The sequence below is a fragment of the Gavia stellata genome, chromosome 5, assembly GCF_030936135.1.
Source record: "Gavia stellata isolate bGavSte3 chromosome 5, bGavSte3.hap2, whole genome shotgun sequence".
Lineage (NCBI taxonomy): Eukaryota > Metazoa > Chordata > Aves > Gaviiformes > Gaviidae > Gavia > Gavia stellata.
Window position 1 is genome coordinate 36,820,849 of NC_082598.1, and position 144,179 is coordinate 36,965,027.

At 43.1% G+C, this 144,179-nt stretch overlaps 1 protein-coding gene across 1 annotated transcript; it reads right to left on the reverse strand.

Moving 5' to 3' along the window:
* Window positions 1-20,017: 20,017 nt before the first annotated feature.
* On the reverse strand, window positions 20,018-89,604 carry STOX2 (storkhead box 2). Its single transcript, XM_059817913.1, has 4 exons — window positions 89,439-89,604; window positions 34,789-34,941; window positions 25,322-27,587; window positions 20,018-20,801 (listed from the first exon to the last, which is right to left on the reverse strand). The coding sequence occupies exons 1-4, from the start codon at window positions 89,602-89,604 to the stop codon at window positions 20,606-20,608; spliced, it is 2,781 nt and encodes a 926-aa protein (XP_059673896.1). The 3' UTR covers window positions 20,018-20,605.
* Window positions 89,605-144,179: the final 54,575 nt, after the last annotated feature.

A 144,179-nucleotide genomic window follows, 5' to 3' on the forward strand; every position in this document is an offset into this window, starting at 1 on the left:
AATATTTCCACCTTGGGCTATCAAGTCCAAACAAAGTTGTAATGGTAAAGTTAAATAGCAAGAGAGGATGGAGCCGTTGTCAGAGGTAGTGTCTCTGAAGGTTAAGTCAAATGGATGATGTAATCCTGAAAACATCAACAAGGCAGATATACATTAAATCCTTGAAAAAACTCAGTTTGCCCTACTCATTCACTCCAGCGCAGCCATTGATCCACCTTGGGGCGATGTTCAACACAGGGCTGGCAGCAAAGCCAGCACCACGGTCTGTTAGCTCAGAAGTTTCATTTCACTTAATTGTTAAATCGTCTAGTTGTCACAGTCCTTGGCGTTACACACTAGGATATATGTATGTATGTATGTATGCCGTGGTGGGTCAGTAGAGAGGTGTTCTTTTTATATCATTAAATTTCCACTGTGAAATAAGCTCGTGTAGAACAGGGCTGTTAGGGTGTGATCCTGCAAAGTGTCCTTTCCTCTTCAGGAGGCTGTGGCCTTCAGCAATGCCTTCGGGAGTGCTCAGTGCTTTTTCTGATATACCTCTGAACCAGGAGCTTTCCATGACAAACTGCCTTTGGAAGGATTTAGGTCCATCCCCATGCAAAATAAACCTCTAGGACTTACTATTCCTGTGGATCCAGAGTCAAGCACGATCCGGGTGTGTGTGGTACCGTGAGTTTAAGGGTGAATGATTACGCTGTGGGGAAAAAAAACCCCACCAAATTAAACTTGACAAAAGACTTCTGTAATAGCTGTAAAGATTTATGTAATGTGTTTTTAAAGCTCAAGTGAACCGTCAAATCAATTGGGAAAAAAAGGGAGAAAATCAGTCTTTGTTATTAGACTGTTGAGTATAAAAAGGCAATTTAGTGCTTTCGAAGCATTTGCAAGTAGCTGTAAAACAAGCACCTATTGTTCAGAGTTCCCTGTTGCTCTTTAATGGACCAGGCTCAATGAATTCACTGGAGCACATTTTTAAAGCAAAAAAAATATCAGTATACAAGATAACTAAATGACTAAATTATCAAGTTTTGTTTGAAAATCAACAGGATAGATACAGTCAATCCCTGCTAATCCGTCCACAGCCTCCCATTTTAACTCTTAAAATGAACAGAACCCAAGGTCCTCTTACAGAAGAAAAGATCTTAAAAGTATAAGGCTATATTCAGATTCTCAATTATACAAGCAGAAATCGAAAATAACAAATCAGGTCCATTGAGTTGTTCCAGGGATGGGCTATGACACGCAAAACCAGCGTTGATCCCTGGGAGTACTTTGTATGACTCTTTTTTGTCAGTGTCCACATGCAAATACTGCAGAGTAAATCTTCTAATTGCATAAGGATTTGTTTGGCCTCATGCAAGCATTGTGTGTATGGCAATACACCTCAAAATATACTTGATCTGTGAAAGGGAAATTTGATGGTAGACCTACATGAAGCTCATTAGCATCAGGAGAACTACAGTGATTGTTTTTTGAGAAGTGCATACATCTTTCTTCCTCAGAAATGTACTTCTGAATCAGTTCACATTCTCATTCAAAAATCAAGTATCTTGATTCTCGCCTATTTTTCTGTATACTATGCAACGGATGTGGGTGTATTTTAAAACCTATTTCGAGTGATGTTTTTATACAATGACTGATTGTGAATGCGTGAATAATTCTAAGAATGGTGTTAGAAAAAAAAAATGCATCTTTTTGTAAATATTGTAAGAATTTGGGGCAGGGGGGGGAAACACCACAAAACACCCCTGTAACACCTTGCCTTTCTTGTTTGATTGCTGCATCAAAGTGTGATAAACAGTGTTTGAAGCTTGTGCTGATTAATCATCAGAAAGATGAATGATAACATTGTTTAGAAATGGCAAAGTTGTCAGCATGTAAATTAGGGACATTAAATAGATCACACAAGATACTGTAGCTTGTATATGCAGTCCTCTTTTCCAGCTGTATTTCAATATTTAACCTTTTGAACATCCATCCAGGGACATGTAATTCACACTAGCAAATGGACATGACAAACCATTTTGCTCTCCTGAGAGGTGAGCCTTGGATGCTCTCTGCACACCCACTTTTCCAAGCCCACCTTGTTACTATCACATCAGCTGCTTGCACAGAAGTCAGGTGCATCATCACTGGTACCAGGGCTCAGTTGGTTCGGGCTTTCCGTAGCCCTCATGGTACACCCCTCTTCCCAGCACAGGGTGGTGCAGATGGCAATGAGGCCTCAAAAACCAACTCCAAGGGCCTCAAGGACAAGGGGCTCTGCTCCTGCTTTAAGCCCCACAAACCAACAAAGTTCATGGAACAGATTGATTTAATAGAAATCAGTCTTCAAACCTAATAAGTGGAATTTACCTTGTTTTCCTTACATTAACTGACCACAGCGGCAGGTAGGGGATGATGGAGGAGAAGCCAAGTCTGGGAAAGCAGCACAGGTATGCCAATGAGTCTAATTCACAGCAGGACTAACGTTGAACTGGCAGCACTGCCAAGGTCTGCCCAGAGATGCTCCCCCCGTGCCCCATGAACGTGGGTCCCATGAAAATAGGGTGCTGCATGGGGACAGCGTGGGAGTCAGTCTCAGTCAGCCTGCCGTAGCGGTGCCAAAAATGGCCATTTCCCATCTAAATAAGCTGAGCCTTTTTTAATCAATGAGCTTGGCGGCCATGTAAATGGCACGACTGGCCAGGGCTCGACAGATGAGCCCTCCAGCATCTGTTGGGATGCAGCCCAGTCACCTACACAGACTGCAGCCTCACAGAGACACTTTCCCATCAGCCCAGATGCTGGCCAGAGCCCTCCGCAAGTACCAGGACTTCACAACTAAGGGGTGAATGAAGAGATTTTGTGGTGCTGGCCACCTTCCTTGTCTCCTAACTGCTCAGCAGAAGTCAAAACATCCGTCAGACGTTAAACTCCACACCTCAGGGGGAGATGCAGACCAAATGAGCTCTGGGCACTGTGAAGTGAAAGGCATTGGAAAAGCTCCATGTAACATTTCCCCCTCCTCCTTTTCCCTGTAAGGCTGCAGCAAGAAGGCAGGCAGCTGCAAATTGAATGGGACTTTTTAAAGAAAACATGGCCTAATGAAGGGAAAAGTTTGAAACCCTCCGTTTTAGCATAATGAGTCTTTAATAGCTGTTTTGAAAGACAACTTTCACCTACATGGAAAAACATTTTTTGAGTAGGTACTGAAACACGTTTATGTTAAAGGAAGGTTATTGTGGAGTGCTCAAAAATAAGAACACTTCAGAAGTACAGTTGACTGGGAACCGCAATTCTCAAGCTTTGTACAGATGTTTATAGCTGTATAGATTATTCTGATAAAATCTGAATTAGATGGGAAGTTGCTACGGACTTGCAAACTGGTATAACATTATTCCAAATCTGGCAACTCTGTATCAATGACAGGGTTTCCACTCTACCAGTCCAATTTCTTCAGAAAATCACTGCCAGCAGATCTGCCCTGGTCTCTCCCTAACCCTGCCCGGCATCCGACCCCCCCGGCCCCGGTATGAGGCGAGAGCCTCGCAGCCACACCGCCGGGCCACCTTCTTCCACGGCTTCTGCCGGTTTCCTGGCTGGCTGGGAAGTGTCACCCTCCCGGCCTGCAGATAAGCTCCTGCTTCGGGGTGGCAGACACCAGTCAGCAGTGCTGAAGTAGCAGCATTTCCCCCGGGGGGGGACTGGGGTGGAAGAATCAGTAAATTTTAGACAGGAGGGTTGTAGCGAGCAAAGCAAGAATTGAGACTTTTCTTTCATTCCGCACTTCTCATTGCAGTTGTTTCTCTTTCTCCCCTTTAATTCTCTTTCTGTTACCCTTTACTCTATAGCTGATTCCCCCTCCCACTACACCGAGGCCCCCCACAAACCTGCTGCCTCCACGTATTTTCCTGAGTGCGCCTCTTGCTCTGCCTCCTGCCTGCTTCTGCCCTAATTTCAATAGGAGGATGAGTGGCCTCAGAGAGCCCTGGGTGTTTACACCGCCCTTAATGATCCTTGACAGGAATCAGATGGTTGTGCTTCCAAGTACAGAGGACTTGGGCTGCATCTAGAGCTGCTTTTGTTTGTATTAAAGCCTGATCCCACTAGTGGGAAACAAAATGCGTACGCAAAAGACGGGAGCAGGGATGGGCGACTCGGCTCCTTGCTCCAGTACTGGTTCTCACTCACAGTTTCGCTCTCTGTTAAACACAGCACCTTCTGGTTAGGCAGTCCCAGCAGTGCTGCTCAGGAGGACTCTGAGCCTTCAACAGCTCAGGGGGACTCTGATAAAAGCAATAAAAGACATCAAGGAAACAGTGAGGAGAGTGGGCTGAGGCGGGGAAGATGTCGTGCTCACCTCCCACAGCCAGCACAGATCAGGGCTTAGCTGAGCTCTGGGGAGCTCATTTCATCCCTCCCTTGGCTGCAGCAAACAAAGGCATTTTAATATCAGGATTGTAGCAGTCTTGGGGAGCAAGGGGCACCGGTGTATATGCACAGGAGCTGCCCCTGTGTCCCACACCGAGGGGTCGCAGGCAGCCAGCCCCCAAACGTCACTATGCTCTGCTGGGACCGTGTAAGCATCTCCTGCATGACCAATTTTCTGTGATTGCAGGAGTGGGCACAGACGGCTCTTGAGCAGCCTTCTGTTGTTCTTGAGAAATTAATAATACGTTAAAACATTACTCAGCACTTTATATATATCGCTTGGTGAATATTAATTAAGCCTCAAAATCGCCTGGAGACAACAGCATTGCTTCCTTGCCGGATAGAAAAAAGGAGTCCGAGGTGGCACCAGCCATTGCAAAGGCTGTGGAGCACAGGCAGGGTTTGCGGGGGATCAGCCACAATCCCCGCCAAACGCCTGGCCAACCTGCCGCTCGCACTGGGCTGCCTCCACGCGAGGGCTCCTGTCCACTGCATCACGTGTAAATGTATATAACCAAGACACGTGTCCGAAACAGGCAGTTTTAGCCTTCAGTGGTCTGATGTGCTGCTCATCCTTCGGTGCTAAAACAACCAGTGCCTTGGCAATCACTGTTTCATGCTCCCCTGTTCAGTTTAGTTGTGCCCCTGAAGGCCATGGCTGTACAAAGTGACTCAGGAGGGGCCTGCTTCTGATTTCTGAGGGGAGCCTCCCAGCCTCTTCATGACCCCTGGGCAGAAGGAGGCTCTGGCAAAGTCAAAATTAATTTTTTAAAAGTGCTTATTTGCCTGCTTATGTATCCATCCATCCATCCATCCATCCGTCTACCTGTAAATCTCTCTCTCCATTGCTACTTCTTCCACGTCTTCCCCATATTGGTAGGGCTTTTGGGGGCAAGACTTTGTTTCTGTGTTTGCCAGCATAGGTAGCACAGTGGTTTTCAGCTTGCAGCTCACTGATTGTCCCCGAGGATCCCAGGGGTGGGAGGGGGGTAACCCTGGCCGGCCACGTCCCGTGCCCCACACAGGTCTTGGCTGAGAAGATGCTGTAAGAGAGAGGGAAAGCACCCCTTGTCCAGCCATGGAGGGTGGCTCCGAGCATGGATTTAACAAGAAAATCACTTTGGCCTTAAAAATAAGATTTTAAAGCAGCCTTCCATAGCAGCTGTGAAGGAGGACAAAAAAAAAGGTTAATGTCTTTTAAGGTGGAGTTCAAGCACTTTATGAGCTGGATCATATCACCTGCTTGCCTACACCGCTGCAGGGACTGGACGGGATGACCTGGAAGGTCCCCTCCTGCCCTAATCTCAAATATTTCCTTATAAGAACAGTTTTGACAAAAACAAATACCTTTTTTTTTTATTTTCTCTAAACAGAATAAAATGGAAGAGCCCTGAGCTTTCTCTTTGCGTTTCATACAGTCTCTCCCTGCAAGAACAAATGGGATGAACAAACACAAGTCCCACTGGCAAGAAGATATTTAATAGCTATGATGTGCGGAGCTTTCCAGCAAAAGAAAGACTGTTTTATGCAGAAATAGCTGAATGCAGCCTGTGAAGGCCCAGCAATTAATCACGCATTTGAAGAAATACAACACAGTCGTAGAGGCTGAATTTTAAATGCTCGCTGCTCGGGTTTGGACAGTGACAAATTAAGGCCCATACAAAAGCAGGTGTGGCTCTTGAAGAAGCCCTCTGAGGGCAATTAAAAATGGGAAACCAGCTGGTGAGTGTGCAGATGTGACAGCCAGAGCAGCTTAAGATATGAATACAAAGGAGAAGGATGGAGGAATTAATGGTGTAGGAGCTGAGGCAAATGAAATAGGACCTGCTCTCTGAAGGGAGTTGCTCCGTGGTGGGTGAATTGCCTCATGTGGGATGGGCAAAGCTGTGACAGCCACATGTCTCTGCTGCCCTGGAGAGCTGCCCTGCGCCTGCCACAGACAGGTTCTAAACAAAGCCGCCACCGAAGGACCCCACAAACCACAGGAGCTGCTGCCCCACGCGTCCCACAGCTTCGCCCAGTGCCCGAAGGAGAGCTGCTTTCAGGGATGTCTGAAGCCGATGAGATGTGCACCTCTGAAAAGCCTGCAGCACCCCATGATGGGAAAGGCAAGGGGCTGAGATCAAGGGTGGGTTTTCCCAAATCAGCTCCAACGAGAGCCAGGTCTGCTCCAGTCCAACAGGCAATCTCTGGCCAGGTTTCACATACAGTGCTTCATCGTTCCCAATCAGTTTGTGGTCTCCAGCATTCACTGTTCTGAGTCAGTCAAGAAAATGGTTATTTTTCCTATTGAAAACACATAGAATAATTCAGATACAAGTCAAATTACGAAGGATTTGTAATTTGCCGTTAGGGTTACTATTCAGGAGGTGTTAGCAGATTTATAAATAGTGCCACGAAAACAAATTATGAATCACTACAAGCCAGAGCTCATCATCCCATTTGGAAAAGGATGCCACCACAATTGTCATCACAATTTCTCCGTGCTGTTCTTCCCACATTTACCCCTACCCTGCCTCTCTCCACACATCCAGCGGGTGTGAGGTATCAACGGGACAGCATTTTGCAGAAATTACCTTCTACCAAAGTGCAGGCTGGGGGACTGGTCCCATTGGCATCATCAAAGTCTGTTATTCTGAAGTAATTTGTTGATACAAATCTCTCTCCCGCTGTGAATTATATGGACTTTTTCTCAGAAAAAGCTGTCGACACAGATCGCTGTAGATAACTTGTTTGGTTTTTCTCTCCCCTTCTCCATAGGAAAGGTTCGCTTCTGCTAATGTTAAGCTTTGGCATACAATAATCCTTCCGGGAAGCTGAGCACGACAGCGTTTCATTCGAAGCTGCTGATAGCATGGGAGAATGGACAAGGTCTTTGCCAGTTTCAGCCTCTAAATAAAAAGCAAAAAAATCTCCAGTGATGAGCTGCTCAGCCCCTCGCTTGTCTCTGTGAAGCTGAATATTTAAGCCACTTCTTTCTTGAAGAACAATCTTATTTTCATTGGCCCTATTTCCAGCACAGTGTTGATGAAGCATGGGAAATTTTTATGTGAAAGGAGTTCTTTTTCTGCGTTCACCCCCCCTACTAGCCTTGCTGTTTGTCACCAGCATGGGTAGTGACAGCCCTAACAGTGCCTTCCTGGCCAGCATGCCAAATAACAAAGCAGGGGGGCAGCTTCAGCGCAGGAAATAGCCTTTCAGATCAGCGTGTCTTTACAGAATCACAGAATCACTAAGGTTGGAAAAGGCCTATAAGATCATCAAGTCCAACCATCAACTAACACCACCATGCCCATTAAACCATGTCCCACAATGCCTCGTCCACACGTTCCTTGAACACCTCCAGGGATGGGGACTCCACCACTTCCCTGGGCAGCCTCTTCCAATGCTTCACCACTCTCTTTCAGTAAAGAACTTTTTCCTAATATCCAGCCTGAACCTCCCCTGGCGCAACTGGAGGCCATTTCCTCTTGTCCTGTCGCTCGTCACTTGGGAGAAGAGACCAACACCCACCTCTCTGCAACCCCCTTTCAGGTAGTTGTAGAGAGCCATGAGGTCTCCCCTCAGCCTCCTCTTCTCCAGACTGAACAACCCCAGTTCCCTCAGCTGCTCCTCATCAGACTTGTGCTCCAGACCCCTCACCAGCTTCGTCGCCCTTCTCTGGACACGCTCCAGCACCTCAATGTCCTTGTAGTGAGGGGCCCAAAACTGAACACAGGATTCGAGGTGCAGCCTACGCTTGGGCATAGGTAGCCATTGCAGCACGGACACCCTGTTTGGCCTAACAACTTTCATATACAAAACTGCATCCTAAGACTGAGTAATTTCTCTTCTAACAAGCTCAGAATCCAGGGCCCTGGCCAACAAGGAGGGCCCCAGCCGGCCGGTAACAAACCTGGCCTCAAAAAGCAGTCCTTGCCAAAAATCCTGCAAGCGTGGGAAGGAGGAGGCAACCAGAGAGAGCCATGAACACAGCCCGAGGCTCTACTGAGCACATGGACAGCAACTGCAGGGAAGAGACAGTTTCAGGCAGCACTTTTCTGTTTGAAGGAACAGAAATGGGCTAATTTGCAGCTGGCAGTAGGTAACCAAGGAGGAGATATAAGATGAATCTTACATAATGATCTGAAACTGTTCTGCATCCCTACTCCAGTTCGCCAGGACAACCACAGTCTTTCCCACCTGGCTTAAAAGCAGAGACGTCTCTGAGTGCTGTTTAAAAGGTTTCATATACAGTGTGGTAAATAGAGCCAGAGCCAAAACTTCCCTGTCTCCGAGAAGGGGCACGAGGAAAAGCAATTGCTTGCTGCTTATCCATCTCCCTCCCGTAATCTGTTTTATCTGGAGACTGCTGCGACGTGCAAACATCTGGGATGCATCACGGACCTTCTCCTGCTGGAGAGAGGAGATGGATTTTTTGGACACAAACTAAGCTCGGAGGCGCTCTGCAGCCTTTGCAAGGGAACAAACAGCAAGTTATTGCACGTACAACAGGAACAGAGGGAAAGAAGGGAGAAGGTTTTATTCCAAGACAAATGTGGGAGCCCTGAGGGTGAGCAAAACCTTCACGAGCAGAAACCTCCCATGCACATGGGGAGGGGGAAGGCTGATGGGTTGAGACAAGCAATTATGACCTGCGTCTTAGGGGGCTGCCTGAGCAGAGGGGAATACCGAGTGCCGAGCGCACTGCTGGTTTTGCAAGTGCCTAGTTCCTACCTCGAGGGTGAAGAATAGCAAGTTGTTCTTCAGGCCAGGAGTTAACCTGAAAGGAAGGCCATTGCACTTGGGCAGCAGGGAGGAGGTGCTCCCGTGGCAGTGCTGCCAGGCAGCAGGCCCTACTGGGATCCTTCTCCATCCCTTCCCACAGGGCTTTTTCCAGGATCCCAATCCACCTGCACACAGGGCACCTCCAGGGGAGCCAGCCCCGGCTGCCAGCAGCTGCTCTGGGTCCTGGCTGGGCATCACTCAGAGACACCACATCCTTATGGCACAACCACAGACACATGTCAGAATATTCCGGTACCAATTGCTCTTTATTTTAGGTCTGTATAAGGCATGAAAGCAGGCACATGTAGCTCCCCACCTCAGCGGGCTTTTGGGAGCCCAGGATCCTTCTGCTTCCATGTAACATGAAGATTTTTTTCTTCTGTCTTCAGTTGACATCTTTCTTCTCCAACTCCTGGTCCCATCAGCGACTCCCCTGCTGCTGAAGTACACCCTCACATTCCCCTGCCCTCTTCGAGTTTTCCTCTTTGTCTTTGTGAAATCTCATGAATTTTTAAGTGCTGATGCTCCAATACCCTTGTTCTCCTTCTGGAGAAATGCATTCACCCTCATTCTCTTCCCCTCAAATTGCAAAGGTCCCACTCTGGAAGGAATCTGGGCAGAATCTGATGGCCTGCTGGCTTGTCTGTTCATGGAGACCCACACCAGGGTTGCACCACTGTCTGCATAATCCATGGCACAAGGCAGCAGTCATGAGACACAGAATTCACACACATGTCAGTATAGTCCAGAGATTATTTTCTTATTTACCAAAAAATAAATGCCAGCACTCTTCTTTTTAGCCCGACATGTGGGACTAACTCAGTTGCCTTGCTCCTGAGACTGAAGCTGGTGGTCTCGACTGGCTGAACTTGATGATTAGTTAGCCCTGGTACCAATCCAGTGTCAAAAAGGCAGCCTCGTCCTCACCAACATCCCAAGTGGTTCATTTTTAGAAAGACAAATAGTTCTGAAATCTGCAACGGTGTAAATATTTTAAGGAAATCGTCTTTTATTAGTTTCTGGTTCAAGGAAAATCCACTTGTCTCCAGGCGAACATTTTAAATGCAGCTTAAGAGCTTTTCAAAACTGATTGTCATCCTGTAAAGCTTTAGTTTTCTGGGTTGTTTTTTTTTTTTACTTCTATCATCAAAAATAAGGCGGTTTCTCATTTTGTTTTTTTCTGTACAAGCTGTGATGTGGTGAAACTGTTATCTGCTGTATAACAGCGAAGCATGAGAAATACTGTCTCTCCATACTGGGTTATAGGTAATAATAAAATTGTAACAGGCAAAGGATCTACCTTTAAGGAGGAACAATAAACCCACTGGCTGCCTTAGGTCTGACGACTCTTGAGTTTCTTCATCATGAATGAATAATAAATCTCCAGGGTCCACCGGCAACTACTTACCAATAAAACACCACGATTGGAAGATAAAAAGACTCTCTTCAGAAGGAAGTGGGAGGGAGAAGACGGGACACTAGTACTGCCCATGCTGCCAGGGAGAGCTCCCGGGGGGCTGCCAGCCTGCTGGGCGCAGGAGCCAAGGGACAGCAGAGCAACAACAGAGCTGAGGAGCTTTTTGGGTTTCCTCTCCTACCGTGTGGGCTGGCCATGTCCTTCCCCTCCGTGGGACAAGGCAGACGGCCTGGGCTCTTATCGGGGTCCCTTTGTGGGCTTTGCACCTCTGTTCCTCAGGCTGGGCACTGGGGTGGCCTCCTGCGCCTGCACCACGACGGACAAAGTGACCCTGGCCCCTCTCCTCCTCGTGGTGCCTCCCCTGACTGATGCTTCTGCCACAGACCTCGGCTGACGGCGAGACCTCTGCCTCAACCCAAAGTTTCCTCGGAAGTTTCAGGCAAGGTGCTCAGCACTCCTTTAGAAGAGAAAAAAATATGCTGCAGTGTCTAGGTTAAAAAAAAAAGTGGTTACTGTTTTACTGAGAAGCTCTGCCAGGGATCAGGGTTACAGCTGGCCCCGTTGCAAGCATCTGAAAATCATCACCAGTCTGTGTCCAGCAGAAGCACGTTAAACTGCGGCAGCTGGACGCTAAATAGGACTTCTATGGCAGGTTCACTTTGGGCCCACGCCACAGGCAAGCGCTAAACCGGACAGAGGACAGCCTCTCTCCCCACGGCCTGCCCGTGCTGGGGGCGAGCGGCAGCAAGGGGCTGGGGCCCCACAGCTCAACAGGGAGGGAGCTGAGACTGGGGGTTTGGTTCAAGGTGACTGGGGTGGGCTGGGCAACCAGCTGCAAGGAGCAGGAGTGTGGAGGGAGGAGGGAGGCCTCGCCGCAGAGGCAGGGGCAGCATTCACCCGGGGTAGCCAGAAGGGCAAGCGCTCTTCCCTGCCGTCCCTGTCCCTGTCCCTGCCCACGACATTGAGGCACACCCAGCTCAAGGTTTGCACTTCTGAGTCCTCAAGTTTGCAACCTTGATGGCTGCTCCTGGCAGTCACTGCTCAGTGGTAGATATATAGTGGTGCGCACGTGGTGGAGACCACAGCTACGCAGTGATGGCAGGTTCCAGGTACGTGGGACACGGGATATGGTTTGCATTCAAATCCCTTCAGTGCGCAAGCTGCCCTGCAAAATTAACTGCCTAGGTCCTTATTTCCCAAAAACCCGGCTAACAGGACCCAGAAGGATGTTCAGGGACAGGGCTGAGCTGGGTCTGGGAGGTACCGCCTGTGCACCTTTTGGTGGGTACAGTGGCACAGCAGGCAGGCAGAAGCGGAGACATGCCCAAAGCGAAGCTTAGTCTAGGGAGACCAACGGCCCCAGCTTCCACCTACAGGCTGCTCTGAATTGTCCCCTCCAGAAGGTTTGCTCTCTGTCTTAACCACAGAGGTACCCAAGGACCTTCGTAGGCTGAAGTTAGACTTTGTGAATACCCCTGATAAGTAGCAGCATACAAATGAAGTGTAATTCATTTCAAAGACGTCACTCGCCAGGGCTTGTTATCTCTAGAGCTTCCAGACCAGAGCTGCCTCACAAGCTACCCACCAGAGTGCAGGGGGAGCACATTCATGGTTACTTGCACTCATGGGTGCGGGCAGACCCAGCGAAGCAGTGGTCCCCATGCTACTTTTGCAGCTTCCTGCCAGACTGACCCTTTGGCACTTACTAGACAACCAGTCCAATCTTACCAGCGACAAGCAGAGGGACAAGAGGAGAGAGATATGCAAAGAACTCAAAACAAAAGGCATCAGGTTCCCCTAAGAAAGACAGAAACAGGGTACATAACTGTTTTAGTGTACGCACAGACATGCACATGCTGGTACATTTATTTACTGTGTTTGCTTACTTTGAAATAGCTGGCATCATAGGGTTAGGTTTTCTGTGCTTATTAGGATGAGAGATAAGAAAAAAGGATTTTAAAAAAACATACTTGGGATTTCCCATTCCCACTCCCCATTCATCACTACTGTGACAGTTGGGCAAAAAATACTTCGTTAAACCTGAGGACCTAAAGGTGTAGAAGGAAGTTGCTTACAAATGCAAGCTCAGCCATCCCAACACAAAACCACTGGTGGCTATCAAAGTCCCGGCATCTTTGACTCTGCTACAAAACCCTTCTCCCTTCATGTACTAGCTGCGGTGAACAGGAGCGTTGGAGCAATGGGCTCCCTCCTTGCAGTTTAGGAAAGGCTAGTAAGACAGGGCCATTTCCCTTGTAGCCATTCTGAGAAGCACAACTGGGTATTTTTATAATTGCTTTTCTAAGCATTTACCTGGGGCCTTGCTTGGTGCCCTGAGGAAGACAAATGTGACCTGTTCTGGCATTGTTTGAGGTTTTAGGTCTCTTCTTTGAGCCCTCAAAGCACAAACAAGCTGGGGAGAAAAGTACATAGTCAAAAAGAGGAGCAGCAGTCAAAAGGAGGAAGAGGAGAGGAGGGGAGGGGACGGGAGGAGAGCAGAGGGGAGAGGGAGAAGAGAGAGGCGAGGAGAGGCGAGGCGAGGCGAGGCGAGGCGAGGAGAGGAGAGGCGAGGAGAGGAGAGGAGAGGAGAGGAGAGGAGAGGAGAGGAGAGGAGAGGAGAGGAGGGGAGGGGAGAGGGAGAGGGAGAAGAGATGAGACTAAAAGTGGGGGCATATTTACACTCCTGAACTTTTTTAAAATCACAAACCTGCCACAGCATGGCTTGAATGGAAGTGCTGACAGGAGCGCCTATCCTGAAGCAGCTGATCACCTTTTCTTCTCTGAGGTCTTTCTGATGAGTAGGGAGAACAAAAAAGAGAAAATAATGGAAAAGTGGGGAAAAGACACTATAGAGTTAGGATTACATTTTGAGAGGGGAGGGTGAGAAAAGGGACAGAGGACATGTGTGGAAAAAAAAAACAACCTGAAAGAGAATAAATGTCAAAAAGGAGCAGAAGAGAAGGGGATGGTAAAAAGATAAAATGGAAGAAGGACATTATAGAGAATAAGTTGGGGGGAAAAAACAGACCCTAAAAAAACAACTGAGAGGCTGATGGAAAAAGGAAAAGTCTGGAGAGAAGGATAACTTTCAAAAATGTTATCATCTTATAGATGTAAGATATCTGTAGACACAGAAGGATGGAAATGTTGTTTGACTCAGTGCTCTCAGCAGAACGGCACAATCCAATAGCAAGAGAACAGTTCTTCAGCCAAGCAGCAGCCCCAGACATTTTAAGTATGTTATAGGCCATGTTTCACCAAAAAGATGTCACTTGCTTAAGATCTTCAGTGTAGCTGTCAGCAAAGTAAGTATAAAGAGAATTCAAGCCAAGTTTCTAAGCAAATTTTAAAGTACAAGGTGTGATGGGTTTGGACAAGATTCTTTCTAGATAACGACCAGCCTCATCTACCACCTAAAATATGAGCCACCATCAGAACAGAAACATAAACAAAGCTCTCTGTGAGGGGGAAACAGTGCTTGCAAACTTCTCCAGCAATACTGGAAAGGCCTTGAAAGTCTGATTCTGACCACCATCCAAAATTGGCTCACCTGTGCATGGCACTAGGTCAGTGCTAGCATAAAGCCCTAGCCAAACTTTGGCTTTTTTCCCCCCAACAATTCAAAACTCACAATTTCAAGGAGGTGGATTACAAAGGGAGGAGATGGGTGAAGGGGAACCAGCAAAGACTAGAAACAGCGTGGTAGTAGGATGTGCCACTAGCAGGTAACAAGCCAAGGTACTTATGACAGCACCTAGTTCCAATTAAGTCTTGTAAGTACTCACAGCCAACCTTGGCAAAGAGCAGCTCTCAAGGCAAAACTCTGGCAAAGCTCCTGGAGCCTAAACCTCCTCAAAACCTTCCTCCCGGTGGTGGCAGAGGGCAGGAAAATGGCACCTGCATGTTACATTGTCCACTTGGGTCTTTCCAATCAGCTGCTGTCACAGTGTGGAAAAAAGGCTCAATAATTTTTTGAAGATTGAAAAAACCTCCTTACTGGAGCCCTTTCTCTTGGGTGTGTGCACGAGGTCCTCCTTTGGCTCATGAGGATGGAGAGGAGAGGAAAAGAGGGGCCTGACACCTGTTGCTCTTGGCATCAGGATGCCCTACGGGACTTCTCATTTCCTTGAGCAGCTCAGCTGGGCACTCACACATTCGGTGGGGATCACACTCCCTCTACACCCATCGCCTCTACGTCCACTCGAAACCGGGATGTTTCAAAATCACTAGATTTTCTCCCTTGCGCTCTCTTACTAGAATGGCTCACAGACCTTTTATGAAGCGTACATGAGCTCAGCAAGCTATAATGACCCTTGGTTTTCTGAGATTTCTGGTTTGTTGTGCAAGGTTTCCTATGTGAGGGAGGGAAACAGCAGGTTAAATGGAAATGTAAGTATTTTCTCTAAAAACCACTGATGGGTGCAAAGAATCCACTTAAAACATATAACCAAATGTTATTTAATATCTTAAAAAGTAACACAATCCAAAATGGATATTTCACACAACACTACATAAACAACATGAACACAATATTACCATATGGAGGGACTTTCAAATATAGACTTACAAAAATCCCTGTCCTTTTTTTTTTTTCCTTTAAATTATTATACTAAGCATGACAAGTAATCATCATTTACAATATGGTACACTGACACAATAAAAACCATGTTACAAATGTGCTGTTATAAATCAGTAACGTTAGGGAAGACATTTCATGAACTGTAATTATTTCATATGAAATACTATACAATATAAACAGAACATCCATCTTGGATGACCTTTACAGCAACCAGAGACCAAGTAATTTTTAATTTTTTTTTTTCAGTGCAAACACATTTATACAAGGCAGTCTTGGCTGCAAAACTCCCTTCTAACATACAGTAAGTCCCACTTGCATTTATTAACTCATTTAAACCTAATGCAACAGCCACATTCAGTCACTCACAGAAAATTACCTGCAGAATTATGATCCCTTTAAACTTAAGTCTCCTCCACATCTAAAAGTAACATCTGTGCCAATTACTCCAAGGGCCCTTTCATACTTCTGGGTGGGTATCCTTTGGGTGGCTCTAACTGCTATATAACACGAGGGCAGTGTACCGCACTGAAAATCATCCTTCCAAGGTGCGAAACGCGCGGCAGCTGTCACAGCATCCCAGCTGGGCGGCTGTGTGTTTCACTAGGGATTCAACCCAGGCTGCCCTTCCAGAGCCAGGTGCGTGCATGTGGCCTTCTGCTCCTTCTCTGCATTTAGTGTCTTGGGGTGGGGGGGGAAGAACACAGAAACCCTCAGCTCAAAACTGAGCTTCAATGGAGTTAACGACCCATTCCCATCTCCTCTCCGTCAGATCTGTGGGAGATCAGTTAGGCCAGATTTACACCCGTGTAACTGAAACCAACATTTAGAGCGCCACTATGAAAGAAGCGTGATAGTCCCATTTTCTTCTAGCACCAGCTTGGCTTTCAGTGGGTCCACTGCATGCTTCTCATGCAGCAATGATGCACTTTACTTAGGCTGGGGGGAACATTTTAGATATATAACTTTTTTTTTTTTTTAAAGAATTTCGTAAAAAATAGAACATTTCTCTCTAATACTGTACAGTTTTCTTCAGAAGAGCAAAGAGAATTGTAAACTGTAGGTGTGACACCAGATTAGGAGTGCTACTTGCTTTCTCAGCACAACGATTCGAACAATCGTGTCAGGAAAAGCTCTGCGAAATGTATTTGAAAAACAAATTTTTAATTAAAGTAACTGTTTCTAAAACCACCACTGGCAGTACTCATATGACTGAAAACTGTTTGGTTTTGGTACTGCTAATCCAAGAGTCTCTGCAGGACTGCAAAGTAGTTTCTCTCTTACTTAAACAAACTGAATGCATCAAAATAATAACTTTGGAGTATAAACATGAAACACTTTGGTGAACTATTCAACTTATTCCAATGACGTTAAGAAAGAAACTGGTTAATAAATTAGCCTGCAGACTCTTAGCCTTTGTTTTTTCCAATGTACCTGGACATAAAAGAGGGTCAGTGAACTCTGCCTACCTCACAGCCTGGGAGGCTTAGCTGGTACCGAGTGCTTCAAGGCCCTCAGGTGAAAAGGCATGATTTAAGTGCAAAGCGTTATCTGTGTTTATGATGGCCTCTGAATACTGGTTTGCTTGTTCTCTTTTCTAAAAGCAACTACTGCTGGCATGCACTTAGGCCATGGTTTTCATTAAAATATTTGTTTTCCAATACATTTTACTTTTTAAAGTTGAGTGAACATTGTTTTGCATATTACGGACATTTTACAGTGGTGCAAAGAGTCAAACGGCTAATGATTTCTTACAATTTTTAACTGAAATACTTAAACCGCAAAATTAGCTCAGCTGATGATTCTATATTAATTTGCATCAGGATAATGGTACTAGGTTTGCTGAAAGAGGTGTTTGTAAATTGGGATTTGTATATAAATGTGATCTGCTTAAGTTCAACTGCCACTTTCTTCCTTTGGTTTTTGGAAAAATCTTTCTTTCTTCCCTCTTGAAAGGTGGCTTGTTGCAGCTGGCTACTTTTCAAAAGCCAGCTTCATTTTTCTTGGAAACTTGCCTGCGTTCTTTGAACAATAGGCACATACCTCGAGTAGGGACCCTAATACTGCTCCCAGCAAAGTCAATTAAAGGCTGTTGGTAATTTCTATAGGAGCAAGCATTTCAGATGCACACAATCTAGAGAACAGAGTGCGCATTGTTAAAGGTAGAGCTGTTTTAACACCCTTGCCAGTTCAGACAAACTATGACCTGATATGTTGACAAAGACGGAGGCAGAATAGGGCTCAAAGTATTTGAAGGCTGCCAAGAAAATACCCAAAGTGTCTTCTGTTAAACCCCAAACTGTCAATCATATTTCACAGACTGTAGATGTTCCTAATTTGCTAAATTACAAATACATTTTCAAGTTCTACCAGGCAGAAATTTTAGCAGTAACTGGGGAGAGGATGGAAGGTTTCAGCCTCCTTTCACTCTTATCCCAATTATGCAGCCTTGTCAAAGTCTTTAAGTGACTCATCTGAAAGCCAGATTTTTAATATTGTAGAAGGAAATTATGGCAATGGAAACATGATGACTTCATACGCAAGCACTGACACACAAGAGAACGCCATGACCTAATGCTTCAAAGTTTTTAACCTTGCTTTGTACAATACACTTTTCATGTTGCTGCATTTCATCAAATTCATGGAGGTAGTTATATGTGTAAAAAAAATTACCATAAAAGTAACATGTTGTATTATAATAATACATATTAAGTGTGCAAAATGCCGACAGATTTGTGTTGACCCTTTACAGTTGAACACAACACAGATTCAACCTAATCTAACTCTGTAAACCTTTAAATTGATACATTAGAAGAAGAATGATAGATAAGCAACCATGTAATACAAGGCTATGATTTCATCAAAGGATTAGGGTGACATAAAGCACTCAAGCTCCACTCTCGTGGTTTAGTTACCAGAACCTCAAGATGCAATTTCCTTATAGTCTATTGTTGATTTTAAAAGGAGAAAAAAAAAAAAAGTCAAGATTAGAATGTTTCTATTTGAAACTTCTGTTTACATTCCATATTCCAAGAGTCACATTAATATTGGTACAATGCCATGTCAACATTAATATGACATTTATGTTGTCTGCTGGTCTCTGGGAACTTTAGGAGATAACGCACTATACAGTTTACAGGTGTGTACTATCGTATTTTGTTGGAATTATGTCTTCTGTACAACCAGCTGCCTGCATAAATTCCAATTAGTTTATGCAAACAAATATTTCCCCCAAAGGTGAAATTTCTTTTTGCTGTTCACATTTTAATACTGCTGTTAGTACTTCAGATCATCACTGTTAATTTTTTTATCATTTTGACATTTTTATTTACTGAATTCATACAGACTACTGATGTCAGAGCTCGTCTCAGAAGCAAAATCACAGTCAGCCACTGCATAGTATATGACAATTCCCCACAAAAAACTCTGACTCTACAGTTCGCATGGAATAAGTACGGCTGGAGTTACGTATTGAGTAATAAGATGCATCATGCAAAGCATTATATGGTAATTAGAGCACATCTTGGGAGGTACGATAAGGCAGAAGGCTAAAGGCCAAGTGACTTTGATAACCAACCAAAAGCACAATAATTTCCTTTATGTGCACTGAAAGGTCTTATTGCTCCTATGAAATGGAAATTATACACTGAAACAAAGGAAAACAGACCTGTGCATTGACTGGGTGTTCTTGACAGAACTGGAAACTGATTGTGTCCAGAGTTAGAAAGCCATTTTATAAGTGAATGAACTATATTCAACTGTGTAACATAAGGCTGAGTCTTCAGTAGAGACTTCTGATGACATTAGAGAACATGAGTGAAGCTCAAACGACTTTGTGTACAGAGTAATACATGTCACCAGAACCTGATGAAAATACTGGTTTTTAATATATACAGTTGGGCTTCGTACCTGTGTACTACAAGAGCTAGACAATGTAAACGTCCCTTTTCTATGCAACAGTTTGGGCTGTTGAACACTTCAATATCTTTGCTATTCTTCCATCAATTCGTCTGTTCTGATAAAAAAGTGTTAAATTTGAAGTCAGTTTGTTGCACTAACGGGTTGCATGAGTAACAGAGCAGAATGTGACCCTATACCTAAAAATTACTCTTGGAATTTAACTATCTTTAGAAGTTACTCTGCAGTAATTAGCACAGTACTAATTACATTGGAGTAACAGTTTAGGGAAGAGCAATTAGGATGTACCATACCTACAGAATTCAAATTTCTACTGCCAACCATGTGGACATATTTAATTTCTAGAAACTAGACATGTCCATAAAATGCTAAATTGCAAATAACATCCACTGAAGAAAAAGGCCAGAAGTTTATAATTCTCTAAATTTTGTTCTCTGGTAATCACTACAATGTATGCTATTTTTAATAGCCTAATTTAGGCACTCTATTTAATAAGCTACATAAAATAGATTTACATCCTTCCACTAGAAAGAAATCAATTCTTCAGGCCATACTTGTCATTTATATCATAAAGAATATTTTTGTTCCAAGAAATTAGTTATTCCGATTCCTATATTAATGGCAAATTGCAATACCAGAAGTGACACAAGAATTAAGATCAGCTATTTTAAATAATTGATTTATACTGAAGACATTTGTTGTATTTTGTGTCACTCCACACTGTGGCTCCATGACAGTTATAACTTTCCCCTCCTTCCCCATTCCCCCCGCTACGCAAAGGCCCACCTCCTCATTTGTGACTACGGAAGGTCAAGTATCAAGTCTCTGTAAGTAAACATCTCTCACACTTTTGAAACACAAAAGAAGCTGTCTCCCTTCCCACCCTCCACACTTTAAAAAAACCCCAACCAAACAAAACCCAAACCTCTTTTTACTTGCTTAAACAGGTATTTGCAAAATTGTGTCACAAAAACGCACAGTGAAAATTACTGATTAGCATTAATAATTCACAGATAGAGCTGAGGTCATCACTTGTCATGTTTGGCATTGTTTTTCTTCATGGTGATCCTGGCTGGTTACTTTCAGCAGTGGCTCAGTTTTTGAAGTAAAAAAGATCAACTCTGCAGCAGAGTTTAGCCTCTGACCGGGGGCATCACACATCTGTGGCATTTTTTTTAAATGAAGTTGGCAACTGCATGGACATTGAAAATGCAGATTACACTTACAGTGTCTAGACTTTCATATATGTGCTCAGTTACAATTAAGTGAAGCAAGAAGTGTACATATTATCCCTACTGCTATTCTGCTGCTACAGAGCTGCAAATGTGAAAAGCAATACCTTGAAATAAAGATTTCTTTGTTGCCCCTAGTCTACATAGCAGCACAGTTTAAGTAAACACTAAAACTGTGATTGAGATGCTTTTTTTATTTTTCCCCAAAGATGTAAACATCAGTCCCAGTGTCGTAAACTTTGCTGGATAGGGTGAGACAGAAGATCTGAGGCAGGATGACTATCAGACACTAGTGACAGAAGCTTGCAAGCAGTTAGCAGGTTTCTGCAGTTTCTCAGCTTCACTTGTCGGTGGGTCTGCAGTGGCTCGGAAGTTGAACGTTGGGCCTGCGCCACCATGTGCAGGGCTCAGAGCAGGGTTCTGACGTCTGTTGCTTTCAACAATACTCGAAGTGTTGGATGCCAGGCTCTCACGAGTACTAGAATGGAAAAGAAATATATATACACACTCATATATGACATGCCCATATATCTATTGACCAGACAGGAAAGGAGAACAGAGTGTTTTATAATAGGCATCCTGTGTTTGTACGTAATGTCACATCAATGAACCACCTCATTTTGACGGTACACATATGTTCCTCCAAAACAGGTTCCAGAGGTACTCAGCAGCCATCATACTGTAACACAGGTACAGCACTAAGCAGAGCTGAAGCTGTCACACAAACTGTAAGCTGAAGCAGTATCAAGCATCTGGATTTTTCACCCAAGGAAACAGCTTCCATCTTGCACGTGGAACATATTAATTCAGCTCTGTCACCTGGCAGAGCTAGGAGAGTAATCATGTAACACAGCTTCCTCTGTTGTCTCCTGTTCTACCTATGTCTTTGTACACAAAGTATTAACCAAAAGTGCTACTTTACATTAAACCCACAATGGGTAAACACAACACTTCAATTTTGCCTTGCAGCTGAGACAACTGCAACTTACAAGACACTGAGAAATCTTAACTGCCTGGTCTGCAATCATGCCCTAAACAACAACTAGTGCTGCTATTTCATTCATAAAATGGACAACGTTCCTTTAGTTCTAAGACATTGTTTATCCATGGGAGTGACAGGACATTTAGCACTCTTAAAGACTAAGCCTTCTAATGACACATCTAATAATGAACACAGAGGAGCCTGTACTTTAGTCTGCAGCTTTTAAAAAAAACTCAGCCAAGATATGCTAATGCTAGTTTTACCACTGCTACTCTTTTTGTTCCCTTTCCACTCTTAATCATGTTTGATCTTCAAATAATGTGTTTCTGTGCACAGAGAGGTTTGGTTTTCAAATAACCGTATGGTCCCTGGTTACGTATCCTTCATCTATATCCCTACTTCTTTGCAAAATGACATCACCACTTGCTATGGAGATGTTTACAGAGTACATTTAGAGGACTGAATGGGTTTCTTAAACAAGCACTAGAAACAGAGATACTAATGAGAGAGCAGTCAGTTTAAAGTCAGCCTAAATTTACCTGCTACTGAAAGGGGCAGCTCTTGCCTGCCTTGTGTAGACCTGACCCTGCCACATGTTCCTGCTGCTTCCCTGCTGCTGAGCCTTGCAGCCAGCCAGATCAGGGACCACTCTCAGTTAAATACTAGCCCTAAGAAAAAAAAAAAAAAAAAAAAAGGCAAAAAAAATAAAAGATTAGTGCTAGCAACAGAGGAAGAGTAGGAATGCACAGCTTTGGATGTGGCAGGGGAGAAATGTGTCAGTGCATGGCATAGGGGAAGGAAGAAACACCTTGTTTAGTTGTAGGGCAGATTTAAATCATCTTAAACTGATTGAATCTGGAAAATCAATGATGCTTTTAGGAAAACTCCCACAGATCTTTTAAATTGATCAAAATGGTACTGATCACCTTCTTCCGATTATCGCCTCATTGTCAGTAGTTCCAAACAGCTACGATGGGTGACGCACATAGTAAGAGATCTCTGTGAGCTGCAATGACATATGGTGCACTTCTGTTGCTCATGTTTTGATTCCTCTCTCTCGCTGCTTTTTAATGTAAACAGATGCAACCTTTGTTTTTCAGGTATCATTCAGTATTGTATCATTCTTTATGAGACCACCAATTCCAGATCTTCAAACATTTTCAATTCTGGTATTACAAACTGACCATTACAACATGTATACACAAAGACTGCAGTGAGAATTTTGCATGAAGAGTAATGCCAAAATTAGCTCTTTCTTCAGGAGACAGAAGAGCAGCAGTATTACATAAGCTCTAAAAATAAAGGAATAAAATTAATATTGACAGCTAACATTTACTATATACAACTTGCATAAAAGCAATGAACAAAATACTGTAAGGCTCTTTTCCCAATGGTGATGAGTTCACGAATTTCGCACACAAAATACTTTTGAAGTCAAATGACCATTGCAAATCTCTTTAACTACATCCCGGGTTTTTTTTAATGCCCCTTTTTCCAATTTGTCACACTTTAAAAATATACTTGTCCTTTTGCTTCCCCAAGCAACAATGCACACTTCAGTTTAAATTAAAAGATACTGCCACACCTCAGGAAGTCAAGAGTTACAACATCAGTGGAGGCTAGAAGAGTATATCTGAGGAATACTACTACATGCACATCCTGTTCTTATACTCCTCCCTAGGCGTCTGCTAATGGACACTGTCAGATCTAGGTGAATCTTACCAGATGGACGCTGCACAGATATTTTGTATTTCCTGGAAAAGCGCTGTGAAGTACATTTTTTGTTATAAGGTAGGAAAGTAGTAACAGCATGGTAATTACAGCCAAAGGGCTGAATTCACCCTCAGCTCAATTTATTTTTATAGGCTTATACCGAGGAGTAACCAAAACTGAGCAAAATCATCCAATTTAATCATCTTGATGCAAAGCTTATAAAAAAGCCTTTGAAATGTCCAGACTATATGCTGGTCTTACAAAACTCTATAGAATGTTGCTGTTTTTCTTTTTTTTTTGGTAAAGCTTACTTTATGCAGTCATGCCAAAAAAAGACATTTGTTAATAAGCAAACAGTAAAATAAAAAAAAAAAGGGATGTGTGGAACACAATCATTATTAAAAGCTACTTATCTGGTTCCCTTTTGATCTAAACAAAGTGGTATAGCAGCACTAAATCCAGTATGCTCGCCATGTTCTGTTCTCTTACTAGCTAAGTTTAAGATTAACATCAACAGAAACTTTAGTTTTTGTGTAAATAATTATGGAAGGAAATGTCTGCCTTTGCATTAATCAGAAACACAAGCTTGATATTCAGCTAGCATACAGCTAGCAAAATAGTAGTCTAAGAACTGATTTTTATCCAATTGACATCCTATCCTGGAGGTGAAACGCACTCTGCAGAGTGAGACAGGCTGGACAAGAAGCAAACACCACCATATACTCCCCCACAAAAACTGACTGCAAGCATAGCACTTCAACTAAAAGAAGAGATTACATTTAAAAAAGAACAGTGCAAATAGCCTCATACAACAGTTGTATGTGAGAATGATGCCAAACAACTGCAGAACAATCAATAACAGGAACAAATTCAAAACCTTCTTAAGTTTCAAACTGGACTCAGTGTAAGTGGCACAATTTCCTCAATTTATTTTTCAAATTTTTTACTCAGAAAAAAAATATACATATGTTCAGAGCCTGCTCCAGTTTGACGATCACTGCATGCTGCAGCAGGCCCAATAATTCCTGCCTTGTCATTAACATCAAGTGGGAGTAGCCACCAAATCCAAAGGAATTTATTCCAGAGTGATATGACTTTAACTGAAAATGAAATCTAGTCCTGTGTAGAAGCAGGAAATCCTTCACATGCCTTTCTGAGAGCCTTTGCTATAGATTTAAAAAAAATACATAATTCTGAGGAATAAGAACACCTTTGGGGGGAGACATGACAACAACAAAAAACCCAAAAACCCCCACTTTCTTCCACCTAGTACAAATCCAGTCTTGGAGGTTTTATTTTTAAACACAGGCAATAAATAATTCAATCTTAAGTAAGACACTATAAGAGAACTACCATTGTAAATTATTTCTGTGTTCTTAGAGTCATTGTTCTGAACTCTGATGGGTTGCTATCCAGGGCAAACAAAACCAAGCAAGCTGCATTCCAGCAGGGACCCTAGGACTCTCAGAGGCCAGACAGAGAACGAAGAAGGCTCAAGTGAAGGATTCTTAACCCGGAAATGAGCTTGTGAAATCTTCAGGGCAGGGAACACACCAGCAACTCTCTCCTCCCTATGCCTGTAAAAGTCCTAGCACACTGAGATTTCCATGATGTCTGAGATCCCTGGAATGGAAATGACTAACCAGCATCACCCCACACAAATGTCTGGACTCTTTTCCCAAGTATCTTAGGCAAGGCACCTCTCTCTCCGCTGATGCAGCACTGGGTCACCTCTGAAGTTCAAACAGCCTGAGCACTTTCAGCTGTGTGTGGGGAGCAGCTGTTCCAGTCTCACCAGTTTGGAATGGTGATAGATGATACCCTTGCAAAATTTTTGAAGAAAACAAACAAAAAAGCCCAAACCCAAAACAATCATCATGTTTGGGTTTTTTTTTTTTTGCCTGAACCAAAGATTATGCCACCTAGTCATGTCTAGTCTTCCAATTAGTCCTGTTGATGGTATCTTAGAGGGAAAAGGAAGGGGGGGGAGTATGCAGGAGCTCATCCCTCCTATTCTAAATGCAAACACAAATTTAATACAGAAAAAAAAGGATACAGGGAGGTTTTCAGCAAACAGAAAATGAACTAATACAGAGTCAATGCCGCAAATGGTCATTGGTTGCTTACGATATGGTGCAAAACCCACACATCTGAACAGCAGATTCCAGAGCTGTAGAAAACAGTCTGAAAATGTGTGAAATTGTTTAATACGGCCCTACGTTCTGTCACCAATATCACACACATATATAACTAAAACCAGAACTTTCTAGTCTGTAAAGCTGCAATGAATGCGACAGTCCTACCGTGGAGAGTTGAACCCGCTGTCCACAGTAATGCTGCTGCTGTCCATGCTGTCCAGGCGGGCTGAGTGGGTGGCTCTCTGGTTGTTGCTATTTTCTGTTTCCTTCGGGGTGAGAAGAGTAAGATTCTTCTCAAACTTTCGCTGCAGATCCCTCTCCTTTTCTCTCTCTAGCAGCCACTGCATCGTGCCAACATCATCCCTGTTCTTTTCTTCCTCAGCATTTTTGTTGGTTCCTTCCTCTGAGTCATCATCATCAGATACGTTGTAGTAGTCGAAAGAGGCCTCCTGGTTCCCAGTTGTCTCTTGCTGCCTCTGTGAAACAGGCATGACTTGTGTGACTGAGGTTACTATCGCTTGTTCAAGTTTCTCACATCTGACTGGCAATGTGTCAGAGGGGGTCTTTTGATGGGGCTTTAGCAGGGGCGTGCTAGACTTATGATAACTATTCACAGAAAGAGTGTTGTGCAGAGGTTTAAAGAGTGTATCCTTGCTAAATATTTCTTTCCTTTTATCAAGGCTGCTTGATTCAGCGCTATGGTGTTGAACCAGCCGTCCATTTGCGATCATCTCTGGAGTTTGGCCAGCAACTGCTGAACCACTGCTTGGGCCCTTTGGGGACTCCTCTTTGTGCACCCCAGGCTCCCTAGCAATATGTTGAGACTGTCTTTCTGCAGGAGTCATTTTTTTGAGCCCATCTGTCCCTGTCAGCGTGTCATGATCCTCTTTATTCTTTCCCAGTGGTGACGGAGCGGTAAGCACAGTCTCACTGGATGTGTTGCACTGAAAATAGTCATCGACTGCAGATTTTGTTGTGCAGGAGTTGAGCTCGCTATATGACGGCAAATTCTCTGTAGGCTTGCTTTGTTCCAATAGGCTACAAGAACTAGGAGTTTCTACACTGCCACTAGCTATTTCGGGGATGCAAGCCTCTTTGTAGCTTGCAGATGAAATCAGAGCTCTTTGATGACTGAGCGACTGAGATGGCCTTAAAGTACCATCGTCAATGTAAGTTTGGCTAGTTGTTTGGTCATCCGGGCTACAACCTTCACCTATATCTTCCGGTGTGCCTAAAGTAGCTGAGCCCAGAGGTCCCTTGGAGTTATCCATGGATCTAGACCTTTCTTTAGCCTTACTGGACCGCTCATTCCTCGATCTTCTATCCTGCGTATGGCTGTGGCTCCGATGGACCTTGGAGTGGGAGCTTCCCCTGGAAGGTTCAGGGAAAGGCATTTCAGTTCTCCTTTTGGCCAGCTCACCAGACACATCCCACTCTGGTGTCATGGGAAAGTGAGATTCAATCATGTTAGGATTGCTGTGCATTATAAAATTATCTCCCTTGTGTTCTATTATAAAACAGCCTTCCCGTGGGGATCGAGTCAAGGGATCATAGAACTCATACTCCCTTTCAGCAGGTATATCCAAATGAGAGCCATCTGATGGGTCTCCTTTGGACACCCGAGTCTTGCTGTGTGACCTCGATTTCCCATGAGACTTTCTGTGATTCCTGCTCTTTTTACTTCGTCCACTGTGGTGAGCTGAAGATCCTGCTTTGCTTCGTTGAGCTTTTTCTTCTTCAAGTTTCTTCATTAGTGCAGTGTGCCTCATGACATTTTCCACAGTCAAGTCTGGGTTAATGCGCCTGATAATCTCCATTTCTACCTCTCTAGGTATAGTGGTAGGGGTGTCCTCGTCCCTTAGCGGCCACTCCTCTGGAGGAAACTGGGCAGAGAAATTTGCCAACTGTTTTGTCTTGTCCTTCTTAAAACTTAATCGGAATAATTTGAGTCCAAATTTCTTAGACTGCTTTTCTACATCCTTAGGCTTTGTGAGTGTCTCTGCTTTATAAGAAAAATTGACAGTACTTTTACTTTTCTCAGTAGGTGGGACCTGACATAATGAAGGAGGACAGTATGAGTCTTTACAGTCTTTTGCTGATTTCCTCTGTAGGGTAGATGCATGCATGCTGTGCATGTCTTCTCTGCAACAATGGCAGGAGTCGCAGTGGTTTTTGGGTAGTGTTCGGTCCCTGACGCATCCCGAGGTGGAGGGAGTTATAGTTCCTTGTTGCGGAGAGGTACATTGAGACCTGTCAGGTATCCTCTCATCCAAATGGTACCATTTACTGTTAGTTCTTATGAGAGATGGTGTGATAAAGTAAGTCTGCGGGGTTACAATGAAATAGCCATCCGGAGTTGGGTATATTTTCCTCTCCCGTACAAGCATATTCAAGGTATGTCGAAGGATTTCTGGACTGGGTGTTGGAACTCCTAGAAATGACAGTAAACACATATCAGGAGTGCATAAAACCATGCAGGACTCTCTGGCTCCCCCCTCCCCAACAAAAAGCTGTTTTTTCCAATGTGCAAGCTGGAATATGCTTAACAAACAACTCCAGTAAAGCACTTTGTCAGGCATTCTCTTGTCTGTTTGTTTTTCCACTTATCTCCTACACTTCAGACATATCAATTATTAGTTAAATAGAAATGAGGCCATTAATGAAGTATTAAAAAAGAAAACCAAAGGAGAGAACTTCTAGTCACTTCCATTGCGCAGGCGACCTTAAGCTACAAGATGGAATCACTGGAAATCAAAGGGTGTCAAGGGGGAACATTTCACTTTTATTATTCTTCCAACTAAATATTTATATTCCAATTCACCAGAACTATTCATTATAATGCCTAGTCACGTATAAAACAGTGGTTATTTGTTACTTTGGATGCCTATGTTGTTTTTCCACAGAATAATACTACACAGAAAAAAAAGCATTCCCCCAAAACTGCCCCTTTATCACAAACCTGATTGAACTGACTTGCTGTCCCATTTAAACACGTTTCAACTACATCAGCTGCTCCAAAAAAGACATGTCTTGAATGATACAGTTCATCTCACCCAAACAGACTTTCCCACTATGCTGGAAGTTACAGATGTAGCTCCTAAAAATTTGCTTCTCAGAGTTCCCTGCCTTTCATGTGAGATGTGACGGACACTACTTAAGAGCATACATCACATACTGAGAGAGGGACAAGTATGACAACCCTGCATCAATGCCACATTAACTATATGGTAGACCTGGCATTGTGAGCCCTTCCTTCCCACTACCAGTACTCCTGCTGGGTTCAGTGGTGCAGGACCAAGACTTCAGAACTTTATTAGATAAAATACCAAGTTAGCATGCTATGCATAGGACTAAGTTCCATCTAGAGCTAAGGAAACAAGAGATTTAGTTCACAAGCTAGTTTAAAAAAAAAAAAATTATGCTGAGTAAGAAATAAAAATCCTTCAAAATTTTCAGTGGAAAAAGCTATCTTCAATCAATACATTTTGTTGAACTAAAACGCATTTTAATTTTAACTTAATGCCGGGTGCTGACCTGGTTTACATTTTTAGAACTAGAGAATTTTTTTTTCAAAGGTTTGGATGGTCTATTTTAAACTAAAAAAGTTAATATTATTTACTCTGGGTCTTACGTTTCTTTTCAACAAAACTAATTTAGAAAAAAAAAATAGAATCAGAGAGTAACTTAGGTTGGAAGGGACCTCATAAAGGCATCCAGTCAACACTCCTACTCATAGCCAGGCCAACTTAGATCAGGTTGGTCAGGGCCTTGTCAAGTCAAACTCCGACTATCTTCAAGAACAGAAATTCAATGGAATCATGCATGCAAAAACATTTCAACAAAGTATATGCTTTTTAGAAAAACACTTCACGGAAAAATCTCAACCAGGTGTACCTGCCACAAACACAGTATCTCTTCTCCCACACATCAAAGATTAGAGCCTGCAAGCTCACTGATCTCCTTGTGTTAGCAAACATGAGGATGACAGCAAGGGCTCTGGCACGATGACCAACACCCTGTCAAATGATTAGCGACAAAAAATACAGAAGTTGTACTAATTCCTTAACTCACCCTCTTCCTTGCTACTGGGTTGCAGGCAACATAGTAAGTATTCTTATGTCTGGCTTTGAATGTTGTTTGAATTTAGAGACATGACCATACTGCTCACATCCAGTAATATCTGTAACTAAAAATCTTACAATGGAAACAGTGAAGCATTAGGAATAACATGGACACAGGCATGAAAGCAGTTACAACAGAGAAGGTGCTAGGAAGAAGTACATGGGGGCAGTAAATATATCTCATACACAGTCCACAGAGCTGAAAGATTGGGGCTGATCCAGACACAGGAAGTAAAAGAGGTAAAGAAAGGACATAATTTGAGAGAATAAGTGAGACTGAAAATTGGAAAGAATATGCAAATGAAACGGAGAATCAGGAACATGCATTTTCTCCCCTTTTCATGTGGGTGTCCACAATTTATGTGATAATCCTAGCGAGAGTAACAAAGACCCCCAGAATTGCTAGAAAAGCAAACATGCCAGAAACAGCAACAGATGGGAAAAGCTGAAATCCAGAGAGCTGGGGGAAAATAAGACTACCCCTCCCTAGCCCAGAGTCCTGAATCTCTCTGGACTGAAGTAAACAATATGCTGACCTTCCTCTGGATTGTGAGGCAGTGGTAATTGGAGAGTAGGCTGCCCTTCACATGAGCTTTCAAGTAAAGCACAGGAACACAAAGAGCGATTTCAATTCCCATAACAACCAGTGGTCATCACCTAACCTCTTCTTTCCAGCAGTGGAGCTGCTATGTCTGCTTGGGTAAGACCACCCCTTTTACATTATGCCTTGCATCACCACAAGAAGTGGATGACCCCGAACTCAAGCTCATGTGCTTCTCCATCCTGTGCGGAAAATGCACTGCAAGGTCCAATCCCAGTCCAAGTGAGATGCACTTGCTGTGCAGCAGCCAATCTCTCTTCCTGCCTCTACATAAACAACCTGACCGATCCATCCCATTTTCCAGGAACTTACACATAAATACCTCAACACATACCTACCTTTGTCTGTGAGAACTTGGTTCTTCATCCTTATTTTACTTAAAAGACTTTCTTTAATATACTGTTTCAAAAACATCAGAACAAAAATAAAAGAGAGGAAAACACTTGCCTGGGAGTTTACAGAAAAGTTAGAGAAAGAGACTGAAATGGATCTTCTGATGTTTTACACCAACTTAGGCAAAAAAGCACTGTAAATACATGGTAAAAATAATAACATGTATTTTTCACCCAGTAATCCATAATGACCACAATGTGTTGGGTAAATGAATTTCTAAACACTGGATGCACAGTAGTTACATTAATTGACTAAGTTCTGTGAATAGAGAATGTGCAGATAAACACCAAGAAAAAAAGAGTTAGCGTGCCCGGGCAGTCAACGATGCTGTAAAGTTAATCATGTCAGCCACCTTCTTTCTGAAGTTGGAGACTATCATTTTTATCACTCCCAGCATACAGTACATCCCTGTGGTTCACTAAGTCAGCAGTGACGATGGCAGATGCAGATCTTTAGAGCTCAGCATTACCAGCTAATGGTACCTATGGGTTTTGTTCAGATCTCTTTCCGGTACTTACAAAGGCAGAAACAGACCCAAATTTGAATTAGGCTTTTCTGCATGGTGGACAGGAGCAATGACACTACTCTGGCTCCCATGGTTGCTATTTTAAATACAGATTTCCTGGCTTTCTCAAGACTTTTCTCTTTACAGCAAACTGCCCACATCATGTCTACACATAACCTACCCCGCTGCATTCAGAAGTCTCCTTATGGTCTCCCTTTCTCCATTAAATAGGAACAAGAGGAAAAACTCCAGTAGTTTAGAGACTCTAGCACATAAAATACCGCATGACAGCAGTGGTGTTATTTAAGATTATGTAGTGGTTTAATAATTCAAAAGCAGAAACTGTCTGGACACTGAATCATCAGACATGTACATTTTTTGCATCTCGAGAGAGTCTACTATGCCATCCACTGAGCTTCCAGACAGAAGATTATGTCTTGTTTGCTACTCACAAAGAACACTGACCTAGAGTGAACTCAGTTAATGTAAGACACTTAAAATAAGTGCTACATATACATCTCACATATTTAAAGAGGGAACAGTTACGAAGGTGAACATCAGAGAAATTTGCCAGCTTTCAGAAAACTGTTTGCTGCAAAAGCAACCTAGTCCGATACACATATATTTCCTACACTGAAATTTTGAATACCTTAAAATTATTTTTACAAGTATGTGGAAAAAATTGGAAAAAAAAAGAAAAAAATCCTTACTAAAGGCAGCATAGACTAAGGCTTGGTGTTTTCTTCAGCCAGGTTCATACAGATAAGAGGGTCTTTCTGCCAAACACAGGAACAGAGGTTACATTCTTAGCTCCTTGTACTGGATTTCAAAGATTTAATGTACGGGATTTAAACCATGGTCAATAAATTATAAACTAGGGCTGTACAAACATCTCCTTGTTTAATTCTAAGTTAGAATAATGGGAGCACATGCAGCAGGAGCCCTCTTGCTTTTTTAAAAACCTGACAAATAACGAAAGCCACAAAGAAGATGTGCATTATCATTACAAACTTTTTCAATAAAATAAATTCATGAAAAATACATCTGAAGTAGTATTTAAATGGTGTTAAATCTGCTAAAATGATTTTCTCTCGAGCTGATGCTAAGGCTTAACAAGGGATAAAAGAAATACTCTGATTGGCTCATGAAATACTAGTTAAGGATGTGGAATGGTTGCTATGTGATGTTATAAATAATTAGCATACCTTATTTCAGATAGAGCCATGGCCCAGATTTATGCCTGCACAATGGCTCAGCAAACTAGAGGGCTAGACTGCAAGTGTAAGATCCTGCACTGAGGAAAGAGGTTTATTATTCTTAGGCAGTTTGAGAATAGCGTCTGGGGTTTTAGGAAATTTATATACGCCACGAAACGCAGTGAAGCATCTGTTCATTAAAACACAAACAACACAGGCAGACAAGTGCTGCTACAGGGTGAGATATGGAGAGGTTATGTGACAATGACAGATACATCTACACTAGTAATGCTCTCCTCTCTCTCAGAGCATCAGCACCTAATCAGGAAAATCTATCAGAATACAGGAGGACATCAGGTATTTTAAAATAGCCACAGTGAATACAAAGGCTCAAAAAGCCACAGCTGATTTATGAGAGAGTTTGGGCAGACAAGTGAAAAATATCACTCAGCACAAGAAGAGGTTCTGTTTATTGGAAAGGACAAAAATTTTGGATAATCCTCATACACTGAAAGAACATGTATGTTTGCTATGTGAAACATGTCATGGCTGGGAGAGAAAGGCATTTCTCTAGAGAGAGGGGAAAAAAATGGGACAACAAAACGTGGATTATTTTTTTCCAAGTAATTTTCTTTACATTTTAGGTAGTGAGGTAGGAAAAACAAGGCTTTCCTTTTTTTAATCTCAGACTTGATAAATGCACATGTTCATGGCTACTGGAAAAAAAGAGGCAGCAAGAGACTGTGTGCTAACTTGCCTCAGGCTTCTTCTGAGCAGAGTCTACAAAATAATCCAGCCTGTTGAATTATTTTTGATGTATTGTTCTGTCTAGCAAGAATAGCTCAACACACCGAGTCAACTGATAATCATGCTCCCAGGAAACCCAAGGGATGCCACCAATAAATTATCATTTCTACCATGCAATAATGTTTATATAAAAATATTGATAGAATCATTAGAAAAATACTTGCAATCTATGGAACTCTTCCAGTACATAGCTATATAGAAAACATGACTTGGAAAAAATCATCAAAATGAATTAAACTGGAATTATAATTGTGAACTTTGCCTCCTTTGCATTCTATCCCTTACAACTTTTACCACTATTTTCAAAATCAGCCAAGCATACTGTAAAAAAACCCTGATAAACCACAAATTGGGACAGAAAGACAGTATTTACAAAATATACTTGCAGTAATTTTTTCAAAAGTGCAATTTTTAAAGGTCAGACAGAATTGTTTACTCCAAGCACAGCTCTCAATCCAAAATTGTATTTTAAAATCTCAGAACTTAGTACCAGTTATAGCAAAAGCCATGTAACCGTCAAGGCTTTAAGTAACTCTTGCTCTGAAACGTAAGCAAAAAAATTCAAGACATCAAAACATGGCTATGGTTAGGCTGCCTAGATGAGGCAGATGCATCAGCAGTTTTCCTACTTAAGCATTTTTAATTAGCTGTTTTTTACAGCTGTAAAAGAGGTACAATAGAGAACTTTCTCAACTAGTTTAGAGAATTGTAAATGCAGGCACAGAATAGTTAAACATCTTCCCAGGACCATACAAAGCACAAGTGAAAAAGTTGTGCCCTCTTGAGCAGTAAACCTCTGCCCAGTGCTTTTACACCACACTTTTAGATGTCTCTACAGATGCATTTTGCATGATTAACCACCTCCAGATACAGACTGCCAGTAGGGATGCAGCACATTCAAGAGTACATTCTTAATACAGGTTTCCTCTTTTTGATGTTACAGTGTCTTTAATCCAAGACATTTTCATTTTACCATTTAATAAATATTATCAAATGCTGACAGGAATATCTTCTGAACAGTACACCAGTGTTTATGAGCACAGCAAGTGCATCTATGGCTCTCCAAACCTTTTAGTCATGGAGAGAGTTGTCAAGTTAAAAAAAAAAAAAAAAAGATTTAAAGATTTTTCAAGCAAGGGTAGTACAGAAGCAAGGGCCAGAACTGTGCCCAAGAAGGCTCTGAAAACCCTTGGAAACCAGGCTGACAACCTCCTTTCTGTTTAAATATAACCTCTCCCTGAAGCAGGCACATCATCATAGTTGGACTCTATTACTTGCATCAGGCCACACCAGTTTTGAGAGCCTACCCTAGGTGGAAGACGACATGCAGTATGTGGGAAATCTGCTCTTTAAGAGAGAAAGCTTTACACAGAGACATCCATGAGGTTATCTTCATAAAGATTGGACAATGACACTTTAACTGAATGAATGATGTTAACAGAGCTTTTACAAGTTAGCTTACAACTGGCTTGAAAGCCACAAGGTGGAATAAGTCTGCTCTGGCTATAACACACGCTTTGTTCTCAGTAACTACTAAAGAAGCCCTGAACTCTTTTGACTATGATGATATAGAAGGTTATTTTGCGAGAAAAATCACGAACAAGCTTATTCTGATACCAGTCTGAAAAAAGAAACAAGCCAATACAGTTTGCTGTTTAGTACCTCAAGTAATTTTTAGTATTTACATAGAGTCAGGAATTAACCTTGCAAAATGCATCTCGCATTAATGGCCCTGCCAAAGATAACTAAATTCTCTGTATGTTTAAGAATAAAGAAAAGCTTGTAAGATTAGAACCCTAAAGCCTCCTTTTACTTTTGGATAGTATCTCAGGATTAATCAATATTCCCATCCAGAAGAGTGAAGAAAAACAGATTACCAAACGCTGAAACTCCCTCTTTTAAGGAAGCCAAAAAGATAAGCAACCTTTTGGGTAGGGATTGGAGATTCTTTACCTGTCCTTTTACAGACATGCGCCCATCTGACCAATGATTTATTAATGTCCAGTTACCTGGGAAGCAGGTTGTTAGGTGCTCCATTAGTGCTTCTTGTGTGACTTGTTTTCGGGCAGAGTTCATTGCTGAGATGGCCAGGCAAAGGATTTCCCCAAGTGGAATAAACTGTGACTGACTGATGGGAGACATGCTGATGGGTGATACATCACCTGTAAAAAGACAACAGATGTGCAATGAAGCGTTTTGTTTAAAACTCTGCTCATAGAACAAGGATGTAGAGATACAACTGGAGAAGATGCACATAGTTCTGTAGTCTTTGTACTGAGCTGGGGATAAAACTCTTACAATGGAGAACCATCCAACAGGTTATTTCAAAATTTAGCCATGGTGAACTTTGGAAAATGGGGGATATACACTATGCAGACATAGTTTCTCAAAGGGTGCAACAGATTCAGAAAAATGTCAACAAATTAGCACTTACGGTTACAAAACCTCGTGTTTGAATATCCTACTAGGTAACTGCATAACCAAAGTAGTTTCTCTGGACATAAAAGGGGAGATTTCACTCCCCTTTCAAAGGCTAGCAGTATGGATCACCAACCACTTCCACTTGACAGAATATTTTTTCTTAATAGTAACAAAGATCAAAAAAAATGTTGCTAAGTTAATGAATAATATTTTCACTCAGCTGATAAAGCGCAGAACACTCTTTAGAGGCACAAAAGCATCAAACACATTAAGATTGATACCCTGAATAAATCTCTCCTGGATCTACATGTCAAATGTGTTTGTATGGACAAAATGTTTTTTAGAAGGGAAGTTTTGATGGTTCCAGGATGGCTTGAAAATTAACTTTGTTATAACTTTTCTCATGTTGTCTTTAAAATCAATTCATTAACCCACACTTAAAAATAATTGAAAGATCTTCAAAATAAAAGTTATAGGAGAAATTACAATTTGATAATACTAGTATGACTACACAAATACACATATACATGTGTATTTTAACATACTTTACATACTTTACATAAATACAGAAATGCTTTTGGATTCTGCTCTGTACCTCCTCTTGAAGTGGTAACAGTTCCCCAACGATTTCAAATAGAGGGAAGCAGCAGGCTAAAAGATTTCCTTTGCCAGTGGAAAAGGAATAATAAAGAGTAACAGACAGAACAACGGGTGCTTGACTACGAATCCTTTTCTGGCCACAGGTCAGTCAAGAGACAGGGATTAAGTTTTACCTAAATGGCTTTGAAATCTCAGGAAAATCACCCTATTTCTGCTGTCATGGAGGAATACCTTGTGATCAAATCAGGAATCAAATTACTGGAAATTAATTCAAATTCAAACTTTCCTCCACAATTTAGAGGATCTAATATTTGCCCTATTAATTCTATATTCCTATTATGTCTACTAATCAGGAACAGCAGTTTCTAAAACTGATTATCAACATGCATTTAATCTTGCATTACACTCAGCATTTGGAAAAAAAAAGAATTGGTGGGAGTAGCAAATTGCTTCAGTGAGACTTATGAGCAGTATTTTTCAATACACCAGCTGTACAATCTGTTGTACAACAGTGATACACATTACCCAAGACACAACAATGATCTAAAATACACATTTGTACTATGCTGTCTCCTGATTGTTTCTGCTTAATCAGGCCTGACCAGATCAATGCCACAACCCCAACACAGCAGCATTCCTCCAGCTTCAACACAGTGCACCCCAAGATCCTCCTCGTTCTTATCTGACCACAGAATGACCACCTGAAAACATAAACTTTTCTGGACATTTTTTATTCTTATACACCTGAAAAGTTCCTGCCATGTGCTTGACAGACAACGGCAATCAAGACTGTAGGCAGCTTACAGGGAAACGTGACAGATACACTTTCACATGACTTGGGAGCAAACACCATTTGTCCCCTCATCATCTGAGAATGGATAAAGAACATCACAGTTATTATATTACTAATTACTAATGATTATACCTGCTGTCAGCTTAAACTTGTTCATAGTCAAACCGTTGTAATCAGCCAGACACGTAAGTTTACCAACTTTGATCAACAGTCACCATGCACTTTGTGTAGCATTCTGATGTAAGCATCAGAATTCTGGTAAGAATTATGCAGATTTAGCTAAGCAATTGAAGAAATTACTGTCTTTCACACAGAGATTATCTGTGTCATGGGTATCCTTGTGAGCACTATGAAGTTCAATTCAGCATATATTGCCCTCAGTTGAGGATTAACCTTATCAGGTTCACTGGGCGCTGAAATGTGCTCCCTGGGTAGGTTTAAGGGCATCTAGGTGAAAGGCAGTAATTTCCTGAATTGCTTTATCTGGATCATCAAAGACCTGGCAATTTCTTAAACCAAAGCACCGCGGCAAGAATACCCCTGTGCCTACTCCCAGCCAAGCACTCACACTGCCGCCTGCGCAGGCACCAGGATGGGAGAGCGGGAGGAAGACCTCTTTCTTTCCCTTGCACCTGGAACGATTCACTCACAGCTAATCAGAATGACATTTAGGATGTAAGGAATGGGCCTTAATACCATAATCAGCTTCATGAAGTGGAAAAGGGACTTGAGGAGGGTTATACATGAAGCCTAGCAAGTGCTGCTAATTTATGTAGGTTTGCCCTGCAGCCTCCCAGCTGCCCTCACCAAGGGATGCTCGGACAAGAACTCAAACCAGTTACTCTGCTCACCCCTGGGAGCAGCCCATCCCTCGCCCCTGACTGCCAAAAGCCTGCAGAGATCCACCTTCGGGATCACCCCCAGTTGGGACTTGGTAACTTAAAACTTACTAAGTACAAGTTAAGAAATAATAAAGTTTACCTGGATTTTAGTAACCTTGCACTTTGCACAATCTTTCCTTTCAAAGCAGGCCTCCAGCATAGAATTGCTTTTCTAGGTTAGCGTGCAGAAAACATTCAGTCTGCACATTTGACCCCTGCTAGTTAGGCTCTTGTCAACAGGAACAAGCCAAGAGTTTCCACTAAAATACTAACTATACTTCACATAACTCATCAATATACAACATTCAGTATCAGTTCCTTAATGTTAACACAATCTCTAGCAAAGCATGCTATAGTTAGTATGCCACGGCAACATACAACCTGCTTGCAAATATTTGGGAGCTTAACAACCATTTAATTAACTATAAAGACGACTATAATAGTCCATAAAATCACAATTTAAATGGCCTTAAATGCAATAGAAATGGCCAACAAATATTGGTTTATGTGACAGCCTTTCTTTCTGTTTTGTAAGGGACTATCGCCAGTTAAGCTTTATTATTTTCCACTGAGTGCTTTTCAACCTTCTTTATTATGACAAGGGAACTCTTGTTTCACTTCTGTTGTGCCAGAATTACCTCCATAGCTTGTTGTCCGTAACTGTCTGCTGGAGATAATTACTGGCTCTTGGTTTAAAATGCTAGCACACATCTGTAAAACTTTCAGCAGACCTACTGATAGAAAGCCAAAACCCCCTCACTCAGGCAGGCTCTAATTTGCCAAGTTTTATCTTAACTATCCTGTGGCTCTGAGAAATTACAAGCACTCTGTGGTTATAGTTAAGCAAACAAACTTCTTTGATGCACAACAACAGAAAATATCTTGCGCCTACTATTTAATATATTAACATCAATTATGTGCATGAATACTGTTTAGCCTGTTCAACAGAAGGTTTACTACAATTTCTTTAGGAAAGATCTGCTTAAAAAAAAATCAAATATGCTTTTCCTAATTTTTTTTTAAGACCACACCACTTACATAAAATATCTAGCGTATGGCTCCTGTTAGCTCTGACTGATGCTTGTCTCAAGCAGCTTTCTTTTGAAATCAAATTACTATCCTTGACTTTCATATGTTTATGTTCCCAATTACATGAAAACCGGAGCTCAGAAAGCAGTTTTCACCAGCTGACTGCATGTTTTGTTTGAATACAAGAGAGATAGATATAGTTTTAGCTCTGTTTCTGCAGTGTCTTTCCAAACTTTTCTTTAAAGAAGAATTAAAAAAAAAAAGTTTTCTAGACTTCTTAAGCGGCATTTAATTTTCAAAAATGTGTAAACATGTAACAGACAATGAATGGGATCTGTCCTCATTTATGCCTTGGGGATTTGTAGCGCTACCATGAGGGGAAAAAAGTATTGTTACTTAGAACAAAAGATTATGTAGCACATAAAATAAACATTTAACTCTTACATAGCACATTTCTTCAGTGGATTTCAAAACATTCTGAAAAACTGGGTAACCATAACTATCCTTAACATACAGGTGAGAAAGTAATGGTCTGTAACAGAGCTGGGAATGAAAATTCACACATCCTGAACCTGTACTAGCTGGAATCTTTCCTGTGCCAGTTTATCCAATGTCTCTGTTCTCTGACAGTCTGGGTACCACCATCTTGGGAGAAAATGAGGTAGACTACATTCTGCACCATGTATCAGCAGTTAAACTGTCAACTACATACTCACCACAGAATTTTTATTAGTGATGCTGCTCCTGGAAAGAAGTGACCTGGAAGTCAAACTCCCTGCCTCATGAAGTTTGCATGAAGATTGTTTGAAAAATCACCTCTTGACTTATAAATGGAACCAATTCAGTATAGCCATTGTGAAGGAAAATTAAAGAAATTACAGTGCAAAGCCACACTATATTAGAATTTACACACATTATTTCCCTCAAATGGGGAAGAGACCCTCTGATTACACTCTGCATCCTGTAAAAACACAGGATGCCAAAGCCCTTCTCCATCCAGCCTTCCAACACCATTTTAACCTTTTGTTTCCTATGGATCAAGACAAACTTTAAACATGATTTTTAGCCTGATTTCCACAGGAAATGAGGCTTGCACAATCACAGTCTGTGTGCACGCATGTGCCAGAGAGGTCGAGCCTCACTAGACAACAGAAATTCTAAAACAAGTGTTTGCTATGCACGCTCCACCTGCACAGAGCTTCAGGCGTAGCCACCTCCTGCTAGACAGGAGAGAATCCAGTCAAAAAACACTTCTCAAAGGAAATCTGACTTCACTACTTTTTCTGCTTACAGAACTACGCTATTAATCAGAAAACATCAAACTAGAGTACAGTAACTTCATGGCACCTCATGATTATAGTGGTGGTTGCAACAGAAATCCCCTACAAAAAATTTATTGCCAACAACCTGTTCTGGTCAACACTAACCTATGATTTCACTCTGGGAAGAACTACAGAAAGGTCCTTTTCAAACAAAAGGTAGCTAACAAAACCAAAACTACTGATAATGGGCAAAAAGAGGGCTCTTCAGCCTAGAATATTATCACTTTTTTCAAGAACACCGTAAGTGAAAAGCCTCTTCTAGAAAATGCATATTTTCCGATTTACTTAAAGAAGGGACAGATGCTGAAGAAGTTACATGTCTGGCTTGGGTTGCACACTACCCCTTTTTCCCCCCAAACCCCAACATGACTGAATCACTCTAATTATACAATACTTACACAGATGTAGCAAACAAAACCTTTCTTGTGTGAACTCACAACAAGGATATATAATTGTGATTTTAAGCCAAACGTTTCCATCTGATTAAACAACAGAAGAGAACAGGAAGAATATGCAGATTTCTGTGGTATTACCCAGATGACTGCGAAATACCTCGGATCGGCACTAGCACCCTAACACAGAAAAGAACACATTTTACTGGCAAAATCTGAAATAAAGAAAATTAGAAGGTGTGTTCCTTGAGCTGTTCTCAGCCATAGTTAAATCCTCCTTTTAAACCACATTTCCTGGAGTATTTTATGAACAAAGCTGTAGGATGTGTTTACTAGACAGTTACACATATCAGAGGACTGATAACAATAAGAAAAAAAATACATGAAAGGTTTGTCCATTTATTCCTGTTTAAGAGCAGCTTAAACAAAGGCTCAACAAATGCAGTAACACATTTGCTAACCAGCAAGCTCCTTCTGCACCTCTGAAATGCACGCACACCAAAACATACCTTCCCTTGCAGACACAGATCATGAACGGTACAAGAATGTGACCTGGTAATGTGACCACTCTAATTCTAACCAGCCTGAAGAAAACACAGCAACCTTAATAATGACCAATCACATGACAAACACTGGCCTCCGAACAAAGTTCTAGTCCCTTGCCAGTTATTAACTTCAACCATGTAATCATTCGGACCCAGCTAAAAGTATGATCTCTAGGTTCACCAAGTGGCACTAACTTTCAGAAAGAGGTGCTAAATTGCCCACAGTCAGCAGACTTGTCTTACATGCCTTATATTCAACCTGGTCTTACGTTCAACCTGTGTATTTCCTGTGATTTAAATTTCCTTTTCTTTGTTCATGTCCTGTGGCCAGCTGCCTCCTGATCCAAAGTGATATCCCAGCACGTGTTACAACTATGATCGTAAAAATTTTCTGCTGGAGCACGGAACTTTCCCAGAGGATTCAGTCAAGGAGATTTTGGTGGCGTTGTTTATCCTGGGAAGAAGGAGGGTGGGACTGTGTTTTTTTAATATATTGTGTGCTTTAGAATGTGTTTCCTCAAACAATATTTTTCAAATGCATCTTTTAATAAATGTCCATGTCTATATTCCTGGCACACAATATGTTAAAAAAGGGGGACTTACCTGAACCCCTATGGTCTGGTTCCATGCTCCACTACAGTATCCAAAGTAGCTGTGATGTAACAACAATGTGCATATTGGGGCGTTATATCACTGTGGAAGCTGGCTGGCTGCAGCATAGGTCAGCGCCACAGGACCTGAAAGAAGAAAAACAAAGCATGCTTTTAGGCAGTAATATGCTAAACGCCCACCTCTTAAAGCAGGAAATAGGGGCTTGTAGTATCTATGCAGGTCCACTGAAAGGAACGCTATTTCACACAATTCTCATGCAAGTATGAGAAATAAATGGTTAAGAAATGACAGGGGAGGTGGAGGTAAAGAATCTAAAGGGGACTACAAAAATAACTCCCACACAGTGTTTTGAAAACATCTCTCTCCTTTTGCCCTATTTCCACAGAACGGCTGGAATCGTGTTCTGACACCACCCCCTATTCCAAAGGCACTCACAGTCTTCGCAAAGCACCTCTCCACTGCAGTGCCTCAGGATTCTGCAGTGTCACTCCTCTTCTCCCTGGCTCTCTGCAAAGTGAAGTCATAGGAATGGATCAGCCAACCTGACTTCTCACTACCCTGCCCAGAATCCTTTGTGAACTGAAATGAGTCATCGCTCTCAAAAAATCCACGGCGCAACGTTCCAGGTTTCTCCCTATGTCTGCGCTGGCTTCTTTGTCTTTGAAACCAAGTGCCTCCGCTTCTGGAATGGTGCCCAGCTGCACTGTACAGGATAACAAGCCAGCCTCCTCATTAAGTGGACAAGAAAGCTATTTACATGCATTAGCAAAGACAAGTTAAAGCTTTAACCCTCTAGTCAAGACAAAAAAACTACGCCTAACATACCTGCCTGATGTAATACACAACCCCCCAAAATACAAAACCACAAATGCAGAGACATATCTGCGCACACACACACTTACACAGAGCAGTATTTTCTTAAATTATTTGCTATTTAGCATGACACTTACCAGTTTTTACTCTATTGATTAAAAAGAAAGATTTACTCTCCTTTGTCAGTCCTGAAGAATGCTGCAGACCTGCACGTAACAAACAGCTCTGCTGTAGACAGGATCAAAGTTGTGCTGCTGCAAATCGTTTATCAAAAAATTAGAAGCAGTGGACAAGTTCTTGCAAGCTCATTTTTCATCATCCCATTCACCATTTGGGCTCAAAACAAAGTGAGCCCTGAAACCATGCCAGACAGAAAATGTCAAACTGCTCCAAGTGCCGAGAGCCAACGGAGCTGCTTCAGCTTCTGCTGCTACTGACAAAGAAGGTAATGCTCAGAACGAGGTCACTGTGTCAGGATCTCACTCCCAGTGCTAGGTTTTCCTTTGCTTGGTGAGGCTATGCTAAGCTAAAGCATCAGGAAAACACAGAAGAGGAGGTAGGAATTGTGTGTGATGAGACAGATGCTGCTGTTTTGGGGAAACATTTTTAGTTGTTTGGGGATTGTCTTTCAAGAGAAGGAAACATTTAAAATTGCCTTTACCACAAAAGAACTGTTTCTAGTCGTGACCTAGTCATCAAAATTAGAAGACCGATATGCAGAAACGGAGGGGCAAACAAAAAAAGGAATGCTGCCTGCCACAGGACACTTCTTTAAAGGTTCCTGTATCCTAAGCACTCGGAAATAGCTTGAAGCTTAGCAGGCACATAACCCAAAAAATCCTGAAACGCAGCACTGCAGGACTCACCTGTGCTGTGCTGGAACAGGCAGTTCTCTTAGGTTCTCCCCTATATGAACACACCAGGTGTTTAGGACTGAATTAAATACAAAGGTCACCACCTCCCTATGCTGTGAGCCCTAGCCTTACAACTATCCTGGCAGTAAAAGAGTCAAACCCAGCTTAAAATAGGTCTATGTGTTTCAAGAGAATAAGTAAATAGCTGAGTAACACAACTAAACCCCATCACTTTTGTTTACAGGTCTATGGCAATTGTTATGCAGCAAAGTCACATTATAAACAGGCTAATTTACAAGTGTAAGGTAAACTGGGTGTTTTGCTACACCTGTAGTTACACAGTAGCCAAGATCTCAACATTAAAAGCTGAGCTTTTGCTATACACACAGTCATCCATTTCTGTATTCCCTGGAAGGCCTCATTCCAGGAAATCTTCCTTCAACTTTACAGGAGTTTTGCCTTCCCTGGGGCTGCAGGATCAGCCACAAAGCCTCTAATGAATCCAACTTGGCACTCACAATGTTTGGGTCCCTCAGGATCATCCTGCGGAAACCCTGGTGGTTTGTCTGCTAAGCCCACACCCACTTTACAGCAATGAAACTCATTGCAAGAAGAAAAAATTCTGTGGGCTTAAAAGTGAATTACAACAGGCACCTACCAAAAGAAAAAGCTCCAATCTGCTTTTCCTTTGCACCAGACAACATTAATGCAAAGCTAAATAGCTGGGCTTGTGCGTGCAGTACTTTTTTCACACACATGCACAAGTCTTGCAGCAGTAGTCACGCTGCTATCACCAAAATTAAAATACTGGCAGAAGAAAGATAAAGGTAATACCATGACTCAAATATCCTTTCTCTCTAACAAATTTCTCTAGCACCTGAACCCAAGTTATATATGAAGGACCAGCCTGACTACTCTGAATAGACTAATACAACTGCAAGCTCTTTGAGCGAGACAATTCCTCTTGCACGTGTGACGCCCTAAAGACACCCAGAATGCACTGAGCGTGCACACACACCTCCTGTGCACATGCACCTAGGCATGCCTTTACTCAAATTCATCAGCCCACAGCAGTTTTACACAGCCCTTGAATCAGTACTAAGAACAGCAAGAAGTGCCTGATACCTCAGGCATGGCAGAGAACAAAAGTGAAAGGAGAGACCAGCAGCAGGGAAAATGTAAATGAGAATGTTTAGAAGAGCTGAAGTTGATGGATAAACCAGCGCTACCACCATCAGTGATGTTACTGCAGTGCGACCTCACAGGAAGAAGGCCTAGCCAAAATACCACATGTGCTTCCCAATCAAGGCAGCTACTCTGTTCCTCCATCCCGTATCTCCCCCCCAGCACATGACAGAAGTTTGTACTGAAACAAAAACGGCCTTACTGACAGTGTACGGCACGAATACACCATATACTTCTCTCTGTATAACTCCATGCACACACGTGCATCCGAATAGACCAGTACCGAATACAGCGCAGCCTAAGATCGATCTCCATCATACACTGAGAAAGCAGATGATGTAAAGATCCCATTTTCTTCCTTGGCACTCGCATTGTGTTGGAATTTAACACAGACTCCTTTGTCAAACTCCACATTAGCTTGCATACATACTTGAGCCCTCCCAAGCCAGGGCCTGGGATTCCCTTCCTTTGCCACAGCCCTTTCACCATCACCAAAGGGAAACTCAAGAGGAGAAAAGGAATGTGCTCAAATGGATGGGCAGAGAACAAAAAAGGTTGAAAAAGAACACCGCCAAAAGATACCAAGAAGATTATCAAGAGCATGAGAAAATTCAGACTAGCCTGTACCAGTTTCAGTGGATCCCGAATTTCGGAGGCTAAAATCAGCCATCAGCACTGAGCATTCGGACTCCGTAGCTGCAGAGATTATGGTCATCTACCATTATGATTACTTCTACAAGAACCAACTTCACAAAGCAGGAAGCACCCCAACACTGGACTGGAACGCAACCCAGGAGCCCTGTGGCCCCAGAAGAAACCAGACTAAAGAACATCAGAAAGATACAAACTTACACTTATATTTCTTTAGGAAATTTCTTCATACTAAAGATTTTGACATATTAGTGCTCCACTAATAACAACTTACTTGGCAATACGCTAGTAAGTTCCACTTGGCTTACCTGAACAAATCTCCTGGTTCTTTAAGAAATCACTTAGGAAAACACAAGAGGGAACACGATCAGGGTATTAAATTCAGCAATATCCCAACAAGTAATGCCCATCTGTTTTTGTGCTAATGTGGCCTAGGAGCTTAAATACTCTTTCTTTTTTTCCCTCCTGCTGCTTATATCCCAATGTATTTGCAGAGAACATACCTCCCCTCCTTCAGATCTCATTCCACAGGCTTTAAAAAAAGCACATTCTTTTAGTGTTCTTTCATGTCTGCCCCTCCTGTCCCTTTAGCCTTTCTAGACGACTCTTCTACATTTACTCTATCTTATATAACTTTTCTTTAAAAAGCAACAACAAGAATTCTGCACTGTATTCTAGTGCTCCAGCTAACCTCTTGCCAGCGTCAGGTACAAGGAAATTGCAATTTCCATACTTTCAGTGGAAATACCCTGCCCTACAGAAAATAAGAACGAAACTTGCTGTCTTCACAGCTGTACTACATTGGTGGTTCACTGTCACCCCACAACTGAACAACCAGTTCCAGATATCATTTTTATGCTGCCTGCTACTAGTGAGTTTGAAGCAAATATTCCTGGGTTTGACTTCCAAGATCATGATCTTGCCCAATATACTTTAACAGCTCACTCTGTGGATATGATTAAGGATCTTTGACCATCCAATTCTTCTTACTTGTCATCCATTTTTTAAGCATCTCCACTTTATCCCATGCTAAAAAGAGTCACAAAAACTAAAATGAAAAACAAACAATACTTTAAATGCTACCTAATGCAGGACAGAACCATAACCCCATGCCACACTTGCTAATACAACAACCCAGTAAACAGCACTTGAATGAACGCATCAAGTCTTAACAGGAAAAACAAAGCAACCCACAAAACTCTCTCCCCCAAAAGCCCAGTAGGTAAAACAACCGTCTTTTCAGAATTCGACTACTAAAAGAGACTTCTTTAAATTACAGCTCACTGGAAAATATGGTATTTTAAACCACACAGAAGAATTCTCTAACAGATTTTCTAGCTAGGACCATGGGACTGGAGAGGAGGAAGGGTTTGGTTTTGGTTTTTTTTGCATAGGAACCTGTTACTATTAATTCAATTAATGTTAAAGCTATATTGTCGTCGAGCACCCCACTCCCTCAAAAACAAAGCCTGCCTGTGTTCTGGCAGCAAACAGTAAATGCAAGGAAAGATAGAAGCATTAAAAAAATCTGACACTAGAGGAGATTTGGCAAGAGAGAGGGAGCACACGAGAAACAAAAGAAAAAAACCCAACAAATAATGATAAACCTAGATGTTTCCTTTTAGGGTGGAAATTTTATAAAGGCAGAGAAAAATACTCCTTTACAAATGCTCCTGAAAGCACCGAACATGGCTGTTGAAACATAACAATCAGCCTGTCTTAGCCACACGTTCTTCACTATCCTCTTCAGTTTAGCCAGAACACATTTTCAGAGTGGCTGGGGATGCTGCAGAAAATACTCAGCAAGAGTCTAGTCAGCAGCTAAAATTCTTGAAAGGTGAAGGGATGATTAGCAATGCAACCCAACGACATAGTGCACCCTCTCTCATTTCTATTGACTGCTGTAACCATGGAAGGATTTTCATCCCAAAGATGATACTGTGGTGGTTACAGCTTTTCAAACAAATAGTGATGACTGGCAGGTAACTTCAGGTTAAAATAAGAATCTGCAACACTGAACACAAGTCCCATGGTACTGCAGCAGCCTTTAACAGCCCAGTTTTTTCTGACTAGGAGAGAAATGATGAAAAGGCCAGGCATGGAATCAATTAAAATAGTGCCAAAGTGGTTTTAAAAAGAAAAGGTTAGACACTCCAAAGACTTAGCAGTTGAGAGTTTAGTGGGTCATTTTTTCCCTGTGGTGGAAAGCAGAGTTTTCACTATGGCTGGAGTACATTTAAGATGTACTTTAATGCTTATGAAATCAAAATATCTTACACCCTAGTATGTGAAGTAGCTGTACTAGGATATTCTGCTCCTATGCTCTACCTGTGTGGGGTAGATGTAGTGGCCCATATTTCCCACAATGTCTCAAAATACTTTCAAATTCCGTCCTTTGGTCTCCCCTGTGCGGGGATCAGCTGTGAGGATGGGAATACGGGAAATGCCATGGCACAAGAGTTCAGCAACTCACCAAATCTGTTGCCTCTCTCATGCTGGTCAAGCATCTTACATGAAGCATTAGAAAACCAACTGCACACATTGCCACTAGTATATACGGCATCTTAAAGGAAAATGCCCTTGTTCCAGACATAAACAGTTCTTTTGAGATCCTCAAGAACTAGCACATTTTGATTTTTTCTCCCAATTAGTATATCAGCAAATGCAGCAATCAAAAACTACCTCCCAAATAAATGACAGTACCTGGAACCAGGCATTCCCACAATTAAACAACTCACTAAATTAAATATTTCCTCCTGTCCATTTCACATGTTTTTTGCTTCTTAATCTTATTCAGTACTCATATTATTACAGGAAGCAGTAGACCAAAACCTACACCAGGCATTTTACTACTATTACAACAGTAATACCCCCCTACCTCCTGTTCTTTTCTAAGTAAAATTTCAGGAATCTGAAAATGTCCTTATATGTGAGCCATAAAACCAAACATGGTATCCAAAACAAGGATGACATTATCAATTCCACAGACAGAGCTCTCTTGTGTGACTTCCTACATATCTCCTAATTTACAGTCTTATGTTTAGACTTTTAATAACCACCCCCCCAACTCATCTAACACGTTCACCACTGACTCCAGCAATATGCAGACCATGCTCCTAAAAAAGTATGAAACCAAACATATTTGAGCACGATTTTTTCAGTGTTCACTGCATTGTCTTATACTATGTTGCTGATGTCACTACTTAGGAGAATTGCTCAGCTGTTTTACCCAGCTGTCACTAGTGCCTTCTGAAGCCCTCCTCAACAGTCGTAATGAACTTGAACAACTGTGATCTGACAGATAGGGTTACTTCATTATCCATTCCATCCTTCAGATTTCTAAAATAGCTATTAAAACCCAAACATTAGGTATTGATCCCTGGTGCACAGAACACTGTTTACCCTTTCCAGGGACCAGAATTGGCCATTCTTCTTTCTCCTCTGTACTCTAAACTGAGCTCGACAAGACTTTTCTCTTGGACTTTGACCAAGCATTTATAAAGCACTAGAGCGTGGAAGAGTCTGTGTGCTCCCCAAGTGTCGCTATGACCTGGTTTTCTGAAAGATGAAAGCACATAAAAATAGTTGTGTCTTTGCCCTCTTACTCGGTACAGAGAGACCTAAACTAGGATATTAAGACAAGATTCCTGAGACAATCTCAGGAGCTGCTGCTGATCTCAACTTACACTGAATTAAACCAAAAGGCTAGCAAAAGGAGAGATTTGGGATAATTTCTTGAACAAATTTGGCACGTAACCACTGGACACAGAGAGAAAATCACATATAACAAAATTCTGAGATCAAAGCACAGAGGATGTATAAATCCAAGCTCTGAATGACTACATTTTATGCCGTAGCAAGATAATATCTTCTTAACACACATTAAGACAACAACAACAAAAAGCCATTCCTTATCTTGTCATTATGTTGTCATTCCTTATTCTGGACCATAAGAAAAAAGGGCTTACAGTTACTGCCATATTCTCTCAACGAGCTACCCCCAAATGCAGTACTTTAACTCACCCAGACCTTATGGGCCCAAGGGCACATGACTCCTATTTAAAAGGGTAAAAAGTGCCTGTGTCAGAGCCAGAGCTGGACAAGGCTCTCTGCTTCAAAAGCATTTCTGATCATCAGTAAACACTGCATTGCACGTGGTGAAGGGGATGGTGCATGCCCCTCTCCTCACCTGGCCACCCCCTTTGGGAGGCTGGAACTGCTGCACAGACCAGCCCTTGGAAATGCCAACAGGGGATGTAAGTAGCCCTAAAAGCATTTTTTTGAAACCTCTGCTGATCCTCCTGCCTGTTTGGTATCTGTAAGTTTTAGTCTTAAAGAGCTGATGTAGAGGCTACTTAAAGAAAAACCTAGGCTATAAAGATTGAATTAGCAGCAGCAGAAGACTGGAGAGAAAAACAAGAAACAATGAAAGTAAGAAAAAACACAGGAAACGTTAAAAGGAAATGTGAGGAGAGAGATGATTTTTGTTTGATTCCTAAAGCAGACGATGCAGCATATGTGATGTTAATGATGAAAGAAGACTTGTTAAAAGAATCCAAATGCTTAGCGGGGCTAAACGGAAGCAGGAATAATAACCAAATGGTAAGAAATAAAATTAGTACCTCCAGCTGTAGGAAGGCTGGGAAAATGTAAGGGTCTACAGGATTGCTGGAATAAGCAAAGTGTATCATGTATCAGCGACGAAAGAAGTGAACAAAAGGATAGTTGTTTTGAGAAGGCCGATCTGCATGTGCTCTGCATCCACTTGGTACTTGCCTTTGTTTTGTTTTCTAGGCTGACCTTCACCCCATGCCACACAAAGGATCCAATGAAAGCCTCCGTTCAAAGTCTCAATTAAAAGCCTGAAAGAACAAATGTATCTTGCGCTACAGCCCACAGCCTAGGCCCAAGTGCCAGCAACCCAGCACAGGGAGCATCCCCAGCAGCTCAGGCGTGAGCCAGAGCACCTGGCTCCGGCCGAGGGACCCTGCATCCTCCAGTGGCTTTGAATGAGCCCTCCCAGTGTTTGGAACAGGCAGAATAACTAAAAAGAAACGTTTAGCTCATTCTCCAAAGGGTTGCTGCTAAGCTAAGATCAAAGCTGGGGAAGGACAGGAGCTTACAGGACAGTAAAGAAAGTTGAGACTAAATTAGTAGTGTGCATGCTAATAAGGCACACATGCAACATCACCCCACTGAGGGAGCATGCTAATGGTTTGGGCAGTTTGAACCAAAACGTGTGAAAGCAGTTAAGCGTGTCATCACCAATACTGTCTTTAGAAGTGTTATGCTGCTTTATGAAAAGCTCTTCAAAACACACATGCACATGTTGTTTCATAGAAAGAAGGTGTAATCCACAAGAACTTGAAAATGCGGGGCTTCCCAAAGTGCATCCTGCATGCCATGTGCAGGCTGCAAAGCCTCTGCACAAGGCTTTCATTTTTTTTCTTTAAATTGTGGTATTTTATTTTAATTCTGGTACCACATTTAATTGTGGTATTGCAATGTAGACTTGTTATGCAGCATCCAGTTAGGTACACTCTCTGAACACAATTTGAGGAACATCTGCATAACAGGGATAAGATGGAAACTGACCTCAGGGCTTTGGTCTAAAAGACTAATTTACTGCCAGAATTATCTACACATCTGGGTGTAATTATACCTATGTAAATCCACATTTATTCTGGAATAACAGCTTTTTTTAAAATCTGATTTAGCTTATACAACTTCCAAGAGTTATATCAATGGAGGCAGTTGCACACGCATAATCCTGCTAAATTCCTCTCCATGACCTTTCATATCATGCATAAGAAAGTGAAAATGAAAAATGAAATAATCAATAGTAAAAATAAATTACTAATTTTATTAGAGGCAAGAATGTGTCTTCCTGTTGTTCCATCATATGCTCCCTAATGTATTCAAAAAGTAAATGTAAAAACAAAGGAATTACTCTTTTCTTTTACTAATAGTTTTTCCTGGGTTCCAATAGCTTCACTCTTGAAGAGTAGATAACCACTGACATTTAGAGTTGCAAGTACTATTTCTCTAAAAACTTCCTGTTATGGCCAAAGGCAGAGATATTAAAGGAGCCAAATTTGGTTCCTATTGCCATATGTTGTTTCTAATAGTCACAGCCTGAGTTTCAAAACTGCTGTAGATTTGCACTTCCCTTTATCTCCACTGAGTGCTGCTGTACTCTCCATACTTCTGAAAATCAGGAGTTACTGAGGAGTTACTCGGGAGCCTAATTTTAGGCACTCATTTCTGGAACCTGGTATAAAAGCTCAGACCTGAACGTGAAAAGAATCCATGCACATACACTATTTGGGAATATCTGAAAGTCGCAGACACACACATCTCCTTCATACTTCCATTTATAAATAAGAGCCTAAAAATCTACTTTAGGGCATAAAGATTTGAATGTGATTTACATGTCTTTTGCTTTGCTCCTGACAAACTTTTTTTGATGGAAGTTTTGATGTAATTAGTGTTTCCAAGAAAAGTTTTGGGTTTGCAGAATGATATTCTTAAAGATGAAGAAAAAGAAAAGAGCGATACAGAGTAAGTAGTTCTTGGGTTTAGAGAAAATAATTCCGGTATTCAGAGTAATTTCCTCATGGTATCTTTGGAGACCGAGGATGCAAAAGCCTTGTGTAACTTCACAGTGACATTTTCCTCCTGATAACGTAACTTCTTTCAAGGGCAAGAGTAACCTTGCCAAACATAATCATCACAAATTTTCCCCTCATACATAGCCTCTGACTGTATCATTCATCATCTACACAGACAGACATTATGCAAGCCTGTTTGCCAGCTACTGCTCCTTAGGAAGTGCTTGCAGAACACCAGAAGTTCACAAACTCCCCCCGAGGCCTCCAGAGAGTGGGCCATCTCCTTCAACCATGGCTTCCACCAACAGTGAAGTCACAGTGCTGGCTTTGTGATATCACAGTATTCTCCATAGCAACAGCCTATGAGGTCACAAATAAAGGATTATCACTTTGCTGCAGGATTAAAGGAACTAAGAAGATGGTCTGTCAGGAAGATGGGTTTTACTTCAAATAAGGGGAATTAGGAGAATGCTGGGTTGTAAATTGTCTTTGTCTGGCATGCACCCATTTTTCAATAATACTGTAAAATAAGATACTGCATTCTTTGACAGCTCCCAAGTAACTGAGTGAACTGCAGGCTGCCTCTTGACCTATTACATGGGAGATGAATCCTGAAACAACTTCCCTATCTTTTGACTCCTCAGTCATTTGATTCTGCAAGTGCAGACAGCAGTCAGACCACTCTCCTCAAATTGTCTGCTGGTTAGTTTACTGCCAACTTTGAACACCTGTGAGTAAGTTCCAGAAAGTGACCAAAAAAAAAATAGGAAAGGAAGTCTAGAAACATCTTGCCTTAGCTCACCTTACTGTTTAGGCAAGGGTTTGTGAAGATGATTCCAAACTGGGAGTCTATGTTCCTTAGAAAGATCAAAAAAAAATACACATTGTAAGTTACAGCGCTTTAAATACTTGTTTAAAATGCAAGGAACAGTGATTATTTAGAAGAACCTTCCCTGCAAAATATACTTGCAGTCACGGGAATCTTTACTGCAAACATTACTGTTAGAATAAAACACCTGTACGAATAATTTCATTACACTCTTAGTAGTTCATTTTTTCAACAATATCTGGTTTACTCCCCAATGAATACTCTGTTTAAAAGTTTTGTAAAAATACAGAATTCCAGAACTTGTTTGAAACTATTCCAAAACCTTTATCTCCCCACCATGCAGCAAATCAAGAATAGCAGAAACACAATCACCCAATGAACGCTTCCTGGCCTCTCAAGGAACCAGTCAGGCTTCTATGCAACTATCCAGAGCACAAATTAAAAGTTAATTTGGTTTCAGCTTTTAAAAGGAAATTATCGTCCATCAGGGGAGGGGGGAATGAAAGGAAGGATGATACCAGGTAAGAACAGACTTACTACAATATTCACAGAAATCCTACGCCCCGTGCATGCTTCCACATGAAAACACTTCCCATATTTTTGAAGTAATTGCCCACTTTTCCTGATGCCTGGCAACTCAGGTTGCCTGGTGTCTGGAAACTAGCTACCGCATGCATATAGAATCATCTCACATGTGCAGCAGGTCCAACACATCAGGTGTACTAAGCATGCATAATCTATCTGCCAGGGACTGTCCCAGATTTTAAGATTAAGATCTAAAAATCCTAAAACAACCTGGTTTGTAATTTGTAACCTGAGCTGTGATGCAACCATAAAGCAGCTGCACAGTGTGAGAGCATCTTGAAACTTCAGGAGAATTTTGAGTAAGGGTCTACTTGCAGTTTACTGGAGCTGGAAGGAGAGACTTCCAGCATTATGAGCGTAGGCACCAATACCGATTTCCATTCCAGGACTGGAAGAAAACACTAGACAACTTTGCAGTAGCTGATCAAGACTTCACCTGGAGTCTCGCCCACCAGTCTGGAAAATTCAGATCTCTATTTTGCATTTGGACGACTGTTAAAAACGTTGAGAAGAAATAACATAGACAGACTGATGAGATGTTTCAGTGTTTTAAATATGCTTTGAAACTTTGTAACCTATTTAAAACCGTATTTGCTTCTTTGCCCTCCAGCACTAGCAATAAAGAATCTCAAAGGAAGTGCTCAGATATACCAGATTTACTTGCTTTGCTACTAACCTCTACAGCTTTGTAGGCCTGTAAGTAACGGCCGAATCCAGCAGTGCTACAGCACACTACTGCCTTCAAACGAACCGTGTGCTTACGCCAGAGCCGGGTTTGAGCCGGACCGTCTCTTTAAACCTGCACTGAAGAGAAACACATGGCCTTCACGAGAACGGTAATTTTCTAGCAGCCTGCCACAGCACAACGCAGGTTCAACCCCCAACACAGCCCGTGCTAATCCCGAATACAAAGGCAACGCATCCACGCTTCCCAGCGGGGAAGAGCAGCCCCGCCGGTACAACCGGCCGGCCCGGGCCCGCCCGCCGCACCAACCGACACTCGTGCGCCAGCGAGGGGGGCGCGCAGCGCAGCCACCCACCGCTGCCGCTGCTGACGGAGGTTTTATTGTGCGGCTATGCGGGTAACGGACTCAAACGGGGACGAAACGCTCCCAGGCCCGGCCCGGCCCGGCGACCTCCCGGCGACGCAGTACCTCACCAGCGGCACCTCCCGGCGGCGCTGAGGCGCGGCCGCCCCGCCCCGCCCCGCCGCCGTCCCGGCATGCCCCGCGCGAGGGCACGGCAGCCCGTCGCCATGGCAACGCGTGGCGGCAACGTGCGGGGCCCGTCCCCAACATCTCCCTTCCCAAATCTCAAAGGAAAGCTGGCAACGTTTCAGGGCCCCCAAAATTAGGGAAAAAAGCAATATTCACCGAGTTCGAAGATGCGACGTTACCCCTAACTTTGCTCTACGCGTTTTCACATTTTCAACCAAAGCCGGGGCAGCGTTTTCCTTCAGCGAAAGCCACCCGTGCCCCCGCCATTTTGGATGCAGGAACAGTTCCCACAGGACACACAGGTCTGTGTGCTGCTGCCGCCTCAGGAACCACCCAGGTCCCAGCTGAGTGGAGCTCAGAAGCAAAAATAAAACCGGTTTTTGTTGATTGGTTTCTTTGGGCTTATGGGTATGGGGGTTTTGTGTTTTCATTTGAGGTTGGGGATTTTACATGGTGGTAAAGCAGATTTCCATCCAATTCCTGTATCATCACTCTGTCCTCATGAGAAACCTTCCCACCTGAAGCGAGGGCGCAATAGGGGCTTGGGTACTCCAAAAAAGGGTAAAGGCACAAAAACCCCTTTGCCTCCCCGAGGGCGGCAGCATGATGGGACGTGTGCTGCTGACGCCAGAAGCAAGTCTGAACAGTCACTGCAACCAAATCCACTCCCTTCTTCAAAAGGCTAAACCCTTCAAGTATCGTATGCAACTTTTTAACTCAGCATGGCATCATAATTAATCCAAGGTTTTTGTTGTTTTTTTTTAAAAGTTTAGGAAGGTAAAACAAAGGACCACAGCAAAATACTCCCCCTGGCTGCTACTGAGGTAGAATCTACGCTTGTACAGAAACTTAGGCCAATTTTCCACTTTTTAAAAAAGAAGTTATTGTCTAAAAAGACAACCATAAAGGAAATGTTTCTGCACAAGAAGGGTAAAAGGACCCACTACCTCTATCTTGAACAGATGCAGGAGTTTCTATGACCCAAACACGCTTTGTCTAAACAGTGACCAGCACACATGCTGAAAACCAAAGCTGCAGAGCAAATCAGAAAGCTAAAACAATCCACATTCTCCATCTCTCGGTTCAGCTTATAAAATGATGTCTGACTATATAATCTTAGACAAACCATCAAAAGCAAGCAGGAGAATTAGTTTATAAAGGCAAACCATGGTGTAACAAAGGTGCCTTGCTGTGGATCCTGAGGATGAATTTGAACTTTGCTCTGAACATGGGCCAAAGGCTTTCTTTACAAGTGCAAATGGGCATCTTGGTTTTTAGGGCTGGTGTGTCTCATGGTCCACAGGCATCAGCAACATGTACAGCCTAACAACACCAAGCTGATAGATGTTGAGGAGAAAGCTAAAGCAATATTTGTGTCACAGTAATTCTGTGTTTGGGATGCATCTAATGCAAGCCCTGATAAGACATAGGAGTTCTGCAGCATGCTGTGGTCAAGAATCAGCACCATGACCTCATCCTCCTCCAGCACTCAGGCACGAGGGAAGCTGAAAATGGACTAGCAGCCAATTAACCACTGACTCAGCCTGAATTTCAATGTTCTTCCCTTTATGAGCTCACTCATCATTTGAATTACTTAAGGAAGCTGCACGAATGCTTTTATTCCACACTTTGACATGCAACCCATTACTGGAGCTGCCTAACTTTAAAGAAGTGGAAACTTTCTGCTTGAGCAATGGAAAAAAAGATGAAGAAGGTAATGCGGCAGAGTGATACCAATTTTGAAAGGCAACTGCCACCACTCTAAGCAAGACAAGTGCTAGGATCTCCCCCGCCCTGCAACTACACACTAGAAATGCACACACAATCCTGCCACCACTCTAAGCAAGACAAGTGCTAGGATCTCCCCCGCCCTGCAACTACACACTAGAAATGCACACACAATCCTGCCACCACTCTAAGCAAGACAAGTGCTAGGATCTCCCCCGCCCTGCAACTACACACTAGAAATGCACACACAATCCACAAGACCACTGCCACACCCCTTTCATACTAAACAAATAGCTGAAAGAGGGAAAAAAAAAACCCAACAACAAACCCTCTGTAAATCCATTTTTCCCATGCCAGGCAGTGTAAAAATGCAACAGCAGGTGATTCCTATGATCATGCAACCTCTGGCATACAGGAAATCCCAGACCAAGGCTCAACATAGAAGCTACAAGCCAAGAGAGCGCAAAGGTTTCTAAAAAGGCATTCCACCACAGTGTGTCCAAAGCCTGTGTATCAGTTTCCCATAGTATTGCTTTGGCTTCTCTGTTTGCCATTAATCTTTAGGAGCTTTAAATGCTGGCTATCATCTTTCCTTCACCAATGCCACTGAAACCCATCACTTCCTCTACAAGTCAGGTATGAGGAAATGGTTCTTTACCGGGTGACATCAGCAGTGTCTGGCATTTTATAAGATCTGAAAGAAGACTGGTCCTGCCCCAAGGAGTTCACAGCCTAGTTCAGGCATAGCCAACATGCTTCAGATACAATCTATGAGGCCATGGAAGCATGAGATCATTTCCTCCTTGTGATCTTCAGCTTTAGATACTTATCAGTTACTTCTTTTTAAAAGGTTCCTTTGGGGGGGGGGGGGGGGGGAAGGTTCATCATGATTTTATCAGTTTTTGTATTTGGCTTTGGGACCAACCATGTACCTTCAGTTATTAAACATTCATTATTCCCTTTTCTTCAAGTACAGGAGGAGAAACCTGGCAAACAACCAGGGAGGACAAGATGACTGACAATAGCTTACAGCTAAACTAGCAACTGCTCAACCAAATTGCACAATTCATAGAAGATGTGCCATGACTATTAGCTTAAGAATGATAAGCCAAAATCAAAAGACATAATTTCTATTGGCATCTCATTTGTATTTAAAGAAGGAAAAATCTGGTGCTCACATATTTCTGCAGTATCTGAAAGCAAAGGATTCCTTAGCTTTCTCCACATAGTTTCTGTTAACTGGAAGCCTGGAACGATCTAACTACTACCTCCACGTACAGGATTTGCCCAGATACTAAAATTCTGGATTTTTGTTGGAAGCTTACAGGATGCTTTTGCTCTTTTCTCCTCTGCTAAAATGGAAAGATTATGGCAAAGATTAAACACAATGTGTTCCAACTTCCCAGCTCTCTAAGATGCAGGTTCAAAAATGTCAAACTGAACTGAACTAACAGATGATCATCAAGCAATTTAGTTACAGCAAGAATCAAATTTGAGGCCCTGCACTGACCAGTAATAACTGCAGGAGGAGATTCTCAAACAGCACACCTGGTGTCTTGCAGCTACCAGGAAAAGCTCCAGGAGAGGTGCAGCACACCTAATTCCTGCAGACTAATCATCAGGATTCCCTAAACAGCACCAGGAAAACCACTTTCATTCAAAAGCAAGGGGTGGTCAAGCTATGCAACACATTTGTGGTGCATTCATTGCTGCAACTGTAACTGATGGAAATGTGCCTGGGCCAGCTTTACACTGCCCATGTGGGTTAACTCCCTGACCATTCAAATAGTTTTTGCAGTCTGTGTTGAATGCTGTGGTGCAGCAGTTACACTGCTTATGTTAATAGAGCCAACTAGGTTAGAGTTAGCTCTGGCCTGTCTATACAAAATTAAGTCATGCTTACAGCCCCTAGTACTCAGCATATCCTAGACATATGTTTGGCTCTTTTAGACTCTTTTTTGTTGTTGTTCTTTTTTTAAATCTAAGCATCTGGAAAACCTTACCAAACAGTTTATGCAAAATGGTCTCTCCCATGCCAGAAATCTTCCATTTATAACAGAGAGATAGGGTTAAACAGGCAATTAAAAAAAAAAATATATACCCATATTGCCCTTGAAACACTCATATCAGGCGCATACATTAGAAATTATATAGTCTTGTCTGTGCTTAAAACCTTACTAGGAAATCAGGTGCTTTTAATAGGCAAAACATCTAAGCTGGCAGTGGAAGCAGAACCAAACTCCCTTCAACAGCTCTGGAGAAACCAAAGCTGAGCTGCATGCTCAACATCAGCTCACTGCACTCAGCCCTCATTCAGCCACACTGCCAACAGGTACATTTGGGTAAGCCTCAAAAAGACCAAATCATCCCAGCCTGACCTACAGCGGAAAACAAAGCCATTGCTAACAACTATTTTCAGCTGGATCCTCTGGACTAATACTGAAAATGCTGTTGACTGGACATCATCGCTGCTACTTCAGATGGCATGAGGAATCCATCACCATGCCGGTGATATTTTGCAGTATTTCCCCTTTGTTCATAGGAAACTGGAAGCCCTCACACAAACAAGTCATCATTTGCCAAAGCATTCATAAATGCCTAACTGCACTATAGAGCTAGCCAATCTAAAGGTTAACCATGGCTCTCCTCACCCATCCCAGGACCCCCAGCATTTATGGTTGATCCTCCCCCATGAGGTAGTTCAGGGAGTTAATCCAGCAGAAGGCTAGTCCTGCCAAAAAACCCTGAATATTTTATGCCAAACCCTGACTGGGTGCCCTGTTAGGACAGAGGCGGCCCTGTCTCAGAGCAAAGTAGGAGGCAGTAGCCAACAGGCAATGCAGGAATGGAGAAGAAGCAGCTCCTGCTCTGGGGACCACTAGTTATATGTAAGAATGGTTCAGTTATCGTGAAACTGCATTGTAGTATGACCACTCACCACAAAAATGACTGACACAGTCACCACCCTGACAGCAAGTCCACGAGATAGCTGGAATTTTCAAAGGGCTTTAAACAGGCTTACTAAATTCCATCTGTTTTAATGGCATCTGGGTTCAGGTCTGTCAGCACTGGTTTTATCTACAACGTGCAAGTTTTGCAAAAGCAAGCATAGTTTGTCATATCCAATAGACCCTTGAGACTTGAACAAAGTAAGGACACATAGCTGCAATAAACAAGGATATAAGTAGCAAGTGCACATTCCAAGAACGTGTTTAAAAATAGTGCTGTTCTGACAGAGACAGCATGTACCCATTTTCATCAGCAGTACCAAGGATCTGTTAAAAACCATCACAAGCAATAACTGAGTTTCCCAAGGAATATGGTCTATTAGACATCAGATACCAACCATTCTAGTGGAAAATAACATGCAGGAGAAGACAGGCAGAATCCTGCATTTCTCCACCCACTGCTGGAACATCTCCCCAAAACACAGATGACACACAGTCAGAAAGAATGGCTTCACACGAACAACGTCCTATTGTGTAGAATACAATTCCACTGATACTAAAATGTATCAGAAAACCATACTGATATTGTGAAATATTAATTTTGGAGAGAGGGAGAAATATTTTGACAAATGTCAGAACTTCCTGTTACTACATTCCTACATGTACTGTTTCTTTCCCATCAAATTACTTTGTTCTGAAAGGCTGCATTAGGTAGACCAATATTTAAAACATTTAAACAGCCAAATTTGAAACAAAACAGTCTGATCCTGCTGGAATTAAGTATTTAATCTGATCCAAAAATACTGGGTTTAAGATTTTCTTCCACGTGAAATCTGACTACTTTGGAGCTCTGTTTCAAATCAGAAAACAATTTCCTTAGAATCCAAAAACCTCCACAAAATAGAGCTTCTGTCTACTAGTCAACCATATGTAAGCCTCAAGTTTTACCACGAGTTTCAATATATGTCCTTACAAGAATATCCGGTATCACGTATTTCCTCACGCAAAACTTGAGAGTTTTAACACATTAGTTTCAAATGAAAACTTTCATTCAGTCTGAGCAGAATTTGAACTTGAAGCGTTTCTGCCTTGTTCTGTATCTCAATCCCTGTTTTGTTAATTTATCTTGCAAATGCAATAAGTGATTGATTTGCATGTTTTTATAAATATGTATGTACAGCTCAGAGTAGGAAAGCAGCAGCACCATTACATCAGCCTCAACACCTGCACCATGTTGACTGAAGCAGAGAAGACCGTCTATTGTTTCTCTTTCTTATTAACATCTAACTTCCCAGCCTTACAAACTCTTTACTTCTCTGCCAATAACAGAAATCATGCTGACTCTATTTGACTTGTGATTTCCACTGTGACTAGAGAGGCAGGTCTTAAAGAAAAAAACACAAAAAACAGTGAAAATATCTAACAAATATTCTTACAATTTTTATAATGACATTTGCCCCAAGTGCCCATTTGTGTGGAAAACGTTTAAATCGTTCCATTTAAAAAAGTCTATAGTCCTAAGGGAGCTTTTAGAGCTATATACAAAACATTTTCATGCAGATTGAGGGCATTAAGCACTTCACGCATGCATGGAAAAAAAAAAAAAGAGCTTGAAGAAATGTTTCAAAAAGAAGGCAAGAATATTTTAAGTCTGAGACAGAGATCTTGTCCATCACACTCAGAGAAAGCAAACTGAAAAGAAACCAAAAGGAAACAGCTGATAAACTACAGAACAGATTATTTCCAAAGACTTAGTCAGCATCCAATGTAAATGACTGTCACAATAATTCTTCTTCTAATCTAAAACGTAAACCTTAAGAAACACCTCATTTTGCACCATGGAAGTTTACCACTCTTTATGCTAAGCTATGCATTTAGGCAGAACAGACAGTAAGGATCCAAGACAGCCAGTGCTGGGGGAGACACTCGCCATGCGTCACCCAGAAAACAGTGTTGTTTCAGCAAACAGAAAATTCAGCAGGAACCGAGACGAAGACTGCTAGCCGTGACAGCAGTGGGGTAACGGCACAGCCTTCTAACGGTAGGGACAAAACCTGGTTTTAAAATGTATCTAGAGCCATTTGTGAAAAGGTTTAACAGTCACCTGCAGCAGTAACAAGAGATGGGACTCAAAGACCCCAAATGCATGTGTCTTCAGATTCAGGTCCCTACCAGAAGGCAGCTGTGGGAACAGTGTTAGCTGAAGAAGCATTTGAATACCTAGAAGACAGGCTATAAAGGAGCAAGCATTAAGAAAAAAACCCTGCAGGACAGCAGGACTGCTTTGGAAAAGTTTATTTTTAATTTCAAATCGTGATTCTCAAGTGATAAAGAGAAGCCCCAAGCAAAGGAACCAGAACTGCGATGTTGTCTAGAGCATGATTTCATCCTCCCCACCTTGCAAGTTGCTTATCAGCTCAGAAGGACACTGTCAAGCTTAGCAGCCCAGGCTTGCTGCTGGAAGAACATGATGCCACTGGAAGGATGTGGAGCTAGCAGGGTTTTTCAGGTCAGGCTGGGACCTGGTACAAGGCTGCAGATTAAGCAGCTTGAGTGAGTGAGACGGGAGTCTCAGGAGCAGACAATTTGCTCCTGGGAATAAGATTTGGATTGCCTAATGAAGCATTTCTGTAGAAAGGGACTGCCAGTCCTCAGCTTTCTCCTACTTTGATGTTCAAGGGATCAGAAAGGGTAACCTTTCTGTAAGTGAACAAATCATACTAAGAAAACATTCTGTGTCATCAATTTCTAATGCATACAAAAACACTCTGGAAAAACGAGTTTTGGTTGCTGCATGGCAAAAACTCCAAGACTGTTTCAAAGATCCGCTGTGGTTTTGCCTTAAAGCTCACGAAAACTCAAAGCCCATGAAAAGCCGGCATCTTCTCACTGCAAGTGAACGTATCAAATAGCAATAATAAAAAAGCATTGTGAAAAGAGGATCTAACTGGTCGACAGGTTCTTGAAACCAGGACACAACATTCAGGTATTTGTCTGTCATCTCTGTGATCTTATGTCTGAGCTCTGTGGTCAAGAATATAGATTATTTGTGAGTCTTTCTACTGTCTCTTATTGGAGCCCAGATCCTTAATAGCATCATTTAATATTAATTATCTATTACCAAGATGTAAATGAGAAAGTCCTATGACATTCTTATTGTCTCTCACAAAGATGAGCAGCTAACACCAGCTAGTTTAAATGGAAATTTAATGATGGGTAGTGTCTCACAAAACAAGGTAGACATACCACTGGCAATGTCCCCACGCCTCTGTTGTATTGGATGTGTAATTCTCATAACAGTCAGGGCTATTCATTAACCAGCTATCAGCTGAAAAAAATAAGATGTCCATTAAAAAGTAGCACTAACTTTTTGAAAGTGCAGTAAACTAAGACACAGCTAAACTTTAAGAGGCAGAAAAGGATTTTAGCTAGAAACATCATCCTGGACTTCTACTTTATTTAAGTGGACCTCATACCTTGTAGAGAGCTGCCACAAAAATCCAGGTAGATTCTGAGCATGTGGAAAAAAAAAATTATCATCTTTCAGGAATACCATGGATTAAGCCATGCAGCCTCCTCAGAAGAGGCTCCTAACTTCCTCATCCTGGGAGTTAATTTTGTGCTGCCTTCTATTACAAACCCAAAGGATGCACACAAAACTGTATGGGTGAAAGTGATTTAAAACGTGTTTCTAATTATGCTTGAATGAGGAGCCGCATGTGGAGTTATTCACACAAACTATTTCCGTTTGTTAAAGCCATTATCCTGATTCTCTGACTACTCCTGTACCCCCTTAACAAGCAAAAAAACCCACCCCTAAAAAGACAGAGAACAATTTAAATGTTTTGATGTGACAAATGCCAGACTCCAAAACACATAAATGTGCTCAAACAACGCACTTAAAACTCTCATTCTAGTACCTTACCTCTTCAGATAAACCTCCTGAGCTCATTCAAAATGCAAGCACTTTAAACATACAAACATGGAAAGAACTTTCTAGTTCTCATAAGAAGATAATGAATCACGAAGTTAACTTCTTGCTTTCAAGACAACTCTCAATGGTTGCTTCAATGATTTTGCTTTCAGCCTCACCCTGTCCTGATCCTGACGTGTTCCACTCCAGAACACACACAAAGATCAGAAAGGCTTTGCTTAAGATTCAGAAAGAAGATAAAAAGTACGGTTGATTAGATGTGTACTCTATCCTGCCTGAAAGGATGGGTGGGAGGGCTGATGGTGATGGGAGGGAGCAAAAGAGAACACGATATAATGAGAAAGGGGAAATACTCTTCCAGAATGAGGGAAAATGAAGAAAGGGGTGTGTGGGGGGGAAGAGATCTGAAGAGCTATGAAGAAAAAAAAGAGACAAACTGGCAGTTTTTAAATTCCTGAGAGAAAAAACTTCTATAGCATTAGGGAAACAGATGTAATTTTTAAAAATTTAAGCTAGAAGACAAAAAAAAAAGAAGATTTAAAGGAGAAAGTGAGAGAGAGATACCTATACTGAGGGGGTTCCCAGTAGATGCTGACACCATCCATTATGAAGCCCTGGCATTTGAAGGGGATGGTGTCTGGAAAATGCTTTTCCTCCAAAGAAAAACTGGAGAGTCTATGATCAGGGGAGACCCATAAGCAAGCAAACAACATCAGGACAACGGTCCCATTGGCTACCCAGACCAAAGAGACAAAACTAAGAAGCTCTTTACTTGACCATGGGAAAGGAAGGGATGGCCCTTTGGGGATGATGCGTGAAAACCATGGCAGAAGCCCTATGCTGGCCCACACCACTGAAGAGGCCTGGCATCCTGAACAAATTTTCCAAGCATCAATTTGAATACAGGCCTGGGCTGCTGGCCTGGGGGATGGCAGGACCGGAAGCGTTTTCTAGTGGCATGAATTCTTTACTGAGAGAGTGGTGAGACACTGGAATAAGCTGCCCAGGGAGGTGGTGGAGTCCCCATCACTGGAGGTGTTCAAAAAACATGTAGATGTGGCACTGCAGGACATGGTTTAATGGGCATGGTGGTGTTAGTTGATGGTTGGACTTGATGATCTTAAGGTCTTTCCCAACCTTAATGATTCTGTGATTCTCTTGTGAATCCACTGCCTCCAAATGTTGCTTGGCGCTTCCAACCACAGGACAACGTGGTGCAGAGAGGAAGGATTTCTACCCAAATTACTGCAGAAGTCAGAATACCTTCCAGGCAGCAGCGCCCTCACTTCATCCCCATAACCTGCTCTCCAAAAATCGATTCCCAAGAACTCTTTTTTGGGTTGGTTTTTTTTTTTTTTTCTTTTGAGGGGGTATGGGGGTGCTTTCTTGGTTCACTCTCTATTCTTAGGATGTAATTAAGGTTCAAAGTGAAGAAAGAAGGGGAACCAGCTCTGTGTCAGTGATTAGCTCAACATCCTGTTAATATCCACCCATAATCTCTCCCAGTCAAGGCATGTATCACCTGAGAACTCTTCATTAAGAAAAAGCTCAAGACAGTTTATGAGACCCCAGGTAGATTAATCTCCCAGTGGTTGCCTCCATGGGTTACCAATCTCCATTTCTTGATATGCATTCAGTTACACAGGCCACAAATAACGTCTCCTGTGAATACATACCCAGGTATTATACTTCACCTCCATGAACCCTACTCTCCTCATACCAGGGCCTGTATCCCCCACATGAGGAATATAAGCTTAGTTAGAAACGAGAAGCCCTGTTTTCCCATGCACTAGGACATCCTTTATTTTACATATTTAAAGCACAATACAACTGAGTACAAGCAGCTGGAATGACCTCAAAAGTTTTATTAAGTTTTTTTTTCTTCCTTCCAGTTCTTTTGCTTGTTAACAGATGGGGTTAGTTTCACAGTCTATGGGTGTCAGTGCTCAGAAAAGAAAGAAAAGATCAGCAAGTTATAGTCACAGCTTTTAAAAACTTCTCAAAGTTCCTTAAAACCCTGTAAAACAAGTATCACTTACATCCCCAGCACCTAGCACAGTGATCCATATTGAACATGTGCCACCACAGCATATGCACACCATTTCCCTTACTGCACTGCTCAGTCAAGTCAAGCTGACATGCAAGAATATGGTACCCCATATTTCCATTTTTTACCTTTTCCCAGCCTCAGTAATGACAGGTCTGTAACCTAGCCTTGTGTTGAGCGTCCCCAAGGCAAACATTACCAAACCTAGCATCATGGAGGACTTCACCAGCCACTGTGGTAAGACAGTCCTGGCTATTCTGGTAGCCGCAGTGATTTGGGGGCAGGCAGGCAATTCCCAATTTTGCCTTTTGCTTTCCTAATGTCTTGGGAAAACAGAAATTACCATCAACCCACTAGAGAGAGGTGACCCAAATGCTAAAAAATTATACTACATCCTTACTGCTGACAGGACTATTCATTTCAAAACGGAGGGGTTCTGTTTATGTTCCAAATCTTTTCCATTTATATACATACTCTCTAAAACACACACACACACACACAGGTTCTCATCATCAGACAAAGGCTGAATGACAGAAGGTTAGGAATCACTCCTATCTCTTTTTTTTTGGTTGATATTTTTTAAACAAAAACCAATTCAGTTTATGCATCATTTATGGAGGCTGTTTTTAACTCAGCTGTTTCGCACATAACTACAAGGACGGCTCTGCTGCAAAACAGGGAATAAAAGCTCCCAAAGGATGATTTAATCCACACTCCCCCAATTCCAAAGTGAGGTCTCTCTTGCAAACTATACTTAATAATCTGGATTCTTCTTTGCTGCATTATTATTTCACTGACAGAATTTACTGGCAGTATAAAATGTAGGAGAATATTTTACTCTGCATGCACTTTGCATCTCCATCTCTTTTTGCATCTTACTTCTCCGAGTACATTGTTTAGATCCTAAGGCTTCAAGGCATTTACAATCCTTTATTTTCTATGCCCAGCACAATGGGTACCCTTTAAGCACAACTGCAATGCAAATAAATAATTATGATAAGAATAAATCAGCATCTTCTCTTCAGCTGCACACCAGGCATGTGAACTTTGGTGAAGTCTCTGTGCTTGCAGAGCCAAGACTTGAATTCCTTGTCATGGACAAGTCATTGTCAATAGAAAGGGAGAGCTGGGTTGGGTTGGGTTGGGATAGAGAGGAAGGGTCAAGTCCAAGACTTACCCAGCAGAGGTCAGGCTAAACCAAAATTTCACCATCATTACGGGTCCCAAGAAACTGTCTCGTAAGGTCCTTCACACTGTTACCCCTCAGAATCAACCAAGTATTTTTACAATGTGACAGATACCTACGAGTTACTGTGAGAAGTTATTTCACAGTAAAGGCTCAAGTTTATTGGCCAAAATAATCTTAAAAAAGACTGAGACAAAAGTATCTGACACCAAATATTTGAAGACCTCAATATTATCATTGGGCAAAGGTGTATTAATTCAATGAAATAAGAATGAAAACCCATTGTAGCAATATCAACAAAACATTGTACTTGATCTCCAAGAACATTTCCACCGAATTTTGCTCAGAGACACTAAGCATAGTAAATGCTTGTAAGAATATGTATTCATATGACTATTCATAATGACAGTGTTCACAGGCAAATCACAAAGGGTCTCAGAGTTGGGGAGTCATCTGTCCATGGAACCAAAACAAAAGCATCACTTTAACCCATAGCACAAAAAGCAAAAGAAAGACAGAAAACACTTAAAGCAAGACTCATGGAGACAGAATAAAGTAAGCCTGCATAATGTGCTCATATGCATGACAAAGAATCTATATAGGTCCCCACAGCTTTCACTTAAAAATGTAAAAACACTACAAAAATCTAACTAAGCAGATGCACGCAGTGTTCAGTACCACAGCACGCTGCATTGAAATAAACTAAATGGTACAGAACAAAACAAGCACAGGAAAGTTAAAAAGAAGTGCAGAATGAAATATGTCTGTGTATTTGTGATATATATACATACATGCAAACACGCATTACTTGTTGAATAAACTTTTCTTCTACAGACAACGTAAGCATTGGGGGGGAGGTTCAGAGCATGTGAGAAAGACTTTAGCACAGGTAAGATGTTCAGTACCATTTCTTATGACAGCTAATACTAGAATATTGCAGACGAAGCTAATTACGCCCTGAACGTTGTTTAAATCAAAGGGTTTGACACATCATGCAAAACTAAGTATGCAAGAAGCAATACTGCAATTCACAGGGGAAGATACCAGAGCTGTTACGCAGCCCCTTCCTTAGGTATGTAAAGAAGCGAAGCACCTTAAGTCTGACTTAGGCAGAGTTGGAGGGTGAGGGGTTGTTTGATTCATGTTTAAAATGTATACATTTAAAATCCAATGCACTTTTCTTGTTGCAGCACAGACATCTTGCACATTAGGTTATGCTCTGGTCTCCTCTCTTTGCTGCCTACCCAGAGAACGCCAAGCCTGGCAAAGGCAACTTTGAATCCCCTTTGGCCTTCCCCCCCCTTGCCCCGCTCTGTGGTTTCAGTAGGGTTTGTGTCCCTGTGTCCCTGAAGCTCCACAGCATGAAGAAGTCTTCTCCACAGAATACACTTTCTTTTTTCCGCAATAGTCTCCTTACTTAGGGCTTGCGCACTGTCCTGTAAAGGCATCCCCAAGATTGCCTTCCAGTCTCTGCAGTGAGGACAGTTTTCCCCCAGGCAAATCAGGGGCTTAAAGAGCTGCCCCTCTATTCGTCTTGCTCCACATTAAGGGGCCACATCCAGTCTAAATGTTCTCAATGACCATATTTAAAGCACAACTAGAACTGGCTTGCAACCTACCTGTACTGATATTTACACTTTGATGGAGGGTTGCTTTCAAGTCTTGGCTGTGCAGACAGCTGAAAACTACTCACTTCAAGGGAACCGTATAACATAACACAAAGTTCCAAGAATCACTGCTGCATTATTATAGGGCACACAAATAGTTTTATTCATATCACACATGCACAAATCTTTCAGCTTTGAGTAAGAAAGAAAAACATGGCCATGTAAAAGATACTGCAAGGATGCCAGAAATGGTTCTTTTCTAAACGGGACCTACACTGCACGCAGCTTCTTTAGCATGCAACTCCTGCAAGGATGGAAATGACTACATGCAAAATCCTAGAGAAATAACTTAAAAACTTGTATTTCTTAGTCCAGCAACAGTTTCAACTGAAGATGAAATGAAATACAAAATGCACTGTGGAATGACTAGTAAATACTACTGTTACCCTTGAAATAATTCTTCTGCAAAGCAATAATCAATTATAGTGATTGCAAAAGCTGGGGCAGCCTCCCTCATGACCTGAAAACCATCTACTAGGACTTGGGATGAAGTCAAAAGGGAGACACAATTCACAACACGAAAACAAGACAGACACCACCACTGCTCCTCCAGACACAGCCCATTCATCTGGGCAGCCAGTAGACAATTTCACTTCTGTCTGGTATGCCAGCCACCCTTGTTCCATCTCCCAGCTAGTGATTAACCACTCTTCAGTGCAGCAATTCATCCAAGGCAAACCTTGGAAACAGAAAGACACTGCGGGAATGTTATGTTTCACTTTTTAAATGCTTTCCTCTACCAGTAAAACTGAAAGTAGTAAAGTCATGTGGTATTACAAGATAGTATTTCTGACTGCTGAAAGATATCCAAGACCTTATAGCAAAGAGGAAAAAAACACCAAACCAGCAAACCATTATGCATCTTCATATGAACTACTTATTTGCCACTGAACACCTACGACATCATATATATAGTTCAATAAAGTTTCTGTGATGGAAGCAAAATGCTTTTCAAAACCAAACATACAATAAACACGTTGTACAAACAACACTGTGTTCTGTGACAATGTGTGCCAACATCCCAGCTCAACCCTGGCTGCACTTTGCCAACCACAGAGCTGCCTCCTTATATTCTGCTTTTCCAGCCCAGAATTCATTGCACTGCTGCTATCACCACTTTGTCTTCTTCCTCCAAGTTCTTTTCGACAGCTTTTGTTAATATCTAGCCAAAATGTAAGCTTGGTTTAGATGGCCAAATTACCTCACTTGTATGAAGGCAATCACCAAGCCTGCCTCAGTAAATTAAATTTACAGTAATAATAAAATAATGAGAAACATTCTCATGGGCACATCTGAAACCTGGTGCTAGATATGAGATACAGCCCTGGCTAACTCTAGCACAGGTCTACCTCAGGAGGCAAAATGCACAGGATTTGAGAACAGTTTTTTGCCTTCTGCTTCATTTATTCTTGATAATGTCACTGCATACTTTCTTGGGTTATTCCATCAACTGGGCACAAAATTGTACAAAAAAATGAGAACAATGCTACAGAAGTATTATGTAATCAACAAAACCAGTATTTTTGTAATTAAAGCAAGAAATGGCATAAAATGATTAATTAAATACATTTCTAAGTAAGATCATTAATGACAAAAATGGGTGTTTTTTGGATTAGGGGTGCAGTTTATTTTAGCATGGGCTTCACAAGCTTTTGCTTAAGGCCAGTGTGATTTGCATGTACTATTCCTCAACTAAATTGACAATTTAATTTAAAAAAGCATTGTTTATATGCAAATATTCAGCTCCACTTGAGAGGAATGGCTTGTATTCTCGAGGAAGAGGTTGGAATATAATCACCTGAGATCCCTTCCAAACTGAATTTTCCTATGATCTTGACCCTCCAGTATGTAGACGTTCAATCGGATGCCAATTTGTACAGGCTAAGGATGACTGGAGGCAGGGTCTGGAATCCAAGACCTGCACACTCCTATTGAAAATACAAATCAGGTCTCATGCTAAACTTCTGATGCATGTCATGCAACAGTCAACAGCGATCAATATCGGGTCTCAAATTTGCAAACTCTGACATACCTGTATCCTGTGACTCATACCATCACCTTGGATGTACTAGCAACAGCAGTTCAATTAACTGAAAGTGCAGAATCTGGGCCTTAATGCTATCAACTTACGTATATTTTGAACAGAATATTTATAATGAAAACTCAACAGTCAAATCTAAGTAGAGTTCTTATTATCTTTCTTAACGCATCTTTAGATTTTGCTGATGATGCTATGGGTTTTGTGCATGTTTGGGATTTTATCCTCTGTTTTGCTAGCAGGACCAGGGAAGTCCCAGGGCTGAGACTGATGGAGAGGCAGCGTTCCCAAGGACTGTAGAACAGAGCCGTGTTTCCTAAAGTAGGTTATGTGAAGGACGAGCAGAAAGGCACAAGAGGGAGGGGTGACTGTGGAAAATATGGATGATGTCATTCTTAGGATGAGTAGATCTTTGAAAATATATGGCAGCAATTTCTTTTCCTAGCGGGAGCTATGCTTCCAAAAGTTGGGAAAAATGCAGACCCATCCCAGTGTTTCCTTGTTTAACTGAATCCTTTTAACCAACTAGTTCTGGCAGTGTGGACAACCTGGTTATAAATGGCCACGTGCTTAGCCTTTGTCTTAAGCCTATGCCCAGATGACCCATTTTGCACATTTCAACCAAGAATAAAATGACCTCATTTTCAAAAGTGCTGAGCACCAGCTGTTCCTATTGTGTTCACAAGCCGCACTACAGGTTCCTGTTTTTAAATTCTTGACCTCAAAAGAATTTTGAGGCAGCAGAGTGATTACATGTTCTTCCACTTGCCATATGCCTATTCATTTTAGTTCAAATATGAAAGTCTTAATAAACTACTTTAAAATCCTCAATGCTCTGAATTAGAACAAGTACTCTTGCCACTGGAACATAAGTGCAACATAAGTGACCCACATGATATTAAAAAAAAATATTTTTGCACAGAAGGATGACTAGATTGAAAGTCAGAGTATTTCAACCTTAACTCCTTGTTTCTTTTTTCTTTTCCTTCTTTTTAATGAATGGCTTAAGAATGGGGGAAAAGTAGCATCCCAGATTATTTAACACCTGAATTTATATTCCTGGGATAAAGTTTCTTTGCTACCCACTATATAAAGGCAGGTAAACAAATTCAAGATCATTTTACTATAGTTGTCAGCTAGCGACTTTTACACAACAAACATGCATTTGCCTGTAAATAGTTTTAAACTGTTAACTTCAACATAATGCTGTCACCTTGGAAGCCAAAATATCACACTGCTCGTGCAAAAAATAAGCACTATTACCTTATCTCCCCCCCAACACTAAGGCTTCAGAACAGCAAAACCAACCAATCAACTTACCCACAAATAACAAAACAAGCTATGCCAACGATCAGTGCACAATACTTCATTTTCATTTTTAAATTAAGCTGGGTTTTTTTAGCAAAAGGTAGCTAAAGAAACTCAAAATACATCCAATTTACTATGGCTTCTTGTTGCATCTTTACTGATAAAAAGCCCTGACTTGCATTAAACTTGGCCTGAATGCACCATACAGATCCCAATGAAACATCCTGACTAGGAGAGAGGAGAGTACCGCTACTTTTGGGTGCATGTAAATGTATCTGGATAGAGACAACACATATATACACACCACCTAGTAATTAAAAAAAACCATAAATATTCTCTCTCCAGTTACAGTATTTTAATATTCACAGTAAGTTACTTGAAGAGCAATTGCTTGCACCCCAAAATTCAATACATCTTGATTATCTTGCTTAAGTTGATTAGTCAGAGCTCTGTTTCAATTCCCTTGTAAAAACAAACCTGGTCTTGCTTTCCTGAAACCTTCAAAGCCTCGTACTTCAAGCTCTGCCTACATGATATAGAAGAAAGCAAAGTTGGGAGAAGGGACCTTTCCAGAAAGCAGGGTCACCGGTTGGGGGCAGAGAGTCCAGAAGAGGTGACGGTGAAATAAAGACAGGAGGGTCTTCAGGGTAAAAGCGAGAAGCAAAATTGTCTCGCTACTGCACAGATGAGCTCTCACCTGAGAGAACCAGGGCTAAAGCAGATGTCCTGGTAGCTCAGCATCGTAGCTTAATCTGGTTCTCTGAAATTCTCCTCATACTTGCTGACATTTTACAGGTGAAGCTTCCTAGAAATGTCAAATGTCACTGGAAACTATCTGAAAGTTGCTGGCAAAGCTCACAGGAAGAGGTAAAAGCTTTATTTTGGAAATAACTCAGAATAGAGCCATTCGCTGTCAGGACACCAACAGTCCTGACATGGTTTTTTTTTGTAATGGTTGGACTTGATGATCTTACAGGTCTTTTCCAACCTTAGTGATTCTGTGATTCTGTTTGAAGGTGGTTTAGAGGACACCTTAAGATATCAATAAAGGAAATAAATGAAAATGCACTCTCTTTCTCTTGGTGACACAATCTTCGAAATACAACTTGTTTCCTGGGTGTGAGGAAGGTTTGTCAGTGACATTTTGAGAAAAAATGGCTATAAATCCTGCAAAAACACAGCTTATAAATTGCTTGGCACGTCAGTACTTTCTGCTTCAGGGTTCCTGAGCTACTTCTCCACTCTCACTTGTCTGGCTGCTCCTCTAAGTACCACAACTCCGCTCCTTCCAGGCAGATTCAACTCCCCTTTGTAAAACTGATGCTAAGCTGTTTCTCTCAAGAGCCGTGGGCATGATCAAAATTTCTTCAATGCCTGGAGAGGCAAGGCTAGAAGGGTAGTAAAAATCACAAAATGGAAGCTGGCAAAATACTGCTAGGCATGGAAGAAGATGTTAAGAGGCTACGGACCAGCATGAGCATCTAAATACCAACCAGCTGCTGGGTTCTGTCTCTTCGACTACAAAGTACCTGCTGCTTTGGCTTCACTGGTCCCAGTATAGAGTAAAATTTCGCAGTTCTGACACTGAACTTTCTACTTATTCCCAACTGCAATGTGGGGAGTGAAAGGGGAAAGTGATGAGAGCAGAAGGTAATGGAAGGGAAAAAAAAGTTAACCTTTAACTAGATGAGAAGCACAGGAATTTCAGGAGTGCTAGATTTGAAATAAAAAATAAACCACTTAAAAGCATGCATGCTTACTGTTAAGACCATAAAAAACACACTTCCACTTGTTCCGTACTGCTGATGCTTTGCGAACCACCAGAAAGCACATCCCACCTTTGACCTCCAAAGCCAGACCGCATTATTTCTGAGGTTTGCTCTACTGGTGAGCCACAGAGCATTTGCTAACGTCACATAAAGAGCTGGCTGGTCTTGTCTGATGAACTATCCTAAGGAAAGCTATAAATCCAATATTAATTTGTTCCCTAATGTCATTCCTCCACGTAAACTATAGCTGCAATCACAGTGGAGAGATGTCATTGCAAACAAGACGTTATATTATCTTCTGTAATCACGAAAGTGAGGACAAACAATATAAGATCCCAACTTTTATGGTTCACACACTAAAAGAAAAAAAATCTCTGCCATTTTAAACTATACAGCAGACACGAACTTCTTATCTGAACGCAAGCTACAAAAGCAGGTTGTGCCTTTTGCTCTTCACAGAACAAAAACCACACAACCAACCCACAAGGGCCAAGAAACATCTGGGCATAACTATGATTTCTAGATCTCTAAAAACAAGCCATGTCTCATTATATCCTCGCTGCTGCTCTGAGCCAGTTTCAGGCAGCTTTTACGAGTATACAGCAGAGCAGGAGCCATGAGACATCCAACAAATTAGCTTACACCATTCCCATCCATTCACAAATGCCTGGTCAGACAGGCTTGGTGGCAGGCCATCGTCTCCTTGTGCAAGGGGTCTTAGAGTCCCACCACCCTGCCCCTGACCATGGCAACAGCAACCTTGCTGTCATCAGAGCCCTTTGTGGCTGTGAAAGAGGTGACAAGACAGGGGGGCTTAGGATTTGCCCTCATATAATATAAATGTTTCTATACAAAAGACTTCCAAAAAGTTGAGATGCAAATGCTAAGAAGAGGGTATAAATGCAACTATGAACATCAGCTCTTTGCAGCTAAACTCATTAGACTTTGGCCTTTTCCTTCTGACTACATTATTTTTGTTTCTTCAAAGATAAAAGCAGTCAGGCCAAAAAAAATACCTAAAATGCTCACACATAAAACCCAGCTGCTTAGCATATTTCATTACCACACTGACTTCAAAAATACTGAGCGATTTAAACCTGCAAGCCACTTGGCTTTAGCTAGAGATAAGTGCCTGAGATAAGAAAGGTGTAATTGTTCAGTGTAATACCGTAGCATGTTTTATATAAACATTTGCTAACACTGCACTTCACGTATTTTGTTTCAGAGTTGTGAAATGCTGCTGAATGTTCCAACTTTATTTGTGGCCCGTTCCTTTCATATTTACACATCCAGGGTTCCCCTTGATGCTCAATTAAATAAATTATCTTACCCCAAAGTACCAATGGGGCAGTTATGCTTTGCAACAGAGAACTTAGCCTACAGGTTCCCAGCAGCCACCCCGCTTATTCCTTTTCACTGCTGAAGAGGCAGCAGGGAAATGTTAAAAGAACTTGTTCATGAAGAGCTCTGAAATTGGGATTAACAAGACAAACCTTTCGTTTTTAATACAAAGCTTTGGGTTTACCTAACAGTAGTTTTCTCCATAATCTAATGATAAAGTAAATTAAATACTCTAAAGTTAGGGACCCCATATAGTTCTTGGAGACCTGTTGATAGACTTTTTTTTGGTCTGGTTTCATGACGGAACGCATGGTGTGACACTACTATCTCTCTTAGCCCTGCACTATCAGTTCTTCCACATCACAACTCTTGGACAGTATCAAACAAATTTGGCAGAGGGAGAGTCATCTCAAAGGTCTTCTGTCCCCGCAAGTTTTGGTGACCCATCACAAGGTCTACTGAGGAAAGACTGAAGCCAAAGTTCAGCCATACAAGGAGACATCAGAGTACCCACGAGGGAGAGAAGCTCTATGAAAGAAAGTGATGGGAAAACACAGCTCACAAAAACTTCCTGGCTTTCTTTGCTTTAATAGCTAGTTGTGAATAACTACTGGGGGGGAGCCCTGTAGCCTCCACTCAGAGAAATCTCCCTTTGAACACATGAGTTTACCTCCTGCTTCACTCTTGCTTCACTTAAATATCAGCCTCTGAACACCTCCCTGCCCTCAGAACTACTGGTAAAATCAAGGGGAGGGACTGTCATATCGCAATGACAGCACGGGGCAGCTCAGGATCACAGGAGGGAAAGGTAAACTCTGTGGTGTCACACCATAGCATGCTTCAGCAGGCGTGACAACTTACCACAAAATCTGGCACCTTGCTCTGATTTTAGTATTACCTACAAGTAATACTTAGCAATAACCGCTTTAGGCTCCAGTTCTTCCCCTTCCCTCACCTAGATGCTTTTGACGCAAGTACCCCAGAGTCTTCTTTGCCTCCACCTGACCATCAAGAGCTCTAGGTCCCCTTTTGCCCCGTGTGCAAGCAGGGGATCACCAGCCTACATGCACATGAAAGACCAGACTGAGTTCACTGCTGTCACAGTAGTAATGCTGTTCATTTCAATGACACAACTGCAAAGATACGGTATTACTCAATGTGAGTGTGAATATCCTCCTTTAAATCAGACAACTAGGAATAAACCACCACCACTACCAAACAGAGGGCTAAAGAGTGTTGAATTTCATACTGAAAATGATCCTTGGTCTTCCCTGACTGTCATCAAGTGAAGTCCAATTTTGTTGCCTGGCTCTCTGTCTAGAGAAATTATTTTACTTTTGCCAGCAATGGCCTTGCTTTTGCTCTCACACTACAATAAACCAGTAACAACTCAGTTAAAAATCAACAGAACCACACTGGCATACAAAAGGAGAATCTGACCCCATGGTCTGTCAGGTAATTTTCAATAATCCTACAATTAGAGAAGCCAAATTAAACATTTAACATTTGACCTTTGCTGTTGCTTCTAGATTAGCTAATACAGATCAAAAGTACACACTTTTTTCAAGTGTTCACAAAATAAAGGCTTTAGATCCTGTAAGGAACATTTGATATGTTCTTATCGTGCACCAGAATTTTAAATGCTGAATTTTTTAATATGTAATAGTAACTTCAGACCATAAAATCATCTACTTTGGAGTTACTCTGCTTAAGCACCCACTAGACAGTTAGATTAGATGACGGACTGGAGTGGACAAAAAAAAAATTAAAAAAATAAATAAATCAGTCTCCTCTGAGAATCTCAGTGCTACAACAGTGGTTAACAACACTACTACAGATGAAACAAGTGACAAATTCAAAGATTGCTGAGAATGAATTCCTAATGTTTTTTAAACTAAAGTCTATTACTAAAATTTCATCACTTTTCTATCATTTTTACTGATTTGCATCCTATGTTTTCCACCATTTGCATTGTTTTTCCAATGTTTATATTTTACTCTTGCTCAGAAACACACCTGCAACATCAATTACAATTACTAACAGCATGCACATCTACATTAAACACCTGCAGATGTACACAAAGCATGAACAAAATACACTCACTTTGGTATACAATATAGTCTCCCCAAATAGAATACATGATGTGGATGTGCTCTGATGCTATATTAACAAGTAGAATATAAAAACTTCAGCAGAAGGGTGGAGATTAAAGAGAGCAGTCATAAAAAGAATATAACTATAAGGTAAAATTATATATAACCTATATATTATACCACTCAGCATGCGCAGTAAAGTTATTTTGCACATACACAGCAAAAATATGATTCCCATGAGCATCACTGAATGTGCATACAGCGTCCCTTGGGAGGGGTGGACCATGCACGACGCACACACAGAGCACCACTGGGAGAACCACCACATGCAGTCATCTCCACCGACATTTACACAGCACATGCGAAATCTATTTCAGAAAACACATTTCTGTGATGCTGGCCTATGAATTGACAGGGCTTGGGGACATAAGTTTGGCGGATGCTTCAAGCAGCTCTGCAGAGATATGATGGCAACTGGACAGGAATTCAGCGCTATGCTCTGTCACCATTTTCAAAGGCAGCCTATTTGCTGAGCACATGAATGGGGTCAGTTCAGGCCCAAATGCAAATCCAGATACGTGGATTTTGAAACCTGCACAGCCCAATTTAGCAGCCTTCAGAGATGTTGAACATTTGGCTCCTGTGAAAACCAGCACCTTCACTGAGACACCCAACATGTCACAAGCTCAGGAAGCCATGCTGCAAAGTTATGGCCTTTAGCTATTAGCCAAACAATTACCTCTCAACCAAGATTAATCTTGTGAGCCAGCCAACGCCTCCAAAATAAGGAAAGGGGATACCTTGGAGTCATGAAACTTTGGGATCCACTTCTGCAGTATTTTCTCAGGACAACTCTGTCTTGAAACAGCAGTTCTGCCTGATTAGTAAGTGGAAGACTTGGAAACAACTAACATCTTGGCACCAGATCCTGCTTGCAACGTAGATCAGGAGTTGACATTTTTGGAATGTCAAGAGTTGATATAACAAGAAACTCTTGCTTAATGCAAGCCTTTCATCTAGGCATGTATCACCTTCAAGATGAGATGGTTCATGATGCCCCGTATTCAGAGGGGAAGGAAAGGGAGGAACTACGGGAATAAAACTAAGTGAAAGAAGGAATAAGTGGAATTACAGAAATAATTAACAAATGATTCATTCATGACTTCACAACCTGTCTTATGTAAATATAGAACATGTGATGACGTGAATACTATTAATATCCCAGCTACAGGAATCTGGAATTTGCGTGTGTTGTATTTGGAGAGAGGGGACTGATGTTGCCTCTTGACCTAACAGCTGATCCCCTGGTCTTCCACCACCAAAAATACCAAGAGACTCAAAACCTTCTTCACATGTGCGTATATTCCTCATTAGCATGAAATGCTGCAAAACAGGACAGGATGAGACCCAATGCACACAACTAAGGGCTGCCACAGGGCAGCTCCTCATATACAAGGTGATCAGTTGTCACCCCCCCCTAATATTCCCACAGGTACCACAGAGTATACCTGCAAGAGAAACCTGTTGAGGATTACGAAACAAACCGTATTGCCTGGAACAGCTGGAGGCAGGGAAGCGTGCCAGGGAAGTACCACACACACTTGCTCTCTTCTTGCTCTTCCCTGGCCACCTATTTGTGGTCATAGTTGGATGCAGCATAGTGGGCAAGACAGAACTGGGTCTTAACTGGGATGGCCACTCTCAGGTTCTCACTTCTGGTAAAAAAAGGAAAATTATCCACACTCCTCCTTGCTGGAAAACTGTAATCAAAAACTGTCATTGCATGGCAATATATACCAGAGCAGTTGTTAGATTTTTTTTTTTTTCTCCTTGCTGGTCCCTCATAATAAAATAGCCCTCCCAATGTTATACACAGCAATCGCACACATGCATCCATTTAGGAGTACAAAACACAGGTCAAATGCTCTGATCTGAAAAGTTGGGTTTGAAGCTAATTTTCTACCAGAGATAAAATGACAGTTCCCAAGGGCAGCTGTGCTGCCAGACAATTTTGCCACACTTAGCATTGACAGAGCTTGGTTTGACATCAACCCATGAGTAAAATCCAACATTGACATAATTTTGTACACTTTCTCATTGCTTGAAATACACTGTCCTATTCAACTGTCCCATTAACTAGTCAATGAATTATGATGACACAGGAAGGTAGAGCTTTTTTCCTCAACTTTTTTAACTTACCTTTTCATGACTTAACTCTAAACACAAGCTACAGTGAAACACTTTATTTTACTTTAGTACATTTCTTGAAGATGGGAACACTGTTAGGATAAAAAGGGATAACCATGAACAGCTGAGTGCACTGCATTGCTGCATGCCTATGGCTCTATTTGGAACAATCAGCACTGGGATGAAAACTGAATGAGATTATCATCTGGTAGGCAGAAAAAAAAGTTGTATCAATTATTAGCCTTTGAAATGAGCTCAGAGACACGCAAGTGAAGGAGCAATGGTCCTGACTTAAATCCAGCGAGCTAAATGACTTAAACTGAAATCTAAGGGTGAGCTGGGGAAGCATACTTCTCGTGGCCAGGACACAAGAACACAAGCCTGCTCTGGCAGAACAGCAACTCTGCCCACGACTCTTCTTTTTGTTCGCTGCCATCACACCCGCCCTTGTTTCTGGTAAGCCTGCCCCAGTTTCTTTAGCTGTCTATGGCCCTTATTCAAAGGCAGACTTCAATTAAAAGGGAGCATTACTCAGCAGTTACAACTATGCCCTCCTCAGCCTTTCCAATTCTCTGATGTAGGCAAAGAATATGTGCAAGAGAGACGGGTACATGCATTGTTCAGGGAAGCAGGACTGCTGGGAGTTAAGGTTTCCTACCTGAACAGTCATCCAAAAATTTGTGCACTTTTCCCACTAAAGGACAGAATCGGACCCTTGGGGACTTAGCATGCTTCTCATGTATAACCATTAGCATACACACATAGAGTACAGGTTCGCAACGTATAAAATTTAATAAACTTACATAAACTATGCTTTATTATACTGCACAGGGCAATATGGCAGACCACGTATCTGATGAAAAGTTACTGCACATGGCTCTAACATAAACAATATATTACATAGCTACTTCACCCTCTTGTGAAAAGAGGTAGTTAAGAACATGGTTTTTAAAATGAGGTTTCCAAAAGGTGCCTTAATTTTACACTCATGGTTACTGAAGAATATTTCTGCAATTAAAATAATTATACAGACTGAACCCAAGATTGACTCAAAGGAAAATGCCTTGTTATTTTAGAAAAAAATAAAAAAAAAAATAATTGCAAAATGTTTCCTTTAGAGATGGCTATATCTCTTTTCCAGAGAAATTCTAAAAAGTTGTTCAGAAACTGAGATTTCATTAGAGCTGGCTGGAAAAAAATGCAGAAAACCATTTTTTACTTCTGTGTTCTGTAAAAATATTCCAACCAGATCCATTCTTATGCAGACATCCCCCACAAATACGATTTCAAGATTTCATTCCTGAAATTCAACGCCTATGGAAGGACACTTGTCCCATACAGAAGCCCAAATGATTTTCACTGAGCCCTGGTCTCACAGTACTTCCAGACAATGATCCTATTGACTAAGTGTATACATACATACCACTCCCCATAATTTCCTAAGATTTTTCATAATTTCCATCACAAACCAATATAACATGTACAACTGTAAAACATTTGTACTAAAGAGCAAGAAAGTAACTATATCCATCCGCAACGAAAGCAGAAACTAAAGACCTAGTAATGTATTGCAAACCCCTAAATATTCCCCAAAGATGGATTTCCTTTGTTCATAATTTTGGACTGGACTAATGCAGAGGGAGGGAGTCAGCGCGTGGACAAACAGCAGCGAGCCATGCTGCTCCCACCTGTGATCCCGTCTCTGCATCAGTAAACCTGCCCTGAAGTTAACACCAGCAGCTGAGGGACCACTTAGGCCTTGGGTGAACTTTCCATGGCCAGTGGTATCTGCCCTCCGTCTCTCAAAAGAGATGTGCTGCAGACATGCTCAATTTATACGTGGGGCTTGCAGCTGTTTCAAACTTAAGTGTTAAAGCCAATAAACCTTTTCCTCTGAAGTTTTTGTTCCCTCTACTCACCCAGCCAGCCATGCAGCATTTACACCTAAAAGCACACAAATCTTAAGAAAACCTTGTAAAAAATATTTCCATTCCACCCTGTTTAAAAAAATATTTAGTTTAAGGCTTACATGTAGTAAAACAAGGTCACCGTATGATCCAAGAATGTAAATTCTCAGGAGCAGAATTTAGAACATCCTTTGAAAATGAAGAATGGTACTTTGCTGTAAAATGCTGTGAAAATTTAAGAGGCAAAGTTAAGTACCACAATGAAATTTAGTACATCACTTTTACTGGTTTATAAGATATATGGTCGAATTTATGGCATTTAAAACGTTATCACATCTGGTCAGAAGTTCATCTTATGAAACTAGGTCACAGGTCATCAACAGGAAATTCATAGGAAATTATGGAGGAAATTAAAAGAACACAAATGGGTAAGAAAACTAGTTTATATAATCTAGGTTCTCCCAGCACAGCTTCCTATGTTATGATGAACTCGGCTTTCATACTGAACTTTGCCTTTTCCAGGCCACATTAAGCAAGAATTTCTGAATTGTCTATTATACTCTTCAGGCCTCAAAATCTTGAGGTCAAACTCACTACAAAGGGCCATTCATTTTTTTTCTTTAAACAATACAGCTGGGAAAGAAAATACTAGCTGGAAAAGGTGTTTTGAGATCACTAAATGCAGATTTCCACTCACTGTTAGCACCTCAAGAACGGGTGTGCAAGATGCTTCATGGACACGCATACCACATTGCGGACAGTACCCAAACTCAAGAAAAGGTTTTCATATTGCTTCAGTTCCAACATCCCAGCTAAACTGCAGCTGCATTCTCCATCACGTTTGGGAAGATGACACTTTTCAAAATAAAACCCCTGGTCAATAAGGCATGAGGAAGAGAGAGGGCTACGGTTCATCTAGGCTATATGGACAACTTTTGTAAAGAAAAACTGCTAAACAGAAGCAGTTACTGCTTAATTGTTTCAGCTGAAAGCTAAAGCATGCAATGTACTGCCTAGCCACCAATACCTCTAATGGATCACAGAGAAACAAAAGTTAGGAGTAACTTTACAAGACAGATACAAAATGAAAGACTTGCAGGATGCCTCTGCTGTCTCTCTTCTTGCTACTTTCATTAAATAGAAAGAGCTAGTATAAATACAATCAACTTCTCATCCATTCTTTTTCACAATACCTGAAATCCATGTGCAATACACAGGCCATCCTTATCCTCAAGAATCATAGGTCCACATAAAAGTCTACAAATTAAAAGCAGTTCCTCAAACAAATTGTTCATTCTTCCTCTTTTGTCTTCTGCTTTCACACCCTATCAGAGCCAGTAAAACCATCGAGATCTGTTTTTTCAACACCACAACCTGAAATTTCTAATAAATCATGCATTTGTAGCTATCTCCTGCAGATAGCATTTCCCACTGAAGTAACAAGAACAACTCCTATACTTTAAAAATTACAGGAATCACATCATCTACAATTTGATGAAAAACAGAACTATCTTTGGGTTGTGAGGAGTTGGTTGACAAGGTAGAAGTGATAACAGTACTGAATAACAATCATTCCACATCATTTACTGCTGGTATTATAAACAGGCTTTCTTTTTCAGCTTGCAGGAAGGCAAGATGGAAAATTGTTATGAACACTGTGGCGTCCAAAGGTTGATCTGAATGCAGGATTTCACTTGCAGAATGAGGACCGCTCTGTTCACACTGAATACACCTATTTTGGGATGTTCATTCTTACCCACCATTACCAACTCAAGGCCTGGGTTGAGATAGGACCTTTTTCGTGATTGGCAATATTACAGTACAAAATAAAGGAGACAGGTCTCCTACTGAACAGATTACAATCTAAGTGTAGGGAACTGCAGGAACAGTTATAATGCCCAGGAAAATAAAGATGACCACTGACACAACTGGGAACATCTCCCTCACCTCCTGACTTTCAAACCAGCGATTTTAATCTCTCTTTGGAGGAAGGAAAAGGGAAACTTGCTAGCCTTTTTATAATGAATTCAAGCCTGTCAAAAATCAAGTTTGCTTTTTTTGGTTACCTTTTGCAAACTGCTTAAAAGCTGCCAATAGAGCCCAGGGCTCTGTCTAAACTAGACTGCTCTACCCACTCCATCATGCTGCTTGCCCAAATATGCTTCCTGTAAAGCCAGGTCTTCCTTTTTTATTTTTTCTTTTTTTCCCCCACCCCTCTCCTCCACAGTCTATTTGAGCAAGATAAATCCAGCACCTATATGTCATCCAAGAGTGAGATATAAAACAGCATCAAGTAGAGCAGCCAACTCAATAAACATGCTGAAAAAAGCAAGCCAGTAGCTATAAACAACTTTCATATCCCCCTCATAGCTACAGGCAGTCACTTGGGAGCAACAAACTCTGGTTTGGGAGAGTTTTGCAGCTTCAACACTCAAGCATTTTCCCTAGGACTACTCTGGTTGCCACTGGCCTTGATACCAAAAATTATTGCAAGGACAAGTACAAAAGCACACAGTTCCCTGAGACTTTTAGAGACGCTTTCAACCCTCGTTTCTGCTTCCTGTCCTCATATTTGATCTACCTAGAAAAAAAGACCTGTAACGGAAAGTGTTCTGGTTAAGTTCAGGCATTCAGGTCTCAGTTTCAGTGTTTACTACTCCTTTTCCCTTTTCCGGTGAAAATTAAACCCAATGGTTAGGCAGCATTGCATGAAGTATTCACTAGATACTCCTTACAAACAGCAACCCATATTTCTAGGCTCAGATTTACATCTACTCCACCAAAACCACCTAATATCCAGTTTTGATAATTTAATGGTAGCTTTATCATTTAAAATAATGTAATGTATCACGCTTTTCAAGGAAAAAAAAAACACAACTAATATTGTATTACTTAGCAATTCTTACACAAGTTCTAAATTAGCTGACAATTTTGATCATGGCTTTAATACTGTCTGGCCTCTTCCAACCAGGTAGAAGCATACTCAGGAGGAGCCCAAAGTAACTGTATCTGAAAATTTTTTTCAGCACTGCTTTATTTGAATCATGGCCCAGAGTTTAGGTGACAGGATGATGGTTTGGTTTTAATGCTGTTCACAGAGATATTCTACAACCTGCTATGAGTTATGAAGTAGAGTCACACTTAAGAAGCTCCCCAGAACACTGAAAAGAAACTCCCAATTTTTGGAGGACTTCTACAACATGCTCAGCAAAATATCATCTTTTTAGTCTTCATACCTGATTGTACTTACACCTCTTTAAACTGTGCAAAGAACGTTACAAAGATCGTAGTTTACTGTGGGATGAACTCTCCTGCATACAAATGAAGGTCTATTGTTGCTCACAAACCGAGCAGGTCACTGGGCTAAACCAAGGTGATCTGCAAAATCCTCACATTTCAGCCTCCTCCAACAAGTAATGCATTTTCCAAAGATGTGCCTGCTATTCAATTCCAAAATGGCAAGACATTCAATACCCTTCAGGTTTATCAAATGTTGTCAACAAAGGCAGAGTATAACTTCTACACCTGTGAAAGACTGGGATTTATTTGTGATGAATCAGTACTGTGTTTGTTCTGAACCCTTGTCTATTCTTGAAAGAGGAGCTTCCTGTATCTTCAGTAGGCTATCATGATGTCTAGTGTGCATATAATAAATTACTTCCATCAAAGAAAACACACCTAGAAATGTATTCAGATTCAGACTGACACCTCTGCGCAAACGCCAATGAGACGACACCCTTTGGTGACCTGATCTTGGAGCACCTCTGTGCACCTCGACCTGGCCAAAGGTCCAAGCAAACCAGCAGAGAGAACACAGGGACTCTGAAGGCAAGTAGCGACGGAGGCTGGGGAGGAAAAATAACCTGAAAAACTTAGCCCTGCAGGGATGAGTGCTTTCAACTGAGATAGAAGCATGAACAGGTCTAGGTGAGATAGGCACACACACTGACTTCTCTTTCTTTCTTATATTCTCTCCTCTTTGATTTTACTTCTAATGCCATGAACAAAAAAGCCACTCTGGATCACCTTGCTCATAGGTCACAGCAGCCAGGAAGAACAACAGTTACTCAAATGCAGTTTGGTGACCTGAATGCACAAGTAGTGTACAGGACACTGTCCACAGCTTGATCTAAAAACGAGTCACGGATATGCAGAAAATATCTTGGTATCTGGTGGGAAAGGACCAGGCGTGGAGACAGTGGTGTAACACACGGGCACGGGCACAGCACTGGATGTGAGTTAGTACTGCACAGGCAGCCACAGGAGTGAAAAACAGGGTTCCACAGAAGGAGGAGAGAGAGGACTGTCTTTTGTATTCTTTTAGGCAAGAAACCAGGGGAAAAAACGAAATGAGTTAGAAACTGTGCAAAAATGACTGGTCCATGAACTTCGACCAAGTTTGTGGTCTGAAGACAGAGCACACTTAGACCCTCTCCCCAGATCAGGATGCAGTTAAAGTTCCTATTTCTCTGTCGAGGTAAGTGGATGCCCCAGAGGCCAAAAGGGACTGGAAGGCACAGTGAGCCCAGGAGCAACTTCGCAAGCAATAAAGCAAGCACAGCCCCCAAAGTAACTGAATGGAGTGACCCATTTGGGTTCATCAGGTCAGCACAGCCTGAAGCAAAGGAGACTGAGCAGGAGACAAGAGGCAGAGCTAGCCCTGCTAGCCACTGACACCCTACACGTGCTCAGTTTTTACTGTCCCATTAATGGGTCTGGTATAAGACAGTCTAAAACTACTCAGAATTCAGGGAGGCAAAGAGATAGCATTACTGTTAAGTAGATGTACTGGAAGGCCTTTCTTAATAACACACCGAGAGAAAAAGAAGGTGATGCAATACTGATTATTCCATTAAATATTAATTACAATACAGCTACTTTCAAGCTAGAACATATTACTTTAGATAACTGAATTAAGGGACAGGAGAACTGAATGAGTTTCAAGGCTTTGCATGTAACCATCATTTCTCAATTACGTTAAACTGAGATCTTCAAATCATGCATGGTCATCTCCAAATATTAATTTTTATTAGCGTTAGAGGTTCAAGCTCAAAAAAAAAAAAAAAGAAAAATACTCAGGACTCTCAAATTAATCCCAAGATCCTTCCTACTGTTCAAGGAAGCTGAAGAGGCAGTCCTAGACCTTCCATCAAACATCCTTGAAACAGAGAATGACGTATCTTTTCCTCCTACAAATTTTAATTTGCACACAGATACCATCAGTTGGATAGCAGTGTGACATACTTCTCTCCTTTCCCTTCTGCTTCAACTTGGTAATCAAACTCCAGTAACAGTAGGGCAGCTCAGAGACTGAATTTTTACCCTTCAACTTTGCAACGCTGAAACCTCTGCAAGGAAATTTTATAGCAAAGAGCAATAAAGTAATTGCAAACTTTTCAGAAGGTAACCTTCAAATAAGCACGCTCTGGAATTAGTTTTTACAGTTGTAGAAAGCTCCTCAGACATTCCTTCGTGCTGCGTGTGCTAGACTGTTACCCTACACCACCCCCATCTCAAACTGACACATTACCTCCAACACCAAGATCTTCAATTAGAATAGCTCAAGGAAGGCTGCAGAAAAAAGTATTTCTTTACAGAGCGTGACTCAATTCTGGTAACATTGAACGGCTGGGTCAACCACAGGGTGCAGTTCCTCTCTCTGCTAAAACAAAACCCAGGATTTGCCTTTGTTATTTAGGAGGGAAAAAAGAAAAAAAAGCAAGAAGCTTCCAACATTTCAAAAGCTATACATATTATTTCATGTGACTTTTTGGAGCCCTCCTAAGCTTCAGTAAGTTTTATCCTGCATGGCAGTTTCATACAATTTCTTTATTTTCCCTCCAATTAAGCAGTAATCTATCAAAAACTTCAAGTATATTTCCCCTTGTTCAGCAACATGTATGAATTTTATTGGATTCAAACTTCTCAACATCTCTTTTCACGCAAGGTCAAAGCTCTACATTGTTGTAGTTTTCTTTTTCAGTGTTTTTTCTCCAACTCAGTCCTCCAGCCTGGGAAATTAATATTCTGCATGAACAATGAACTCCTTGCATGGCCTTTGAACCTAGTGGTTGCTAGGAGGTCTAAAGAAACCCTGGAGTACAGCCGATTTAATAGCGTGTATCAAGAGATTATTCAGCAGTTAAAATGTGCCATTTTCTAAATTCCCTGCTTTTTTCCCTCCTTACTTCCATCTCCCTTCATCTGTCAAATAATCTTCAAATTTCGGATGAATTGCACCTGCATCAATTTTCTACAATTATGGGCAGTTTGTTCCCGAAGTATTGAAAATGTGACTGCCAGCCACCAATGCTGCTTCTAATCAAGAAAATACCAAACTGGTCTTTACTCAGTTATTGAAAAGGGTGCTTAAAATTCGGTGTGTTCCACCGCTCTAGCATGAGGTTTGCACTTCCATTATAAACAGGGTTCTGCTTAGAGACTGTATTTTCCCCAAATAAAACACTGTGGCACTGACTGCAACACCATTACTCAATATTTCTCTGTCCTGAAAGCAATGTACGTAGACACGATTCTCCAAGCCCCATTCAGGCATACTCAAATATTAATGTCTCAAGCTTTTTAGCATCTTACTGAAGTCCGTTTGACTGTCTGCTTTTTCATATTTCCCTAAGCTTATTTCCCTCCCTAATTGAGGCAAAACCCCAAGGTTTCTTTCCCACCCTCCACCCCCATTCCAAACAATGCGGCATTTAATTAAAAGAGAACCACAACAATGCTAATGGTGATGAGGTTAAACGGTTGGATAAACAGAATGCAGCCCTCTGAAAAGCCCATGTGTTTCGGGACACTTTCTGCCCTACAACAGTCTGGGTGACAATGTATTTGTATTCCTGATCGCTACAACTTTTACGCCAGAGGACTTCCTATAGATTTCCTGCGAGGAAGACAGTTTCCTTTAAATACTGAGAACTGTTTAACGCAGTAGCCATTCCTCCCAAAACTAATATTTGGAAAGGCAGTGGACAAAGATCCTTTAAAAATAAATGAACGCAGAAACTATCCATCAAGAGAAAACAACTGCATTTCCAGCTAAAAGTCTACTATGTTGTTGTTTATTTAAAAAAAAAACCACAAACATTTGCTAATTTTAATTTTCAATGTATTCTCCCTCCAACAACTTTAGCAAATTATTCAAACTAAACATGGTATTTGTCTTTCTTCTTCAATTATTGCAGTTTAAATCAATGTGCTGTGTATTTATAAACACGGTATTCTGCAGGTCTGGAGATGACTTTAAAACATTTATAGCAGATTACAAATCTATGCCCACCCCCCTACCCCACCCCCAATGACACAGGTATCTGCCAAAAAATGCAGGGTGACACATCTAATTCTGCAGATCACTGGTGTTTGAGCGCCTGGTTGGATTGTGCCAATCTTGCCAAGATAAAGCTTTTACAGAGCCAGACTGCTTCCCTGAAGAATTAAAAACAAGCAAAAAAACCACACTGCTTGGCACAAAACGTTCACGTGAGCTCCTTCTCTTTTAAATATGGGCTTCCACACTGAAAGAAAGGTCTTAAAGTACTGACTTCGACAAAAGTGACACAGCGTATCTTACAGTGGTAATATAGGGCATCCATGCAGAACAACAAAAGTCTTTGCAGTATGAACAGATTTGGCTTTCCAGCTGCTTTCAGGTCCTGCAGCACCAACAAAACAAAACAACCCCTCCATCACCACCACCACTCTCCTCTTCTTCAGCTGCTGAAGCACAAATTATCCTTGTCATTTCCTCTCAATATCTGGCTTCCCAGGAAAGGCAAAAATCAGAGCAGCTATTGCCAGAATAGCACAATACTCTTACACGGGCAGATTTTTCAATAAAATGCGTATTACTTCCCGTGTGCTCGAGCGTTAGAGAAAGAACAGTCACAAGACATTTTTAAAACATGAGAAACCAATCCTGACTGAAGAGACATGTTTATTAGGGCCAGAGATAGGAAAGTGAGCATATAACTGACAACCACAATCTTTGGCTCAACCTTGGCAGCAGAAGCGAGGGGGGGACGGGGCACAGGACTGGAAACGCTTTCAGTAATGCATAATAAATACCTTCGTTTTCTCCCTCTTTTTATCCTTTAAAGGAATCTGCCTACTCAACCTAAATCGAGCCTCAGAGGGAAAATGTGGCTTCATGGTAAAATGGAATTTGCCATTGTAGTAATGCAACATTATGTCCAATCATCACAATAAGCAGGCAGCAGAACAACAAAGGAGGTTTCCAGGATTTTCTGCCCCCGGCCCCCTCCCCATCAGCATTTTCCCCAAGTCTTCTTTTGGGTGTTTATGAAATGTCTGAATTCCAAGACCATTAAGATGCATTTCAGGATGGAGCAGCTTCCATTAACAGCACTGAGGCTTTCCGAAATCGCACCAGCGCTCCGTCGGAGGCCAAGCCTCTCCCTGATGCCTGCCTTTTCCTGAGCTGTTTGTTGTTTTGTTTGCACTCTCTCCTTCCCATGCACAAACATGTTGGTGCAGTGTCCATTATTTCCCTACGGCCTCCCTTGAAAGCAATCGACAGATGAATATACATGCACGTGCGTGTTCCCCTACATACACAGGTCTGGTCTCCTACACCTCAAACAAGGAATGCAAATGTGTTTACAGTCATTTTCACCAAAGCGTGCTTTGCCATTGCAGAAACATGCAACTGAAACCGAGAGCCTGTAACAAGGCGAGAGCATTTGCAACCACAGGTGACCCTTTTCCTTTCCAAAATGGAAAAACGTGAAAGCCCAGTGAGTTAACCAGAGTTAACTGCATTAAAAGGGGAATGTGTGGGGCAGCAGTAAATATCCAGCACATGCTTTTATGCCCAAAAGGAGCAAAGGGCTCCATGCTCTGCGCACCCAGTCATTTTCATCTGCCCTTCCACGACAGAGACACGACCGTTTCTCTCATGCATTTATTTCACTCGACTAATAAACACCATATTGCGAGGGCCCTGCTGTGAATCTTGCAGAGGTACAAAATGGTGGATGTATGCTTTTTTTTTTTTTCATTATTCATAAGAACTTACGCTCCCGGTCACAGGCTCCCCTCCGTACCCACCGACACAGCCTTCCCAGAGCCACGCACACATCCCGCACCAGCCTCGCAAAAGAGCTCTCTTGCACCCACAAATTATGTTACAAACCTGATGTCATGTAGCCCCGTGATGCCTGGGAAATAAAAGCCGGTGGGAAGTGTTTGTGCAGCCGGTAGTCCTTCTCGCTGCGGGACCTCATGCGGTCTGAGGCCCGGTCGGAGAAGTCGGAGCTAGGCCAGGCCCGCCGCAAGGTCGTACTCCGCGTCTTCTTCATCCTGAGGATGGCCGAGCCTAATCCCCCCGCCGCAGCATGGGTCAGGCCGTGCGGCTGGCCGGAGGCGCGCTGCCTGGCATCAGCCTAGCGCGGGTACCGCCGGGGCACAACCTGCGCGCATCTCGCCGCTCCCTCTTCTAGGGCGCCAGCCGCAGGTCCCTTCCTCCCCCCCCCCCCCCCCCCTCGAATGATCCAATTTTACACACGTCCCACAATGCATTACACTTCATTTGCAATCGGTCCGGCATACAGCTCCCAGATTCGCGTGGAGGAAAGGCACGTTATGTGGCTTCTCAGGCAAAAAAAGGGGGGGGGGGGTGGGGGGGGGGGGGGGGGGGGGGGCTGGGGACGAGAGACGTGCAGCGTGGGAGCTCGGGGGTCCCGAACAATGGCCCGATTCAGCCCGGCCGTGCTTAGCCAACTGTGAGCCGCGACACAAAAGGTCCAGACAAACGAGGGAAAACCCGCGGCCGCTGGTTGCGACCCCGACCGCGGCGCGCCCGGCGCTGGGGAGGCGGGCGGCAGCTCCCGGCGCGCCGGGAGGAACAGTGCGAGGAGGATGAGGGAGAGGGGAAGGGCGAGGAGGAGGAGGGACAGCCCGCCCGCGCCTCTCCCGGCCGCGGGACCGGCGGAAGCGGCCGCGACACCCCCGCCGCCGCCCCCCTCAGGCCCGCGGCGCCTGGGCGGCCGGCAGCCGCCCGCGGCCCCCGGCAGCGGCGCGCCTCGCCATGGCCGACCCCCGCCCGCCTGTCCCCGGGGCTGGACCGCCGCCGGCTCCGCGCTAGGGGCGGCCGGCGCGGGGGGCGAGGCCGCCGGGGAGGTCGCTGGCCGCACCGCCCGCCTGCCCGGCCCGCCGGCCGCCCGCTCTCCGCCCCGCCGCGCCGCGAGCAGCTGCTGCTGGAGCGCCGTGCGCCGCGCCGCCGCCCGGGCTCATGCTAGTCCCGGCGCGGCCTGCGGGTCCCGCCGGGCTCCGCGCTCCCCCGTGCGGCGCCGGCTGGAGCTCGGGCCGGCTGGCAGGCACCCGCGTACAAAGCCCCGTGCACCGCGGGGGGCCCGGCCCCCTCCTCCGCGCCCGCCCCGCCTCCTTTCCCTCCCTCCCTCCTTCCTTCCTTCCTTCCTTCCTGGCGGTGGCTCTGGCGGGGGAGGGCCTGGGCAGGGGGAGGCGGGCGCCGGGCACGCCGCTCCGCCGGGCACGCCGCTCCGCCGGTCTCCGGGCGTCGCCCGCCGCAGCCAATGGGGAGGGGGCAGCGGCGCGCGCCGACCCCGAGCGGCGGGAAGGAGGGGAAGGGCAGGGCGGCCATAGCGGCCGGGCCCGCCGGGCCTCATCTCCCGGGCACTTCGGGCACCGCTCCCGCCCCGGGCCAACCTCGGGGTGAACGGATACAGGGGAGGGAAGGGGGCCGGGAGAGATTTGCATCCCTGGGGCACCCCTGCGTGGAGCCGGCGGGGTTCACCCACGCATCCTCCCTCAGCGGCACCTTCTTTCTCCCTCGGTGCCTGAAGAGCTGCCGCTTCCCGGGCCTCCCCAGGAGGGCCCGGTCAGCCACACCATCGTGTTAAGAAAACATTGTGCCCTGCAAGGATATCCAGGACAGGCGGCCTACCTGCCTGGCCAGCAGGAAGGAGGTCGCCCGCCCTCTCACCCCAGTGGGGCACGCACCTGCGCCCGCGGCGCCATCTTGAACTGGGCCAGGCCGCCAGGGAAGCAGGGTTTTACGAACTCGGGTCAACCAAAACTGCACAAAGGCATTGGGTTCCGCCTCCACGAGACGTCAGGTGGTGCCAGGGTTACCAGAGGAGGCAACTGCAATGCAGGGATTGAAAATGTTGCCAATTAATTACTTATATTTACATTTTTATAATTATTTAACCTTTCTTACAGTGGATTGTGTCACATTTCTAAAAGCATGGAAAATCAGAGGACTGTAATTTTGTCAGTAATTGAAAATTTTCAATAGTGGTGATCAGTAAAGGTTGACCGTCAGTGAATGAATTGAACATCAAAGCCAACAGACCTTGAGACATTATGCCTTTGCTGCCTTTCTGCGCAGCTTTGGGTTAATCACTTCAGTACCCACCCCAGCTTGTCTGGCTCTGCTACTGTGGGCACAACATGCACCGAAGAATCTTTCAGGGTTTCATTTGCAGCCGTCCCTTTTCACACAAGTAGAATATATGTGAATGAAACCCAGCAAGAACGTTGAAAATGAAATACTATGGCGTCCTTTCTCATTCAGCCTCATCTCCTTCCAACTGTGTGAAAAGCCATCAGGCATGACTTGTTTCCATTGATACTTTGTATACTGGTAGCAACAGGAAAAGGTAAGATGAGCAGAAAAAATGTCCTAGAACTCCACTAATAAAAATACAAGGTATTTTCCATCATGCAGCTTACTCATCTCGCAATTTACTCATCAACCTACACAAAGCTTATAATAGAGCATGTTTTCACCCTCAGACCAGAAAAACCGTAAGGAGAACTTCTAGAATCATTGAACTTTTCTCATCGAAGGCTGAGGTTGGCATAGACTGGTTAGCACTACATAGCTAAGTCAAACCTAAGAAACCTACCTGTTTTACCAGATGTAAACGCAAATTAAATTCTAGGCAGGAGCATAAACTCTCATTCCACTGTCTGAAAGCTGAACGAAGGATGGCTGTGCATTTCCAGCTGTCAAGAAATGGTTGAATATAGCTGGCCAGCTAACTTTAACCTACATCTGAACTAAACTCAACCTTCCTCCTAGTCTAGACACAGCCCTAGATATCAATCTGTTCCATTAAAAAAGACATGAGAACAAGAGGCATAATCTGAGACAAGAGACAAATAGGAATAAGCAATGAGGAGGAAAAATGAGGTCATGAAGTAGAAAGACAGAACAAAGCAGGGTGGGGGGGAACAAACAAGACCACAGTGATCCTTACGCTGGTTTTCTGCATAATTATTCCCAACCAAAAATATTTGAGTCTAGTTTCAGAGCTAGTCTAACAGGTAACAAATAAAAAAACAGGGGATAGCTCTGCAACTGTCAGGTAACGCACGCATATCCCAATTGTTTTTGAGCAATTTCCTGTGCACTCATGAACCAGTGACAGCGCACAGAAGTCTTTCAAGTAGTTTTAATCAATTTAATTGTACACTTGCAAGAATTGTCATGAGAGCAAGACAGTACAAATGATTAACACGGGGTATCTTCCACTTATCGATTGTAGGAATCGGACTGGTTTATATTTTTGAGCACAGATAACAAGATCCATTTTCATTGTGTAATAATTTTGAGCGAATAATGATTTGCTCCTACAACTATGAAAAGTTATTTTCATATTAAAATGGCAGTGAGAGGTGGAAGAGAAATAAGCAGTCCATCTAGAAAAGTCAACTTTCCTTTCCCAAATGTGGGGAGATTTGCTTGAAAGCAATTTTGGAGGCCTCTTCTCAGTCATGAGACGTTATTCCTGTGGTCAGCTAAAACTCCTTCTATGCAGTCTTCTCACAGTTATCTTTTTCGGTTTCAGCTGAAAGTTTTCTGACATGGTATCTGAAAGAGTTCTTCCCTTTGAAGAGAGGAATTCAGAGCAAGTTTCCTCCTGCTCTTGCATTGTTTGAAGTCAAGTGTTGTTACTGGGATGAATCAAATATATAATTAAAGACCAAGTTTAAGTTTTGGCTGTTTTCTTTGGAAAAAGAGCTAGAACTGTGAGTGTAATTGATTTTTTGTTTCGGTGGCCAAACTGAAATAAAATCATTTTCTTCATATCAACTGAAAGCTGAAATTTGAGGGCTTTAAAAAAAAAAAACATGACATTTTATTCTTAGACATTTTAAATTACTTCTTTTTTTTTAAATAAAGTAAAATAAGTGTCTGGATTCATACAGCAATGTTAGAGCAGGGTAGGGAAAGAAGAGTTCCCAGCTACAAATGGCTGTCCTGCTTGGTGAACAATAGTACAGTACCCTTATAAGCACAGTTTGAAATAAATAAAAATATGCTGTTTAATCCGACAGTTCCAACAGGGGCGGGGAGGACCAATTTTCTTTGGCTGAAACCACCGGGAAATTCTGCTTCAATTTACAAATATTTTTGCCTACCTGTGACACACTGGTAAAGTTTTGCCTAATTCTAAGTGTGGAAACAGTCTGATGGAGTTTGCTAGGAGTAAGTGAAAATAGTTTTTCCAAGCAGGAGTTGAACTGATGGGAATCTGATCACTTGCTATCAATGACGAAGAGGAAAAGGAGATGGTTTCAAAGCTTTTTGCCTTTTTTTTTTTTTTTTTTAATTCACCTCCAGCTCTTTTTTTAACTAAGGAAAAGCATTGATTCAGAGGCTTTTTATTCAGGGTCAGATAAGCATTTGTTTTTATCATTTGGTATTTAACGTCCAACAGGTACCATCTCTTTCTTGAATTACTAGAGGGAGAGGTAAGGCTTGGATGAAAAGACCATACAGAACTTGGAAAAAAATTCTGAACTAAACCAAAAATAGCCATTCTGCCTCCCTCTTGGCCTAACAGTTCCTTATCAGGAACTGGCAACAAAACCGTAGACATTTCAAAGGCACTGATTTAACATGAATTTAAAAAAAAGAGGCTTAGGTACATTTAAGACATTGCAAAGGATTCTTATGTGTTCAAGCTTTTAATCATAACCCTACAGCTTCCATTTCATAGGCTTATTTTTCCTCAGTTGAAAAATAATAATCACATAGCAAGATACAGTATGGTGATCTGTACATATATATGTAATTCCCTGCATGTGTGTGTGCATGCATGCTTGTGCACGTGTGCATATATGGTAATTGCTCTCATGTAATGTGGTATTTCAAGTTTCAGTCGGGGCTACTTCTTTTTTCCTCCCCATGACAAACAAGTTTCTGTAGGGGAGAGCAGCAGGCTTCAGTAGCAGGGTGGGCTGGTGTTACTGCCTCAGCTTGACTAGCTTGGGGACTGACTGCGTGAGGTTTTCAAATGAAATAAGCATGCAAACCAAACACTAAAATAAAACCAACAAAATAATAGGACACGCAAGGAGGAAAGCAATCCCCCTCTTCACTAAGACAAGCTACAGCTCTAAAATCATTGTCTCTCAAACGATGCATTCAGAGCCTGGGTTCTCCCTTACCCTGTCACTACCTTGCCTGTTGCACACAGTCAAGTGGCTGCCTTGCAGGGAGGAAATTAAAAGGGCTTTGCTTTATTACTGTCAGCTGAGCTGGTGTCTGACAAGCACCCAATGCTACCAGAAGGACCAACACTGTCAAGATGCTGACTGCTCAGCACAAAGCCTTGTGGCTTCACTCTGCAGGTCTACGATAAGACTCCTTTCCCGGTCCTCAGCTTCAGAAACAAAGACTATGAATAGCGTTAGTATTACTAGGACATGAGAGACTTTGCCCTAACGGAGGCCACAGTCACCAGCAGCCAGGTAAAATAGGGAGCAGAGGGTCATTTTGCGACCTATGAAAACAAAACCCTCAAATTCTGTAACTTTTTAAAAGGTGGAGATAGGATGCTGCAAGATGCTGGGAAGGAAATGCAGGGCCTATGAAAGTGGGAGAGGGAGAGCAGAAAGGAATAAATAGAAAATAAAGAGGGGAAAAAAGCCTGTAGTACAAGCAGTTGAAAAGCAGTAAAGCAGAGGAGGGGGAAGGAAAGTTGAGTGCGAGAAGTAGTGGAAAAAATGTAATTTAAGAACTGGGGAAAACCACCAAACTCAGGTATAACATCACAGGCCTTGGCAATATATGGTTTTATTAGAGCTACAGCTCTGCATAATAGCCTTCCTGAGAAGGCATTTCTAATATTAATAAATCCATGAAGGGGGAAAATTGTCCACTGCATAAACTCACCATTTTCATGCGTGGATTCTTGTGTCTCTGTATTAACAAATGTGCAGAACTCAGACTCTAAAAAAGATGGGTTTGTGCAATCCCTTAGTGGTTAAGGAGGTCTGGCATCAGGCTGCAACTGTCCTTGGCTGTAGGAAGTACTAGTTTTCCCTTCCAGGTCTTTGTAATCAGATGTACTGGCAAGAACAAACCAGAGATCTCATGATGCAGCCCATCCTCTTCACAGCAGCCCTTAGCCTTCTGACACTAACACTATTAATTTGTCACCTCTTACAAGCACTTGTTACTCAAATATGCAAGAGAAGCCAAGCACTTGTAATCTATGCTTGTGGTCCAGGTCACAAAATAAGGCAGTCTCTCTTAATGGATTTATTGGCGAGGAAGAAGTTGGGCTTGCTCAGACAACCTTCTCTCCTTGGAGAGAGCATCTGAGAAACTCCACCAAAAAGAGAAAGAAAAAATCCCAACGTCAAAGGTGCAAGTGAAAAAACTTCCAAATATAAAAGGAAAATGTTTCAGAGCTTATCACAAGCAAGTCTTCAATCTAACTCCAGAACGCTATCAGGTTGTGTTATACTGTGGTAGTAATCCTGGCTTAATTACAGCACCTCTTAAACCAGTTTCGGATCATATTTCTCTCACTGTTATGCTTTGGGAATGTGTGATGACAGGAATGCAGTACTGCTGCTGCACACATGCTGTAGCTCACCGATTCATTTTTCTGTGTGCTGGCTTATGCGCTGCGGTATTTATTTTAACTTGCATGACTTTTAAGAAAAAACTGCCTCCGTTATGAGAAGAAAGGCTCCCCTGTTTTTTTTCATGCCAGACCTTCTGATTGAGTTTGTGCTTCCCCTGCACAGAAGACAATTGATGCAGAAGGGTTTTAAATCTGGGTACACAAGACTACCTAAAAATGTACCAACGTACTGAAAGGAACACAGGCTGTAGGATACAGCCTTCGCTTCGACACACGCTTTTCTTCTTCTATTATCACTGACTCAAAGCAGGTTAGTTAAAACGGATGGAAGCTGGGCTTGTAACTCCTCAGTGTACAAAACTAACTGGAGAGGGAGGCAAGCTGTGAATCCTGCACAGATTTTCGCACAGTCAAGCATTTATTAGAACTCTCACATATAATAGAATTCAAAAACTTGAAGAAGTGGAGTTACAGCAACTCAATTCATTCACTGGCTGCTCTTCCAAAGGATATAGTAGTAAAAGATGTGCCAAAAATGTTGGCCTCAACTTTCTTGTTTTCCACTGGTGTCACATATCATTAGTACCCTGGTATTTAAGTAACATACTGATATATGGGGCCCAGCTGTACTGTAAGTTAGAAAGACAGACTATCCATCCTCCTGCTTTGGGAGTTGAAAAAATAGAAAGCACCAAGTAAGTATCCAATATAAAGCCTAACAGCAGTAAAAGCCATTCCAAATTAGATTTTTAAAGCATCTCACACATCTTTGTGCCTCTTCCCATTCCTCCACAGAGCCTGTGTTTCTGCTTTATGCTCGTGTAACACCTCATGAGATTGCAAAGACGGCACCTAGCACGAGCAGGCTTTGGGCTCTGGTGAAGCTCCTGGGTGCTACTGCAACACAAACAATGAGCAGATTCTGCATGTCAGGTAGATATCTTTAAAGGAAAAATCCATTGAGAAAGAAAAGAAAGCCATTGGCTATAGCAGGTGGGCATTGTTTTGCCTGTTGCATGGCTGTTATTTATCAGTATATTAGTTTTAAACTCTAAATTCTTGTCTAGAGGAATTACTCACCATACACAACTCTGAACAAAGCACCGCGGGCATGTTTGCAAAAGGGACAATGAACATATTTGATGGGCAGTCCTAAAAACCGAAGCAGCATACCAAGGGAATAAATCCCAGCAGCTGCTGTAACTCCACAGAGCATTTGCTGAACAACCCAGTACTAAGCTCCCTCTCAAAATTCTTGCTTATACAGCCATGCAATATAGTGAGCATATTTTATATATAGATATAGGTGTGTATATATATATATAGCATGTATAACAGGCACAAATCTTAAAAACCTTAGAAAAGTTGGGAGGCCTGAAAATAGGCTACTCCACCCTTTGTAAACAACCTCTTGTCATGAATTTACTTCCATATGTGCATGAAGCTCTGCCTATATTAAATAGGCTTTCAAAATAGTGGTTTAGCACTGAAAATGTATGGTTCCCACCCATCAGTTTGAAAAGAATGCAAGCGAGAGACAAACCCAAGAGTGTAAAAGCACTGATTCATCTCCTCACAGAAAAGTAATTCAATTACTTCTTGGATATTTTATTATAGTCTTAGATTCAAAGGCTGTCTCATTGGCATATACTAGTATTTGGGCAGGAAAAAACTCTAGAGAGGAGTCATAAACACAGACAGAAATTAGGTGACTCAACACATGCCTGACCCAAAGGCTTCTGGAAAATCAATGCAAAACTATCAGCCCGCACGTTCTCTGGATCAGACCGCAGTGTAGCAGTCAGTTTGTTCCCCTGTACTCTTTAGTCATTGTTTTCAGTGGGACCCTGGAGTTTCTCTATTCTCTTCTGATGCCACAGTAGTGCCCATCAGAAGGAAGACTCTACTCCTAGGACAGCTACCCTGTCTATTCCTGGTTACCACAGCTTGTTGCCACCCTCCGCTTGGCTTTTGAAGCTCTGACATTACCCACCTGTGTGCACCCAGAGACAATTTCCCATTGCCCTGTTCGGATGAAGATTTATGCAGGCACCACTGGCACTTGCCTCTCTGTAGAAGCTGTTTCGAACATTGTTCCTGAGTGCAGAGATTTTTGTATTCTAGTAGAGGAACAAGAAAAAACATTTCATAGCACTCAGTCTCAAACTTCTCCCATCACCTTGTAAGAAAGTTAAATTCTTCAGCTGCGGACTAGTGCAACAAAATATTTTTTGTCTTACTAAGTGACACCCTATGTAACAGTGCAATCTCTTAAAGCAAATGTACCAACCACAGGGAGCTCTACTACTTTTTTCTATGTATCTTTCTATATTACTGGGTGGCTGTCAGTTGCTTTGTTATTAATTCATTTTTAAATATCATAAAGGACTTAAATCCAGCAAAGCACTGTTACCACCCAGATTTTCTGAAGGTCAGTGCAAGATCTTTAACTCCTCTGTGGAGCTAAGCAGAAGGGAGCAGCACCCAAAGCCTCACCTTAGACCAATGCTTATAACATAGCACTTGAGTGTCACACTGGATATAAGAGCAGTCTCTGGTGTGAATTTTTCAGCCTACAACTTTCCTACCAGAGTCAAGGCTGAGAACAAGTGAAATATGTAGAAGTTATGAAGAAAAACGTCCTTTATTACAAAGGAATGTCATTGCAATAGCCAAATTGAAATAATGAAATTAAGTAATCTAAAATCAAATCAGAGAAATAAAGAAAAAATCTCCTCTAGTTCTGAAAAGCATACTCCTCACTCCCACCACAAAAGCATATTTACGTCCTTTAAAGCATGTGAATGGCACTGGCATCGGATAAGGTTTCTTTCAAAATGCTTTTCATATTATAATGAATTTTTGTGAGACATAGAGAACCACTTATACTTACTACTTCTGGAAACCTAAAAAGATCTTTTTCAAAAGAAGCAAACATCTTAAGTGAGACAATTTACATGAAAGTGAAATTTCCTAGCATTAGAATTCTATTTGAAAGAATCATGTACAAAATGAAGAGCTAGAAAGTCTTTAGTCGTCATTAACATTGATCACTATTGAGCTGAACTCAATACTTTCACAAGCCAACTGTGATAAATGTTACTAGTTATGGTGCTCATCTCAGAAACTCTTGCAAGGAGACACCATGCTTCCATATGTAAAAATTTCAAGTGCTCTTCACCTCCAGCTATTCCAGGAATCAACAAATACTCAGGACAAATATTTCTTAGGTTCTAACAGAAAGTAAAAGAAACTCTATATGCAAATGCTCAGTGACTGGCCTTTGATCTTTTTCTTGATGGAGGAGATGCTTGGTAACCTTCCCATCTCCCAGACAGTGTACGGTGGATCAGGCAACCTGCCTTCACAACTGGCAGATTTCAGGTTTGTCAGAGCATGATGCCAATGTCAAATTGTTTTTTTCTTCCTTCCTCTCCAAAGATGGATCTTACTATTATCCCAGCTGATGGAACCAAGACAAAATAAACACAGACATCCAGGGCTGAAACAATGATAGACTATCCAAGAAGGGATTTAAGTGCCCTCAGTTGTCCAATAAGTAAAAAGTTATTAAAAAAGTTATAAAAAAGTCCTTCTTTTTATTGCCCACATCCTCATGTCATTACTGTGGTACTTAAAAAAACAGAAACCCTATGGATTTCTACCCGCCACATAGTAATTACTGAAATAACAAAGAATTGTAAAAAGTATTTGCAAACCCTGATGCTATTACTGAGCTGCCAATGAAAAACCTCTCACTAACACCCCTTAAGTCTATCCTCCTGCACTCCTAATCTGAACACAAAAGGTTGAGTTTAAACACCCACCCCCACCCCCCCACGAGATTAAAACCGCCTGCCGTTTTCAGCTTCAGGCCAGCAATGACAATACTTTAAATCCTTGGCTACTGGCTTCATGAAGACGTGGCCTACAGACAGTCCCCCAAAGTTCTTTGAAATGTTAAATACAAAGCAGGAGGAGGTCATAAAGGAAATATTCCTTATAAAAGGAATGGATATCATATGCAGGGTTTCCAAATACATTTCTCAGTTGCTTTGCTTTCAGCCACCATGTTCTCAATCCTGCATTGTCTGAGGCTTTTGAAATAAAATTCAGGAATGAAATGAAACACACAAATTAGTGCTGTAAACAGCTGCCAATGTATGCGTGTGTTACCTTTTAGCTCTCATAAATCTCTCCAATGTATATTGTATCCTACTTCTTATCTGGAAAGACTAATTATTTACCTAATAAATGGTCCTACAACAATTATAAAAAACCCAGCCACTTAAAAGTAACAGATAGGTTTTATTGCATAATATTCTGCAGCATCTGCCCAATTATTTCAATAGAAGCCAGTGCAGTTCCCTGGTGCACTGGAAATCCAGCTATCTTTCTGCCAAAAGCCTTCCAGTGCACACAAAAGGAATGAGGATTGTGAGACATGTTTTTTCCCCTCTTATCCCATAAACTAACAAGCCTTTTCTCCACTGCAATTTTTCTCAACAAATACAGGTAATTACATAAGAGAATGGGATTTTCAAGATAGGTAAAAAAAATTTTAAAAAATCAGTTTAGCATACCAGCTTTGCCAAGAAGTACTGTCAGCTTAAACTATGAGAGAATTGCTTGCAGTGTAGGGGAGCAGGCAAACACAGCGGTGCCCTGGCACTGACATAGGCCCCAGCTGGAAGTGATGAGCTTTGTGGTTCAAAACTGTTGGTAGGTGGTCAAGTTTTCCTGTCCATTTGCATTCCCCTGGAGGTAAACGGGGTGGTAGGAGTTTTATTTCTGGCCCTTGCCCCACCCTGAACACTCAATGCCTCTCCTTCCTCATTTGGGTATCTTAAACTCAACAAAAAATCAGTTTTATATTCATTTTGAAAAACTTATGTTTGGTTTACTCATCTCGTAAGGTCTCACAAGCCCAGTCCATACTAGCTTCTGGCTAGATGCTCTACCAGACATCCATAGAAACATCCCTGTCCAGATTTACAGATTGTGTAGTTGAGGAGGAACACAACCAGTTGCCACAGTGATGTCCGCAGTCTGAGGAGCCTTCGGACTTCAGCCTCATGAAAGGTACCAAGAGTTAAAAACCCCTTTAATTAGATGAAATGGTTAATGGAAGCAAGCGCTCCAGCCAGCAGCAAATGCGTGGTTAAATCACTGGTGATCCTGAAGAACCAGGCTACTGCAATTTGAAGTTATTCAAGCTGTTAAATGTCGGGTTATTTGCAAATTAATGTAGGCCAGCCCACAGAAGCTACCATTGCTGTGACTACGTGCATGTTTGACAAGCTGCTGTCCTCTGCTTCTAGACATAAGTATATTATTTGGGTACCTTCACAGGAGGGAAAGCCTGTTCACAGAAACGTTCCAGCTACAGAAAAGGACTGAAAGGTTATAGCAAACTCAGGAACATCACATGCTTTTGGCAAGGTGGGATAGAGGAGGATGAAAGGCAAAGGAGGGTAAGCTGAAAAATTATTGTTCCTCGATGATTAAACAAGCACAGAAACTATGATTACAGACCACAGACATCCTTTATAACATGCCAACCTAGCACACAGAAGAACGTGCCTTGATAATTCAGTCGCACAGGCAGATTTGGCTTTCCACAGTTTGAAAGAAGACAGGGGTCTTCTGAAACAGAGGCCCTGCCCTGACCCCCTGCTTTAAGCCAGTGAAGCAGTACAAGGACTTCAAAGTACGCTGGAGAACAGGCACTGCTGGACATAGCCCTGGCAGGCAAAAATGTTCCTCATATTCAATCCTCACTCTTCATGGCAGGAATCAACACCACATACATAGTGATCTCTGCCTGTCTGTTGGGACTCCTTACCCCTAAAAAACAAGCAAGAACAAACTCCAGGTAGTTTTAACCTGCACCTAGGCTTCAGCAAAGTGTGCAGCTAAAAAAGTGTCCCTAGAGGAGCCCTGGTAGGTAGGTAGTTTCTTGTTAGAAGAGATCAGGGCCACAGAATTTCCTAGGAGTCAGAAGCAATGATTCACAGACACAGTTCAGGCTTGCCTTGACTCACACAGCTTGCAATATTAACTACAGTCAGTCAGCCTGGTTTGTCCAAGAGAAAAAAAAAAAAAATTCAATATGAAACAAAACTACTAGTACTCTGTCCTCAACTAAAGTAACTAACCACCCATTAGTTGCAAAAGAATGTTGATGATTCAATATTAATATTTTTTTAAAAATCACATATTTCTGATGAGTAAGACTTCTTGTCAATTTTAATGAGACATATACCACTAACATTATGAAAGTATGAGTTTTTTTCTCATAACTGTATGCTATCAACAACTCATTTAAATATTTAGTTCTACTTCTTGTTTCGGTGTAACCAGTTAGAGACGTTTCCAACACATTTTACTTTTTCCCTATTTAAAGAAAAAACCCAACAAACCAAAGAAGAACACTGATCTCTGAGCATATGACTACAATAACGCAGATTCCTCTTTTAGCAAGTTGAGATGTTGAGCAGGCCACTTCGAAAGTGGTAAGATCTTGATTCGGAGGGTGTCTGAACAGATTCCTATTTATCTGTACCACTTGAGAAAACTGCATTCTCCCTGGTTGTTACACCTTGAAAATCAATGCAAAGCCTGGCGATTTCAGATCTAACAGACCAAGAGAAGACATGGCTAGAAACACAAATTTCACCATATCCATCTTCTAATAAAAATACTCCACCACCCCTGGAACAATTAGGTAAGAAATTCAAACCGTCAAACTCATAAAATAATGTTTAAGAAAAAAGACCTGAGCTTACCAACTGTGAGAAAATTCAGTGGTCAAAACCAAGAACAAATTCAGAAAACGTTCAGACTATCTTTGCCCTCTCAAATTAAAAAAAAAGATTACACTACACACCATTAATGGAAAGAACTGCACAAGTCCTTGTCAAAACAGGATGCATAGCTTTAGAGTCAGTTATGGAGATGTATCCAGCAACGTGAATACAAATTACTACAGGTACTACAAGCAGGAACATCCCCCAAGTGATGGAGGCAAGTTATCGGGTACTGAACATTCCTAAAGAAACTTAATTATATTTACTCATGTTTGAACTTATTCCTGCACAAGCTAGGGTTCCACATTTACCAAGAAGGGTAATTACTGGTTTTAGATTAAAAATAAATAACTCCAGTAACAAAACTGGAGAAATCATGTATGAGTTCACGGTTTGCCTGACTTTTTTGGAAGTCAACTTTTTCTTGGCTATAATGATTTTCATAGTCAGAAACAAAACATAATCATCCATCATTCCCAAGGATGACTGCGACAACTGAATTATCTGAAGATGGCAAGCTGAAGCTCTCTGTGATACATTTTCGTACCCGAAAAGCAGGCAAGGAAAACAATGTCGCAGAGAGAAGCAGATGGCCAATGAGTTATCGCTCTCGGTCTGATGACTTATGTGGGCTGAACTTGTTTATTTACTCACATATTTGCAAAAAAGAAACTTTTCTTATGTTAGCGGCAGCTATATTATATATTATGCATGTATTATATACACAGTACATACTGCTACCTACACAAAAAATCAAGGGATCAAGTATATACCCTCAAATTACCATGCATTGTCCTGCAATGACAAAAGTCACAGTTGACCCTTCCCCGGGCCAGGGAGTTAAGTGACTGGTATGTCTAACACCGCAGCTCAAGAAAGGGTTAAAAGGGGATCCACAGAGTTACAGCTGCCCTGCTCACTGGCTTGGAGACAGGACAGAAGTAGCTCAGGTCCTCCAGGGCAGGGAAGCAAACCTGTAATTACTGGCTATACCCTTTACACTACCCAGGAACCGCTACCTCTGCCTCTTCACTACCCCCGTGCTAAGCCTGGATGATGCATGATGAAACCACCATCATATGGTTGGGATGCAAAAAGCACTGTTTGTGTGTCAGCGAGCCCTGTCATATGAACCATTCTTGAAAATACAGATTCTTCTTAGATCATCTCACCCCCTCTTTAGGATTGTCCTCATTATCTTCTCTTTAATTGTTCCCATTATCTTCTGGGCCGTTCTAAGCACATAAAATCCAATTATGTATAAATACAGTGTTGGGAAAAGAATTAAAATATTTCAGCTGACAAATTAGCTGCTAAAAATCAGGAAAGAAAGGTCACTGTGTGACCATCTAACCGCCTGAAAATCACCAGAAAGTATTTTCTGTCTGCAGTTACAGTAATGCTACTGCCCTCAGCTACAGTTAACAACCAGCCTTACAATTGTAAACGCTGTTGGCAACCACGTTCTAGCCCATGTTTTCTGGACAAAAAGCTTTTACATTATTTTCCCACCAGCAAAAGTTTCACTGTGCAACTAAAGTAACTGCAACTAAAGTAAGCAAAGGATGAAAAGTAGCCAGTGTAATTTTATGTACTGGCACGAGTCCTGAAAGTAGAGCAAGACATTTTTTGGTAGTTTCTTTGAATTACTGGATGTAAATGTGATGCACGACGTGCTTATTGGCGCCCTCACAGACTGGTATGTGCTGAAAAGATCCCCACATGATGGCTGCATGGATCAGACAGTTACGGATCAGATCCTCTTCACATTCATAGGTATATTACCATGGGGATGAACAGGGGAGCCTCTCTGAATAAACTACTGAGCTTCAAACACCTCCTCTTGAAAAAACTACCTCTGCAGTCCCAAGAACTTCAGCAGGACCGTGGGTACAGCAGATCGCACAGCAGCAGCCCAGAGACTGAAGCCCAAAAGAAGGAAGCAGGTATGACGCGGGAAAGCCGGGCTCCAAGCAGGAATGCACACATCTAACCCATCCGCATCTGGTGCCAGGCAGCCCAGCACTGTACCTGGTGCAGCATCTGAGCCTTTGTGCCAGTGTAGAGAAGTCTACCCCCATCCCTCCACCCACTCCGTGGTGTAGGAAGTGTTCTACAGACAGACTCATAAACACCATCTGCTTAACTGTAGCGTTTGACTCCCTCCCTCCGGCGTATAATAGTCTGAGATGCTCTAAGTGCACTAATAAAATCCTACATTTTCAATTTCTATATGTAGAGAAGACAAAACAAAGTCAAAACGCACTTTTCCTCTCCCACAACATTGCTTTTAGTTTTCTAACTGAATTTGCTTGCACTGTTTCTTTAAAAAAAAAAAGGGGAAAAAAAAAATCTGTGGGAGCATGAAGTTTAACTACAAGAAACTCTTATTTCAACAAAAATTAACAGGCATAAGTATGTGCAATACTGACATCTGTACAGGAACATGACGTCTACAGAGGAAATAACTTTTTATTTCGTGGCTTCTTTATTCATTCTACTATGAAGAAAGAACACTAAATTTCAAACATTAATGCAAATATAATGAAAACTTCAATCCAGACCAGGGAAAAAACCCTTTTTTCTAAATATGTGAAATCACTAGCCATCTTTTTCCTATTCAGATCCACATTGTAAAATGAAAAGAAAAAAAAATTTTAAAAAATTTCCAAGTACTTGGGTTGTCAAGCCAGAGAGTGTGGTCTATTAATTGTAGAATATATTACTTACAGCGTTTCTCTAGCTTGGAATACAAGTAACTGAAATAGCCTCCCAACACTCTGGAGATATGACAGCTAGTTAGACAGAGGCACACAATCTAGTACTTTCTAGTTTTAAAAGCTGTCCAGTGATTTCACTTGCCTCATCTTTCATAGTGAAGAGGATGATGTTTTAAAATTTATTTTTCACAGAAGTCCAAAGTCCCACAACCGCAAATGTGGTCTCTTGGCTCTCACTGGGCTTCAGCATCCCAGAAAAAAACAAGGAGAAAAATCAGTTCCCAGCAGACTCCAACTGACAGTCTTAAAAGGGGAACACTCCAGTGCACGGCTTGCTCACCACAGCATCCCAGGGAGCTCACCCAGCACCACGCAGGGAGCAGAGTTAGGGACAGCAGTTGCATCTCCCAGTGCCAACCCTGCATCCTAACAAGAGATCAAAAAGATGTTCCTCATGCACGTATTATCTGTGGGCTGTATGTCAGCTTTCCCTAAACTGACAAACATAGGTAGAAGTACAGGATAGCTTTTGAGACACACAGATAGAAATGATCCCAATCTTTCATTTATCTTTAATGCTAAACTATCTGTACAATGTCCCCTAAAAAAAAATAATTTAAAGGATTTTATTTTTTTGCTCAACCTTATGATAAAACAGTTTCGTTTCACATGGGAAGAATGGCATAGGAAAAAAGGAACATACTTTTAATGTAGCAGTGATTTAAGGTAGGAAGAAGAACAGAGCCTCCTTGCAGGGCTCATTACCACACCAAAATCTTTCACCTGTAAGAGGAAGCCCCACCAGCCCCAGGCCCGTGCTGAGATCAGCTTACATCTGAAAACTCGTTCTGCCCCGCCTCAGCCCAGTTCCCAGCGGGCATGCCTTGAGTACCTCTAGACCATCCCACCAGTCCCATCACCGGCACTTTCTGCTCAGAGCTACAAAGAAGAGGAAAGCAGAAGGATTTGAAATACTGATGCTTATCTGAAACCGTATACCCAAATAAGCAAAAGGGCCAACTCCAAGCAAGCGGGTTGTTTCTGATTCTCGTAAGACACAGCAGTTGCCAAACTAAGAAAAATATTGAATTGTTAAATGAAACACAAAAGGATGACACAGTTCGACTTACTGACACTTACTGACTATTTGCGTGTGGACAGGACTGGCTTGTTTGGGATGATTAAAGCAATATAGATCAAACCCTGGAGCATGCACTTCTGAGTGCTCTCCCAAGCCCAGGCAGGCCAGCCAGCCACAGCAAAACCCAGCCAAGGGAAAAGCTGTTCCTCCAGAGCCTGGCAAAAATCCGGCATGTGCCCCCCACCAGAAGCCAGCTCCCGCAGGCTCTAGGCATCCACAGCATCTTGGTACCCCCTGGTGTTGCCACACACAGCTCTGCTCCTGGCTATCCCTGGCAGACGTGGGGAAGACGAGCCCTGCTCGGGCAAGGGAATGTGCCACCAGTAGGCTGGTGCACCTCATCTTCCTGTGCAAAGCCCTGCGTGAGCCGCAGCCGCGATGGGATGGGCTCCGCCTGCTCAGTAAAACCCATCGACACAGGGTTAGGAAGATTACACTGCGACTAAATGAAAGACTCCCTTCAAAGATGCCGAGCCATGCCTTTGATGCCAGCAATACTCTGCTGCATGGAGATGCAGTGAGTGTGGGACGTGCAGCCGTAATTCCCTGCCAGGACTGGCTGCCTTTCTGATAGAAGACAAGACTGGACTTACTACCGTGGCCACAGGACTCCTGCAATGAACGCACATTAATTTAGTCAGAATTCTATGTTTTGGTCACTTGAATAGCAGATAGCATTTGTAACCTGCTCAAACACCTTTACTCTCAGGATAAGACATTAAAGAAAACAACTATTCACCTTACTATTCTAACATCCTGCAAATTTGAGATCTATTAGTGGAAGCAACAGAATATGGGACGTCAGGGGGAGGAAATATTAATATTGCAATTATTATTCAGTTCATACCATTTTAGTAAGCTATTCAACAAACAAAATATGAGAAGGTAGCATTTGAAAACATTTAGAAAAACACATTCTTAAGTGGGGCTTGAAAGCCATCTGAATAAATACAGCAGAAATCTTCCACGGGTGTGGGTTTATTACTATGATTTATATTCTGATAGCCAAGCAATGAATGCAGTTTGTCAGGCACCTGAAACTGCTTTACATTTATGATTCATTCGCACAAGAACTGCTTTCAACAGCTTCATTTTTTAAAATTTGAATTATAAGACCATTAAAATAGAAGAAAGGCCCCAGCAATCCCCAATACACATCTAGCGCAATATTCAGCCTCCTGAAGAGGCCAGCAGTGCTCAGCGAGGGAAGAATAAGGCGGCATTCATACCTCCTCCTAATAATCTCTGTGGCTCCCCCCATTTTCAGCTCAAGGGATTTGTTGTGCCTGCTGTGATTCCTCTATCAAGTAGTCTCCATGAGACCTGTCTCCCAAAGGCTTACCCAGTCTCCCTGTCACTTTTACTCCCGATGTAAACTTCTTGCACCCACAGCATCGTCCAGCCAGAAGTCTTGCAGGTTACTCCCTCTGGCATGAAGAATCACCTCCTCTTTCTTTTGAGCCCAGCTCCCTTCACTTTCATTTCCCCCCCAAATTATTTTGGCTATGACAAGCAGTACCTGGATGAGCAACACCTTTAAAGTGTATCACATGATGCATTATGGCTAGAAGCTGAAGCATCATGTCATTGCACCTTATGATTATGTTGCCTTTATATACCAGCACAGATTTATACAACATAATTGACCTTGCCTGATTTGGTGGGATAGTGGCTACTGGGCACTTCAAACAGTTTTATTTTTTGAGGATAGCATCGCTCTCAATATAGAAAGAATTCAGTAGTGGCATTATTGAATACTGGAATTTATAACCAAGGTTGCATGCGCAAACATGCATGACAAAGGCTGACCACAATAAGCTCTTTCTTCAGAGAAGAAACAGTTCATCTCCTTATCTCTTACTGTGAAGAATGTTTTCATACCTGATGTGTTGCATTTAATGAACTCTTGCTTTATTTTAATTTATTTTTGAACCAGGCGAGTTGAATGTACTCAAGAGATGGTAGTGATATAAACTACTTTTTAGTCTAGGGTTATGAAACTTGTAATGAACCATCCCACACAGGTTTTATATCAGAGAGCTTCCAGAAAAGTTATTTTAGATTATTTTTTCTGTGGAAAAGTGGTTATGGCATTGCGCAAAATATCGCGCCTGTAGAAATCATGAAAATACTTCAGTCTCCAATCTTGCAGTGGTTTCTCTAGGTGGGCAAATTCTTCAAACTCTAACCCTGTTTTTCTAGGAGTTCACCTACATCGTCATTGCAGGATGAGGGATCTGTCTAGGTCTTCCCCAGTTTCATCATGATTGTGCCTGGAAACTTATGAGGAGTCACAGTGACAGGGATGACTGCCAATGGACTAAGAAAATGAATATAACATTTGATTTCTTTTCAAAACATGTAAAACTGCTGAAGACTGCCCTTGGATGGGCCATCTCTCCAGATTTTATGAAGACACAATGGAAAGAATCTGACAGAGGCACACAAAAAAGTACTAGATGGTATCGCAGACACACAAAAAGCATTCTTCAGGCAGCTCTCTGGGTAATGAAGAAAAAAAAATGCAGAATTTTGCTGTATTTTAAAAGCTAAGCACCATGTAGTGCCCTCTGCTGCATACAGAGGTAATAGGCGAAAGCACTGCTGAACAATGACATCATTTGATATTAAACAATACGGTATGTTGTATGTATGACAAATATTTATTTCCTTAATTACTCTTGTTTCCTAAAAATACTAATAAATTATGCAGACATCTTCAATACCAGCTTAGAGCAGATGTTTTTTCACTCTCTCTTCCCATCTAGCATCCTGTGTTCTGTCTGCAAGGAAGTTGTCAACCCACCTCCCACATCTACACAGTGGGAAATTCATGCTGAGAGTGAGCCGAGGCGCCGGGCGGCTGGCTGGGGCGAGCATGCAGCACCCTCAGCTGAGATTTAATCACGAGACCCTCATGACAGCTAAATAGCTCAGTGGGACATGGTGTACACATTGCCCTTGCCTCTCCTCCTAAACTCAGGTGAGCTGGAAGTGCCCATCTCTCCCTACTCTTAGCTAAAAGAACCAAAACAAAGACAAACAAACATTAGGGAAGGTCAAGCCTCTGATGTAATTTTCATCTTCCAAATAAATGTGCATTAACAGTCTATAAAAGGTCCTTCACACACAACATGAAACAGGTAAATGCAGACTGGAGGAACCGCAAGCCTGAAGAGGATTTATTGATTGTCAGACAGAACCAAGGAGGTCTCCTAATGTGGAATACAAATATTTAATCTGATTCTGAAAGCTTATTTGCTGCCTTTAAGAAGATTAACAGAAATTCTCTTGCAGCCGAGTATGAATTCTGATCCATTTCATGAACTAGAAATATTTTCCAGAAGCAAAGCTTGTGCATTTTAACTAGTTTATTAGCATTTTCCTCAAAATCAAATTCAACAAAGTTGATCAAGATTAAAACCTGTTCAAGGAAGTTAGGTAATAAAAAAAAAGTTATTTGCATGCATACACGTTGTATGAAACAGGCATGTCACACGCATACACAGACATGAAAATGTAAGGCATCTTATTTTACATGAAACATGAAACATTCAAGGTCTCCACACTGTTCTTAAACAAAAAACTGACATGATTCCTACAAGTCCCCCTGACTTTGGATAAAGTGAGACAAGCTGCTTGGGGCTCTGCTCCGTGGTCACAAGCCGCCCCAGCTGGCTTGTCCTTCTGAATGCACAGCGTCTCTGCTGCCCTATGGGAATAACATGACGATGATGCCAGATACCCATTTAAAGCAGGGCTGAGAGGCATCACACATCAGGCAAGCCTCAAGCATTTGGCAGGTCTGCTTTAGATCTGTGTTGGCTGGTTGGACTCAGCCTGTTCCTGTTTAAAATGAGCTAAGCTGCATTTCATCACTAAGTAGGGCTGCAGCTGGGAGCGGTCAGCATGATGGAGCCAACCCAGCAGCATATATACTGACACTCCCGCTTTTTTCTCAACAGCCAATTCATAATGAAGCTACCAGGCATCAGCTGAACATTATCTCTGTGCTATTAGCCCCAGGGCTTTTACCTGAGATGTAAAATAAGTCAAATAACCTTGCATTTGTCATGAGCGAAGAGTATGCACACAGTTGCAGCACCTCACATAACTCAGTCTGAGCCTTTAATCTAGACAAGACCTTGATCCAAGGGCAACCCAAATCAGTCCTCAAGTGCAGTACTGTGTGGGCTTCTGCTTGCTACTTCAGAAGGTAATGTAATGCACCACTTGTATGTGTGAAAGCCTGCATCTTTCCTGTAGTCAACAACAAATCTTAATTATATTTTCATGATGAAAAAGTCCAAAGGACATTGCTCTTTTAAAGCTCTATGTTAAATCTTTATTTTACCTACAGCAGAAATAGCTCGCTCTCACACAGAACGGTACGGATCACAAAGACACGGGCCCATTGCCTCTTGAGCCCACGGGAACCCCATCCACCAGAACCATCCTCTTCAGCAGGGCACAATGAGTAGTTCACAACCATTATTTTTGCACATAATAACCATGGTCATGAAATGAGTCTCCCCTACAGCAAAAAGAAGGTGTTTAACAAGGATCCTTACATAATTTCAGGTAAAGCATGTGCGTTTCCAGCTCTCTCCATATCTTCTTACAAAGATATCCACTTGGTGAGAAGATGTATAAACACTTGAGACAATGCAATAATGCCACAAGTGCATTGCCATAGGACACCCTTCCCAGTATAACAGCCCAGATTCAAGTGGCTCTCACCGTATTTTCCCTCATACACCTACTGTGTAGCTAGTATGAAGCAGAAATCCTGGGGAAAAACACAGTATGTGGTCATATATTCTCTCCTGCTCTCAGCTGTAAAATGACAACAGCAACACATCCTTCCCTCAAAGAGATTCTGTGATCACGGAAACAGAGAAATGTCATATATGTTCTACTACAGAGACAGCAAGGCCCAATCACATATCCCGAAAAAGTCTTTGTCCACCATAACCCAGATGCAGGAGAACATCAAAAAACTTAAGGTTGTACCAGAAATTATAAATCTGCCATTTCTTGAGCTGTGAGAGCTTTCCTTCAGAGCTTTTAATTTTAGATTTTAGCACATAAATTCCTAAGGTGTCTTAAGGAAAACAGAAAGGCTATTAATTACACGCATACGCGTGCCCTACACTATACATGTACAACCCTAAATATCTGCTTTCTTACATTGTGGAAAGCCATTATTCCAGAACATACTGCCCTGATGGGCCTCAACACTGAAGGCTAATCTCGTGTTACCTCTACCGCTTCTGCCACGAAGAGTACTTTGTGCCTAGTTTACAGACTTTAAAAGTTATTCTTTCTTCTTTTTTCATCTTAAGCCGAAACACTAATCTTCTGTGTAATATACTCAGTAATATATATGCAGAGTGCTTGTTGGCACCAGTAACTACTACATGACACTCATTAAAAACTTAAAACTGTACCAAAAAAATCTTCAGATTAGACAGGTTACATTGGACGTTGCCTGTTGAACTTGATCCTGAACGTCAGTACATATGTTCTCCTCTTGAGCAACATCAGATGATAGGGAAAGGCTGTGGTTACTCTGGGAGGAAGCAGGAACAAGAGAGAGTTGCCTCCCCAGCACTAAATGCAGGGCCTGGAGGGTGCTCCTGGGCAATTCCCAGCTGGAAGATGAGAAACTCTTTTATCAGCTGGTGCCCTTCAGCAAGGTACTTCGGGTATATGCTGGGAAGCTCTCCTTCATCTCGCAATTTCCTAGGCAATCCCAGAGCCGTTCTGGCTGCTGCTGCTTTGAAGGCTGTGTGGTCAGACAGAGTATGTATTTTCTGGCACACCTCAAGTTTTCTCAAGGGATGTAGGCCATGGTAGGAAAATTTTCACTTTCTAGCTCTCTCTTGGTAACAGCAGAACTTCCTGAGTCAAAGAAAAGATGCTGCCCTAAGCAAAAGGCAATACATACGCTACTGCAAACAAAACCAGTTCTAGAGTTCCTTTCCCCCACCTCCTGCTTCCCCTAAAAAAAGGAAAAAAAAAATAAAAAATCGTTCAGAGCACAGTGCATTTGGTGGCCTAAATATGGGTGTTACCAGATTCCCCACTGACGCAAAGAGGTCATAACTTGCGAAGGTGAGAAAATTACTTAAGCTTCCCTAAGAAAAATTGACCTGGAACAATTAACCTGAGAATGGCACGAGGACGACGTCCCAGAAAGCTCATTTCCAAGACAAGTTTCTGCTGGGAAAAGTTTGGCAGTTCAGGACTGCCGAGAGTAAGTTCCCACATGTACACCTGACAGAATGAATTCATTTGGGCACGCAATACTCTCAGAACCCACCTGAAAAAGCAACTGCTTTTTGCTACCATGTTCTTACATCATTTTCCAACCTCCTTACACAGATGCTAGGAGTAACACACCACCATATCCAGTATTACTGGCATCTGCCTCTAGTATAGAGAAAGGAAAACCTTGTTACACACTTGCAAAACCATTGAGCTCTTTTGAGAAACATCCTTGCCTTCCTGGATGCTGCCTGCTTCTCACACCGATACCTAATTACCATGCACCACTCCTGAACGCCTTTACAGGTTTTTGTACACTTAAAAATGCTTTCTTCAACTATAATCAGTGTTTTTAACACTTTTTTGTCTTAAATGTGAGAAGTAAAACACCATACTGTGTTCAGTCCTTCAATAAATTGCCTACACAGCTACTTTTGACCTATGAGTGCTTGTTCTCCCTCCCCATTTTCTCTGCAAACTCACACACACAAGACAAACAGATTACTTGATTTTTTTTTTCTTTTTTTTTTTATTAGCCATCTGCTGGACCTGTATTAGTGCAGACAAACACACGAAAAAGTTACAAACTGAAGAAAGAGAGGCGTATAAATGGGCTTTCACTAACCTTTTGCCAGGGTGGGGAAGCTGAAATGACCTGCGAAGGCTGAGCCAAAGGGGACCAAACCAGGCAGCAAATTTGCTCCCGTCGGCTGGCGAGCAAGTGAGCAAGCAGGGAGAGCTGGTGGCTGGGAGGGGAGGAGGAGCATACCAGGGCAGATCAGTGGTTAGCAACTAAATTAGAGAATAAGCAGCTAGGAATTGCAAATAACTGTACGTTGTCTGGGAAGTGGAGAGGAAGATACATTTTCTGCCAAACCGCCCTGAACCGTCAAACATCTGCATTTTTCACCCTGCAAGGGTCTCTGTTCCCCTCCTCTGCCAGCCTTCCCTGTGTGCCAGCAGAAGGCCTCTCCGCAGCACCTGCAGACCGCGGCTTTTCACTGGGAACACCAGCACAGTTAGCAGGAAAGCGCATGGAGCTGGCGTGTGTGCACACAACTCCTGCTCCTGGGCACTACTCACTCCTGCAAACCTTCCTCTGCAGGGAGTGCTCTCTGCACCAGCTTCAAGTCTTTTTATGGCCAAGGTAGTTGCAATGTTGCCAAAATGCTGAGATTGACAAAGCTGCTTTGATGGCCTAAGAAGATCTCCAAAAGCCTGAAGCAAGGGAGATGTGATTAGTCTCCATAATAAAATTTCCAAATACTCCTCTGGTGAGGAAAAGCCAATGAACAAACCACAACCTCTGACCTACACCTTTGCTACCCAATTTTCTGTTAGAACATACCTCTGATGACTGTAACACCCTAAAACTTGTAATTATGAAGCTGAATGCATTTTCATTGTGGATAGATGGTTGTGGGTGAAGTAACTTTTAAAAGCAAAATGACTAGAGACCTTTCACAACCAGAATCTCAGACGTCATTTGAATAGCCAAGAGGATTCAGATTTAGATTCAGATTCAAACCCAACAGATTCAAAGCTTACCAAGATTGTGGTGAAGCCAAAAGAGCAAAGTCCTTAATTCTCCAGTCAACCCTTATACAAGAGAAGAGATTGTGGGGGTTGCCAGTGGGGACAACAAACTCCTGGTAGTTCTTAAAACATTTCTGGTTTAATACAATCGAAATCTTGTGAGAATAATCAGCTATTATTTATAGCATTTTTGACCAAAAATCTTGCAGGATGCGCTCACAAGATCTCAGTGTCACTGAAGCAGATTAATCATGATCTAACTCCCAGCCCACATGAAAATGATACCTCCTCATACCATCTCTGAGTAAAATTAATAGCCTACAGCATCCCATCCTATTTTGACTGCTCTTTTTGTTCACGTTTCCACTCATAGAAGTACTACTTAAACCTCTTTTCCAGCAGACTGCTTCTGCCTCGTTTTCTGTAATCATCATTTACCTCAAAATGTATTACAAGGGAACAGGTCATAGCATCACCATGCCTCACTGCCTTCTCCAGCAGTGTCCTCTGCCCTGCGTTGTACATGAATCCTTGTTTAGTGGTTAGCATTAAGCTTTCATGTTAGTGACTAGCCTATAGCTCTGACAGTCTTTGGTGCCTTGCCCAGGTTTAGCAAATAATTATGTCTTCAGTGTTTCTGCTTTAGTTGATCCTATGACTCAACTTCTTTTCTCCTAGCAGAAATGCAAACACATATTGAAGTAAAATGCATCTTTTCCATTACAATTTCTAGTTGTGCAATCTTCTACCGGTTGGTTTCATGTATTTCTGTTTCCTGGGCTCTTTGTAGGTGTCATTTCTCTTTAGACACCTATAGTTCTACAGCATGGGAACACCAAATTTATTTCTACACCCTTCTCAGACCACTTTTTGATAGCAGCAATGTTACACGCAGTCTGGCACACCTTCAGTTTGCAGCACATCTATTCTCTGGATATTAAGGGGGACTTTGCTTTCCAGTCCAGTCCAACACATTTAAAGGAGTAAAGGGAAGGGGAAAAAAAAAAAAAAAGAAAAGGAAAAAAAAGAGGAATAGTTCTATAACAAAAATGCATGCTCATAAATAGCATGTTTTCCACGTGCGTCAGATACCAAATAGCTTAATGACAACTGATAACTGGCTGATTTCTGCAATCTGCCATCAGCTGCTATTTTCAAGAGAACACGAGCTATTCCTAATACTGCAGTACAACTCCTCTTAGTTGTGTAGGAAGCTCACATTTTTCAACCAGATGGCAGGTATATACTATTTTAACCAAAATCCTGTTTTAAGAACAGCGGTCGATATAATGACAGTGCTTGACAAGCCAAGAGGCATACAAAAGTAGATAACTACATAATACCATTTAGTATTGCCCTTTAAAAAAATAAGATACTTATGAACGGCAACAGATGGGCTAGGCAATCAGGCTGCATAACCTCATTTACTGGGGGAAAAGAAGTGTTTTGTTTGGTTTTTTAATTAAACTTCAGCCTTTATTTCCAAAATATACTTTGTAAAACTTGGATGTGATTTTTCTCATGCATGTATTAAGCCAAAAAGCCTCTGCTCCCTGAGTCAAGCAGGGACAGAGCTGTTCGGCTGCATTACAATGTGATTAATCCACACAACTGCATTAACACCCAAAGAAGGGAAATAGCCACCTCTAGAATACAGGGTTTGATAGGATACAAATAACCTGTTGTTAAAGATCTCTGTCATTAGAGCAATGTCTACCAATTAGCAAATAAATTATTTACACTGGCATTTCTATTGCAGCAGAAGACATTACCTTGTTCGGTTTTGCTGCCATCTCTTAAATAGCAACAGCAAACAGTAGCTGTGAAATCCAGTTTACATCTCACAGGAGCAAAATAACTCTGCTTTTTTAATAGGCAGGAATTCAGAATTACCTTAGCCTGGACACACTTTTTCTTCTTTCCCTGCCCCGGTAACAAACATCAGCCCCTTTTCAGATCTGACCCACTGCAGCCTCATACTGCTGCCTCTACCACAGGACACGGTTTGCCCCTCCATACTCACATTACATCTGCGGTCCTCTCTTCAAATACAAATGAAGAATCAAGAGGAGAAGGAGACTCTGTGTGACTGAGCAGCGCAACTGAAACACCCCAGGTGATCACTGCGGCTTCTCCTCTCTTCCATGTCAGAGACTTCCCTTGCACTCAAAGCCAATTTGAAGGGAGAAGATCCAATGTCCTACCAGTCAAACACACTGAGCCTTTGGATCCTCTAAAGACCTACCAAAGCATTTAGGAGTAGCTGTCTGTATATTTACTTTTTCCTTTTTTTGGATGTATGCCTATGTGAGAAGGAAGCAGACTCTCTTTATATTTCACACCCATTCACACTGCATTTTTTTCAGGGTGTTGCTAAAAGAAAAAAAAATCCCAAGCTACTTCAGCTCCAAATGGCCAACCACACAATCATTTATTTTCCTCTGGTTATACTCACTGGGTTATTTTCCCACATGCTCCTGAGTGGTGAATGACTTGTCTGAACAAGCAAGATAATGCTTTAGGCAGCAGATTAGAAAATGCAAATGCATCGGGAGTCCAATAGGCACCTCCTGGGCTGCATCCTGCCCAGCGAGGCTTTGCTTTCCATCCCCAGCTGAGGCTTTGGGAGGTGCCCACCTCTCTGAAGGCTTACACTGGGGATCTTGGGTACCGAATGAGGTGCTACAACGTCCCCATGTCCCAACCCCCTGTCTGAAGGCAAATGGCAAGAATGACTTCTGCGAACAGCAGACACCAAGGCTCAGCCCTGCTATTAACCGCAGTGACAGCTACCACACCACCAATCCAGGGCAGACTATTTCAGCCGGGACAGATGTATAGATTACCGGTGAGAAAGGAGGACAGCCCGGGAGCACCACAGTCCTTACTCCATCACTTAGATGCGACTGTGGCAAAAAGGTCAGGGAAAACCAGGGAATGAAGGGGTTGGACTGGTTCTCACCCCCCTGATCGGCAGGATGGCTTTGCTTGCCCCACACCTACCCCCAAAAGAGGACAAAGCAGGTCCTCATGCCTTGCACCCACCTCTTCATGGCAGGGAGCGCCGTGTAGAAGTGTCCCAGGCTTGTGGGGTCATTACGTACACTGCCTCCTAAACAAAACGGGTCTCGGAGAGTGAGAGAATGATGGCACGCCTTTACCTCTGACCACCTCTGCCTGCTCTAAGTGCCAGGTGGTAATGAACAGCGAATTACCAAGAGTGTCCTGGAACAGGTTTCCCAGCAGGGCTGCGCTGTCCACGTCCCTGGAGGCTTTCAAAGCCCTGAGCAACCTGGTCTGATCTCACAGCTGGCCCTGCCTTGAGGGCGAGTTTGGACCAGAGACCTCCTGAGGTCCCCTCCTACCCGACTTCTCCTGGAACCCTCTTCTGTTTGACCTTCTCACTCAAACCAACACGCTGCTGACCATTTACCATCCAGGCCAGCAGGTCTTCACGAGCCCAGCACCCTCACAAAGATTTTGGGACCAATTCACTAAAGGCACAGCAAGGTACCCTCCTCCAGCCAGGAAGGTCTCCAGACCAAGGTTCTCCTAATGGCCCCCACTGGCCATTAGGAGAATGGCCAATGGCTCCTAACACATACAGGGTTTGGAGTCAAGAAGTGCAGAGATAAACAATGTCTCAGCTATAAAGAAGGATCTTCCAGAATTCTCTGCAAGCTTTTACTGCTCAGTTTACTTTTTTTGTATTGAAAGAAAATCTGTATGGATCTAGCAAGAATAAAGACATCACTTTTTTAGTATTTAGAGTAACTGAAAATTTGTGTCACATTAAAATCCTAACTGGAATTGGGAGTGAATTTTACAAGTGGCAATAATGAAACAATGCTGAGAAGGAGCATCCTGACACCTCTTTTCACAGGCTCTTCACTTGAAATTGCAATTATAGTGATCTAGGTATGAAGACAATTCTGACATTAAAAAAAACAGTTGTTGTAATAAAAGAAAACGCTGTTTTCAGTTTATGGGGAGATCCTGAATCACAGGTATGCCTGAACCACGGAGTACACCCCAGCAGCTGGCAGGACGGGTCTGTCAGCTGCACCGCACAGTCCTCCCCAAGCTACTGGCTCATGCGGTACTCAAGAGCACGGCTGAGATGCCTGGGGCCACATCCCACCGCTCAGCAGCAGAGTGGTGTGATATCTTCTCCTGGGCAGGAGCATGGTTAGGGGCAATGGCGAGGTAGGAGCTAAAGCTCGTCCTGCTGCAAAGACATCCCATCAGTTGCAGCATCTCACAACGCCAAGTCAGTCTGGCTTCCTTCCATCTGAGTCATGCCCACGTACCAATGCAGCTGGCACATGGCTGTGCAGGAATGGAAGCCACATTTCTTCCCTAAGGGAAAGCTTGATTCATGCTAAAAGCTGTATCAGTCTGGCTCTCAGGAGAGCTATCCGCCTGCTCTTGCTGACACCAAGGCTATTTAGCTTCCTCCCAGCGCCCAACCCAATAACCTTGGCAGTTTGGGCACATCACGCCTGAGCAGCAGCGGTCCCACGAGGGGTAGAGGGATTTATGGACAGTGATGTACCGCGGATGTTCAAAGTCCCCAGATGCCATTTAAAGTTTCACAGCAGGAGAGGAAAGGGAAGAAGAGAAGAAGAAAAAATAAATTTTAAAAAATAAATAGATGTGTCCACAGAAACCTGAAATGCAGACAGACAGTAGCCCTGTTATCATTGCTGCAGCTCCTTTAAAGACAGTACTTTTCCACACCGCAGTCACATTTCCAGTTCCTTCTCAGACCTACCTGGAGGGACTGAATAATTTGCATCTATCTTTTCCCAACATTCCACATATTATTTGCATTTATCGTGAAAGGGTGGAGAATAATAGTGCTTAGTGCAAGAAATAAATACATTTTAAAAACAAATCAGTCAGCGCTGCCAGTCAGGCAGATGCAAAAGTTGACAAAATACAGCCTTTCATTATTTTTTCATTCCAACCAATGCACAAAATATATGAAATATAAAAGAGTGCCTCACATAGATTTTTTCCAGCTGAATGGAGCTTTGACAGTCAAGAACACTGCATTTTTCACATAATAAAATGTGATTTTCCATCAATTGTACCAGTAATGAAAATGTAGCATACAGCACAATCCCTTGAAAGCCAAGAAGTAGAAGCCAAGGGTGAGGCTGAAAGTTGCAAAACTGGGAGCCTCAAGGGAAGAGAAGCAGGGGAGGGAGAAGAACTGGTCCTCTGCTATTCATTTACTTTTCTACCAATGCCCCCCCTCCAAAAGGGCTCCCCTCCCTCCTCCCGTTCCTGGTGTTCAGTAGGAGGGGCAGCCAGAGCAAAACCATCCATCTGGTTCCCATCACAGGAAAGACTGCCTGGGCTAGCTCCTGCCAAAGCCTGTCATTAGCAATCAGCATGAGAGAGAGCATGAGAAAACACAGCACAGCTAAGACAACAAACTTAATACTTTTAATACGCTAATCATAACAACAGTACTCAATTTTGTTCTTTATAAAAACATCACGGGAGTCAGATGGGTCATCCCGGTAGCCTCATTTTATCAGAGAAATTAATGTAACAGGCAACGCAAATGTTATTTTCTTCTGCCACAGTATATCCATCAGCACCTATTAGAAGCATCTACAGGAGTGAAATACGGCAAGGAAGGATAATTTGATTAAGCGGGTACAAAACCTTGCTACCCATTAATATACTTTGTCTCTTTTTAGCTACAGCATAATAGACACGGCATTTAAATCCTGACGCAGCCACCATAATCCAAAACCTAGTATTTAATGAAAGCTTGGAGAGATGACCATCAAACCGTTCGTGTTCTTTTGCCGTAGAAGTTGAGCACAACCCCTCCCACCTCCCCTAGCCTTGCCAGCCAGGTAGAGCAATGCCAGTATTTCCACAATTTCCACAAATAAACTACCCTTCTTGCATATCATCCTTTAAGATCTATTTTATCACTCTTTCATTTCAGGCAACCAGGAAAAAACCGCCAAAAAACCAAACCCAGATCCAAGTGGTCTATTGCAGTACCTCCCCGGGCTGCCGCCCTGGGGAGCGAAGACCTGCAGGGGTATTAGGACCTTGTACTGCTGGACGCTGCAAGCAGATGAAAGCAGTGCTGCCAGCTGGACTTTTCAGCCACAACTTTCCCCCCCCCGCTTCGGGAATATAATCACACACACCCCTAATTACTGAATAAGAGTGTCTGTTAATTACCTATCCGAAGTAATTAAATTTGACTGGGGTCAAAAGTGATCTCCCAGTAGGGGACAGAGAGAAGCGGCAAGCTCTGATCCTTTGCTATTCTCTGAAGCTGCCTCAAGCCTCAAACCAGACCCCACAGGAGCTCATTCTCCTCCCTGCAGGCAACGCAGACTCCTTGTTTGGGGCGTTTGTCCAGCTCCCTACGAGCTGCATTTTCCCCCATCACTTTGACAAGAGCTGCCCCTGCTCCACTCGCTCAATCCCGCTGTCCTGGAAGAGCGCGTCGGAGTGGGTGAACATTTGGGGATCTCCAGGAGAGCAACCTGAGGCAACGCTACAGGCTTGGGGATGAGTGGCTGGAAAGCTGCCCCGCAGAAAAGGACCTGGGGGTGTTGATTGACAGCCGGCTGAAGATGAGCCAGCAGTGTGCCCAGGTGGCCAAGAAGGCCAACAACATCCTGGCCTGTATCAGAAACAGTGTGGCCAGCAGGAGCAGGGAGGTGATCGTGCCCCTGTACTCGGCTCTGGTGAGGCCGCACCTCGAATCCTGTGTTCAGTTTTGGGCCCCTCACTACAAGAAGGACACTGAGGTGCTGGAGCGTGTCCAGAGAAGGGCGACGAAGCTGGTGAGGGGTCTGGAGCACAAGTCTGATGAGGAGCGGCTGAGGGAACTGGGGTTGTTCAGCCTGGAGAAGAGGAGGCTGAGGGGAGACCTCATCGCTCTCTACAACAACCTGAAAGGGGGTTGCAGAGAGGTGGGTGTTGGTCTCTTCTCCCAAGTGACGAGTGACAGGACAAGAGGAAATGGCCTCCAGTTGCGCCAGGGGAGGTTCAGGCTGGATATTAGGAAAAAGTTCTTTACTGAGAGAGTAGTGAAACATTGGAATAGGCTGCCCAGGGAGGTGGTAGAGTCACCCTCCCTGGAGGTATTCAAGGAGCGTGTGGATGTGGCATTGTGGGATGTAGCTTGATGGACATGGTGCTGTGTGGTGTTGGGTGGGTTGGTTTTTGGTGTGTTGTGGCTTGTTGTTGTTGTGTGGTGTTGGTGTGGGTTTTTTTTTTGTTTGTTTGTTTGTTTTTTTTCCAGGTTGGACTTGATGATCTTACAGGTCTTTTCCAACCGTAGTGATTCTGTGATTCTGTGAGATCAGCTCTGTGTCACGACGCCTGCCTTCAGCTCCTTGCACCGCAGCAACAGTGACATCGTGACCGACACTTGCACAGCAGCAATCAAAGCTGATGAGTCTCTTTTTAAAGACCTCTCCTCCCTCCAGTCCCCTGTACTGGGGGCCGGGAACAGAGATAGGAAATGGCGAAGAAACCTCCTTTGGGAAAAATTACCATGTCTCTGCCTAAGGATGACACGGCATCAACTCCCTCAGGACTGTCCCCATGCACATCACTGTCACCTGGCTTGCTTCTCTCAAGCTTCCTCCTTTTGTTAGGCTGTTCCCACGCAGATCTAATAATATCCTGAACAGATGAGTGAATATGAAGAACAGCTCTTTCTTCTTCCTTTCAGGAAATTATTTCCCCATTTGTTTCTCTCATCTCCCTGCTGCGGTATTTAGCTCCAAACGTTAATGACCCATTTAAGAAGGGGAAAGCATCTTCTGGAAATTACTTGCCCTGGGCTATTCCATGGGCTGCTTAGAAGTGAAATCTCATCATTTATACCATCTTCAGCCAAAGAGGAACACTCCCAGGACCAAAGGAAACCATAGCTAAACACAGAGGTGAAAAGGGAGGGGAGATTTTTTTTGTCGTCTTCTCTCTTGCACGTTTTACTGTGTTCACTTTCTAAAGCACTAGGACAATAGACATCACTGGGAGATCAGAGCTGAGCCCCAGCCCAAGCCTGCTCCAACTGGCTGCCAGATAATCAATGAGAAACTTCTCAAACTGTCTTTTCTTCCCCCCACTTTGTGGGACAGGGACATTTATGTCTCAGCCCACTACACTAAAGCTAACACAAGCCTCCAAAGGGTCAGACAGGCATCGGTGCCACAGCCCGGAGTGGGACCACAGGAGGGGGCAAGGAGGCAGCACTGCTGCAGGAACCAGGCCCACGTTAGTCCTTATCCCTGACCTGGCTGTGCTCCATCACACCTCCTGCCCTTCATTCCTGCTGTCTTGGCTTGACACTACATGCTCACCTGCAGGCTGGCAAAAGGCTGCGTGCCGGTTCGACTCCTTCAGGTTGCTCGCTGGATCCTGGGGATCATTCCTCCTCCCAGGAACGAGGTGCACAACCGCGCGACACAAGTAGGAACCAGCCACAGGGCACTGCATGTCCAAGACAGCTGGAGAGCAGGATGAGATGAAGAATGAGGACAGACAGCTCTGTGAAAAGCCAGAGGAGCAGCTTTGAAGGAAGAGAGATGGCAGAATCAGAAGTTGGCTCCTACAAAAGGAAAAAGAACAAAAAAGGCTGTGGAAGAGCAACCCAGCTGCTGAAGACCAAGCAGTTAGGATGGGGGAAGAAGCAACCAGGCTACTGCTGATCGTCGAGAGTTCAATTTCTCTCCTAGATCTCTCATCATAAGACAAAGATGGAAAAGGGCATGTCAAAACCCTCAGGAACCAGAGCTAGTAGAAATATATCTTTCTTTTAACCCTTAAAAGTCATGGATCAACAAGGCTTTGCTTCCCTTTCACCATTCTTCTCATCTCGGAAACATTTTTCCTGCTGTTTTTCCACGCTGTAAACTCTTACTTTAAGATAGCAGACGATACTGTGTATAGGAAGCCAGCCTGTTGTTTAGACACAGTCGTTCAAACCTAAACAACGTAAAGAGGAAAAAAAGTGGAGGGGAAGAGACAGGCAGATGGTGGTGAGCTGTGCAGACAGGCTTTGCAGCCTGAGTGTTACTGCGGCATGCTGAAGGACGGTTTGCCAGAACTTCTAACTCCCTAGTTTTTACAAGCTTAAAAATGCAAATACAAAAGCCTCACTGAGAGGCTGAAAGTTGGGAACTCAAGTTTCAGCTCAAAACTACATTCCTAGTGCTGTCATACTTGAGATTATAAAAATTATGCAAGTATATTGAAAAATCTGATTTGGTGTGTCTCTAAACTTAAAAAAAACCATACAATTTTGGAGAGGTAAAAAAGGGAAGAACATTATAAAACATGTTTTTCATCAGCTCGTCACGTACAATTGTTTTTAAGTGATTATACATATATAGTTTTTGCAACAGTGTTCGCCCAAATGTCAATAAATTCCTTCTGAATGTGAAGGAGTACCTCAATACTGTTGGGTTACCTACACTTGAAAAACAGCTTTGGACAGTTTTTAAATGCATAATGCTTGCTATTGTATATACTATATACACTATACTTAACAGGATAGTGCCAAACAACTGTAAAAATATATCCAGGGATATTCACATTAGGAAAAAATAGTATTTCCCTTCCCTTTCACTTGAAATTATTGCAAGTCCTGCTGGGGCAAGCTGCAAGGAGCAGGCAAGTGCCCAGCGACACCTTCCCCAAACATGCCGAGCATCCAGGCTCCACTCCCTGCGCCCTCCCCAGAGCTCAGCTGCCATTGCTGCATCTCAAACCACGTCAGGGCAGCTGAGCTGTGATGAACTATCCTCATTAACGGTGAACTTCTTTGTTTCGATGAGGTAAATGAGTAAGTACATTTGCACCCTAAGTGGACTATAAATCACCAAGGCATTTAGCCACTTAGCTTAGCGCTGTCAAATATACTTTGCAACAGCCAAACACAATCCGTATGATAAATTTACGCAGCTGAAGTTTTCAGACCACCAGTCATTTCTGCCTTAAAACCCTCATGACTAAGAAAGATAAGAGAGACAGGGCAAAAAAGAAGAAAATAGGGAATAATATAAGTACCAGTGACCTAAAGTGGCAGATTTCCCAGAGGACATGACAAGCAGAGGCAGAATAAAATAACCTAGAGGTAAAAACACAGAGGTAATACTTTCAGCTTAGCATTTCTGCGCTCTCGTGTTGTGTGTCAGCAGAAAGACTGGTGCTCACAGAAAATGATGCAAAACAGGGGATCTACCGAGGCTGAGCCGCAGACCAGATTTGGAAAGGGATCTGCACCCACCACCTCTGCTTCAGCTCAGCCTGACCCCCGTCAGGCTCATCCAAGGGACCCCGCGGGGGCCAGTGCCAAAGATCCCACAAAAACAGAAAGCCACAACGCATCGCCTCCTTCTCCCCTTCTGCTGAGACGATTTTAACCCAAAAAAACCCCAACAGGATCTGACTGCGGGACCCTTTCTCCTCTGCCCGCCCAGCGAGCGGAGCCCGGCGGGGCCGCGGCCGCGGTGAGCGAAGCCGGTGAGCCCACGGCCGCGGTGAGCGAAGCCGGTGAGCCCACGGCCGCGGTGAGCGAAGCCGGTGAGCCCACGGCCGCGCCGTCCCCGCGCCACGCCCGCGCCTGGAGGGGCCTCTAGCGGCACCCGCCGCCGCACAGCCCCGCCCGGCCCCGCGTCCCCCCGCCCCGCCGCCGCGCAAGGGGGTCCCCGCCGACGCCCCTCAACCCACCCACCCCAACCGCTGCAGCTCCACCCCATCCCTGCTTTTTAAGCAGCCTCGCTCCCAGCCACCACCTTCCCCGCATCCGCGGCCCTGCAACGAAACACCAAGGATGTAAGAGCTGTTGCTGGTGGCTTTTTGAACTACGTCCGTCATCCTTATCCACCCGTAGAGGGAACGGACTCACAAGGTCCCCACGCACTCCACAGACTTCACTTTCCAAAACTGATCCCCGGTGAAAACGCAATTGCAAAACCAGCCGGTGCTGGCGAAGATGCAGATCAACCCTCAGCTGACACCCAAGCTGCCAACAGCGGCCCCGCGACCAGCGGCCACCAGCCTTCTTTCACAGCCTGCTTGCCCAGGGCTTGCCATGCCCCTGCCACCCCTGCACGGATGACCACTGGAAGAGGCACCCCAACAACTAGAGGGCCAGCAGGCCTGGGGTGAGCAGGCACCAGTCAGCGCGGAAGACTTTTTTTTTTTTACTATTTTTTCTTCCAGTTTCCTGCAACGAAACCTGGATTTGCAATGTGATCTCGATCAAGTCATACAGTCTGTCAATGTTCACCCATCAATTTGGAAAAGGGGGATAATGGCAAGGCTGAAGGCTAGGATGACTTCAGGGCTGTATTTGATGCATCACAGATAACCACCCCACTCGCCCTCCCAGTGCTCCCCCATGGGGATGCAATCAGGCAGGCAGCAGTCAATCACTTATGAAAACATTTGCTGCAACAGAATTTCCCACTAACACCGAGTTTAGCACAATCATGGCGGAGTCCCTTTTTTACTCCCATTTAGAAGTGGAATACCAAAGGGAGTGCAAGCTCAGGCCACACTGCATTTTGCTCACCTCCAACGCCCATGTTTACGGGTAATGTCACTGAATAAGGTTGCTCAGGTGGGAAGGGGCCTCAGGAAGTTTCCAGCCTCCTGCTCAAAGCAGGGACAATCCTGACTTCACGTGAGGTTGTGCAGGCTTGGTCAAGCTGGGCCTTGAAAACCTCCAAGGACATAGCTCCTAGAGACCCTCCGGGCAATTTGTCGACGCTTAATTATCCTCATGGAGGTTTTATTTTTAAAATATTTTTGTCAGAAAATCCCATTTCAGTTTGCAACCATTGTCCCCTGGAGCCTGGCTCCATCTTTTGACTAACTTCCCCATAGGTAGGGGCAGTCTGCCGTAACGTACCCCCCCAAAGCCATCTCCTGTCCATGCTGAACAAGCCCCTGACCCTCAGTCTCTTCCACAGCACATGCTGCAGGCCTCCGACCATCAGATAACCCAGTAATTTTACTGTTTTGCATGATGCGCTACTCATATTTTATAGAAACTAACACATATGCTAAAACACATGTGAAGCCACAAGTCAAAGATTGTTACTGTTTTGTTAGAGAACTATACAAACTTACCAGCTATGCATTTGTTTAAAGGAAAGGCAGACCATAGATATCATCTATGGTTTAAAAAAGGGGCAAGCCTCCTTCAAGGCAGCAGAGGGAACCTACTTCCCACTTTTCACATGCCTCAGTGTGAAATGCATGTGAATATACTTAACTCCTTGAAAACTTAATGCCTTCAATATGAGTCATGCTCCAAAATGCTAGCGTGCTTTATACGAAGAGTCCTCTGGTTCACATACCAAACAGGAGTATAATGATAATTTGATGCAGGTAAGTTATTTGGGGCAAGGCAGAGTCATATTAGAAAAACACATGCTGCGGGCCAAAAGACTGTGCTCAGTGCCTAGCACTTGGGGAAAACTAGAAGAATGATTAGCACCTTTGTACACATTGATGGGAATGCCAATAGTTAAATATTACAAGGCCTGAACAAAAGTCCCAGGTGAAGGAAGCACAGGAGGCATACCTGGCCAGCCTGGGAGGTTACTCTGGCAGCAGCCCTCCTCCTCTGCTACGGCCACAAGCCACATCTTTGGGCAGAGCTGCTAAGTGCCAGCCGGAGCGAGCACTGCACCCAAGCCCAGCTCACGTACGTGTTCAGGTGTCCTGGCAAGTCACTGCTGTATAAGTAGTGCCTTTGTACAAAACGACTTCAGCACACCCAGTGAGTTGACACTATCAAGAGCTGCCACCCAACTGTAGGCACAAGCACAGCACCCTGGCTCAGGGACACCGAATAAAACTGACAGATTCAGATGCCTTTCTGCAATCCGGGAAGATGACACCAAAACCACCCGGCCAGACTGGCTAGCTGGCTATTCTGCTCCTCCGCATCGGAAACAGGATTTCCAGCTTCTCCCTAAGAGAGCTGGAAAGATGAGTTGTTGCCGTGACAGAGCTACACCAAGACATGATGAAATCACCGGCAAGGCTCCCATCGACCTCAGGTAAACTCAACCACACACCACAACAGGCTCCAGAGAAACTTGACAAAGACAAAAAATAATACCACTGCTATTCTGGACGAAAAAAAAGTTATTTCTTGTTCTTTTTCCTTACATTTCTGGGGACAAAATTTGGAAGCTTATCTTCAACTAGTGGCTAATCACTTTTTTTTTCCCATTGGCTATGTTTCAAAGGGAAAAGCATCACCCTAATTCAGAACAAGGAGGTATCAGAACAGTCAGCAGGCTGTGCAGACTCTCTGTGAGCTACAAAGCTATTGATCTGGAGGACACACATCTTTCTTCTTTCAGCTGCAATTGATCGCTATTTTTCAAACTAACCAACACCGAAAAAAATCTCCATTGCCACTCAGCATGCCAAAGCATACTCAAACTGCTCCAACATGTTACGCTGGAATTAAAACAAAGAGTTATTTCTGGTTTGTTTTATTTCCTTGCTAATGTGGTAACTGTTTTAGGATCCTTTGCCAAGAGCAGCTACCCTTTGCTGAGAGCTAATAAAGTTAACATCAAAAGCAGTTGTGTCTTGGACCAGACCAAAGCCAGCGATCAGGTGGAAGCTGCAGGGCTGAGCAGTGCAGCGCATTGTGCCCGGCCCTGACGTGCTGTTTAAAGCATGGATGAGATACTATAGATTCTGTACTAACCAGAAGTGAATTAAAACTGTTGATACATTTGGGGTGCTGCTTAATGAACGAGATACGCTTCCCCAGCTTTTAAAGGCTGTTTGTTAGCTACTTTCTGCTTGGCTACCCAGTGGGGTGTATAGTGACTAATAGCTGCGCCTATTGGCAGCAGGTCACTGCTAAACCAGTGTTAACCACTACCTATGCATCTCTGTTCCCGAGACCCTTACGGGAGAAGTCAGCTACGCATAAAGCAAGGTTACAAACAGAGAGCGCGTGAGATGGATGCTGATGCTGTGTCCTGGGAGGGACTGCGGGGGTGAGCTGCGGTGCTGGAGAGCAGCAGGGAGCCCTCCTCCCTCCAGCTCCGGGGGTCTCTGCAGCCCAGCATCGCACAGGCTGGACGGCAAATACACCTCGCTGATCCTCTGCCATCCCTGCAGCTCTGCGCATCTTGGGGTGCTTTGGGAAGGAGGGTGCGAGGCACCGATGCCCTGCCCGCCTTGGAGGGAATGAGCAAGAGGTAGCTAATTCAGTGTCAAGGGCAGCAGCAGGGCTGGGGCAAGCAAAAATGAGTCCCATCCTGTGTGCAAGAGGCTAGCAGAAGGCCTTGAGAACAACCCACTGCACCATGGCAGGGAGAGGGTCTGGACACAAACGCCACAGGATCAACAGAGAGACTCCCGCCAGCTCGAGCATGTTCACAGCGCAAGAGGCGTCACGGCACCCTGCCGGAGCCGGGACCCGGCTACAAAGGGCTGGCAGCGAGGGTGCTAATTCATAATGCATCCGTAAACACCTTTATTTTTCTGGAGCTACATCAAGGTCTGGAAGCAGAAAAAACAGTTACTCTGAACCAAAACTTGGCACAATGGCCCTGCTTGTGATTATTTAAGAGCCAACACATTCCCAGGACAGTTAATGGCACCGTGCTCTGCTTTTGAAAGGAGGACTTCACAGAAACAAAAGTGGAGTAACGGAGAGGCAGAAGCACCACCAAAACACCAAAGTGAGTTACAGAGGACTGCAAACGGGTCAGGGGTCAATGACACACAGCTTTTGCGAAGACCACCAAAGCACAGACTTACGGCATATCATAGGGACAGCTTGAGAGGCAGCTCGCTCACTCTGCTCAGCAGCCGTGAGGCTCCAGATGGAGACTTTGTCCAGCCTGGGAAATAACCCTTGCAGAAAAAGGCAGGCACATTTGCGATAGAGTCCAAGAAGCAAACAACAAGAGCCAAAAGATATTTGGAAACATGATCTATAGGTAAAAGCTAAAAAGATGAAGAGGAGGTTACAGAGGTGGTGAATACATCCTGAGAATATACAGTCCTGAGACCAGATAATTGTACGAAAAGGATAGTCATCAGTTGTTCTACTGCACAAAGAAAAACAAAACCCTACTCTACACCTAATAAGTTTTGAGGGTACTATGAAAAATCTTTCTGACTACTTGGAGAGGGAAGGCCTGGCACAGGATTTGTTGACAGGTTGTGAAATCACCCTCATCAGAGGTTTTGAAGATAAACATCTATCCTTCTTGGGGGCAAGGAGATGGGTTAGAAGATATCTTGAAGTCCCTTCTGGCCCTGTATTTCTGTAAGTACTCCAGTCCCAGTGGTATGCCCTTTCTTTTCAGTAGGCTCTCATTATTAGCCTTAAGAAAACCCCCAAAAAACCTTGTCCTTTTTTTTTAGTTCTGTGATGCCAATTCTCATCTTCTCCCTTCTTTTTTTATTATTTTATTGAGTCATCAGACCATAGGTCTGTATCGAACCTCAGTGAACAGAACTTCTTGTTTTCATACATATAATGAAGGTGGTGGATACAGGAAACATCAGCCCTGCCAGCTTTATAACAAACTACATGGCAGCATACCCTTGAGTCTTGCACAATGCCTGCAGATACTGGCTTATCAAAAATAAAGAGAGAATTTTGCTGAGCAGCAGAAATAAAGCCAGAGGTGAGGGGCAGCAGTGGATAATTGAAAGATTTAAAACAAATATGTAATAGTCAGATCTGTTTCCTGTTTCCAGAGGTAAAGGAATTTCCTGTTCCCAGAACTGGCTATTTAAAGAAAATCCCAACAACAGAGGGTCTGGGGTTGGGTTTTTTTTCTAATAATGCCAAATAAAATAAATTACTAGGGCCAGTGTTCCTGAGCACATTCTTTGGAGAGGAGTGGCTGCTCGTTTGCGAGCTCCACAGATCACCATGCCGCCGGGTGCCTCGGTGGCTGGGCTCAGCTGCAGCACCCAGCCATGGAGGAGGAGGAAGGCTTAGCAAGCACCTGCAGCCTCTGCACAAGTGCTCTGCCATCAGCCTCTTCTTTCAGCCCATACCATAACTACTGAGGTCAATCCAGACTGACTAGTCGGTACATGGGAACAGCAAGGGGGCCCTACAGCCAGCTCTGAATCTCAGCTGCTGCAATTACTCGGCAAAATACCCAAAGACTTATTTTCTCCAAGCATGAAACTGGATGCTTTTCATTCCAGCTGTTTTTACAGATTAGTCAGTCAAGGAGGAGGAAAAAAAAAAAAAGACATCCTAGATTGCTCATTTGTGGAGTATTTCTGTCATGTTGTCATTTTAGTAGTTTTCATCTCCGCTCCAGTTCAAACAGGTTAAAAAAAAAAGGGGGGGGGATCTCTTCAGTTCACAATAGTAGTTGAATGTATGTAAACTGCTTTAGTGTAATATTTAGCAAGGCACTATAGAGAGAGATCCATTTACTTACTTTCTAAGCAATTGACAGGTACAGCCCTGCTGATAGCTGCAGGAGAACTCTGACCTCCTCACTATAAAAAAAGGTTTGAAACTGGAAGTATACCTGTGTTGTACACTGTGCATTTTGAAAACCTGAACGTTTCATAAACTTTACATAGTTAGAATTGCTTATCTTTTTTTAAGAAAAAGGAAAGTTACGTTTGCAGGTTTTCAGCACTTAAGAAGCAAAACTCTGTCCAGGTCAGTCTTGAGGAAGAAAAAGCTGCACGGCCATTTGTACCATATTGCAGCAGGATTTCATAGCGATTTGCAAAGGAAAACCAATCCGATGGGGTTGCGGAGGGGTTGGCTGGGCTCACGAGTTTCATGCAGGTAGAGGGAAGCTGATGCTCCTTTTGTGATGGGACAGAGCTAGGTGGTGTGACACCCACCACTCTGCTCAGCTCACACGCGTACAGACTTGTGGCTAGGGACCCTTCCAGGGTGGTAGAGGAAAAAAATACATGATCAAGTATTTCTTCTGATAGAAACAATGCAGCCTGTGACCAGCATTCTCCCTCCTGTCCTCCAGGGGCCTGCTTTGTTCTTCCATACCTAAAATGATACGTAGCTCATAGCTGCACAGTCCTAGCCTTCATCTCCATCAAGGAGCCTTAAGCAAAAATGTTAGCGCTCTGCAATCATCCTGATGTAGAAGCAGAGAGCAGAGCTTCAGCAGTTCCACCAGCCTTCATAATTCAAGAGTTTCCTGATGCTACTCTTATTCCTGACTTCATAGGAACACATAGATGACTTGTCCATCTGCCGGCTACACAAAGCACGTTTAAGTTGGCACAAATTTGGCGGAAAGGAGGTGAAAGGAGTTGGACAGGACTGCCACTACCCTTCAGCTCCCTTGCATCACTCTGGTGATTAAGGGAACCAGAAAGATTTGTCAGGTGGAAACGCGAGGGGTGTCCAAACCCAAACAGGGGAGCAGGAGACAAAGCCAAATGGGTAAAGAAGAGGGGCTAATGCTTTCTGTAACTACCACCTCACTACGTGATGCAGGGCTACACGCAGTGCTGGTTTAGCAACAGTGGGTTTGGATGGGAGCAATATTAAAAAAATGTTGCTTCAGATTTTTGCAACATTGAAATTAAACATTTTGTTATTGATATTATCCCATCTGTGAAATATCTGGGGCATTTGAATTAATGCACAGAGATCAAAGAGATTGAAAGACCACATTTCCTGCCATTTTGCATGGAGAAACAGATGCTGATGGGAAACATGCCTGCTCACCCCAGCTGCCAAAACCCAAACTGCTTATTCCAAAAACCTGGTCCATTTTTCCTGAACACTTTTCCCACCTGTTTCCTGGTAGGTAATGACATCCAGCAGCAGCAACAGGGAAACATCAGTGTTTAAGTGTCATAGTGATAGCACTACCCATACAAATGGCTGCAAAATCTGTATTCCAGCTCCATTCCCATGGGAGATGCTTTTACCCCATCACGTTCCCGGTTTGGTTGTCTGTGTACCAACAAAACCCGTCCTCGGCACAAGCAGTTGGCAAGGGACGGCCTTCCTGCAGCTGGCACCAAGGAGGGCTCGTATGAAGATCAGCAAAATGGCATTGTGGCAACACCGGCTTGCTGAGCCTGCTCAGAGGTGGCCTGTCCATGTTATGGTCAACCCAAGTGGCTGCCCCAGGCAGCCCCGAACATGGAAGCTCCTGGGTTGAGCTAAAACCCTCTTTCAAACAACCTCCACAGCCCAATGCTTTTTCTGGGCTGCACTTTCAGAGATGGCCAGGCACAACCAGGCTTAGGAGACCCAGAAAGGTCTGCAAGAACTTTTCACAGTGGTATTTGATCTTCTTTCCACAGGTTAAGAGAACACCTTGCAGCCAGTAGGTATCACAGGGCTTGGCCAGAGTTGTAAAGTCATTGTGTCCATCCAGCCACGCGGGAGCTGCAAACATTATTGCATGCATTTCACAGAGACTATGGTGTTTGCCACGATGCCGTAGGACTCCCAGCGTGCAACCATCGCAGCATTCCCAGGATCTCAGGGCCTGAAAAGGTGGCGAGCCTGGGACATGTTCAAACAGCTCCAAACCATTACAGATGCTACAAGGCAAATTCTCACCTCCTTGCTCGTTCTCCCTGCAGAGGAATACTGAGCCAGCCACATCGAGACCACGACAGCATTGCCGAGAGCCACGCGAGATGTTTCCTACCGGAGAAGGACCAAACCTGCCTCCTGAACGAGCGTCCCTCAGAAACAGAGCAGACATTGAAATGAACCCGCAGAATCATGCCCAAAAGTCAGGATAATACATCACAAGTAGCAGTAAGTTATTCAGTGATCTGAAACACCAAACCTCCAAGACCTGCAGTCATTCAGGAAGTCTGGAAGAAGGCAAAATTAGCTCTGATTTCAAAAGCAGCAGAACAAGTGCAAGCTTGACAGCAAGCACTCTGCAGCTCCTGATTTGGAAAATATTGGAAAAGGTAATAAGCAGGGGGGAAAGAAAAAAAAGAAATTTAAAAAAAAAGTACATCGGAGCACTTCACAACATACATTTCCCATGAGGTGGAGGTGGCTGGCAGGGCCAAGAAAGGAGGGCTCCCAAGGCCAGCAGTAATGACCTACGTGACATGACTAATGAGAGCAGGAATGAGTAAGCCTCACTTACACGCTCGCCATCATCACTGCCAACACCAGCGGGAAGCATCTGCCAAGAAAAATCTGGTCTAGATGACAGCAAGGCATGGAGCTGCCTACCATCTGGGGATGCAGTGACTGATGCTTTCAGTTCCATTTCTCACTTACTCCACCAGACTACACCTTACGTCATTGGGAGAAACATATGCAGAAGACCCAGACGTGATATTTTCTTTTCAACGTCAAAATAATAGATGGGATCAAGTTTGTCCACTTTCTTGACATATAAACTGTGTCCCACACAACACAAATGAGGACATCCGGTATTAAATTGAGGACACCATTTCATGGACTAACATGCGACTCCGCAATCAGATTTCTCCTTAAAGACATTATAAAAATTGTGCGACTTTGAAGATCAGCTCCATACCCCTTAAAATGACTTCATTAATTGCCTACCACTTTCAGGCCAAGCGGCCTTAGAGTCAGGAGGCTGAGGAATCACTAATAACAACAGGTCTTACATCTTGAAACTGTCTCCTCCTACATGCAGTTTCTACAGTGACACCAGGGCACACCATATACTCCTTAAATCCAAGGTATAAGCCTTTAGCTATAGACTTGGCACAGTTGGTGTAACGCTACAGCACAATACAATTCTTTGTACAATCGCTCCATATTACATTCTTTCTAAGCTACTGGTTTATTTGCAGGTTTTAAACATTTACTTTCAAATGGAAAGATTTAAAATATACACATAATATCTAACACATACAATATCTGAACCTATCTTCAGAAGATCACGACACATCTGGATAGCACACACATTACTATCAGTGCTCCAGGGGTCTGTTTTGCCTGCCTCCAAAATTTCAAAGTCCCTTCCAAAGCAGATTCCTCCCATGTTAAGTTTAATTCTCTAAAAAGCAGTAAAGACATGCTATCCGCTTTCACAGAGCATGTCTTAGGACCCCAAATCTGAAGGGTCATTCATCAGCCATTCGTAGGGAGAGAAATTACTCTTCCCATTGCTCCCATACCACTCAGGGAAATGGGGACTCCAATATACCTTGACCCAACCCCACAAAGCAACTTCTCGGGTCTGATGGATGTGGATTTCACCACATACCTATGACAAGAGTTTATACGGATTGGCTGGTTTGACTCACTTCTGCTCTTTTGAAATAGTAATACAGCCTCAAATTATCTAGGAAGCAGCAATGTATTCAGGCTCCCTGGTCAGAAAAGGAAAATTTTGCTTTATTCAGGTTTGAAGCATGCTTTCTCCCTCGTAAGTTTTCACTCCCTTCTCACCACCCTCACCCTTTGAAGTGGCCAGCTGGCTAATGCCAGGTATATTTGCCAGCGTTGTAGGTCCCAGCCCAGCTGGGCAGGCTAGCACCACTGCCCGGGTGCTGCCCAGACAGACGTGGGAAGTCCAGGTTTCCCAATCACGGGTTTTCCCATTGCATGGTCAGACAAATTGAGTACAAGCAATAGGCCCCATAATTAAATAGCAAGCTCATATTTGGTGCTTTTCATCCGTATGCTCCGAACACATTAAAAGAGAAGTGTATTATTATTGCTGTTTGCAGTACGGGGAAACTGAGGCATTGAGAGATGAATTTCCCTGCTAGATTCACATAGTGGGTTGAAACAAAGCTTGGGAGGGGACCTGTTAGCACAAGTTTGAACCTAAATAGCAAAGAAAATGAAGTCATTATCTGCATTCCATCGACTGCTGTACCATATGGTTAGACGTGGGCATGAGTCCAAGCTAAGCACCCAAACGACTCCTTCAGCTCTCATGCAACAAACAAAACCCAAAACTCGCATCCTCATATTAATTATAGTAAGCCTTTAAGCTTTGCCTGCATTTCTGCTGACAGTATATTATGAGGACCTGTGCCGAAAATTTAACCAAGGGTAAACCCAGCAGATGAGCCCAGTCTCGAACACTACATATACCTGATCCCACCTTCTCAAAACTCTCAGCTTCCAAGAGGATTTTTTTTTTTTTTATATGACTGCAGGCTCTTTCCATTCCTGGTAAGATGGCATTTTAAAGTGTGCTTTAACAAAGCTCTTGCTAAGAGCACCTTGGTTCCTGATTGTATCTCCAGCACGTGTCAGGAAGATACTGCACACACTAATTACTCTTTAGCAAAAATCAGAGACTGTGAGATTTAATAATTCAGTGCCTGCAATACAAGAACTAGCAAGTCTTTTATTAGTAAGTATTGTACAGCTTCCCAAACAGAAGAAAAAACAAATGAAAACCTGCTGTAAACTGTCTTTATTTCCTTTGAAAGCTGCTTTGTTCTGCTGCCCCACTGCTTGAAGTATATGACCTCATGTACACTAGCTCTCGTGAAATGGGGAAAATGAACCAGGGGATGAAGGACAGGAGAGCGAAGCCTTCACCTGGGTGCCCCGTGCTGATGGGTTGGATATGCAGAGAGCTTTTGTATGTTTAAAATGACACTTTCTTGGGTTTCTGCTCTCAAACCTAGGATCAACTCATTCTGGACTGCAAACTCTGCCCTTGGAGACCTGCCAGAGGGCCTCCAAGGAGAAGCAGGGAGAAAGCAGAGGGTGATAGCACAATTGCTCCCATGACTCTGAAATCAGACAAGCATGTCCAAGCCAGAGTGAACGCAGCAACACTACTTCATGCCGCATATCCAGGGGCTTTTCTGCCTCTGTATTTTAACAGTTCAGGCATTTAACCCAAGAAACAGAGGCGAGCGAGCCCGTTCAGACAGAACAAAACTGAAAGCCCATCAGGTCAGCCAGTCTACTGTGCATTTAGTAGTGGGAAAAAGCAGGTACATTGACAAAAGGCTGTTTCTCCAAGAAAGCCTACTTTCTTTTTATGCCCTCCGTAAATTCACAGACACCCCTACAATTAATTTCCAAAGTGCTATTTTTTTTTTCTCACAAAGGTCAGTATAAGAATTTAACCTCACTGACAGGCAACGTCACACTAGATACGAGTTCACCAGAGTTGTTAATAAATATTTCAGTACCAAATAGGATGCTGTGCGCTACCCAGGACAGACTGCAGTGTGAAAACACCCTTATACAGAAGGGTGCCTGCCTGCCTTAGACCACAGGAGAACTAAGGGAACAACAAAAACAGAGCAGTTATCGCGAGGCTGGGTGTTGACAGGGGGAGGGAGGTGCTGAAGAGAAGAGGTCTCCGCTCAAAGATTATGAAGGCATTCAGAGAAGGCAACCACTGAGCGTATTTCAATATGGCAAAAGTAAGGCCCAGCCAACCCAGAAAGACGCTGCAGACACGCACGAGCGAGCCCTTCCTCACCAGCTTGATGGGGAAAGGTAACGTGGGGGATGATACCTGGCTCAGCAGATGGGAGGAAAATGAGGCAGAGCCCGGAGCAGCTGAAGGAGATGTGTCAAGAGGCAGCGACAGCAAAGATCCAACGCAGGAGATCCGATGGTTGCACAGGCTAAAGAGACCTGGGGGAACAGGGATGCTGTATATGTACGCGTGTGTGCGTGCATGCCTGCGTCAGGTAAGCCAGCAGGAAGGAGGTCTTGGCGATGACGGAGAGAGGTAATTACAGCCTACAAAGGTCTGAGCTCGTAAAGACTGAATTAGATTTCCTCGAAAGTTTGTAGCCAAAGATTGTGCACGTAGTCTGGATGCATGGGATGAGCAAGAGGCAGAGACGGAAGAACTACTTGAGGAGGGATTAAGAAAGGGTATTTGGGAGGGAGGGGAAGGAGATGGTTCATACCACCAGTAAGATACGCAGAGAAGAATGTCACAAGAAAGGCAATGAAAGGCTAAATGGAAAGACATGAACAAGGGTGAAGAGGCGAGCAATATGGAAACAGTAGCTGAGGCCCTGGAGCAGGCTGGTGTACAGCAGGCAAGGGGCCTGACTAATAACAAAGCCAACAGGAATGTGCAGGACAGCCCAGAAAAGGGGCAAGTGAGAACTGAACCAAGGAGGTGCCAGCAGGATAGCCAGAGAGGTCAAAGAAGATCAGGGGATACGAGAGGAGAGTTGAAAGCAAAGCAGCCAAATGTGGATGGTGAAAGGTACTGACCTGACCAAGAAAGGGGCTTGAGACAGAAAACATGTGACGGTAAATCAGAGTTCAAGGAGAAAAGTTTCCTCATGGCCAGGAGAAAGAATACAGGGAAGACAAAGGAAAAAACCCCAAACTTTTATATAGAGTTAATACCAGAACCCCAAACAGAGGTAGCCCACAGGCACAAGTAGTCAGGAATTTATATAGGTGTTTTGCCTCTGCCTGACCCTGACATACTTCAAACCAAACATACACATTTTGCAGTGTACATTTAAACTCTGCTCATCTTCCCACCTCTCTGCAGAAGAAAACCAAAGCCTGCCAAGATCCCTTTTACTTCATTATTTCCTTTCTCTTTGCACCACGAGGCTGAACGAGCATAGTGATGAGATTCAGAGATTTGTGTTTATTTCCGTATGCCGTGTAGGGCGCAGTCCAGCCAGAACAACAATGACAATTGTTTCCTACAATTATTACCACATTTCACACCCTTTCCTCTGGGTTATGAGAAGCAGCACCCCTTCCTCAATAACAGCTACAGCCAGTTTCCTTCCTCACCAGAGACGTGCAGATGTTTGGCGTCTTGCTGGGTTTGTTGCTACTGTCCCAGCTCCTTTCCCCTCACTAAAGAAATGGGGTTTAGTTTTCTACCAGAAACAACTCAGTCCAGGATTTTGTTTGAAGAAAAGAATTCACTTAGCACTTGTTAAAATAATTTGTAGAAACACTTCAAAAATCTCATTTACACCATTACTGCTCCATTCAGAGGCAAACAAACTTTGGTTCTTCTCTAAATTGTAAACTAATTTCACAGAATCACAGAATCATTAAGGTTGGAAAAGACCTGTAAGATCATCAAGTCCAACCATCAACCCAATACCACCATGCCCATTAAACCATGTCCCACAATGCCACATCCACATGTTCCTTGAACACCTCCAGCGATGGTGACTCCACTACCTCCCTGGGCAGCCTGTTCCAATGCTTCACCACTCTCTCAGGAAAGAAATTTTTCCTAATATCCAGCCTAAACTTCCCCTGGTGCAACTTGAGGCCATCTCCTCTTGTCCTATCACTTGTCACTTGGGAGAAGAGACCAACACCCACCTCTCTGCAACCCCCTTTCAGGTTGTTGTAGAGAGCGATGAGGTCTCCCCTCAGCCTCCTCTTCTCCAGACTGAACAACCCCAGTTCCCTCAGCCGCTCCTCATCAGACTTGTGCTCCAGACCCCTCACCAGCTTCGTCGCCCTTCTCTGGACACGCTCCAGCACCTCAATGTCCTTCTTGTAGTGAGGGGCCCAAAACTGAACACAGGATTCGAGGTGCGGCCTCACCAGTGCCGAGTACAGGGGCACAATCCCCTCCCTGCTCCTGCTGGCCACACTATTTCTGATACAGGCCAGGATGCCGTTGGCCTTCTTGGCCACCTGGGCACAATGCTGGCTCATCTTCAGCCGGCTGTTGGTCAACAGCCCCAGGTCCTTTTCTGCGGGGGGAGCTTTCCAGCCCCTTGTCCCCAAGCCTGTAGTGTTACATGGGGTTATTGTGACCAAAGTGCAGGACCCGGCACTTGGCCTTGTTGAACCTCATACAATTGGCCTGGGCCCATCGATCCAGCCTGTCCAGATCCCTCTGCAGAGCCTTCCGACCCTCGAGCAGATCAACACTCCCGCCCAACTTGGTGTCATCTGCGAACTTGCTGAGGGTGTACTCAATCCCCTCATCCAGATCATCGATAAATACATTAAACAAGATCGGCCCCAAAACCGAGCCCTGGGGGACTCCGCTTGTGACCGGCCGCCAACTGGATTTCGCTCCATTTACCACAACTCTCTGGGCTCAGCCATCCAGCCAGTTTTTAACCCAGCAAAGAGTGCACCTGTCTAAGCCACGATTCACTAGCTTCTCCAGGAGAATACTGTGGGGGACAGTGTCAAAGGCTTTACTAAAGTCCAGGTAGACAACACCCACAGCCTTTCTCTCATCCACTGGGCGGGTCACCCGGTCATAGAAGGAGATCAGGTTGGTCAAGCAGGACCTGCCTTTCGTGAACCCATGCTGGCTGGGCCTGATCCCGTGGTTGTCCTCCACGTGCCCCGTGAGCGCCCTCAAGATGAACCTCTCCATAATCCTCCCCGGCACCAAGGTCAGGCTGACAGGCCTGTAGTTCCCCGGATCCTCCCTCCGGCCCTTCTTGTAGATGGGCGTCACACTGGCAATCCTCCAGTCGTCCGGGACCTCCCCCGTTAACCAGGACTGTTGATAAATGATGGAGAGCGGCTTGGCAAGCTCCTCTGCCAGATCCCTCAGCACCCTTGGGTGGATGCCATCAGGCCCCATAGACTTGTGAGTGCCCAGGTGGCATAGCAGGTCATTAACTGCTTCCTCCTGGATCTTGGGGAGATTATTTTGCTCTCCATCCTTCTCTTCCAGCTCAGGGAGCTGAATACCCTGAGGATACCTGGTGTGGCTATTAAAGACTGAGGCAAAGAAGGCATTAAGTACCTCAGCCTTTTCCTCATCCTTCGTGACAAGGTTCCCCCCCGCATCCAATAAAGGATGGAGATTCTCCTTGGCTCTCTTTTTGTTCTTAATGCATTTATAGAAGCATTTTTTGTTATCCCTTACGACAGTGGCCAGACAGAGCTCTAGCTGAGCTTTTGCCTTTCTAATTCCCTCTCTGCATGACTCGACGAAGTCCTTGTACTCTTCTTCAGTTGCCTGCCCCTTCTTCCAGAGGTGATAAATTCTCTTTTTTTCCCTGAGTCTCAGCAAAAGCTCCCTGTTCAGCCAGGCCGGTCGTCTTCCCCGCTGGCTTTTCTTATGGCACATGGGGACTGCCTGCTCCTGCGCCTTCAAGATTTCCTTCTTGAAGAAGGTCCAGTCTTCCTGGACCCCTTTGCCCTTCAGGACCATCTCCCAAGGGACCCTCTCAATCAGTGTCCTGAACAGGCCGAAGTCTGCCCTCTGGAAGTCTATCGTAGTGGTTTTGCTGACCCCCCTCCTTACTTGGCCAAGAATTGAGAATTCTATCATTTCATGGTCGCTAAGCCCAAGATGGCCTCCAACCACCACTTCTCCCACCAGTCCTTCTCTGTTCATAAACAGCAGGTCAAGCAGGGCACCTCCCCTGCTAGGCTCGCTTACCGGCTGTGTTGGGAAGTTATCTTCCGCACACTCCAGGAACCTCCGGGACTGTTTCCTCTCAGCTGTGTTATATTTCCAGCAGACATCCGGTAAGTTGAAGTCCCCCACAAGAACATGGTCTTGCAATTGCGAGACTTCTGCCAGTCGCTTGCAGAATGCTTCGTCTGCCGCTTCATCCTGGTTGGGTAACAGACACCCAGCAGGATATCTGCCTTGTTTGCCTTCCCTCTCATCTTTACCCATAAGCATTGAACCTTGTTGTCACAATCATTGAGCTCTATACAATCAAAACACTCCCTAACATACAGAGCCACCCCACCGCCTCTCCTTCCTTGCCTATCCCTCCTGAAAAGCTTATAGCTATCCATCGCAGCACTCCAGTCATGGGAGTCGTCCCACCATGTTTCTGTGGTGGCGACTAATTCATAGCTGTCCTATTGCACAATGGCTTCCAGCTCCTCCTGTTTGCTGCCAATGCTGCGTGCACTGGAGTGGGTGCACTTGAGCTGGGCTATCAATTTCTGGCACAAGGCAACATCTGGCCCATCACAAGTAATCACAAGGTGGGTGTTTTTCTGTGAAGCAAAGGGCATTGTTCTCCTGCACGCCTTTAGCAAGGAAGGCTTTGGTTTAGCTTCCTCGTTACTTCAGGATGTTGCAACATTTACCACTCCCTTGACGACACTACCAGTTACTTTTAAAAGGATGGCCATTTTACCCCTACAAATAAATTTCCATCATTTTGAATGCACTAATTTAGACTGAAAGGATTTCCCAACCTCTTAATGAGATTTTCCGCTTGCTTAGCATCCTCTATCCATAGATCTTCCAGGGATGTATAAACAAGGAGTCAGAGAGCATCAGCCGTTTTCAAGAATTCTCCACCAACATCCCTGTCAAATTCACTCTAAGGGAAAGCCGTAATAACAGAAGAGCATGCAACAAAGATTTCAACTTTATTTTCATTTTGTAGATGAAAGAGGTTGAAACAAAGACACGGTTCATTTCCCTGAGGCCTGAAGGGCTCACAAGGTCACAGCTCACAAGGAAAGCTTTGGATTGTGTTGGATCCTAAAACAAAATAATTCAAACAGACGCCATTTGCGGGTCACATTTAAACTCCACGCACCTTCTCACCTCTCTGTAGGGGAAAATAAATAGTTTTATAGGAGGAAAATGCTTTATCTCAGTTAGACAGAAACACCCCGTACATTGACGGGGGCGATTTGAGGAGAGCTGTGCAGAAGTCTGCACCAAGTGGCAAAACCACTTTTCAAATAGCGGTGTAAATTGGATGTTCAGGGTCTAGAAACCTCCTTTTTCAGTGTAAAGGTAGTCTGATAGATAGAAGACACTTACAGGCACCGCCTTTGCCAGACACTTCCCATCCACAGGCATAAACACATCCCGCCTTGGATCCAACTCCAGCTTCCTGACCCACCTCCTCTCACTCCCTTCCAGGTAACATGCTTTTAATTATAGCTGAGATAAAATAGCTAAACGGCCACTAGCAGGCTAATATTGACAACACACCTACATGCCTAATTTCAGAAGATTACATCAAGCATTCCTCGTCAAGCTGAAACTGCTCACACGACTGTGGGGGGAAAGACAGCAGCGAGCTCAGCTCTTAACCAGAAGTTGTGTATTTTCCAGGAGAGAAAAAGCAGGAGGAGGAAGGTCCTGTATCACCTTTAAAAGAGGTCACGGGAGCAAAATATGGCTATTTCTTAGCCTTCTTTACCTGTCAGATAGGTCTAAAATGCAGCCCAGCTTGACAGCACCACTTAACCATCCTGCATTCTTCACTGAGATAATTATGCCCATAATAGCTGAACCTCTGCTCTGCACTGCGTCAAAGGGGTTTACCTTTTGTAACGTAAAGTCAAGAAATGGCTTAGAGCAAAATGAGTTAGGTTTTACCAATCAGCCAGCAAGACGCACATATCTTCACTTCCACAAGGCAACTAAGCTGGACAAAGACAGAAACAAGAGAGAGGGTAAAAGCAGTATGTTTATACATTGGTGCAAATGAAGACGCACTTTGCTAGACTGGTGCCTTCTAATAAAAAAGCTCACTCAAAGCAAACGTTAAGGCCCTATTTTATAAAGCTCTGCCACTATTTCAGAAGCAGAGGGCGAGTACCTATAATGCCAAGAGAACCGCTCAGGGATAAATCCTCCAAAAGGTGCACGAGTACTCAGCAGAGCAACTCTACACAATGGCAAGGAAAGCTACTGGATTCCATGCTAATACATCTTACCTCATCTGAGCTTTTTAATGGGGAAGAATAGTTTGTAGGAAAAGGAGCCCACTGATATACTGGGAACCCAAAATCCAGTGATAAAACCCATCTCCTCAAGAAACCACTCCTTGTCTACTTTGTTCAAGTTTTGACCATTAAATACTCTATATTCAAAATTTACATTAAATTTACAAATTATTTCTAAACCTTCAAGGCAGAGGGTCTTTTTGACATACTGCTTACACGAAAGCTAAAGCACTGAAACCTCAGCCACAGAGGCACACGGTCACTGCCACAGCACAATACACATGCATACGTGTACAGGACCCAGAGGACGACTTACATTGGCTTTCCTCTCCAAATGAATGTATATCCCAACTGTTCTTTTAATTTTTACTATTTCTGTCCAATTCCTTTCTTTCCATTCTCTCTTCCCTCTGTTCTCCATATCACTGAGATGGCACTAGACACATCCCATACAGAGATGCTGTCTCTCTGCCACTGATCTGGCTGGCTGGGCCAGCTGGATCACGCAAAGGACTAAGCTCAGACATTACAATTTGCTTCTGAAAGTTTTAGTTTTCTTAAGCTCAAAGGTCTGATTCCCTTACATGCAGTTATGGCATAAATACTCCTTAATATATAATCCTACTTTGCTTTTGCAGGTATCAGTGCAATAAATGCTCTGCCAAAAATCTGGTTTTGTGTATAGTCCAGCAGACTGAAGCATAAGGGAGCAGTTATCCCACAGCAGCCCCTGCGATTTAAAGCCTTCTCCTAGGACGCGGCATTTCACAAGGCGTGTTGCCGCTGTAGGAAGTGGTCTGGCTGAGCCACACTAGCAGGTGCAAGAAAAGAAACAAGGGTGTGATTTTTGAGAACGACGCTCAATGACGCTGAATCCACCACAGCATGGAAAAGCTATTGCAAAGGACTAATTATTCAAAAATTTCTTCCTTCTCCTCAGCCTGCCACCCCAACATCGG

Bases quoted from the DNA above. Each gene is read 5' to 3' on its own strand.
- STOX2 (XM_059817913.1), bottom strand. From the start codon at position 89,604: ATGAAGAAGACGCGGAGTACGACCTTGCGGCGGGCCTGGCCTAGCTCC. The intron at 34,942-89,438 runs GTTTGTAACATA...GTCTTTTTACAG, and splicing joins ACGGGGCTACATGACATCAG to GTGATGTATCACCCATCAGC. The intron at 27,588-34,788 runs GTAACTGGACAT...TGTCATTTCTAG, and splicing joins CCTAACAACCTGCTTCCCAG to GAGTTCCAACACCCAGTCCA.